Source organism: Octopus bimaculoides, chromosome 5 (genome assembly GCF_046866305.1).
Source record: "Octopus bimaculoides isolate indiv1 chromosome 5, ASM4686630v1, whole genome shotgun sequence".
NCBI lineage: Eukaryota > Metazoa > Mollusca > Cephalopoda > Octopoda > Octopodidae > Octopus > Octopus bimaculoides.
In genome coordinates, this window is record NC_142932.1 from 120,273,049 (window position 1) to 120,417,227 (window position 144,179).

General features: G+C 39.5%; 5 protein-coding genes across 7 annotated transcripts; 3 read left to right on the top strand and 2 right to left on the bottom strand.

Moving 5' to 3' along the window:
* The first annotated feature begins 44,594 nt into the window (after window positions 1-44,594).
* LOC106879054 (uncharacterized) lies at window positions 44,595-67,288 on the top strand. Its single transcript, XM_014928478.3, has 3 exons — window positions 44,595-45,583; window positions 54,502-54,601; window positions 64,804-67,288. Exons 1-3 carry the CDS (start codon window positions 45,445-45,447, stop codon window positions 66,677-66,679), a joined length of 2,115 nt encoding a protein of 704 aa, XP_014783964.1. The 5' UTR covers window positions 44,595-45,444; the 3' UTR covers window positions 66,680-67,288.
* Window positions 67,289-72,950: 5,662 nt separating this feature from the next.
* Window positions 72,951-80,831, bottom strand: LOC106879058 (exosome complex component RRP41). The gene is made up of 3 exons (XM_014928486.3): window positions 80,618-80,831; window positions 75,940-76,146; window positions 72,951-73,321 (listed from the first exon to the last, which is right to left on the bottom strand). The coding sequence occupies exons 1-3, from the start codon at window positions 80,786-80,788 to the stop codon at window positions 72,953-72,955; spliced, it is 747 nt and encodes a 248-aa protein (XP_014783972.1). The 5' UTR covers window positions 80,789-80,831; the 3' UTR covers window positions 72,951-72,952.
* A 5,225-nt stretch (window positions 80,832-86,056) lies between these two features.
* On the top strand, window positions 86,057-106,566 carry LOC106879053 (integrator complex subunit 15). The gene is made up of 7 exons (XM_014928477.3): window positions 86,057-86,134; window positions 94,497-94,687; window positions 96,014-96,223; window positions 97,851-98,019; window positions 98,591-99,163; window positions 104,906-104,945; window positions 105,724-106,566. The coding sequence occupies exons 2-7, from the start codon at window positions 94,505-94,507 to the stop codon at window positions 105,773-105,775; spliced, it is 1,227 nt and encodes a 408-aa protein (XP_014783963.1). The 5' UTR covers window positions 86,057-86,134; window positions 94,497-94,504; the 3' UTR covers window positions 105,776-106,566.
* Window positions 106,567-115,795: 9,229 nt separating this feature from the next.
* Window positions 115,796-130,417, bottom strand: LOC106879052 (histone acetyltransferase KAT5). Of its 3 annotated transcripts, XM_014928474.3 has the most exons (4): window positions 130,348-130,417; window positions 128,867-128,913; window positions 124,323-124,529; window positions 115,796-119,388 (listed from the first exon to the last, which is right to left on the bottom strand). In XM_014928474.3, the coding sequence occupies exon 4, from the start codon at window positions 119,165-119,167 to the stop codon at window positions 117,686-117,688; it is 1,482 nt and encodes a 493-aa protein (XP_014783960.1). In that variant the 5' UTR covers window positions 119,168-119,388; window positions 124,323-124,529; window positions 128,867-128,913; window positions 130,348-130,417; the 3' UTR covers window positions 115,796-117,685. The 3 variants fall into 3 exon arrangements, with proteins under 3 accessions (XP_014783960.1, XP_014783961.1, XP_014783962.1); XM_014928475.3 differs by lacking the exon at window positions 124,323-124,529; XM_014928476.3 differs by lacking the exons at window positions 124,323-124,529; window positions 128,867-128,913; window positions 130,348-130,417 and adding an exon at window positions 120,705-120,774.
* A 1,560-nt stretch (window positions 130,418-131,977) lies between these two features.
* Window positions 131,978-134,500, top strand: LOC106879051 (protein farnesyltransferase subunit beta). Its single transcript, XM_014928473.3, has one exon. The coding sequence runs from the start codon at window positions 131,990-131,992 to the stop codon at window positions 133,307-133,309; it is 1,320 nt and encodes a 439-aa protein (XP_014783959.1). The 5' UTR covers window positions 131,978-131,989; the 3' UTR covers window positions 133,310-134,500.
* Window positions 134,501-144,179: the final 9,679 nt, after the last annotated feature.

Consider the following 144,179-nt stretch of genomic DNA (forward strand, 5'->3'; position numbering starts at 1 on the left):
ACGCAAGACATTAAGCTATGGAGAAAACCATTGTTAAGAGCCATCTCCTATAAAATGCAAACAATCCACAGAATATATCAAAATCACTTTCAGCGATTTTAGTTACTCTTTTACTCTTTTACGTGTTTCCGTCATTTGACTGCGGCCAAGCTGGAGCACCGCCTTTAGTCGAGCAAATCGACCCCAGGACTTATTTTCTTTGGAAGCCTAGTACTTATTCTATCGGTCTCTTTTGCCGAACCGCTAAGTTACGGGGACGTAAACACACCAGCATCGGTTGTCAAGCGATGCTTGGGGGACAAACACAGACACACACACACACACACACACACACACACACACATATATATATATATATATATATATATATATATATATATATATATATATACGACGGGCTTCTTTCAGTTTCCGTCTACCAAATCCACTCACAAGGCTTTGGTCGGCCCGAGGCTATAGTAGAAGACACTTGCCCAAGGTGCCACGCTGTGGGGATGAACCCGGAACCATGTGGATGGTAAGCAAGCTACTTTCCACACAGCCACTCCTAAGAATTTCGAAAGTAGGCAGAGCGACAATTTTAGCAAAGTAGTGTAATGAAAAGACACATAGACATAGGCGAACTGCTGAATCAGCTTATATAAATGAGCGTTGAACATATAAATAACGGTAGGAATAGTGATACAGATTAGCAAAACAGGATGTAATTGATAAGAATGATTGATTGACTACAGATTTGATTAATAGAAAACGATATACAATGTCATATCAGGAAAACGAGTTCAAGATAACAGATTCTGTTAAATTCCGTACAAAACAAAACTGATAGTGGAGCTGATTAATAAAATTGCAGTACAACCAACTTATCGGCAAATAAAATGACGGCAACCAGAGATAACCATGCGGAAAAAAAAAAAAAAACAACATAAGAAACCATCCAACTTGAACGATAGCCATAGACAAAAGAATGAACCGATTTCAATGTACAAAGCGCATCCTGAGTACCAAAGAAAAACAGTTCTCGCCTGAAGATTACTGTGTCGTGAAACTTTAGACGCGATAAAAATAATTGTTTTCATAAACTACACATACACACGCATAGACATGCATACGCATGTGTATTGATGTGTGTGCGTGTATTTGCTGCGTACATGTTAGTGTGTGTGTGTGTGCGTGCGTGCGTGCGTGCGCGTGTGTGTGGGTGGGTTTGCTTGTGTGGGCGTGTTTTGTGTACGATATGCATTTGAATTATTTATGCTTTTTTCAATCACCAAAGAATTACATAATTATATTTTAGTTTCAGGTTAGTTTTGTTTTTTATTGGATCATGAATTGAAACGAGTTATCAATCTTTTTTTTTTTTTTTGAAAATGGGAAAATTAACAATTTACAATGAAGTCATTGCACGTTCTTTTTAAACATTCATGCGTAGTTTTAAAATGTCACTGAAAGAATGCATTATTGTTCTCAGGTGACGCATCAAACATAATAAATTAATTCAAAATTAAATAGTCCATTTAGAATTATAGCCAAATCATAATGTTTTGTTATGAACTGCATTAGCTACGAGTATCTGTAACAGTTTCTATGATAAACGGTGTTTATCGTGGATTAATACCATAACCAAGCGAAACAGAATATCAGGATGTTAATACAATTTCATCAGTAAAAAACAAAACAAAGGAGGAAGCCCGTCCTGGTTGAGATGTCGTTAGGCTTGCTACGTTTGCTCGGCTTGCTAGCCTCGCTTTGGTTCACCACACTGAGTGACACAACTGGTGGAAACTGTGGAGACTGGTGGAGACTGGTGGAGACTGGTGGAGACTGTGGAGACTGGTGGAGACTGGTGGAGACTGGTGGAGACTGTGGAGACTGGTGGAGACTGTGGAGACTGGTGGAGACTGTGGAGACTGGTGGAGACTGGTGGAGACTGGTGGAGACTGATGGAGACTGGTGGAGACTGGTGGAGACTGTGGAGACTGGTGGAGACTGTGGAGACTGGTGGAGACTGGTGGAGACTGGTGGAGACTGTGGAGACTGGTGGAGACAGTGGAGACTGGTGGAGACTGGTGGAGACTGGTGGAGACTGTGGAGACTGATGGAGACTGTGGAGACTGGTGGAGACTGTGGAGACTGGAGACTGGTGGAGACAGTGGATATAATACATGCCTCACAGCTTACTTCAGATTTCTGAAGCTTCGGCTTCTAATATGAGGGTGAGGTTGGAAAGTTCATAGGCTGACGCTGAAGGAGTGGTGCTAAAGCTGTGAAATCTTGCATGCATTAATTTCAACTCTTATTGATAATTGCGTTGTTTCTTTCCAGGTGAACTGACATCTGACTGTTCAAAAGAGACTTCAAAAGTAACTAGCAACGATTTCTCTTGAAAATGGACAGAATTTGGCGTCGTGGTGTTATCAAGTACATGCAGAAAAATGGTTTAGCCTCCAAGAACATACATGCAGACATGGTTGCTACATTCTAGAATGATGTTCGAGCTTTATCAAGAAGGCAAAAATTGGAAGTTGAATTTGAGAAGAGAAGGAAGAGTCTTGGAGACGACTCAAGGTCTGGACATCCTGCAACTGCCATCAGCGAGAAAAACATTGACCGTGTTCCCCAAATGATGATGGAAGGCAGACGACTGACTATAAATCAGACAGCCAATGCTATCAGTATATCCTGTGAGAGAGTTGAGAATATTCTGCACAATGAACTTGGCATGACGAAGATTTATGTTCGGTGGGTGCCATGTCTTCTGGCACCAGATCAAAATCGCACCAGGCTGATCACGTCACAGGAAAATCTGACTTTGAGACAGATCCAGCTGGTTTCCATGAACGCTTCCTCATCCAAGATGAGCGGTTGGTTCATCACTTTGAGCCAGAAACAAAAAGACAATCCATGCAGTGGAAACACCCCTTCCCCAACCCCGCTCCAAAGAAGGCCAAGGTCGTTCATCTGCAGGGAAGGTCTCAGTTTGTTGAGGACGCAAAAGCATTGTGTGTATTGTGTTTATCTTCAAAAGGGTCACACCATCTATGGAGAGTGCTATGCCCACTTGCTGAAACAATTACGAAAAGCTATCGAGACTAAACGCCCGGGAAAACTGACGAAAGGGGTCTTGTAGATATATATATATATATGTTGGTTTGTTTACTTCCCCTTAGCAGTTCAGCTAAGAGGCTGACAGAATAAGTACCAGGTTTTAAAAAGTAAGTAGCTGGGCCGAATCATCTGACCAAAAACCTTTCAAGGCGGTGCCCCAGAATGGCCGCAGTTCAATGAGTGAAACATGTAAAACCTAAAAAGGTAGCGTAGTGTAATCCAGTCTGCATTTCCCAGTTCTTCAAACATTAGAATAAATTATTTAAAGACTGGGGAAGTAAAGAAGTCTGACGTTTAGACCAATCCTTCGTAATTGTTAAGTGGTGTTGGAAGATGAATATCATGGGATCAGTGAGAGGCAGAGAGGAAGCGGAGGAGGAGGAGGAGGAGGAGGAGGAGGAGGAGGAGGAGGAGGAGGAGGAGGAGGAGGTGGAGGAGGAGGAGGAGGTGAAAGAAGAGTGATGGTGGTGGTGATAGCGGCGGCGATGGTGATGGCAGTGGTACAGAAACACAGACACATAAACGCGTACACACTCACAGTTATAAAAATATAGATAAATATGCGTGTACATCTGGACAGACAGACAGACAGACAGACAGATAGATAGATAGATAGATAGATAGATAGATAGATAGATAGATAGATAGATAGATAGACATGTACTAGGTTTTCCAGGATCCAGTATAAATACCAGCTTTGTGCATGGAGCTAATAAGGCCACCAGAAACTGCGCAATGTGAAAAAAGTTCAAAAGAGTAACCACACCGCGACGGGATCCCTTTTGAAAACTACATTGCAGTCTCCATCCAATGCCAGTACAATCTGTAATAAGCCTGTAGCTTGTTCTCAGAGATGTGGTGTGGAAGCACAAAGGAAGCACTCTCAGGACACTGAAGCGTTTCCAGGAGGAAACAAGCGTTAGTGATTGCAAACTGGAATGTTACAACCTTTACAGGTAAAAAGTAGGAAATAATGCAGGGGGTCAAATCCTACTATAGTCGATGTTTCCATGCCTCTTGTACCGTAGATTTTGATGGCAGATGGAAACTCCACTGTTCAGGTGTGGTACCAGCTATGTCTGCACAGACAGGAGCGGGGATACTCGTAAGGTCCCGACTGTCGGACTGTGTTATGCAGTGGATTCCACGAGGTAAGAGGGTTTACCTCCTGCAGTTTAAGCTGAAGGAAGGGCCGCTGTGACTGTTGCCAGTCTATGCACCAAGCAGCGAAGCCAAATACAAGTTCTTTCTTGACGAAGTCACTTCAATTTTTATGAGCCTGAATGATATGTGCAGCCGCTGTGGATGTGGTATCATAATTGGTGGGTGTAGGACCTGGTATTTGTAAGCAACAAAACGCAACTTGGTTCATCAGAAAGTGATATCCACCATGCAATGAATGGCTTCGCTGCCGATTGCTACAAGGCAAAGAGGAATTACTGTTGCGAAGATTGAGACATTGGTCCCATCAAGAACGTCTTCCCAGTGCATTCTGAATTTTTGTAGACCTTCATTGAAACAAGTAGAGAAGTTTAAGTACCTCGGAGCCATATTCACGAGTGATGGAAACCAGGAGACTGAATTGGATGCTAGAATTGCAAGTTCTTGCGCCAGCTCCGGCATTCGATCCTTAGATTGCTACCTTCACTTCAATTTTCGTGTCTATCCTCACCTACGGTCTTAAAATACGATCAAGGATATAAGCGGCCACAATGGGGTCCTTCCGAAAATTTTCTGGAATAAACTTACTCGACAAGGTTCAAAGCCCGGAGATCAGCGAGTCTCCCCAATTCGAAGCGCTACTTCTCGGCATTGAGAGATCACAGCTCTGGTACAACAGACATATGATTAGAATGCTCAAGAAATAATCGCAAGACGGATTCTTCAAGCCCAGTCAAGCGGAAAGAGACCAATGAGTAGACCAAGAACGAAATGGTTGAATAATACCCATTGTCTCAGTTAGTCACGTTTGAGAATCCAGTCAGAGAGTGTAATGATTGTCGCTTCTGATAGGACCCTACGGGTAAGATACCTGAGGACTCTACCCCTACCCGGGAATAGTGGGCGGCGAAGACGGATGGAGGGAGCGTTGGATGGATAGATGGAGGGAGGGAGGGAGGGAGGGAGAGATGTTGTCAAGAAAGTCCTATGCCGTTGTAAGATGGAAACGGAATAAATGCTTTTTTTGTCTTAATTGATATACTTCCCCTCATTATTGATCACCTGTATCTATCATGTTGTTGATCCCTCGGTCGTAAATTTATTTAGGTCTCCCAGACAAAGAAATACTCAATATAATCTTTAATCTCTCCATAATTAATAAACTGTTTTTTTTATTTCTCTAAATAATGTTCAACTGATCTGAAAAGATGATAATCAGATAGAGCCATAATCTTTTCCCTCAAAGTGACCATGTTTAAAATGCGAAGGAATTCTTTTCCAACCTAATATATATGTGCGTGTGTGAATGCATGTCATTATTCAGTTTATGTCAAGATTTCTTGCCAATAGAAAAAGAGCTGGTCTCTAACTAAGATCCAAGGCTCCTACACTGGAATTTCAACATCAACAACAGAATATGTATGTATGTATGTATGTATGTATGTATTCGTGTAGATTTGTATGTTTTGTTTTATGTATGTATTCTCATGCATATACTAGCATATCTAGACATGCTCGTATCTATTTAAATGATAGATAGTCTTTGAAATTGGTCATTACAAATACAGAGTTTATACACAGTGTTATTGAATCAAGGATTCTGTTTAAAGTGTATATACTCTTTTACTCTTTTACTTGTTTCAGTCTTTTGACTATGGCCATGCTGGAGCACCGCCTTTAGTCGAGCAAATCGACCCCAGGACTTATTCTTTGGAAGCCTAGTACTTATACTATCAGTCTCTTTTGCCGAACCGCTAAGTTACGGGGACATAAACACACCAGCATCGGTTGTCAAGCGATGTTGGGAGGACAAACACAGACATACAAACACATACATATATATATATATATATATATATATATATATACGACAGGCTTCTTTCAGTTTCCATCTACCAAATCCACTCACAAGGCTTTGGTCGGCCCGAGGCTATAGTAGAAGACACTTGCCCAAGATGCCACGCAATGGGACTGAACCCGGGACCATGTGGCTGGTAAGCAAGTTACTTACCACACAGCCACTCCATATATATATATGAGCAACTGTTTTCTCGAAGACACATCTTGTGGTATTTGCTCGAAATGTGGAGTAGATAAACAGTCGACAACTGATGAAGGGTCGTTCTTTATGTTACTTGTCTTGTTTTCCATTTCTTTCGTTATTCGCAAAAAGGTTATAATTCCATTTTTTTCGTATTTCGTGTTTCATGTTTAGTTTTTATCACGTCCTGTACACATATATGCACAAGTATATACATATATATGTAAGTATCTACATATATGTATGTATATAAGCATATATATATATATATTATTATTATTATCATTATTATTATTATTATTATTATTATTATTATTATTATTATATGATTGAACGCCACACATCCATTTCTAAGTAAGTTTATCATATATACAGGGAGATTCAAAAGTCGCTATACATAAGAACAATTTATTTTTGTATAAGAAACAGTTTTTTTTTATTTAACTGTTTCTTAAAAAATACATTTTTCCTATGTATGGTGACTTTTGAATCACCATGATAGATCGTTGACCAAACACCATTCAATTTTTTTTCTCCGTGTTTTTCTCCTTGTTTTCTCCGTATTCTTTCTGTTGAAGAGCGTAGCTCGAAACGTTAAAGACTTTCTGCATTCCCGAGCGTCAAACTAATACATCCTTTTGTTGTTTACACCACCTGTCCTCGTCTGTTGTTGCTTTTTTTCGTACATTCTCTTATATATATATATATATATATATACGCGCGCGCACAGACACACACATGTACATATACACAAATAGACAGGGAGACAGATATAGTTTGGGGGGGGGGTGTATGTGTGTTATGCTGTTGTTTCTCTATTGATGCGGTTGTTTGTTATTCGTTCAGACAGAAAAAATGTCAATTCTTATTTGATTCTGTATGAAACGAAATGACTTCTTACTATTTAACACGGTTATTAATTCATTCATCAGTGTTATAATCAACGAGAAAGAAAAAAAAAGCTAATTTGACTCTGGAAATATCCAACAATGAGATGGTACCGCAAGATTGCGTTTTAATTAGACAAAACAATTTAAATGATGAAAATGAAAAGATGATAACTGGTTTCAATTGAAAACAGACGACGTTTCAACAAATAATAATTATAATAACGATAATAATAATGATAATAATAATAATAGAAAGAAAACTAAAAATAGCAATAATAATAAGAACAACAACAGCATTATTATTTTTTTTTCTTTATTAGTCACAAGGGCTTGAAGACATATAAACTGAAACTTTCACTAAAAGTTGGAAAGAAATGGAAAGCGAAATGTGAAAGAAAAATTTACAAATACGAAAAGGAGATTGATTGATATTATACACTGTGACGCGGGTGGGGAAACCTCCGCGAACCCACTTTATTGCCCCCGCAGGCTGGTATATTCGTAAGTACAGAATATAGTAAATATTTCAATTATAAAATTTATGCAATATTCGTATGCCTATTTGCGACATGGGTCGCGTTTCCACTCTGGTTTAAAACAGTTAGACTCGAGCAGAAAATCGTCCGGTAATTCTTTTCTACTCAAGACACAAGGCCCGAAATTTTGAGGGAGGGGACCAGTCGATTAGATCGACCCGAGTATGCAATTGGTACTTAATTTATCGACCTCGAAAAGATGAAAGGCAAAGTCGACCTTGGCGGAATTTGAACTCAGAACGTAAAGACAGACGAAATACCTATTTCTTTACTGCCCACAAGGGGCTACACACAGAGGGGACAAACAAGGAGAGACAAACGGATTAAGTCGATTATATCGACCCCAGTGCGTAACTGGTACTTAATTTATCGACCCCGAAAGGATGAAAGGCAAAGTCGACCTAGGCGGAATTTGAACTCAGAACGCAGTGGCAGACGAAATACCGCTAAGCATTTCGCCCGGTGTGCTAACGATTCTGCCAGCTCACCGCCTTACTTTAAAAGACATATTGCTAGGTTTGTATCACCCCCTTGAGACCCAACTACACTTTAGAATTCCCCATAAATAATATAAACGTCCTAAATGAAAATATTACGTGTTAATCTGTGTTAAACTTATCATTATTAATGTAGATCGAATTTTACATAGATATATACAAGGTTTGTGGAGGCGCAATGGTCCAGTAGTTAGGGCAGCGGACTCGCCGTCGGAGGATCGCGGTTTCGATTCCCAGACCGGGCGTTGTGTGTGTTTATTTTGCGAAAACACCTGAAGCTCCACGAGGCTCCGGCAGGGGGTGGCGGCGACCCCTGTTGTACTCTTTCGCCCCAGCTTTCTCTCACATTTTCTTCCCGTTTCTTGAGTAAAGCTGCGATGGACTGGCGTTCCGTCCAGCTAGGGGGAACACATACGCCATAGAAACCGGACCCATGTGCCTGGCTAGGCTTGAAAAAGGGCGCATAAATATATATATATATATATATATATATATACAAGGTTTACACAGAGTTAGAACTTATGATCCGCTGGCGAACCTTTTTCTTTGGAAATTTTTACCCGCTACACTAAAAGGTTTTCCTACCCCTGCACTATGTTAATGGACATTTTAAGATTTTAAAAGTACATATAACTGAATAGAAATATATTTTTTTAAAAAGTTACGATGAAACACATAATTAAACAAAGATAAGATATAATTGAAAGGAAATAAAACATGAAAAGTTACTGCCTACGTCCATTAATGATTTTTCAAATTGCGTTCGAGTGCAGCGAAATGCACCGGTGCACATCCTTTGAGAATGTTGATGCTAAAAATAAACTCCATTTTCAGAGTATGCTCAATTATCCTTGTTGTAATGTCATAGTTTACTTTTAATAATAATCTATCTTTTGCATGTTGTTTATATTTTGAACCTAACTTCTTATATCATTCTCGATTTTTCATCAAGTCTGTGGCACCACTCAAGCGTAATTTTATCTATTAATTGTTTGATTTTCGAGGGAACAGTCGTGCAGAGTTACGCTGAAAAACCACATACATCTGCTTGGAGTCGATAAGAACGCTCTCAACGTGGTCAACCAAAATCCGAATTGCAGCTTCGTAGCAACATAGTGTCTCTTTCACTCGGGTTCATCAAACAGCTTTCATTCTCTCGTATCTTAGAGCCTTAACTCTGACAACACAACTTTCATGATTCGCTTTGAAGAATGAGACCGGGGCCAACTCGTTGCAAACACGTCGATGGTGATGCCTTTCTTAAGCACCTCTTCTAGATTGCTAATTAAGTCACACTCTAATCTAGTCTTTCATTATTGCCACTTACTTAAAACTTATCAATGCTTCTCTAATCGCTCTTTTCAAGTGAACTGTCATTTTTGAACTTGGCATACCAATCACGAGCGGTTCTTTCAGCTATGGCACCCTCTCCATACACAGCACAAATGTCGCGAGCAGCTTTTGCGGCCTTAGTACCTTGATTAAAAGCAAAAAGGAGGTGTCGAAAATGCTCGTTTTTCTTAACTTGACATTCCATGTATATAATCTGAAAATAAACAAAAATTAATTAAAATTAATTAGAAAAAAAGCAAAATAGATTCCAAAATGATTCAAAAATAGAATTATCGAAAAAAATAGATTCCAAAATTTAAAAAAACGGCAGGAACTTAGTTGCCAACCCAATATTTTCTTGTTTGGCTTAGTGCCAGCATTGTTTCTAACAACTAACCTGGACAGCTTATCGTATTAGAAAGAAAAAGATTGAGTTGGTGCACAATTATTGCGGCTTTTTTTTTTTCCACAAATTTTATTTAACAAAAACAATAACAATATTTAACAGAAACATCTTCGAATGACGGTATGACCGTCTGCCAAGCAATAATTGAAGTAGATGGTCAATATGCTCTGGAATAATCATTTAAAGATGTTTTTGTTACATGTTGTTATTGTTTTTGTTGAATAAAATTTGTTGAAAAAGAGCCGCAATAATTATGCACCAACCCAATTTTGAAGTTCCTCTCTGCCCAAAGTGAAGAAAGGGTCCTTAATCAAATTTGCAAAAGTAAAAACAATTGTTTTCAACAAAATCTAACAAACCTTCAGGAGACGACTGGTATTTTATTTTATCGGCCTCAAATGGATGAAAAGTAAAGTTGACCTCAGCGCGATTTGAACTCCGAATGCAGGATCCAGAAGAAATACTTTAAACCAATGGCTCTCGACTGGGGTCCATATGGCCTCCGAGAGTCCATATAAGATTTGGGGAGTGGGCCACGCAACTAAAGAGTAAATTGGTGATCCACAATAGTATTTTAAGGATCCTTGAAAAAAATAGTATGCGCAACCGAAACCCCTATGGGGGCGTCCTATGGGACGACCTAGATGAGATGAGATACTGCATATATATATATATATATATATATATATATATATATATATATATATATATATATATATATATATATATATATATATATATATATATATATATATATATATATATATATATATATATATATATATATATATATATATATATATATATATATATATACTTTATTTAAAAACAGCAGAAATATAACAAAAAGCTGTTACTCAGAGTTTCACATTCCCGTTCATCGGACAGTTTTTTTAGAAATGTAAATATAAAACCCACAGGTTGCTCTCTCGACCATGATTGAGACGCGACTCCCATTTCTAACAAAACTGTCCGACGAACGGGAACGTGAAACTCTGAGTAACAGCTTTTTGTTATATTTCTGCTGCTTTTCAATAAAGCATATTACTCTACCTCTGGTATTTGAGTACTCTTTTCTCCACCTTGTTTCACATTTGTGTGCTTACTCCGGTATATATATATATATGTCTATTATGTTGAATTAGTTAAAGGTTTATTATACATTTAGAATCGTGAGAAGCCTTTTCCATAATTAGTCCAATACTGTACAATATAACAGTGTTTATTGTGTTTGATAACAGCAATAATTCCAATAGAAAACTATTGATCTCATTCCATTATATGACCACACCACGTTAAATGAGACAGGCGAAGCAGATATAAGAACTTTTAATGCAAGGGAAATAACTCTTTTATAAAACCGAAGTTATTTTTCTTGGATTTCATGTCTCTTTTATAAAAGTTGTCAATTAAATTTACCAGCCGAAATACAGATATTTCGACTGGTTTGGTTTTATGTCAAGCATGATTGAACAAACCTAAATATCAAAAACATCATTAATAACCATTATGTAGATTTAACGAGTAATGTCATGCTATATTATTGAATGTGCCTTTACTTCGGACGGTGGGAGTGACCACGTAGAGGTGTCAATAGTGATACAAAATTGGTCCGTCGTCAGTTTCATTGAAGCTGACTGTTTAAAGACGGTAGGGAAAGATTGAAGCGAGAATTGGATGCTGTTCCGAGGAGGCCGAGCGACCACAGGACCAGTTGGTTCCTCCTTTACTTGTTTCACTCATTTGACTGTGGCCATGCTGGAGCACCGCCTTTTAGTCGAGCAAATCGACCCCAGGACTTATTCTTTGCAAGCCTAGTACTTATTCTATCGGTCTCTTTTGCCCAACCGTTGAGTGACGGAGATGTAAACACACCAACATCGGTTGTCAAGTGATGGTGGGGCGACAAACACACAAACACAAATACATGCATATATATATATTCGTTTATTTTTTTCTTTGTTTCAGTCATTTCACTGCGGTCATGCTGGAGCACCACCTTTAGTCGAGCAAATCGACCCCAGGACTTATTCTTTGTAAGCCTAGAACTTATTCTATCGGGCTCTTTTGCCGAGCCGTTAAGTGACGGGGATGTAAACACACCAACATCGGTTGTCAAGCGATGTTGGGGGACAAACACAGACACACAAACATATATATATATATACATATATACGACGTGCTTCTTTCAGTTTCCATTTACCAAATACACACACACACACACACACACACACACACACACACACACACACACACACACATATATATATATATATATATATATATATATATATATATATATATATATATATATATATATATACACGATGGGCTTCTTTCAGTTTCCGTCTACCAAATTCATTCACGAGGCTTTGGTCGGCCCGAGGCTATAGTAGAAGACACTTACCCAAGGTGCTGCGCAGTGGGACTGCACCCGGAACCCTGTGGTTGGGAAGCGAGGTACTTACCACACAGCCACTCCTGCGCCTGTTCACTTTTAGTTCATAATTTCGTAACTGTAATGATATTTAGAATTTTTTATCTTTTAACTGTTACCAGTTCAAATACGCTTAAAGCATATTCGGACCCGTGAGAAAACCGTTCAGAAGGGAAGAGAATGTTGTAATCTCGGTCACTTATGAGTCATGGGAAACTGGTAACCAGACCTCTGATTCCTAGGACTCAAGAAAGAAATAGCCAGAGATTTTTTTTTTTCTTACCGTCAATTTTCTGAGTTCAGATTCCCATCAAAGGCGATTTAACTTATCCTCATTCTCGGACTCAACGAAAATAATCACCAACCAAATGCTGGAGTTGAGTAGACCAAAAATCCTTCCCTAACCAGATGTGGAAATAAGAAATCAGTGCAATTTAATCCCTAGAATATTCTGGTATTTTAACGAATTCATGAGAAAAACTTCCACTGAGTCGAGTCTCAATCATGGTCGAGAGACCAGCCTGAGGGTTTTATATTTAATTTACATTCCTTATACATCGACAGAGTACGATCATGAATACAAACGGCCGAAATAGGGTTCCTCTGGAGGGTCTTGGAGTAACGTCGCTCGACAGGATGAGTAACTCGGAGATCGGAGGGTCCCTGCAGGTCGAGCAGCTACTTCTCCGCATTGAGACGTCACAGTTCCGGTGTTATGGACAGGTGATTAGAATGTCACAAGAAGAAATCGCAAGACAGATTCTTAAAGACGAGCCAACCGCCAGACCTTGCGGGGCTGACTAAGAACGAGATGGTTGGATAATAACCTTGGGAATCTAAACTGAAAATGTAATGACAGCTGCTTCTAAAAGGACCCTATGGAGTAGATACCTAAGAATTCTACCTACCTCCACCACCTACGACCCTGTCAATGGGTGGAGAAGATGGATGGATGGATGGATGGATGGATGGATGGATACACATGTAAGAAAGTATGAACTTTGCTTTCACATGATAATGCTCTCTCTTATCGTCTACCTCTTATATACATTCAAGGTAGAAAACATCTATAATTATTCATATAAACATAAAGATATTTTGAAAATTTTATAATAGTAGAGGGAAAATATTTCATTATGACGTCATATCAACTTAGATAACTTAGATTGGTTTCGGCCATTATCGGCCCAACTATGACTAACTCAATAGCACCACCTGGAAAAGTCTTTTAATTAATTATTTCGGGACACTATGGACCACTCAAGCAGAGAGTTGTTGTTGGTTGAGATGTATCCAGCAGTAGGTGGTTTATCCGGTATTTCCTGGAGGAATTTGTCCAGGTACCGTCTGAAAGTTGTGGGGTCTTTTTCTACTTTAATTTCTTTCGGGATAACATTGAAAAGTGCAGGATCATTTGCAGTGAAGAAACTGTGTCGCAATGATCTTATGTAAGGGACGCATTGCACGGGGGACCAGTCTTGGGTGAATTGTAAACATAATACTGATATCATTTGGATAATATTGGTGAAATATTTTCCATATTAAGCACATTTTTTTTAAATATTTATGTTAAATACAGCAAATATTTATTTGCTCCTTCAATCAATTAGCCGTTCGTCAATTTATTTTAAGAAATTTAAACTATAATAACTGTGAATATTTTTTTCCAGAATCTGGACTAATTATTTTAAAATATATTTACTATAAAGTTTATAATTCCCTAATAGACCTTTGCATGATCTGGATTCGTCCAGTTGTCAGAACTTTTACATAAAGGGAAAGAACTGCGAGTTTTTCTTTGTCGAAATGTTTCTATTATGACGTAACAATGTATATAGTTTCTTAAAAATCAAGCCTCATCCGCTTTTGTTTCCTATCTTCGACGGCAGAATAAGCAACAAGTCATAGAGAAACAGTCAATTGTTAGCAGCTGTTTGAGTACTAATATCAAAATCTGGTTTACAAACATACGCAGACTAAATCGAAAATGTCAGTCGTAAAGGTAACTTTACCATTCTGGATAATAGTATCGGTTCCAAATTTTGGTACAAGGCCAGCAATTTCGGTACAAGGCCAGCAATTTCGGGAGAGTGGGGAAATCGATTACATCGCCTCCACTGTTCAACTGGTACTTATTTTAACGACCGCGAAAGAATGAAAGGGAAAGTCGACCCCAGCAGGATTTGAACTCAGAACGTAGAAACGGACGAAACACCGCTAAGTATTTTGCCCGGCGTGCCAACGTTTCCACTGTTTTACGGGGACATAAACACACCAACACCGATTATCAAGAGGTGGTGTGGGACAAAGAGCCGGTATAAACACATGCACAGAGTGGCTGTGTGGTAAGAAGCTAGCTTCGCAACCGCATGGTTCCGGGTTCAGTCCCACTGCGCGGCACCTTGGGCAAGTGTCTTCTACTAGAGCCTCGGGACGACCAATGCCTTGTGGGTGGATTTGGTAGACGGAAACTGAAAGAAGCCTGTTGTATATGTGTGTGTGTGTGTGTTTATCCCCCCTGCCATCGCTTGACAACCGATGTTGGTGTGTTTACGTCGCCGAAACTTAACGGTTCGGCAAAAGCTACCGATAGAATAAGTGCTAGACTTACAAACAATAAGTCATTGGATCGATTTTTTTCGAGAAAAGGCGGTGCTCCAGCATGTCCGCAGTCAAATAACTGAAACAAAAAAAATAAAAGGATATATATATATATATATCGAGCTTCTTTCAGTTTCCGTCTTCCAAATCCACTCACAAGGCTTTAGTCGGCCCGAGGCTATAGGAGAAAACATTTGCCCAAGGTGCCACGCAGTGGGACTGAACTCGGAATCATGTCGTTGGGATGCAAGCTTCTTACAAAACAGCCACGTGATGTTCTTTCCTAAAGCTTCAGTCTTTATGTTCTGAGTTCAAATTCCGCCGAGGTCGACTTTGCTTTTCATCCTTTCGAAGTCGATAAATTAAGTACCAGTTGCGTACTGGAGTCGATGTAATCGACAAGTCCCCTTCCCCAAAATTTCAGGCCTTGTGCGTATAGAATAAAGGATTAAGTTTAAACGAGAAACGCAAGCAGAAATAACGGTAAATTAAATTAGAGGGTAATGAATCCAAGACATTTCGATTTTGCGAATCGGAAACAGAAGAAGGAAGGAAAATATAAAATAATGTAATAATCAAGGAAATAACTAAAGTACGGTGCTTATTAGCGTCATAACATTTCGTATTAAAATACTCTGGATGAAGAAATAAATTAATAGTAACGACAGTGATTAGGAAAACATATACAACAGGATATTATATTAGTAATCTCCTGTATAATGTAAAAATACAAATTATGTGTTTCTTAAGTTTTCAATTTATAATTCAATTACTTCGATATCAAGTCATAAATGAGAATATTTTTATCTACATATTATTAAATTAGTTCGAAGTTTATCATTGTATTTCGGCGAATTGGTGAGATTTAATTATATAAGGATAATCTCAAATTATATTTATATATTAAGAAAAGATTTCGTATATCTGGGCGAAGAGATTGGTTTTAGAGGGGAGGGTGTAAATATTGGAAAGACAGAGTTATCCTTTAATAGGGATCGTTTATAGAAGGTGTACAATAAGCTAAACATATTTTCAATTGCATAATTGTGTAGACATGTTTTGAAACTGTTAGTATAATAATAATATTAAGTTAAATTCAAATTACGACAAACGTAAATAAACAAACTAAGTTTGCTTTTAGAAGCGTTGAGATGTCTTTTAGAAAGTTAAAGATGTGATTTTAAATTCTCAATCGCAGAATAATGCTAATAATATAGCCTGAACAGGATAAACTATCACTATTTTGCAGAGAAAATTTTAGGTGGCTAGCTGTGGTCTACAGCTAGCCACCTACACTTTTCTCTGCAAAATAGGGATAGTTTATCCTGTTCAGGCTATATTATTAGCATTATTCTGCGATTGAGAATTTAAAATCACTTCTTTAACTTTCTAAAATAATATCAAGCTTAACTAGGGGGCCTAGCTGGCAGAATCGTTAGCACGCCGGACAAAATGCTTAGCGTTGTTTCGTCCGTCTTTACATCTTGAGCTCAGCCGTGTTTGACTTTGCCTTGCATCCTCTCAGGGTCGATAAAATAAGTACCAATTCTTTTCTGCTCTAGACACAAGGCCCGAAATTTTGTGGAGAAGGGACTAGTCGATTAGATCGACCCAAGTACGCAACTGGTACTTACTTTATAGACCCCCGAAAGGAAGAAAGGCAAAGTCGACCTCCACGGAATTTGAACTCAGAACGTAAAGACAGACGAAATACCAATTTCTTTATTGCCCACAGGGGGCTAAACATAGAATGGTACAAAACAACTGAGTGGGATCAGTAATGCGAATGGTTTACATAGAATATGACTTTAAAAATTATATAAAATATAAAAAATCGAATGATATTAACAGTACGTTAGACAACACAAATGAAGCGATGATCAGGCCACGCTCCGACCCCACAAGCCCCAATCTATCGCTGGCACCTTTTTTTTTTCCTTTTTTTTCCCCTGAATATTCACACGGTTCCTTGCACGCACAACACTCGTGCAACATGCTTCCATCTTTTTTGGAACGTACACTCCGACAGACATCTCCTCTCCAGCCACACTTTCCTTTTCAAATGAAAAGTAAAAAATGAACGTAAATTGTGGCCAGAGATAAAGTTGCCTGTCTTAATTCCTTTTATCCTCGTCTTCCATACTACCTCTTTCGCTATTGCTACAACCGTGAGAAAAGAATTCTTACCTTCGATTGTTAAAACACCCGGTGGGTCAATTTTTATAATTGACTCAGTCGACAGCTGTACTCTTCCTTCGCCGGACAACAGGTGTTCAGCATAAGCCCACATTTCAGATATCTCCGGACACTGAACAATAGCGTGAGGGACGGTTTCCCTGTCTCCCCCGCATCTTGGACAGGTCGGCGACTGACGCTTACCGTGTCTTGCAAGCTTATCCCAAACGGACAAGGCACCTCTGTAGCATTGCCAGGTTAAGGACTTTTGGAAGTTGTCCAACGTTCTCAACTCGAATGTACGGTGAAACAGGCTGTCCAGTTGAATAAACCCGAGACCTAGAGTCGCCCCAGGCCATCGTCGCATTCAGACTCTACCAATCCACTATATAAAATCCGTGTGGAACCCCCACCGCTGGCGTTGCCCGAGCGCCGGAAAAGCAAGAGGGCCTTACGACACTCTTTATGCCATTCACTCGACCTCGGTCTACGAGAACACCAGGCTTCCTGTTCGCAAAAACTTTTGAACTCGGGGAACATTTGTCTGGCCAGCGGAGACCACACCCGTTCACTATCCAGGAGAATCCAGAGGTGCCTCAATCTCAACGCATGCCTGCGCATCATTAACCAAGGTATCCCTAAACCTCCCTTTAAAGGCTTTTGACAGCAGACAGAGCGTTTCACAAGTGGCGACCTGCACTTCCACAAAAAGCGAAAGAGCTGTTTCTCCAACCTGAGCAACCACGAATCCGGACAAGGCACGACGATTAGGCGGTAGGTAATGACCGATGCGATAAACACATTGGCCACCTCCGCCCTCCCTTTCACGGATAGCCACCGCCAAGACCAGGTCTTGACTACTGCAGCCACCCTGCTCAATACCTCCGTCCAGTTCTTCTCTATCTGGAGGCCTGGTCCAAACCAAACTCCCAGCAACTTAACCGGTCCCTCCGTCCAGCGCCCAACAGTGCTGTCTGAAGGCATCGACTTGCCAACCCAGGTGCCGAGTTGTAAGCCGACCGACTTTTCCCGGTTAATCTTTGCTCTTGCCACCTCCTCGTAAGCCTCAATAGTCTTACCCACTTCACGTAGGCGTGCTACTGAGGTTACGCTGATAGTGATATCATCCGCGTAAGCCGTAACAAACTCCTCTAGACCTGGTTCTCTCGGAATGCCACTCAACCTCTGCAGTAGTGGCTCGAGAGCTACCACATACAAAAGCGGTGAGAGCGGACATCCTTGACGAACCGAGCGTCTGATACAGAACGGCTTCGAAAGGAAACCGTTCACCCGAACTATCGAGTCAATGTTGTGGTACAAAGCAATAAACCACCTGAGGAAGCCAAGGCCCAAGCCGAACCGCGCAAGCACAGTCGCCAGGTGTCGATGGTCAACCCTATCAAAAGCTTTAGACTGGTCCAAATGTACCAGTGCCCCACCTTTGCCAGATTTATTACCAACCCTCTCTATGGTATAGCGGATAAGATGGAGGGTATCCTGAATGGTTCTGCCTGGGATGGCACATGTCTGTGCCTCCCAGACTATACCATCCGCGACACGTGCCAACCTTTTCGCTAAGAATTTGGCCAAAATCTTCACTTCTGCGTTTAACAGAGTGATGGGCCTGAAATTCTCTATAACGTCCCCCTTGTCCGGGTCCTTTCTGACCAACGTCACTACTCCCCGGCGCACAGATCTGGGGATAAACCCATTCTGTTTCCAGTTCGCGTAAACATCAGCCAGTAGATGCCCGAACAAGTCTGGCATACATTTATACAGCTCATACGGAAGACCATCAAGTCCCGGCGACCTACCCTCTTTACAGTCGGCCAAAGCCTCCTTCACCTCCCCAGGTGTGATTGGCCCTTCGCAAGACCTCGCATCCGACCCCGAGAGACACGGCAGACCGGCAAGAAAGTCCTCGAGGGCTCTCCCACCATCAGGACCGCCGCCACCCCCGAACAGCTGGGCGAAGTACTTCCGAAAGGCCTCACACATTTTCTCGGGTTCGCTTATCAAGACGCCATTATGGTTCGTCAAAGACCGTATAGTGGAATTATTTCCTTGCCGAGCTTCCACCACTCGGGCCCATCCAGCGGCCTTGATTCCTTCACTTCCCATCGCACGTAACTTAGCTCTGGCAATACTTTCCATGTGTTGGGCTTCAAGATGCTGGTTTAACTCCAGTCTTTTCACCTTCACTTGGTCCGCATTGCCAGTCCTCCAGGCTTCTTCTAGTTCCTTAACTATACCATCTCCTATTCTACGTCCCTTCTTAGCTAAACTTATACTAAACCTAATAGACTCATATTTGATGGCTCTTTTTAGGGCGTACCACCATTTGTTATTAATGATGGTACCTGTCAATGCCCTCTGTATTAACATCTTGATCCGCTTTCTGTATTCCTCAATCGCCAAAAGGGACGTATTGAGTTTCCAGTAGCCAGATCCCTGACTATGTAACTTATTTATTGTCAGTTTACAGGTAACCATCTTGTGGTCACTGTAGCCGACTAGAAAAAACTGTGGACACTTAGCTATAGACTTATCTTGTTTCTCTAATTAAATTCCTATCTAGATATGTTCTGGAAGACCCGTCACTATTTGACCACGTCCACTGTGGGGTGTTCGGGTGTTCCAACCTATATGGGTCTGCTAGCTGAAAGTGACTTAGCAGATCCCGTGAGCCTGGGTTACATTTTCTGTTTGTGTTCGAGCCAACACAATCTGTGTGTGCCTCACATATTGTGTTAAAGTCTCCTAACAATACTAGCGAATGCGACGTGGCCAGGAACTTGCCCAGGTCACGAAAATATTCACTTTGCGGGCCCATAATATTGGGTGCATAAATAGCAACTAGCCTGATTATCTTGCCACAACTGAATGTCAGGTCAAGAACGACCAGCCTGCCTTCTGGATCAGAAAAAAACAACTTTTTCTCGGTTACCCGGTTTCTTTTTAGTAGGACCAACACCCCACCTCCTGCTCGACTCGGAGAAACGTATTTCTCGTAGCCGTTCAGGGGGGACAGATCTCTTGGCCCCTTTACTCGGGTGTCCGTTGCAACAATCACATCCAATTTTCTTGACCTGATGTCATTTAGGAAGCGTCCTTGCTTCCAGCTAGACAACAGGCCACGAACATTTAAACAACCAATGTGAACAGACATGTCCTACCTGTTAATCAGGGCTTGTCCGGTGGAGAGGGACTCTCCACCTTTTCTTGACATAGGGTCGGAGGTGGCAAGCCTTGAAAAATGGACTGGTTAAATTCCAGTCTCATTGCCGATACAGACGTATGTATTTAATAAAATCTTATGAGTCTTTGAATCCATTTCGTATAGTTCATAATTTTGAAATTTTTCGGACAGTTCTGCTATTCTGGTGGCTGATTTTTTTTGCTTTTATTTCTCTCATTAAATCAACATTTTTGCTGTGAAGTGCTCCAGCGGATATAGAATGTGGTGGACGGGTTTCCTTTAGTTTCCGTCAACCAAATCCACTCACAAGTCTTTGGTCGGCCCGGTGCTATGGTAGAAGACATTTGCCCGAGGAACCAGGCATAGAGGCTGAACCCGGAACCATGTGACTGGGAAAGAGATTTCTCGCAGTCACACCAGCGTCAATAAAAACACACTCGACCACGACGAGACTCGAACTCGTAATATTCTGATTCGAAGTCAGACGCCTTATTCTCTGGTGTGTGTGAGTGTGTGTAGCACTGATCGATATGTAGTTTTAGCAGAAGTCATTTGATCTTGGTGCCGTCGAACGGAACCGAACTCGAAGCGAAATGGTAGCGAAGCGTTATTGTTAACCCTGCAGCCATGTCTTCCATTTCTCTGTCGTCGCTTCTAAATCAAGGTCGACTGTGTCGTAAGCAACAGACAAAAGAATTCGAACACCAACATACCATCCACCACATTCTATATCCGCTACTGTGTATAATCTAGCGAGAAATTTAAATTCTATACAACTAAAATAGTTGTCTTCCTTAGATTCAGTCGTGTGTGTGAAAGGGAGCTGTTACCGAGAATAGCCACTGTAAGAGAAGCTCAAATATATGCAAATGTATACACTTATATTTCGGTGTAGTTATACAGGGTAAGTCTGTATGTGTATGTGTGTGCATGTCTGCATTTAAGTATACATGTATGTAAACATGTGCGTATATTATATGTACATATGGATGTCTAAATATATACGTGTACATATGTATATGTATATGTATATATATATATATATATATATATATATATATATATATATATATATATATATATATATATATATATATATATATATATGCGTGTATTTGTGTATGTATGTAGGTAGTTAGGTAGGTAGGTATCATGTCTAAATATGTGTGTATATATATATATAAACACATTTATGCATATATACATGTATATATGCATACATGTATGTATAGATATATATATACATACATATATATATACATATACATAAAGATATATATATATACATACATACCAATATATATATGCATATGTTTGTATATATATATATATATATATACATATACATATACATATATGCATATGTATATATACATACATATACATACATACATACATACATACATTCATATACATATATGCATATGTATATATATATATATATATATATATGCATATGTATATAATATATATCTATGTGTGTGTATATATTTATACACATATGCATGTTTATAAATACATATATATATATATATATATATATATATATATATATATATATATATATATATATATATATATATATATACATACATACATACATACATACATACATTCACAATACGCCGCGCATACAAGCAAACACATACACGCATAAAAACACCGATGTATTATCACACACGCTTGTATATATTTCCGCTTTTTCTGAATGTTACTATTCTCGGTAATGCGCGCGCGCATGTGTGTGTGTGTTTGTGTGTGTCTGTGTGTATATCTATGTGCGTGTGTAGATGGACGTTTTATTTTTGATTTTGTATTTTCTGTGTGAGTTTGCAATGCGCTATTATTTGTATTGTTTCATCCTTCGTCAAGAGATATCGGCTCAAATAAAATAAAGTAGATAAATAAATAGACGATTTAAGAAAGAAAGATGAAAAAAAACTACAAGCATTAAACCAGAAGACTTTGAGAATCGATAAACGAATATTTATTTTATTAAGAATCCAAGAAGAAAGCATTTCAATAAGAAAGTCGGCTAAGTTTGTTTCTGTCCGAAATATGGTCAGAATTTAGGTTAAAATTGCTGGAGGCTTCACCCTCTAACATACTTGTTAAACATGTCTGATTTAAAATGCCGACAAAGGCTGGGGATTTTCTTTTAAGCTGACTGGCATTTTTAAGTCCTCGGTCCAATATTAGATGTCGTTTCAGTTTGCCAATAAGGTGGAAGCCTTTACGAGGTCACACGACATGCTAGAAATAATTGTTGTATCTACGTATTATGTTCTTTTACTCTTTTACTTGTTTCAGTTATTTGACTGCGGCCATGCTGGAGCAACGCCTTTTGTCGAGCAAATCGACCCCAGGACTTATTCTTTGTAAGCCTAGTACTTATTCTATCGGTCCCTTTTGCCGAACCGCTAATTTACAGGGACGTAAACACACCAGCAACGGTTGTCAAGCGATGTTGGGGGGACAAACACAAGCATACACACACACACACACACACACACACATATATATATATATATATATATATATATATAAGGGCTTCTTTCAGCTTCCGTCTACCAAATCCACTCACAAGGCTTTGGTCGGCCCGAGGCTATAGTAGAAGACACTTGCCCAAGGTGCCACGCAGTGGGACTGAACCCGGAACCATGTGGTTGGTAAGCAAGCTACTTACCACACAGCCACTCATAGTCTAAAATTTTTTAATAAGACGATATGGACTATTTCAAATAAATAGACCTGGGATTATAAGAAATGGTTGTCGTGATTAGAATCCCCTTTCATAAATAAGTCTACCAGTCGGAGCTGATCTACGGATAAACAACTAACAACAACGATAGAAAAGCATATAAATATGGAAGCCTAGTGGAAACAATGTTTCGTCATTTTCTAATTCTGTTACCATATTTTCCGCTATATAGGTCGAAATTTTCAGATCAAATTTTACTGCCGATAAAGGTAGGTCGACTTATACACCAAGAAAATTTTGAAGACCAAAAATTCCATGTGATATACAGCAAAATACCGAATGAAAATGACGATATTTGAATGTTGATATTACACGCTTATTCTATATACTACGTCGACTTCTATGGCGGAAAATACCGTATTATCTTTTAAATAAGAAGAGAAGTGGACTGGCAATATCGTTAAAGGGCCCAACAACATGCCACAAGTCATTTGTTCCGACTTTAAGATCTGAGTTCAAATCGTACCAAGATCAAGTTTTTTTTTTCAGTTTTTTTGCGTCGATAAAATTAAGGTACGTTAATTGTTAAGGTCGATTTAATCAATTAACCCTTACATCAAAATTTATCGCTTTGTGTCTATGTTAGAAATAATTACCATTTAAATAACAATTTGTCAAATGCTGGGGTCTTCTATTAAATCGACTGTCTTCCTTTAACGTATGAAGCCCTATGGGTGGCGAACTAGCAGAATCGTTAGCACACCGGACAAAATGCTTAGGGACATTCCTTCCGGCTTTGTAAGCCGAGTTAAAATTCTGCCGAAATTGACTTCGCTTCTCATCTTGTTGAGGTCGGTAAAACAAGAAACCAATTGAGCACTGGAGTTAATATAATCGACTGACCTCCCCAAAGAAAATGTCAAGCTTTGTGTTTATAGTAGAAATATACGAGACCCTATGCCTATGTTAGGGAGCATCACCTAAGGGTCATCTGTCACTCACGGTTACCCATGTATCTTACAACTAGAAAGGTCTTCTCCAGGGCGCAATCTAAGACGACTTTTTCATTCCTGTTTTATATGAATTACCAATTGAAACCCAGGCAGGTATTGTGAAGGCGCATGGCTCAGTGGTTAGAGCGTCGAGCTCACGATCGTGAGGTTGTGAGTTCGAATCCCGGACCGGGCTGCGTGTTGTGTTCTTGAGAAAGACACTTTATTTCACGTTGCTCCAGTTCACTCAGCTGTAGAAATGAGTTGCGACGTCACAGGTTCCAAGCTGTATCGGCCTTTGCCTTTCCCTTGGCTAACACTGGTGGCGTGGAGAGGGAAGACCGGTATGCATGGGCAACTGCTGTCTTCCGTAAACAACCTTGCCCAGACTTGTGCCTCGGAGGGTAACTTTCTAGGTGTAAACCCATGGTCAGTCATGACCGAAAGGGGGTCTCAGCAACCCAGGCAGCATGTCATCGCTCTTCACTCTACCGATGTTGTCCACGAGAAAGGCAAAAGCTGATACAACATAACATCAGTGTTTTTGAAGGTGAACTCAAAATTGAGCGTAAGGAGCCAGAACAAATAGTTGATCTGATCAACGAAACAGCCTGCTCGTGAAATTAACGTGCAAGTGGCTGAGCACTCCACAGACACGTGTACCCTTAACGTAGTTTTCGGGGAGATTCAGCGTGATACAGAGTGTGACAAGGCTGGCCCTTTGAAATATAGGTACAACAGAAGCAGGAAGAAAGAGTCAGAAAAAGTTGTGGTGAAAGAGAACAGCAGGGTTCGCCATCACCCCCTACCGGGGCCTCGTGGAGATTTAGGTGTTTTCGCTCAATAAGCACTCACAACGCGCGGTAAGTCCGCTGCTCTAACTACTGGGCCATTGCGCCTCCACATAAATATATTACGTAAAAGTACTGAGGAGCACTCCGTCGGTTACGACGAGGAGGGCCCCAGCTGATACGATCAACGGAACAGCCTGCTCATGAAATTAACGTGAAAGTGACTGGGCAATCCACAGACACGCGTACCACCTAACGTAGTTCTCAGGGAGAATCAGCGTGACACATAGCGTGACAAGGTTGGCCTTTTGAAATACAGGTACAACTCATTTTTGCCAGCTGAGTGGACTGGAGCAACGTGAAATAAAGTGTCTTGCTCAAGGACACAACGCGTCACCGAGAATCGAACTCACGACCTTACGATTGTGAGCCGAATGCCCTAACCACTAAGCCACGCACTTTCACACGCAAAAGTATTAAGGTAACAGTGAGTACGACAAAACTAACTGCATGCAGAATTCCGTTTTTATCGATAGGTATATGAGACAGCTTCTTTGTATACAAACGCATACACACCAATAGCTACCATTTATAATAATAACTACCAGGATCCCATTAAGTTCTACGTGATATAAGTTTTCTTATTCCTATGTATAAATTCATAGCACTTTATAACATTAAAAATTTCGTCCCATAAAGACGTTTAAAGCATAACATACGATTTTGTTTCAATATGTTAAACATTGCAGATTGTTTTCCTTTTCGTTCCATAAATTTAGGTTGTTTAAAGTCTTACGCTCGACCATGTCTTTTTTTCTTTTGTGTGTGTGTTAAAAATTTCAGGCTTTATCTTCAACCTCATTCCCTAGTAAAGTCTGGTTAAATCGTAACAATATAATCTGTCGCATTACGTTCAAGATGTCAAGATTTCAACTTCGGAGCAACGACTTTGCTCCGTAGTTAATATTGTTCAAAGCATAGCTTTCGGATTTATTATGTTAAAGATATCAGTTTGTCTTAGATTGTTAGGTTGGTGTTACCACATTTGTGGCACATAGGCTTTCTCACTTCCACTGTCGCAAGCAGATGTTTGGCATCTAGTATAAGTCGGAGATGATTTTCGAGCTTTCCTTTATTGGTTTGAAGCAGAACATGCATAACTATCAATGACCAGTATTCCTGGTGGCTAATTTGTGCAACTTCAGTATTGTTTTATCCTTCTCGTCACCCTCTGTCATCAAATACGAGTTGCTTATTTCCGGTAGCATTTCTACTTTCCTCACTTTCGCTACTCTGAGTTGGATTAAATCGTGATGCTTGAATCTATGTCATTATGTTAAATATTTGAATAATTTCTTCGATTTCTCTCCATAGATACATTTGTTTAAAGGGTAACACTTGAAATTGTTTCATTACGTTAAAGATTTCGATTGTCTTTTATTAAAAGGTTAAGCAACACTTTGAAAGAAACTAAGTAAACGAATATCTAAAACAACAACAACAGCAGCAGCAGTAGTAGCAGCAGCAGTAGCAACAACAACAGCAAGAAGAACAACAACAACAACAGCAACGACGTCAACAACAACGAATTTCACTTCTTTGAGGTCTTGAGAAGGACAAACTGATTATCATTTTATTCAGAATAACTGGTGTTGAAGTATAAAATTCCTTTCGCTTCTTTCACTTCTATAAAGTGAGGTATGTTGTTGTTTAGTCCAGACCAGTCAATATTCAGCAAAACAATGCTCAAAGACGTTCTATCCGTCTTTTTTTAAGCCGTGGTATACATAATTATATTAACCCATGTATTGTAACGAATATGTTTATACCATAGCGTTTAACACTGAAAGGATGAAAAGCAACTTTGACCTCAAACGGGACTCGATCTTATAACGTAAACAAACGGATCAAACACCCAAGACATTTTGCCCGACACTGGAACATAACGGACAGGAAAATCTGTTTTTAATGAGGTCGGCTGCTTAGTCAGAAGTAACATTAGTTTCTCACATAATTAAAATTCATAACAATCACATACAAATTAAGGGTTTCAAATTTTGTCACAAGGCCAGCAAATGCGGAGAAGCAGTAAGTTGATTATATCGAGCCCAGTGCGTAACTGGTACTTAATTTATCGACCCCGAAAGGGATGAAAGGATGAAAGGCAAAGTCGACATCGGCGGAATTTGAACTCGGAACGTAAGGCAGACGAAACACCGCTAAGCATTTCGCCCGGTGTGCTAACGTTTCTGCCAGCTCGACGCCCTAGTTTACAGAAATATTAAATAGTACATTAGCATTTCTGCTTTTTAAATATGAAATACTAATGAAATTACAATTAATATCCGATCTAAACACACCCATCTTTCCTAACAATGTTTTATATCCGTCTATCGATCTGTAGATTGATCGATATATACATACGTACACACACACACAAACATTTGTGTGTGTGTGTGTGTGTGTGTGTGTGTGTGTGTGTATAGTCACATACATAATGTCTCTGTACGTGTATACGTATGTGATTGTGAGTGTAAGTATATACAGTGAACGTTACTTACGTGAAGCAAGTATCATTTCGTATATTCTTTTATTCTGATATCCTCTTAATTGTTTCAGTCATTTGATTGCGGCCATGCTGGAACACCGCTTCTAGTCGAGCAAATCGAACCCAGGACTTATTCTTTGTAAGCCTAGTACTTATTTTATCGGTCGCTTTTGCCGAACCGTTAACGCAAACACACCAACATCAGTTGTCAAGCGATAGTGGGGTGGGACAAACAGACACACAAATATGTATATATATATATATATATATATATATATATATATATATATATATATATATACCAGAGGCGACTCCAGGTCATCAGCGTCACTCAGGCTCATCCCAGACTTCGTCACTCGGGCTTATCACAGATTTTGCATAAGACACATGCCTGCTCGAAAAATTTCACGTTTTTCCGCAATATTTTTAACCCTTTTTTTTTATATCTAGCACTGTCCTTTTCCATTTATAAGTTAAGGGTTAAAATCAAACAACCCTGCAAAACACAGCTGACCTTTACACACAGACACGCAGAATAACAGTAATCAAATAACGACAGCAGAGTGCAGAAGAAACATCAGCGATCTGATTGTTGCTTGTACTCTTGACAAGAGATGCCAGTTAGTCTTTTACACCTACCAGGCTCGTTCGTATTAGCCCGAGTTGCTGGATAATTTTTCGTTTCTTTAATAATATTGTAGAACGGAACCGTGAATTACTTTTTAATTTTTAAGATATAGCTGGGGCACCGAACAATTCAACTCCAGAGCTTATTTTTATTTTAAACTTGATACTTCTACTATAGGCCTCTTTTTTCCAAACGGCTAAGTTACGGGGACGCAAACACACCGGTACCGGTTGTCAAGCGGTACAGGGAACAAACGTATATACAAAGACACACACACACACACACACACACACACACACACACACACACATACACACACACAGATAGATAGATAGACAGATAGATAGATGGACAGACAGACAGACATTACAAGGCCTGGCTGCGGTGAAGTAAAAACAATGTAAATACATTCTTCCTATACTTTTGATATAGGGAGAAACAATGCGAAAGTCTCTTGATGGACAGTTTCACAATTTGTTGGTCGCTCCTCAGAGAAGACATACCTGACTTCTTTCTCCAATCAATAATATAGTATCCTTGGCTTCTATACAAAGCAGCCATAAATTAGCTTAGCGCCTTAATGGATAGCCTAACTCCTATATTTATGCATTTACCGGCTTCTCATTTAATAAGCAATATATATTTTTATGTACAACAGAGTGTACATATTCACTAGAACTGAATAAATTTAAATATGAAGAAACCTATCTGCGTCTGAATTAAGACTAATGCAAACACGCCCCTTCGATAGTTTTGATGCGCGGGAAAATGAGAGTGGTGTCATGTGACGAGCGTTGATGGCGCGTTTGAAGACTTTGGTTATATGCTGGGAAAATGAGAGTGGTGTCATGTGACGAGCGTTTATGGCGTGTTTGAAGACTTTGGTTATATGCTGGGAAAATGAGAGTGGTGTCATGTGACGAGCGTTTATGGCGTGTTTGAAGACTTTGGTTATATGCTGGGAAAATGAGAGTGGTGTCATGTGACGAGCGTTTATGGCGCGTTTGAAGACTTTGGTTATATGCTGGGAAAATGAGAGTGGTGTCATGTGACGAGCGTTTATGGCGCATTTGAAGACTTTGGTTATATGCTGGGAAAATGAGAGTGGTGTCATGTGACGAGCGTTGATGGCGTGTTTGAAGACTTTGGTTATATGCTGGGAAAATGAGAGTGGTGTCATGTGACGAGCGTTGATGGCGTGTTTGAAGACTTTGGTTATATGCTGGGAAAATGAGAGTGGTGTCATGTGACGAGCGTTGATGGCGTGTTTGAAGACTTTGGTTATATGCTGGGAAAATGAGAGTGGTGTCATGTGACGAGCGTTGATGGCGTGTTTGAAGACTTTGGTTATATGCTGGGAAAATGAGAGTGGTGTCATGTGACGAGCGTTTATGGCGTGTTTGAAGACTTTGGTTATATGCTGGGAAAATGAGAGTGGTGTCATGTGACGAGCGTTTATGGCGTGTTTGAAGACTTTGGTTATATGCTGGGAAAATGAGAGTGGTGTCATGTGACGAGCGTTTATGGCGCGTTTGAAGACTTTGGTTATATGCTGGGAAAATGAGAGTGGTGTCATGTGACGAGCGTTTATGGCGCGTTTGAAGACTTTGGTTATATGCTGGGAAAATGAGAGTGGTGTCATGTGACGAGCGTTGATGGCGTGTTTGAAGACTTTGGTTATATGCTGGGAAAATGAGAGTGGTGTCATGTGACGAGCGTTTATGGCGCGTTTGAAGACTTTGGTTATATGCTGGGAAAATGAGAGTGGTGTCATGTGACGAGCGTTTATGGCGCGTTTGAAGACTTTGGTTATATGCTGGGAAAATGAGAGTGGTGTCATGTGACGAGCGTTTATGGCGTGTTTGAAGACTTTGGTTATATGCTGGGAAAATGAGAGTGGTGTCATGTGACGAGCGTTTATGGCGTGTTTGAAGACTTTGGTTATATGCTGGGAAAATGAGAGTGGTGTCATGTGACGAGCGTTTATGGCGCGTTTGAAGACTTTGGTTATATGCTGGGAAAATGAGAGTGGTGTCATGTGACGAGCGTTTATGGCGTGTTTGAAGACTTTGGTTATATGCTGGGAAAATGAGAGTGGTGTCATGTGACGAGCGTTTATGGCGTGTTTGAAGACTTTGGTTATATGCTGGGAAAATGAGAGTGGTGTCATGTGACGAGCGTTTATGGCGCGTTTGAAGACTTTGGTTATATGCTGGGAAAATGAGAGTGGTGTCATGTGACGAGCGTTTATGGCGTGTTTGAAGACTTTGGTTATATGCTGGGAAAATGAGAGTGGTGTCATGTGACGAGCGTTTATGGCGTGTTTGAAGACTTTGGTTATATGCTGGGAAAATGAGAGTGGTGTCATGTGACGAGCGTTTATGGCGCGTTTGAAGACTTTGGTTATATGCTGGGAAAATGAGAGTGGTGTCATGTGACGAGCGTTTATGGCGCGTTTGAAGACTTTGGTTATATGCTGGGAAAATGAGAGTGGTGTCATGTGACGAGCGTTTATGGCGCGTTTGAAGACTTTGGTTATATGCTGGGAAAATGAGAGTGGTGTCATGTGACGAGCGTTTATGGCGTGTTTGAAGACTTTGGTTATATGCTGGGAAAATGAGAGTGGTGTCATGTGACGAGCGTTTATGGCGTGTTTGAAGACTTTGGTTATATGCTGGGAAAATGAGAGTGGTGTCATGTGACGAGCGTTTATGGCGTGTTTGAAGACTTTGGTTAAATGCTGGGAAAATGAGAGTGGTGTCATGTGACGAGCGTTTATGGCGCGTTTGAAGACTTTGGTTATATGCTGGAAAAATGAGAGTGGTGTCATGTGACGAGCGTTTATGGCGCGTTTGAAGACTTTGGTTATATGCTGGGAAAATGAGAGTGGTGTCATGTGACGAGCGTTTATGGCGTGTTTGAAGACTTTGGTTATATGCTGGGAAAATGAGAGTGGTGTCATGTGACGAGCGTTGATGGCGCGTTTGAAGACTTTGGTTATATGCTGGGAAAATGAGAGTGGTGTCATGTGACGAGCGTTTATGGCGTGTTTGAAGACTTTGGTTATATGCTGGGAAAATGAGAGTGGTGTCATGTGACGAGCGTTGATGGCGTGTTTGAAGACTTTGGTTATATGCTGGGAAAATGAGAGTGGTGTCATGTGACGAGCGTTTATGGCGTGTTTGAAGACTTTGGTTATATGCTGGGAAAATGAGAGTGGTGTCATGTGACGAGCGTTTATGGCGCGTTTGAAGACTTTGGTTATATGCTGGGAAAATGAGAGTGGTGTCATGTGACGAGCGTTTATGGCGCGTTTGAAGACTTTGGTTATATGCTGGGAAAATGAGAGTGGTGTCATGTGACGAGCGTTTATGGCGCGTTTGAAGACTTTGGTTATATGCTGGGAAAATGAGAGTGGTGTCATGTGACGAGCGTTTATGGCGTGTTTGAAGACTTTGGTTATATGCTGGGAAAATGAGAGTGGTGTCATGTGACGAGCGTTGATGGCGCGTTTGAAGACTTTGGTTATATGCTGGGAAAATGAGAGTGGTGTCATGTGACGAGCGTTTATGGCGTGTTTGAAGACTTTGGTTATATGCTGGGAAAATGAGAGTGGTGTCATGTGACGAGCGTTTATGGCGCGTTTGAAGACTTTGGTTATATGCTGGGAAAATGAGAGTGGTGTCATGTGACGAGCGTTTATGGCGTGTTTGAAGACTTTGGTTATATGCTGGGAAAATGAGAGTGGTGTCATGTGACGAGCGTTTATGGCGTGTTTGAAGACTTTGGTTATATGCTGGGAAAATGAGAGTGGTGTCATGTGACGAGCGTTGATGGCGCGTTTGAAGACTTTGGTTATATGCTGGGAAAATGAGAGTGGTGTCATGTGACGAGCGTTTATGGCGTGTTTGAAGACTTTGGTTATATGCTGGGAAAATGAGAGTGGTGTCATGTGACGAGCGTTTATGGCGCGTTTGAAGACTTTGGTTATATGCTGGGAAAATGAGAGTGGTGTCATGTGACGAGCGTTTATGGCGCGTTTGAAGACTTTGGTTATATGCTGGGAAAATGAGAGTGGTGTCATGTGACGAGCGTTGATGGCGCGTTTGAAGACTTTGGTTATATGCTGGGAAAATGAGAGTGGTGTCATGTGACGAGCGTTGATGGCGTGTTTGAAGACTTTGGTTAAATGCTGGGAAAATGAGAGTGGTGTCATGTGACGAGCGTTTATGGCGCGTTTGAAGACTTTGGTTATATGCTGGAAAAATGAGAGTGGTGTCATGTGACGAGCGTTTATGGCGCGTTTGAAGACTTTGGTTATATGCTGGGAAAATGAGAGTGGTGTCATGTGACGAGCGTTTATGGCGTGTTTGAAGACTTTGGTTATATGCTGGGAAAATGAGAGTGGTGTCATGTGACGAGCGTTGATGGCGCGTTTGAAGACTTTGGTTATATGCTGGGAAAATGAGAGTGGTGTCATGTGACGAGCGTTTATGGCGTGTTTGAAGACTTTGGTTATATGCTGGGAAAATGAGAGTGGTGTCATGTGACGAGCGTTGATGGCGTGTTTGAAGACTTTGGTTATATGCTGGGAAAATGAGAGTGGTGTCATGTGACGAGCGTTTATGGCGTGTTTGAAGACTTTGGTTATATGCTGGGAAAATGAGAGTGGTGTCATGTGACGAGCGTTTATGGCGCGTTTGAAGACTTTGGTTATATGCTGGGAAAATGAGAGTGGTGTCATGTGACGAGCGTTTATGGCGCGTTTGAAGACTTTGGTTATATGCTGGGAAAATGAGAGTGGTGTCATGTGACGAGCGTTTATGGCGCGTTTGAAGACTTTGGTTATATGCTGGGAAAATGAGAGTGGTGTCATGTGACGAGCGTTTATGGCGTGTTTGAAGACTTTGGTTATATGCTGGGAAAATGAGAGTGGTGTCATGTGACGAGCGTTGATGGCGCGTTTGAAGACTTTGGTTATATGCTGGGAAAATGAGAGTGGTGTCATGTGACGAGCGTTTATGGCGTGTTTGAAGACTTTGGTTATATGCTGGGAAAATGAGAGTGGTGTCATGTGACGAGCGTTTATGGCGCGTTTGAAGACTTTGGTTATATGCTGGGAAAATGAGAGTGGTGTCATGTGACGAGCGTTTATGGCGCGTTTGAAGACTTTGGTTATATGCTGGGAAAATGAGAGTGGTGTCATGTGACGAGCGTTGATGGCGCGTTTGAAGACTTTGGTTATATGCTGGGAAAATGAGAGTGGTGTCATGTGACGAGCGTTGATGGCGTGTTTGAAGACTTTGGTTATATGCTGGGAAAATGAGAGTGGTGTCATGTGACGAGCGTTGATGGCGTGTTTGAAGACTTTGGTTATATGCTGGGAAAATGAGAGTGGTGTCATGTGACGAGCGTTGATGGCGTGTTTGAAGACTTTGGTTATATGCTGGGAAAATGAGAGTGGTGTCATGTGACGAGCGTTTATGGCGCGTTTGAAGACTTTGGTTATATGCTGGGAAAATGAGAGTGGTGTCATGTGACGAGCGTTTATGGCGCGTTTGAAGACTTTGGTTATATGCTGGGAAAATGAGAGTGGTGTCATGTGACGTGCGTTTATGGCGCGTTTGAAGACTTTGGTTATATGCTGGGAAAATGAGAGTGGTGTCATGTGACGAGCGTTTATGGCGTGTTTGAAGACTTTGGTTATATGCTGGGAAAATGAGAGTGGTGTCATGTGACGTGCGTTTATGGCGCGTTTGAAGACTTTGGTTATATGCTGGGAAAATGAGAGTGGTGTCATGTGACGAGCGTTTATGGCGTGTTTGAAGACTTTGGTTATATGCTGGGAAAATGAGAGTGGTGTCATGTGACGAGCGTTTATGGCGTGTTTGAAGACTTTGGTTATATGCTGGGAAAATGAGAGTGGTGTCATGTGACGAGTGTTTATGGCGTGTTTGAAGACTTTGGTTATATGCTGGGAAAATGAGAGTGGTGTCATGTGACGAGCGTTTATGGCGCGTTTGAAGACTTTGGTTATATGCTGGGAAAATGAGAGTGGTGTCATGTGACGAGCGTTTATGGCGCGTTTGAAGACTTTGGTTATATGCTGGGAAAATGAGAGTGGTGTCATGTGACGAGCGTTGATGGCGCGTTTGAAGACTTTGGTTATATGCTGGGAAAATGAGAGTGGTGTCATGTGACGAGCGTTTATGGCGTGTTTGAAGACTTTGGTTATATGCTGGGAAAATGAGAGTGGTGTCATGTGACGAGCGTTTATGGCGCGTTTGAAGACTTTGGTTATATGCTGGGAAAATGAGAGTGGTGTCATGTGACGAGCGTTTATGGCGCGTTTGAAGACTTTGGTTATATGCTGGGAAAATGAGAGTGGTGTCATGTGACGAGCGGTGATGGCGTGTTTGAAGACTTTGGTTATATGCTGGTCAGTTTTGAGAAACGTTGCTTCCTTCATAAGTGCAAACTGAGTGTGTTTTGGTTAATGTTGAAAGTAAGTAAGTTGTTATGTCCTTAGAGAAAGGAGCATTTGTATTATATAAGTATTTTGTGTGTGTGTGTGTGTGTGTGTGTGTGTGTGTGTGTACACTTATACACATATTTTTATGTGTATATATATATATATATGCATTTATACGTATGTATATATGTGTGTGTACATGTATGTATATATACATGTGTGTGTACATGTATGTATATATTCATGTGTGTGTACATGTATGTATATATACATATATGTGTGTAAATGTATGTATATATACATATATGTGTGTAAATGTATGTATATATTCATATGTGTGTGTACATGTATGTATATATGCATATATGTGTATATGTATATGTTTATATGTATATATATATATGCATATATATATATGCATTTGTATATATATATGCATATGTATATATATATGTGTATGTGTGTATGCATATATGTATATATACGTATATATGTGTATATGTACATATATGTATATATTATATACATGTAATAATTAAATTATTACGCTTTTTTTATTATTAATTGTTATTAAATTATTATTAAATTATTATGCACTCTGTTGTGTTTTGGTCTGCGCGTGGAGCAATAAAGTTTGGAGAATGCTGTTTCAGACCACCATCATCCTTGTAACTAATTGATATCTGACCAGGGGTGTCCGGGCTGCGAAATGTTTTTCCCACGAGAGTTCAAGACCCCACTAATGAACTCATTTGCATACAGCCAATCAGAGCTCACCTTGACCTTGTTGTCAAGTTAACAAAGGTTGGCATTTAAAATGGTGACCTCCGATTGCCATGCGAATCTAGTATTGTGCTCTCATTCAGAAGCCAATAGCATCGAAACTGATAAGGCGGCGAACTGGCAGAGGGGTTAGCACGCCGGGCGAAATGCTTAGCGGTATTTCGTCTGTCTTTACGTTCTGAGTTCAAATTCCGCCGAGGTCAACTTTGCCTTTCATCCTTTCGGGGTCGATAAATTAAGTACCAGTTCCGTACTGGAGTCGATCTAAACGACTGGCCTCCTCCCCACAAATTTCAGGCCTTGTGCCTAGAGTCGAAATGAATATCATCGACACAGAACACATACGCTGGTTAGCGGTAAGTCTGAATTACCGAAAATCTCTAGTCAGTATGAAAACAATTGGTGTGCAACCAACAGCATCCACGAGAAAGATGGTTAGTGGTGGCAGGAACCGCATTGGTGCTGACAGACCGTTGAAGGATTGTTTGAAAATTGTGAAAGCAAAGGTGCCGTTCTGCTCTCAGATTAGGCCTAAACGCAAAGCCCAACATAACATTCGTGAATGTTTTAAAAACAACCAATCTCTTGGTAAAACACACTCTACCAAGTAAACTCAAGACGAAGAACGGTGTTGTAAGTCGACCGATCGCCCAAGTTATGCCTGATTTTAGAAGGAGACAAGTAATTAGATAGATTTGTATCTATACCTATTATCGGATTATGTTAGGGCCCCATATGGTAAAGATGTGAATGGAAAAAATGTGGGTAGAGGGTGGTGTGCTAGCAACCCTCTCCCCTTGCTGTTTTACAAAGTAAACAACAACACAAATAACTACGCAGAGGCAGCCATGGTTGAAACAAGAACAAGAACAACAAGCATTATTAAGAGAAAAAAGCTTGGTCATTCCTTGCACTCAAGTGACCTTATCTTATCACCCATCACTTGTTATATGCTCATAAATTAGTTTGATAGTTGAGCTCTGATTGGCTGTATGCAAATGAAGTCATAACTGGGGTCCGGAACTCTCGTAGGAAAAAAATTCGCGTCTGGGCTGTTGTACACTTGTATACGAAAGGAATGGAAGAGTAATGTGGTATCACTTGTACCTCAGTGTGTTTGCGGTTAGAAAGAAACGCACAGTTGTTGACTCTGTCGTTTAACCCCAGGTCAACTTTGATCCAGCAATACTATGATCAAATATGATTGCAGATTTTCTTTCAGTTTCCCTGAAATATTATTATTATTATTATTATTAGTGTTCAGGTCACTGTTTGGAATCGAACTCTGGATCTTGGGGTTAGTAGCCCGCGCTCTTAACCAATAATAATAATAATAATAATAATAATAATAACATCGAAAAATACTTTAGGAATGAGAACCCAGGTTCGAAATTTCCCCAAGACACCTGAAGAAGGCTGAGGGTATATCAGCTGAAACGTTGAGCTAACAACAAACAAGATGAGGACAAATATCCGTCGATTGTAAATAATGTAAATAATTCCTCATCTCTTAAATATAGGACTAAGATTAGGTTTATCCGTGGAAAGAAAAGCCTACGGAAAAGACCACGGTAACCTCGGGCAGGGAGGGAATAAACACATGAGAGCAGAGTTCTCTCTCTCTTTCTCTTCGATTTACAGGATCATGCTCAAAGTGATTTCGTCACTCGCACGCACCATCTTTGCTACATTCACCCACCTTTTTTGAAACTTTCACGAGACAAAACTTGCCTCTCCGTTCTCACCTTCCTTTTTAAGTGGTACTTGAAAACGTTGATGAGCGATTGACCTGAGAGGTAAGTGTTTGTCTCTAAACCTTTCGCTCGAGTCTACCACACACATTCTTTCACCATGGCCACCAACCAGTACGATGAACACTGCCTTGCCTTCCCGGTTGAGGAACGGTGGTGGAGTAATTGTCACGATAGACTCGGCTGATAGGCGGACTCGTCCCACACGTGACAGCAGCCGTTCGGCATAAGACCACAGGTCCGAAATGGTTGGACACTGCACGAGTGCGTGCAGAACGGTTTCGTCGCTCTGACCGCATCTCGGACAAGTCGGTCTGGTGGGTCTCGAACCGTGCCTGTATAACTTATCCCGAACGGGTAATGCTTCTCGATAGCACTGCCAGGCCAGGGATGTTTGGTGATTTCCGTAGGTCCTGGCCCAAAAGTTGTCCTGAACAGGCGGGTCTGGTGTTCCTCGTCGACGCCCGAGGAACACGTGACCTGCCTGTTCAGGACAACTTTCGGGCCGGGACCTATGGACAATCACCAAAGATCCTAGGCCTGGCAGATAGATAGATAGATAGATAGATAGATATCAATTAGAGGTTATGTTGGCCTAACTACATTTCTAAATTGAAACAGCTGTAAGAGATAATGATCGATTTTTTGCTGGTAATAAACTCTTATTAAATTCAATATCTCCATTTTCTTATTTTTCACTTAGATAGATAGATAGATAGATAGATAGATTTCGCCACACAGAGTTTAACACACAGGATACAATACAATTTAAAATTTTTCTTTTTCGAAATCGATCAAAAGGGATCAGAAAAAAAGACATTTTGTGGGACGTGTACACAAATAGATAAGAAGGTGGCGATTTTTTTTAACAATTTGAATTCCCAAAAGCGGGAGAAAATAGAACACTAACTAGAGTTATCCGTGGAAAGAAAAACCTACAAAAACTAACTACGGTAATCTCGGCAAAATAAAAAAAGACAGACAGATAGATAGATAGACGACTATCTTCTTTCGGTTTCCATCTACCAAATCCAGTCACAAGTCCTTGGTCGCCCGCTACTATAATAGAATTTACGTGACTAAGGTGTCACGCAGTGGGACTCTACCCGGAAGCAAGTTTCTTACTATATAGCCACACACGCGCCAAATGATAATTTTTCCATATTTCTTTTTAATTCTTTTGGATCCTAAAATTCTAATTACCCTCAAATCTAATTAACATTATTAACCTGTTATTCATTGTATTTCTCCTGTTAAAACAACTAAGCAAATAAAATAACTGCCACCATTTACAAACGCATGTGTATGTTTTCTCTTTTTTTAAGTATTTAAATTCTTCTCCTGATAGGATGAAAGGCAAAAATCGACCTCAGCAGGATTTGAACTCAGAACATAAAGTAGGACGAAATACCGCTAAGCATTTCGCCCGACGTGCTGACGATTTTGCCAGCTCGCCGTCTTAATATTTGAAAATATAGTAAAAGCTAAAGAACTAACCAGAAGAAATGGATTCTTCTTTTCTACTCTAGGTACAAGGCCCGAAATTTGTAGGGAAGGGACCAGTCGATTAGATCAATTCCAGTACGCAACTGGTACTTAATTTATCAACTCCGAAAGGATGAAAGGCAAAGTCGACCTCGGCGGAATTTGAACTCAGAACATAAAGTAGGACGAAATACTGCTATGCATTTCGCCCAGCGTGCTAACGTTTCTTATTTCTTTATTGCCCACAAGGGGCTAAACATAGAGGGGACACACAAGGACAGACAAAAGGATTAATTCGATTACATCGACTCCTGTGCGCAACTGGTACTTTATTAATCGACCCCAAAAGGATGAAAGGCAAAGTCGACCTCGGCGGAATTTGAACTCAGAACGTAAAGACACACGAAATAGCGTTAAGCATTTCGCTCGGTGTGCTAACGTTTCTGCCAGCTCGACGCCTTTGCGATGAAGAGGATTGCGGATTTAAAGACAACGGCAAAAAAAAAAGAAAAAGAAAACTTTGGTTTTGTTATCTTTGTAATGATAAAAGAATTCAGTTTTGTCATGACAAAACACAGACATATCTAAACCATAAATAAATGTACTCCTTTCGTATACACACACACACACACACACACAAACACACATACACGTACTCGCATACCCGTCACAGTTTTTCTTTTTAATGGAAACAAACTGTCACAAGCGAATTGAAGGCAACACCTTTAAAAGATATTAATGGTTAATGAAAACAAATAGCGTTCTTGATTAGTTAATTAAGCAATCAAGATACTAATTGATCAGCTGAAAAGAGCTAAGTAAAATTTTCAACATCAATAACAGTATCTAGCCTGGTTTCTTACCGTATACGGATATAATATGAATTGAATTGAACCGCTTTCAGCTCAAGGACTGTGGCCATGCTGGGGCACCGCCATGTGATGTTGCTACATAACTTTTAATTCATTTTGGAACTTGACATTTGGTGCATAAGGGAGTTTGATGCCGCTACCCTCATTTGCACTTCCTGCTGTAAATTTGGTTCATCTGGGACACTTGACATTAAGGGGTCTAGTTTCGTTTTGAAGACACCTACATCCATCCCATGCAGGTCTCTCAGGTCCTTTGGGAGGATATTGAAGAACTGTGGTCCTCTAAAGCCCATGCTGTTGCAATATCTTGTCCTATATTTTGATAGCAAAGTTGGAATCTTTAGCACTATGCAGTGGCACCCCGTTCTAGCGTTAGTGTAACTCTCGATGCCAAAGTGTGGGACGAGTCACTCCAGAATCTTTCAGATGTATATTACGGCATATCTTTCCCGCCCACGCTCCAGGGAATAGAGTCTCGACCTCTTGAGTCTTTCCCAGTAGATTCCATGCTACATAGAGGCTATCTTCTTCGTGTAGCTTCGTTGGATTGCCTCAAGTTCTGCAATTATTTTTACACTGGTTGGTGACAATAGCTGGGAGCAATAGTCAAAGCGGCTTAGGACAAATATCCTCCAGAGGACCATCATGGTTTCCTGATCTCTCGATTTAAAAGTTCTAAGAATCAATCCGATCAGCCGTCTGCAATTCATTGCCAACTTAGCAACATGTACAAGGAAGGATGCATCATTACTCGTGGAAATGCCCAGGTCTCGCACTGACTCGCACTGTTTTCCACTGTTTGGGGTGAGTGAGTGACTGTGCGGAGATGGGGCTCGGTTTGGCTTGTTACCTACCGATGGCCTTTCGGAGTTCTCGACTGGAGATGCACCGTCCTACGGAAGGCCGGTGACAGCCGATGAAATACTGGAAGCGATAGCTGGTTGTATTGGGGGAAGTTGCCGAGATTAAATATCTTGCCGTACGAGTTTCATTTTCTTATGCCTGACTTGTTCGGAAGCCCTTTGTAAGACATCGACAGCAACTAGCAACAGAACAGGAAAATTCACAATTCTATGAAACGCAGTATAGTGGTATTGTTGAGAAAGGATCGGAATAAGAAGGGTGAATTTGAACAACTTTTCGTCTACTTAACGCAGAACTCAAGTTTTTGGTCAAGGTGTTTGCGATGAGGTTGGTACTTGTCTTCGATACTCTGATCATTTGGGTACAGACATGTACCATTCCAAACAAATCTATCCACGGCAGCCTCCACCTCATGCGATATAACAAGATAGGGTGACTAAGGAACTTGACTAAGGAACTTGACTAAGGAACTTGACGGGCATGAGACTCCGATCGATGCAAATCAATTGAAAATTTTCGATAAGGTTGTCAATATTTGGAGGTTGTCCTCACGGCGGCCAGTTTTGATCACGTGTTCAAAGGCTGGATCGCTGCAATTTACAGCGACATCTGCTCGATTATTAGAATAACTAACTTATCTATCGGAATCGTTCGGTATTATGTGTGTGATCCGTCAAGCCTGTCTTCTCTCGCCCCTTCTGTACATGCTAGTGCTAAAGCCACTTTTGTGAAGTTAAAGGTTTCGAGGGGTGCCGCGCATGAACTAAGGTGCAAAAAGAGCCGTATCAGTATATGCAGACGGCGTCACCGTAACAGTGTCGGACACTAAATACATCGAGGTGATTGACACTGCTCTAAGGGAGTACGAAGCGGTGACGGGATAAAAAAAATTAACCAAGAAGGGTGGATGGGTTTGATGCTCCGCACCTGGAGAAGCGGATCCATGCAACTTCACGGCGTCGTGGGACGGTGAACGAACGGACCGGTTAAAATATTCGGAGTTTGGTTTGGTTTGGTTTAGTTTGGTCCAGACTTCCAAGTAGACTAAAGCGAGGTGACAAATGTTTTATTGTCCGGCACGCAACTCGGAGAAACCCAGCTGGCGGTAATTCCGTGTCTTTCGAAAGGTGGCGAGCTGGCAGAAACGTTAGCACGCAGGGCGAAGTGCTTAGCGGTATTACGTCTGACTTTACGTTCTGAGTTCAAATTCCGCCGAGGTTTTCTTTGCCTTTCCTCCACTGGGGTCGATGTAATCGACTTAATCCCTTTGGCTGTCCTTGTCTGACCCCCCCCCCCCTATGTTTAGCCCCTTGCGAGCAGTAAAGAAATAAGAAACGTTAGCATGCCGGGGCGAAGTGCTTAGCGGTATTTCGTCTGTCTTTACGTTCTGAGTTCAAATTCCGCCGAGGTCAATTTTGCCTTTCATTCTTTCGGGGTCAATAAATTAAGTACCAGTTACGTACTGGAGTCGATCTAATCGACCGACCCTATCCCCCAAAATTTCGGGCCTTGTGCTTAGAGTAGAAAAGAATTCCGTGTCTTTCGAATTAATCTCGAGCCAGCTGTGCACGAAATTATTCGTGAGCTGAGTTCAAAATCTCTCCGGAACAGACCATCCAGTTGATTTTCATCAATGCCTTGAGTTTCTCCGAGGAAGTCATCGCTTTTACCTGCCACTAATTGTCTTCGAGGGCTGATACGGAACTTCCACTGTACCGCATTGCCGACTGATTAGAGTATTAGAGGAGTGTGAGTACTTGACGACTTAACAGATGCCAAACGCCCAGGTTTTGTCTTTGTTCAATAAACATTTATCTTTATTTGCTACAAGGGTCCATTCATTTATGCACCAAACGTGCTGCAAAGAGGGAGTTTCAGGACATGACCTACAAGATGTACTCACACTTACATAATCACCACCGCCACCACCACCCTCATCATCACCATCAGCGATGATGGTCATTGGTGGAATGAGGAAAGAAAGAGGTAGGTCATCCTCAGCTATCTCTCTCTCTCTCTCTCTCTCTCTCTCTCTCTTTCTCTTTCTCTCTCTCTCTCTCTCTCTCTCTCTCTCTTTCTCTTTCTCTCTCTCTCTCTCTCTCTCTCTCTCTCTCTCTCTCTCTCTCTCTCTCTCTCTCTTCGCACACGCGCACATGCATGGTGTGCATATTTGTACATGTACATACACCAATGCTTACACACGCACACAAATACATACATACAAACACAAACACACACACGTACACGCGCTTATCTATATATTACTTGCCACCTTAATAACAACAACAGTTGCACCTGTATTAATAGCCAGCGACAGTAACCTCGAGATCACTGGACCTGTAAGAAAAGGTAGCCTAATCTGCCTCAAATCAAATGCCACGGTTTTAGAGCATCCATAGGCAAACTGCTGCCCGCGGGACCTCCTGAATAGCAACGCCTAACATAAAATTACCTTGATTTTTTTTTCTTTCTTCTTTGTAGTCATCATCATCATCGTTTAACGTCCGCTTGCCATGCTAGCATGGGTTGGACGATTTGACTGAGGACTGGTGAAACCGGATGGCTGCGCCAGGCTCCAATCTGATCTGGCAGAGTTTCTACAGCTGGATGCCCTTCCTTACGCCAACCACTCCGAGAGTGTAGTGGGTGCTTTTACGTGCCACCGGCACGAGGGCCAGTCTGGCGGGTACTGGCAACGGCCGCGCTCAAAATGGTGTATTTTACGTGCCGTGGCCCGTTAAATGATAATCCGTTTCTTATGCGGTCCGCTTCTCGAAAAAAAGTCGCGCATACCAGGTAGAAAATGACGAATGTATCACGTGGCCCTGGGTTTTGTGCATATAAGATAAGACGGGATGGTCACGGCTGGAATATCTATCCTTAATCTGGTCAATCAGAGTTGTCATAGAAATAAACAGCAACCGAAGTAGCCACAACTGCAACAACTAAGAACTGGTACTTCGTCGGTTACGACGACGAGGGTTCCAATCGATCCAGTCGACAGGATAGCCAGTTCGTGAAATTAACGTGAAAGTGGCTGAGTATTCCACAGACACCCGTACCCTTAACGTAGCTCTCGGGGAGATTCAGCGCGACACAATGTAACAAGGCTGGCCCCCTTTTGGATTACAGGTACTGCTCATTTTTACCCGGTGAATGGAGCGGAGCAACGCGAAATAAAGTGTCTTGCTCAGGGACACAACGCACCGCCGGGAATCGAACTCACGACCTTACGAACGTGAGTCGAATGCCCTAACCACTAAGCCATTCAGCAAGAACAGCAACCACAATAACAACAACAACAACAACAACAGTCACAACGTCAGCATTAACTAAAAATGACCGTAGTTTATCTTCGTTGACAGAAGAGACATTTTGTGTCGTAAAAGCAAACCTCGACCGACCTGGTCTGACCGCACACACACACACACACACACACCGACGCTTATCTATTCACAAAGAGACTCTGTTTGTCTCTTAAGGTAAAAAAAAAAAAAGGCAAAAAATAAAAAAATTTTAGTTGATGTTTGCAAAAAATTTGACGAAAGGCTCGTCCGACACTTCGTTACTAATTGGTGTCCACACATCAACCAGGCTGCTGCTGTTGATGATGGTGATGATGATGATGGTGATGATCATCATCATCATCATCATCGTCGTCGCCATCGTCGTGAGTGGGGAAGTCGAAGATGGATGCCATTAGCAGACGTTAATGCTGTTTGTGGTTTTATACTTTACAGATGAGTTACTGTTATTGCGAAGAAGGATTTGTCAATATTTATCATCTTTACAGACAGACAGACAGAGGAGGAGAGAGAGGGGGGAGAGGGAGAAGGAGAGAGAGAGAAGGAGAGAGAGAAGGAGAGAGAGAAGGAGAGAGAGAAGGAGAGAGAGAAGGAGAGAGAGAAGGAGAGAGAGAAGGAGAGAGAGAAGGAGAGAGAGAAGGAGAGAGGAGAGAGAGAGGAGAGAGAGAGAGAAGGAGAGAAGGAGAGAGGAGAGAGAAGGAGAGAGAGAGAGAAGGAGAGAGGAGAGAGAGAAGGAGAGAGAGAGAGGAGAGAGAGAGAGAAGGAGAGAGAGAAGGAGAGAGAGAAGGAGAGAGAGAGAGGAGAGAGAGAGAAGGAGAGAGAGAGAAGGAGAGAGAGAGAAGGAGAGAGAGAGAAGGAGAGAGAGAGAAGGAGAGAGAGAAGGAGAGAGAGAGAAGGAGAGAGAGAGAAGGAGAGAGAGAGAAGGAGAGAGAGAGAAGGAGAGAGAGAGAAGGAGAGAGAGAGAAGGAGAGAGAGAGAAGGGGAGAGAGAGAGAAGGAGAGAGAGAAGGAGAGAGACAGACAGATAGATATATAGAGAGAGAAAGGTGGCGAGAGAAAAAGGTGAGAGAAAGAGAAAGGAGAGAGAGAGAGGAGAGAGAGCGAAAAGTGAGAGAAAGGGGCTGACAGACAGACAGAAAGACAAAAGCAGATAGATAGATAGATAGATAGATAGATAGATAGATAGATAGATAGATAGATAGATAGATAGATAGATAGATAGATAGATGGATGGATAAACAGTCAGGCAGGTAGTTAAACAAACGAAGCAGTCCCCTCCCTCCCTCCCTCCCTCCCTCTCTCTCTCTCTCTCTCTCTCTTTTTCTCTCTCTTTCTATTTCCCTCTTCCTCTCTATCTGGAATTTAAGCGGACAGACGATAAAAAAAAAACGATTCATTGAAATAGAGAGAGATAGAGAGGTAGGAGAGAAAGACTATATTTCTGACACATGAGGCATCACGGAAGATAGACAAGCTAAAGCAGTAGCTATCGTTTAAATGCTACAGACAAGACACCAACAATACAATATCGGAATGATTAAATAACAAAAAGCTAAAATAACTCCAACCAAACTTTTGTTCCGTTTCTGTTTTGGTATTCTCGTTTTCTACACCGTAAAATTGCTGAGAGAGATTTTTGGGGGGTTTTTGAGATTGAGCGAGATAACTTCCAACATACTTGGATGCACTCACACACCCACCCACCCACACACACACACACACACACACACACACACAGGTATTATATACTCATATGTACATGCATATATATATATATATGTATATATAACATAATACGCGTGTGTATACATGCATACATACATACATACTTCACATATATGCATGCATACACACCATATAAAAGCGCACAATGAATGTAGAAAGAGATCAAGTGAGGACAAATATACACCCTATGTATACTACGGAAAACATTTCGTTTCGGATACCAAATTCTTCCTGGAAGTTACACCGGTCACTTCATAACGGTTATCTTTACAAGGAGAAAAATCGTAAGTTACTCGTTTCTTAAATGGTTACTTTCACAAGTGATGTTACCATATCGATACACGCTGATGTTATAAAATATTTATATCGTACTCTACATTGTATCGTTATTAAACTCTGTGGCTTTTACCGTATTTGGATATGTTATAATATTATTTTCCTACTCAACCATGTCGCAATTTCATATTTTGCTATACCACATAATTCTCTCTTGTGTGCGATGTGCGATGTGTGACGTCCTGATATTGTATCTCGCGGTATTATAATGTTTAATCATGTGATATTAAATTATCATATCATGTGACATCACATTATCATATTTCTTGATTATTATATTACTATTCTATAGTATTATATCATCATATTCTATCGTAGTATATTGCATTCATATTTTGTCACAAGGCCAGCAGTTTTGGGGGGGCGTGGGCCAAGTTGATTTAATCGACCCCAATGTTCAACTGGTATTTATTTTATCGACCCCAATAGGATGCAAAGAAAAGTCAACCTCGGCGGAATTTGAACTCAGAACGTAGAGACAGACGAAATGCCGCTAAGCATATTGCTCGGCGTGCTAACGATTCTGCTGTCCTATTCTATCGTAGTATATTGCCGTATATGTCGGTGCATAAGACACGCTATTTTTATTCTTAAATGTAACAAAATATTGCCGTACGTCTAATACGACCGTATGACGGATGGAATACCAAGAATATGGATGTATAACGAAACATTAAATTTGTTTTTTTTCACAATCTTTTTTTTTTCTCCCCTACAAAAAAAAAAACTAAGAGTTTGTCTTATGCAAGACAAATACAATACAATCTTAACTTCTGTGAAATTATGTTCCTCTCCATGATACTGGTTTCAAATTTTGGCACAAGGATAGTAATTTCTGGTGAGAGTGCGGGTAGTCGATTACATCAACTGGTATTTATTTTATCGGTACCAAAAGGTTGAAAGGCAAAGTCTAGTTCGGTGGCATTTCAACTCAGAGTCAGAAGAAATAACACTAAGAATTTTGTCCAGCGCTGTAACTGTTCTACCAGCGCGCTGCCTTCATACCCCGTGATATTATATGTTATGATGTTACAGTATTAAGTCATATAGTGCTAAATATATTATCGAATGTTGTTACATTATTATATCTTACGAAGGCGGTGAGCTGGCAGGAACGTTAGCACGCCGGGCGAAATGCTCAGCAATATTTCGTCTGTCTTTTGCATTCTGAGTTCAAATTCCGCCAAGGTCGACTTTCCCTTTCATCCTTTCGGGGTCGATAAATTAAGTACCAGCTGCGTGCTGGAGTCAATCTAATTGACTGGCTCTCTCCTTAAAAATGTTGGGCCTTGTGCCTAGAGTAGAAAAGGTATTATATCATATGATATAATATCCTCTTTCGTGATGTTACTGTGTTATGTCTTGTAATCTTCATATCTTGTGATAATACGATATCATATCTTGTGGTGCGATAATACCATCCTCTATAATATTACAATATTTCGTGACGTCACGTCATGTTCTGTGATGATTTATCAGTTTTTTAGATATTACATTACGATTGATACTCTTTCAAGTTACAGTTTAATATCATGTAGTCTCACGTTATGATATATTATTTAATAATATATCATATATTTTATGATATATCATGCATTATGAAGGCGTGTGGCGTAGTGGTTAGGATGTTGCTCGCAAGATCGTAATTTCGATCCCCGTACTAGGACGTAGTATTCTTGAGCAAAAAACACCTCATTTCACGTTGATCCAGTCCGCTCAGCCGTAAATGGGTCATCCTAAAACGGACTGGTGTCCCGTTCGGGAAAAATATTGTGATCTCGGTTGCTTGTACCCCATGGGAACCGGGCAGCCCACGCTATGAGGACTCGACATAGTAATGTCCTTATTATGTCATATATTATATGATATGTCACTATTTGTTGTTACAAGTGTCACACTAGATGGTTCAAGTACTCTGTTGCCTATGATGCGACAGTATCATATTCATGATGCTTCTTCTTCATATTCTAAAGCAATTCGTTATCATCTCATAGACACAGTTACATTACAGGTATAAAGTTTTGACTACTTATTTTTTGTCATGCCATAAATTCATGCCAGTGATATTACAATGTCATGACTTGTGACATACGAAATTATAACGCAACAGGTATTTTGTTGTCAGGACGTTTTTTAACCTGATTTGAGTTTTGCCTTGTTTTTTTTTTTTTGTTTTCTTTTAAATGCTGAATCTAAAAATGGAATCTATTTTTTACTATTACGTCTAGATTTCGAGATGTTTTAAATCCGGGTTTTTGTCCCCGTTAATGGGGATAACCGGATCTACCTCAATGCCATAGCAACCGAGGTAGGCAGGTGCAGCCTACCTCAACCTTTGGGCTGGCTGGCTGGCTGGCTGGTGTCCATTTTCCTTTGTTATCATGAGGCTTTTTTGAAGCTGGATTTTCTACGGGGAGCATGCCCTTGCTTACCCCCAACCTCAGCTTTTAGACATGAGTGGTCCTGAGACCAAGGCCTCCACCACGATTTTTAAGAAATGTGGTGGAAAACTAACTCAGGAAGGCAGGGATGCTATTCCCTGAGACGCCTTTCGGAGCCTCCCTCCCTTTTTAATTAATAATAATGGTTTCTAATTAAGGCACAAGATCAACAACTTTGAAGGCAGAGATGTTGGTTGATTACATTGATACCAATGCTTAACTGTACATCATTTTATCGTGGACTTTAAGATGGTCGATTTTTTCCCAGGGGCAACAAAATGGAGAGACTAAATATCCGTGTATGTCGGACAGCAGAGCCAGGGGAAAACAATGGGTGGTCAAAGAATGGTTGCAGCGAATTAATTCCAGGATCTTTTAATGTAGTTAAAGAGATTTTAGTTCAAACGGCAAAAATTTAATTACCTCGACTCCATATCAAACTCGGCACTATGAAGCAGTTTCTTAAAACTCTGGATAAAGACGGACCTTGCTTTCAATATATCTGCAAAATTTTCCTGGCCTGAGCAGTGAAAAGATAAAAGCTGGAGTATTTGATAAGTCTCAAATCAGAAAATTGATGAAGGATGGAAAATTTGTAGATTCAATGGATTTCTTTGAAGAAGTAGCCTTGAATTCATTTGTAATAGTTGTAAATGACTTTCTGAGTAACAAGAAAGCAGCCAGTTATGCCGAAATAGTCGACAACATGCAGGAAAACTTTCAAAAGTTGGGTGCCTAAAGCTGCACAATCTCCACAGTTACCTTGATGAGTTCCCTAAAAATCTTGGTGGTACAAGTGATAAGGAGGGAGAACGTTTTCACCAGGACATAAAAATCAATAGAACAAAGATATCAAGACAGACTGGACTTGCATAAGATGGTGAACTTTTGCTGGATCTTGACTCGTGATCTGCTTGACGTTCAGCACTCAACAAAAGCATCTAAATGCAAATTCATGGGAAATTAGACATAAACAATGATAACATTTGCCTCAAGATTTTAAGATATTTTGCTAGTTTTTCAGCAGAATTTTGAAGGAAACGTTCTGGTTTTAAAGAAAAATCAACTTCTATGCATGTTTATACGTTATGCCTTGTTCCTCATAAGCTGTTTTACTAAAAAAAAGAAACAATGAAATTCTATGAATTCAGAATCTCAAAATCTTAACATGATGGTAATAAATGGATGTCATTTTCGGATTCTGTGTGTCAAGAAACCCCTAGTTCAGGTCCAAATTTTTTAACAACAGAATTGGGTGGGGGGCTTGTGTAATCTATGATGTCACAAAGCTATGACGCTATAAAGGATTTGTTGTAATGATAAAAATCTACGTTGTTACAATGTCATTACAAATATCATATTCTGTGAAAGATTAAGAATATTTGGTAGTTTATCATAAACATAAGACTCTTGTTGTTTACAGACAAACAGATACACATTTTTGCTTTTACTTATTAAATTAAGATTCAGACATCTCCATATTGGCCACAGGCACACCACTTCTCTCTCTCTCTCTCTCTCTCTCTCTCTCTCTCTCTCTATTTCTCTCTCTCTCTATTTCTCTCTCTCTCTCTCTTTCTCTCTCTCTCTCTTTCTCTCTCTCTTCTCTCTCTCTCTCTCTCTCTCTCTCTCTATCTCTCTCTCTCTCTCTCTCTCTCTCTCTCTCTCTCGAAAGTGCAGAGTAAGTTAACCATATTACAGATACAGTACTTTGGTAGAATCGTTAGGGCATCGGGAAAAATGTTTTGCAGCATTCGTCTCGGCTCTATATATTCTGAGTTCAAATCTCGCCGAAATCAACTACACCTTTCATTTCTCCAGAGGTCGATAAAATGATGCACAGTTAAACACTGGTATCGATGTACTCAACCAACATCTCTGCCTTAAAAGTTGCTGACCTTGTACCTTAATTATAAACCCTCATTATTAATTACAAAGGGGTCTCAGGGAGTAGTGTCCCTGCCTTCCTGGGCTAGTTTTCCACCACATTTCTTTAAAGATCGTAGTAGAGCCCCTGGTCTGAGGACCACTCATGTCTAGAAACTGAGGTTGGGGGTAAGCAAGGGCATGCTCCCCGTAGAAAATTCAGCTCCAAAAGAGCCTCATTATAGCAAAGGAGAATGGACACCAGCCAGCCCAAAGGTTGGGGTGGGCTGCACCTGCCTACCTCGGTTGCTATGGCATTGAGGTAGATCCGGCCACCCCCCGTGAACGGGGACAAAACCCGGATTTAAAACACTGGATGATGATGACAAAGATGATGGGTTGGCAGTAGCGTTAGACCATCAAACAAAATGCCTTGCGGTGTTTGTTCTGGCTCGCTGCATTCTGAGTTCAAATTCTGTCGCGGTCAGCTTTGCCTTTCGTCCCTCTGGGGACGATAAAACAGAGTCCTAATATTGTACTGGGGTCAGTAGGCGCAGGCATGACTGTGTAGTAAGAAACTTGATTCCCAACCACATGGTTCCATATTCAGTCCCGTTGCGTGGCACCTTGGGCAAGTGTCTTCCATTATAGCTTCGAGCCGACCAAAGCCTTGTGAGTGGATTTGGTAGACGGAAACTGAAAGAAACCCATCATACACGTGTCTGTATGTATGTGTGTGTGTGGTGAGAGTGTCTGATTTTCCCCCCACCACCGACTGACAACCGGTGTCGGTGTGTTTACGTCCACGTAACTTAGCGATTCGGCGAAAGTGACCGATAGAACAAGTACCAAGCTTTTTAAAAAAAAGGATAAGTACTGGGGTCGATTCATTCGACTAAAAATTCTTCGAGGCGGTGCCCCAGCATGGCCGCTGTCTAATGACTGAAACAAGTAAGAGATAAAAGAAAAATCATCGAATAATGCACTCCCCTCAAAATTGCTGGCCTTGTGTCTAAATAAAAAATTACTACTACTACTACTTCACAAATATTAAGAAAATTGAATCTAACAGTGTATTTGTGTGTTTAATAGTAGAATGGCTTTTTAAATCATGGGACAGCAAGGCAGCTGTAACATGGCCACTTGAGCTGCTGAAAATATAAGTCAAAACTCCCTCAAGTGACATCCTGCTCTCTTGAAAAATATGGAAGTGACACATTAGATAATATAATCCAAGATCAAACACGGGATAATCGTCGCTGGAATACCTTTACTCATCAGGATTGAAATGGGGTTAATCCAGACAGGTAAAAGGGGAGAATGAGTCAACGTGAAAGCCTCTACGTGGTAACCCATCCTGCTAGAAATCACCGTCAAATCATATCCTACTGTTTTAAGGAAAAAGGAAGGATACATTAGATAATGTCGCTTTAAGTTAGAGATTGTGGAGGTGCAATGGCCCAGTGGTTAGGGGCGGCGGACTCACGGTCTTAGGATCGCGGTTTCGCTTCCCAGACCGGCCGTTGTGAGTGTTTATTGAGCGAAAACACCTAAAGCTCCACGAGGCTCCGGCAGGGGATGGTGGCGAACCCTGCTGTACTCTTTCACCATAACTTTCTCTTACTCTTTCTTCCTGTACCTGTATTTCAAAAGGGCCGCAGTCAAAAGACTTGTCACACTCTGTGTCACGCTGAATCTCCCCGAGAACTACGTTAAGGGTAGAGTGCTCAGCCATTTGCACGTTAATTTCACGAGCAGGCTGTTTCGTTGATCTGATCAACTGGATCACTCGTCGTCGTAACCGACGGAATGCCAACAAGTTAGATATTAAAAAAATAGGTACGATGTTTACGGCTGCAATGACTGATCCGAGACTGCACATCAATAGATGTTAGATGACTCTAGTAAAACATTATACGTTTTTACTCTAGGCACAAGGCCCGACATTTTGGGGGAAGGGGCCAGTCGATTAGATCGATCCTAGGACGCAACTGGTACTTAATTTATTGACCTCGAAAGGATGAAAAGCAAAGTCGACCTCGGTGGAATTTGAACTCAGAACGTAAAGACAGACGAAATACAGCTAAGCATTTCGCCCGGCGTGCTAACGTTACTGCCAACTCGCTGCCTTTCTAGTAAAATAATATGACAGGAGTCAAGGCTATAGTATGCATTCGGACCAGAACCTCCAGACTAAGGTTACTTCTACCTTACCTTCCCCACCCCTACATCTCAGACGCCCTGAAAGAGGTCATGGTTGCAGACGTTCCTTTTATGACTAAGCTACAGTAAAAACCAAAGCAAAAAATAGACTCTAAAAAGCAAACTCAATGTGAAATAAGTCAATTTACAATGTCCCTAAGACCAACAAAAGACGGATTTATTTTAAAACGGGGGCCACATTTTTCATTAATGTTTTACGTAGTGTTTTGGGTACGGAAAGACTTTCAAACTTCGTATACTTATCTATTTTGTGTTATAGAACAGAAAAATATTTTTGTATTCGAATTTATTTCATGTAAAAAATTGTCTTATTTCGATAATTTCAACCAATCACTGACAAGTATTCAGTTGTTTACATTTACTCCTTTGGCTGATTAAGCGATGTAAAGCGTATTTAATCTCCATACCTTCGTTTTATTTGCTTTTTTCATTTTAAATTTGCTTTAACCCTAACCCTAACCCTAACCCTAGGGTTAGGGTTAGGGTTAGGGTTAATTGTTTCAGAATCGTTTGTTTATGTAGTCGGCACTTAATGTATATCGGCTGAATGGACGTCAGTGATTGGTTGAAATTACAGAAATACGACAACTTTAACATGGAATAACTTAGGGATTTCTTTTTTTTTAAGAAGACTAAGAGAAAAAGATGTTTTATATGACACATTCTACCAGTGTTCCAAGTTTCAAAGTGTTTCGTTAATGAAAAATGTGGCCCCCGTTTTAAAAAAGATCCCGCTGCCTTTCTAGTAAAATAATGACAGGAGTCAAGGCTAGAGTATGACATTCGGACCAGAACCTCCAGACTAAGGTTACTTCTGCCTTACCTTCCCCACCCCTACGTCTCAGACGCCCTGAAAGAGGTCATGGTTGCAGACGTTCCTTTTATGACTAAGCTACAGTAAAAACCAAAACAAAAAATAAACTCTAAAAAGCAAACTCAATGTGAAATAAGTCAATTTACAATGTCCCTAAGACCAACAAAAGACGAAGGGAAAGTATATAATATAACATTAGCATTGCGGTCTCTGATCATTCTCTTTCCCATTCTGTTACATAATTCTTTCTACCATAGGCATGGTGGAGGCACATGGCTTAGTGGTTAGATTGCTGGACTCATGATCGTAAGATTGTGGTTTCCATTCCTGGACTGGGCGATGCGTTATGTTCTTGAACAAAACTTATCTTTTCACGTTACTCCAGTCTACTCAGCTGGTAAAAAAAAAGAGTGGTCCTGGAACTGAGATCGTGGGTTCCATTCCCAGACCGGACGTTGCGTTGTGCTCTTGAGCAAAGCTCGTCATTTCACGTTGCTCTGCGATCTTTGCGTCATGTGACATGTGGCACCCAGTTGCACCTGTACAGGTAATGTCGATCTGATGGAGGGAGTGAGCTTCTGTCTACAGAGAAACATTTGATCTCTACAAATAAATCATTTGTGTGGTTGTTCGGTAAGAAATTGTCGAACCCTTATACGTCGTCTAACGACGAGAGAGTCCATCATCGTCATCAATCATATACATGTATGTATGTATGTATAATCGAAAACTAGCTACGCACTTGAAACTCAGAGTACCAAGGAGTCTGAATCAAACTGTTTTGATATATATATATATATATATATGTATACACTCTTTTACTTGTTTCAGTCATTTGACTGCGGCCATGCTGGAGCACCACCTTTAGTCGAGCAAATCGACCCCGTGACTTATTCTTTGTAAGCCTAGTACTTATTCTATCGGCTCCTTTTTGCCGAACCGCTAAGTGACGGGGATGTATTTCCGTCTACCAAATCCACTCATAACGCTTTGGTCGGCCCGAGGCTATAGCAGAAGACATTTGCCGAAGGTGTCACGCTTATGTTAGCCTCATGAAGGGATGGTTTCATCCAAGGAAATGCTGGTTCAATACCTAGAATTTGGGCGAAATGAATTTTCTTAAAATAATAAGTATACATAAAGCATATAGTTTATATCCATTTAAAAGAAGAATAGAAAATGGAGTTCAGAAAGAAAGAGTGAGAGAAAGTTGTGGTGAAAGAGTAATTTGCGTATTTTCACAGGTGATGAGCTGCTAGAATCGTTAACACAACGGACAAAATACTTAGCAACATTTCTTCAGGCTCTGTGCGCAATTCCACCAGGGTCGACATTGCCTTTCATCATTCCGGGGTTGATAAAATAAGTACCAGTTAAGCACTGGGGTAGATGTAATCGACTTAACTCCTTCCCTTAAAATTGCCGGCCTTGTGCCAAAATTAGAAATAATGATTTGTCTATTTCTTGTTCTGAGAATTAGAAAGAAATAAATGCCAATTGCTTTCTTTTCTATCACCATTAGGACCTCGGCCGATATGTCTACCGATACATCGACACGAACACCCGGTCAGGATACAACAAGTGGAGTTTGCCGAGGATTACGATATTAGTGACATTGAAAGGTAACGCATCGATACATACATATGCACTCATGTGTCCGCACTCGCACGCACTTATGCACACGTACACACCCACACACGCACTTAAGGCACATGTACACACCCACGCATAAATACACACCATTAATTTTCTCTCTCTCTCTCTCTCTCTCTCTCTCTCTCTCTCTCTCTCTCTCTAGATATGGTAGTCACATATTGTACGCATTAACTAATATATATGACACTATAGTATTCACAGGAACAGTGGAGGCGTTTTGGCCCAGTGGTTAGGACAGCGGATTCGCGGTTATAGATTCACGGTTGCGATTCCCAGGCCGGGCGTTGTGAGTGTTTATTGAACGAAAACACCTAAAGCTCCACGAGGCTCCGGCAGGGGATGGTGGCGAACCCTGCTGTACTCTTTCAACACAACTTTCTTCCTATTTCTGTTGTACCTGTATTTCAAAGGGCCAGCCTCATCACACTGAGTCACGCTGAATCTCCCCGAGAACTACGTTAAGGGTATACGTGTCTGTGGAGTGCTCAGCCACTTGCACGTTAGTTTCACGAGCAGGCTGTTCCGTTGATCGGAATCAACTGGAACCCTCGTCGTCGCAACCGACGGAGTGCCACGAATTCACAAGAACAGTCATACACACACATATATACATGTACTTATACAGTAATCCCTTGACTATTGCGGGTGTTACGTTCCAAAACCCCACGCGGTATGTGAAAATCCGCGAAGTAGGAACAGTACTGTACTGTATATATTTTTTATGACTTGTATATATTTCATGAACTTGTAATCTGGATACTGTAACTGCAAATTTCCCAATAGTTCAGCGTTGGTATTCTCTTTTTTGCAGTAGGTATATATGTATGTGTGTATATATGTATGTATGTACGTATGTATGTATGTGTGTATGTATGTATGTATGTATGTATAATGTATGTATATATGTATGTCGCTTCTATTTTTTAGTTATCATAAATCTTTCACGGAGGAGGGAGTTGGTTTCCAACACAGATACAAGGCTCCATCTTTGGGATGTAGTTAACACAGACAAATTCAGATTTGGAACTTGAGAAAAGTCTTGCATATTTGTAGTCCAAGCTACATCATGTCTCATCGGTGGATAATACCGTGATGACATTTTCAGACAACTGCTTATGATGTGGCTGATATCTTCAATGTGAACTCCACAAAGTCTGCATCGGTTGTCACATATTACGGCATTTCTATCCCTTTTGTGCATCAGGTACTTGGTTGATATTTCCTGTTCCTGGATTTCAAACGCATACCCTTCAAAGTGGGAGGTAGTAATCCGGTTTTTGGTCCATGATAAACTGCTTTGATGAGCAATGTTACTATCATCTCAGAGCTTTCTACTAATATATCCATTCATAGTCTTCTGCTCACATAGGCTCATCCTTTCATCCGATGGTACGTTGCGGTAGAGTCGTGCGACTTCTTTGGGCATGCATTCTAGGTTATCAAAGAGTATTGCTCAAGGAGCTGATGTACGTGTGTATGTACGTATTTGTGCATGTGTTGTATTTTACATGAGTAAACATAGAAATACACTCATGTATAACCGTTCCAACTCGGTTATATAGTGGAAAGCTTCATAACAACAAACGAGCTCCGTTGTACTACGTACAAGTGAAGAGTTTAATATACTCTCTTCTCACATTTCTACGCTCTCTTTAAATGTAATCATACGGTAACATAGACAGCATAGACACAGTGACTACCCTCTCTTTGCTTGTGCACTGCGTTTCAAATTAACGACGTAACATTTATTACCTCCGCCTTAGCGAAGGCGGAGGTATTGTTTCAGTCGTGTTTGTTTGTCCGTGGACAAGATATCTCAAGAACCGCAAGATGGATTCGGATGAAACTTTCAGGGATGTTTGGCCTCGTGACTGGCACGAATTGATTAGATTTTTGGATCGATCTGGTACCGGACAAGGATTCTGGATTATTTTTCCTGTTTTTATGCTTAATTTTTGAGAGCGGTCGGGTTCATTTTTAGTATTCACGTTCGTGAGAGCAGTCGAGTTAATTTCAGATATTCTTATTTTAAAAATCATCTCCGGCTAATCGTTGAGAGGACGTTGGTGTTGCCTTGGCAGAGGTTTGCGTTCTCAGAGGGCTCTTGTTTTTATTTTATTTAAAAACTATTGGTTGAAATTCAACGAAACTTTCACAGAATGATGACAACTGGTATGTGCGCATGGTGTGTAAAAAATGTGAGGTTCTGTAAAGCAACATAGAAACTACGGCCATTTACCAAATTTACGTAAAGTTCCACTGTTTCAAATTATTAGCGAGGTGTAATTAAAACTAATGTAAACAAGAAAATACCAATTTAATTGTTTTATGTACATACTGGAATGAACGCATACACTCCTAAACATGGCAGAAATAGAAATAAACAAATAAACAATATTCAAAAATGATGGTTAATAAGGGATATATGAGCCTTTGTTTGAAATAAATTAGAAAAGGCGCTGGATTTTCTCTGACCTTATATCTCGAGATACATCCAGTATGGCCTGCTACAATTCATCCTTGCTCCTAAATTGGTTTCCATTCATTTAAAATAGTCGCCTTAGAATACTCCACAAGTTTTCTATTGGGTTTAAGTCGGGGGAACAGGCAGGCCACTTCGTCTTCCGCGGTCCACAGAATTATGTTGCAGATATTCTGTAGTTTTCTTCGTTGAGTGCGAGGACGCATTGTCTTGCATGAATATTATGGTTGTCTTGAAGATGATCCTTCACTTTTTTAACCAAGGTTCGATGTGCTCTCTCAGAAAGGCTATGTAAGTATCCGCAGTCATTTTAATACCATCAGGCACTTTCCAAGGCCCAGCCATAGTACTTCCACTAATACCTGCAGTCATTTTAACACCACCAGGCACTTTCCAAGGACCAACCATAATACTTCCACTAACACCTGCCCACATCATGATGCCTCCTCCCCCTTGTTGGCATCTCAAGTGTTGATGACGATCTCTTTCATTTACAACCCATCCTTTACTCCAACCATCAGGTCCTTCATGAGTAACATGAATTTCGTCCGTTTACAAAACCTTTGGAAAGTCGCCCTTCATGTTATCTTCTACCCATTTCAGACGATTTTGTATTTTGTTTAAAGAAGGTCTTTTAACTGACGTCACTGGTTTATTGACCTTTTTCAGAAGACGACATCGGACAGTTCTGGGACGCAGTTCTTTTGCCAGTGTGCTTGAAATGTTCTCCTCTTGTAAGACCTTGGTTCTTTACAGCTTCACGCGTAAATCGTAACAGAGAACTTTGAGAAACACCCCTCGACTGACCCTCGTCTGATCTCTTGCATATGTTCGTAGAAACTGTAACAAATGTTTTCACAGTTTGGTGATATTTTCCAATGATTTTAAATATTTCTAAAGTTGATTTACCTTTTTGCAAGTCCAGAAATAATAACAGATTTCCCTGAAGCAGTTAAGTCACATTTGTGACCCATAATTACACCATTATCAGACTACTCGTTAATAATTTAGAACACGGAAAATTCGTGGAAATCATGCAAATGGGCGCGGTTTATTTACACTTGCGCCAAACTTCACGTTTTTTACACACAACACGCATGTAACTGTCGCCATCATTCTGTGGGAATCTCGTTGAATTCCAACGAGTAGTTTTTTAATAAAATAAAAAATGTTACGTCGTTAATAATTTGAAACGCAGTGTATGTATACTGACCTTTGCTGACCTTGTTGCGCCTTCTGTCTCTTGTTTCAATAAATTTTATATATCTTTTTTATACAACTATCCTTGCATTTGTGTGTATATGTACGTGTGTGCATGTGTGTGTATGTGTGCATGTGTGTGTGTGTGTGTGTGTGTGTGTGTGTGTGTGTGTGTGTGTGTGTGTGTGTGTGTGTGTGATACTTGTGTGCCTAGTGTGATCGTGTGTGAGTACTCTCCTATGTTAGCGAATGGAGAACAAATATTGACTTAAAGAAATAAAGTAAGAATTAACCAATGGACATATGTATACATACATGCATATATGTATGTATATACACACACACACATATATATATATATATATATACATATGTGTGTGTGTGTGTGTGCGTACACACCTTGCATATGTACATAGACAAATGTATGCATTCATGTATAAGCACCGTAATATATATATATATATATATATATATATATATATATATATATATATATATGCGGTGCGTATACACATAGAGAGCCCAAGTACAGCAGGGTTAGTTTAAGTTAAAGTCTCTTCAGTACGATCTGCCAACGACGAAAAAGGTCAACCACACACACACACACACATATATATGGAGAGAGAGAGGCAGACAGACAGACAGGCAGGCAGACGGACGGACGGACAGAGCCAGACAAACAGAGACAGACAGAGAGAGGTACACATACATACCTACGTATGACGAAATGAACCGGTGGTAGATTGTGAAAGTAGGCAGAGACTAACAGGGAACTCAGCAGTTTGTTAGGTTAAGAACGAACCAACAACGACTAATGCAACATTAGAAAGCAATATGAGAAGCCAAACACCCGGGGGTTCGCTCTGCATGAAAACTGAAGAGTAAGATCGAGTAATGAGGCAATAAAGTTCCTTATATTAAAATTACAACTTTACTGAAGAAGAAGACTCATTAAGATAATGATCAAGAAAATCATTACAAATAACTCTGAAAATATTAGTAATGAGAAATGGAATGCAAAGAACAAAAAGGGGAGTAACTCCGGGCATGTTTCGGTCATATTTGACCACATTAGTGAGGTATAATGTTTGCTTATACTACCACATATAGATAGCGTGAGGTGTATATAGGATGATCTGTATGAATAAATACCATGTGACATAACTTTTCTTGTGGTGTTTATCCGATCGCAATGTGTGTGTGTGTGTGTGTGTGTGTGTGTGTGCGCGCGTATACGCTTATGCACACATAAATGTACATATCTACATAGATAAATTAGATAAATACATTCACATACACACGTGTATATATGTGTATGTGTGTGTGTATGTATATATATATATATATATATATATATATATATATATACATATATATATATATAGTAGAAACAATGGATACAGAAGATAGAATATATCGAAAATTTTATTTACATTATTTACATTACTTACATTTGACGGATAGTTGGAAAGTTTTAGTTGGCGCTCAGTGAAAGTTTTAGTTGGAAAAATAGAAGTGACATTTCGAGTGTGATTCTTCGTCAGAAAAGGGGAAAAAGTCCAGAGAAGTGGAAAAGGAGGAAGGAGCAGATAGTCCGGAGAAAAGTACGTGTGTCGTTACAAATACATGTCTACATGTACACGCGCGCGCACACACACATATATATATACATCTATAAATGTATATATAGATACATACATACATACATACATCAACAAATATGTATTCATACATACATCTACACAAAACCACACACACACAGACATGAACACACACATACACACATACACACACACACGCACGCACACATATACACACATGCACACACGTACATATACACAAATGCAAGCATATATACATATATACATATATACACATTTATAAATGTATGTATACACACACACACATATATAGGCGCAGGAATGGCTGTATGGCAAGAAGCTGTTCCCCAACCACATGGTTCCAGGTTCAGTCCCACTGCGTGGCACCTTGGACAAGTGTCTTCTACTATAGCCTCGGGCTGCCCAAAGCCTTTTGGGTGGATTTGGTAGACGGAAACTGAAAGAAGCCCGTCGTATATATATATATATATATATATATATATATATATATATATATATATATATATACATGTATGTGTGTGTGTGTGTATTTGTGTGTCTGTTTGTCCCCTCACTATCGCTTGACAGCCGATATTGGTGTGTTTACGTTCCCTTAACCTAGCGGTTCGGCAAAAGTGACCGATAGAATAAGTACTAGGCTTACAAAGAATAAGTCCTGGAGACGATTTGTTTCGACGAAACGCGGTGCTCCAGCATGGCCGCAGTCAAATGACTGAAACAAATAAAAGAAAAAAAATTTAAGAATGTATATATATATATATATATATATATATATATATATATATACATAGACAATGGTAGGCTTCAAGTGTCAAACCAGTGCAATTCTGTTTTACGCCTTCAAACTACGAAGTTTAATCTGTAAGTCTTCAGAATACAGGAATTATATTTAATGGGAAACTGGCGGCTTATTGTGTGTGTTTATTATTTCTAGTTCGAAATATTTTCCCTTCGTGATGTTAGTTCTCGCCAAACGTGACGGCATCTTCGCCATTCATGCCGTTGGCGTAGCCCAATTCTTCTTCTTACTTTTATTGTAGTTTTAATAAGCTGAAGCGTGGGTCTAGTGTAAATAGTCAACAGCGTTGTTGACATTTAAAACCCCCAATGTCATCTCAGTTCTGTTGTTTGACTTGCTAAAACTGTTTTACATATTGTTGTTTCATGACTTACCGAGAAAACTTCGAGAGCTCTTCAAGAAATGTAAATACCAGGATATTCTACAGTTTCCAAAGCAGTCAAGTCAGCAAAACTCGTACAAGGCAACTAAAATGCTCTGTCAATTTTAGGCTCGTTTTCTTTGCGATCATCTTTCGATCCCATCCGAGGTCGATTTTTGCGCTTCGATAATTACCAGTAATTCACTGAGGGAGACTCAACCGGTGACAATTTCGCCACCCCTTCCCCCCGGAACTGGTCTACACACACACACACCTATGTATACATCTATAAATGTATTTATAGATACATACATAAATAAATATGTATTCATACATACATCTACGCAAAACCACACACACACACACATATATATATATATATATATACACACATATATACACATATATACACTTCTGTTTCATCAGAGGTTTTCAAGCCTTTTTTTTTACCTATGGACACCTTTGATATCCATTTTACCGGATGCACCGTCCAAGTCATTCAATGTTTAAAATGTCATATTATATTTTTATGATTAAATAGTACAGTTCTATATTTAAGAGATGAGGAATTATGTACATTATTTACATTATTTACATTTGACGGATATTTGTCCTTGTCTTGTTTGTTGTTAACGCAACGTTTCGGCTGGTATACCTTCCAGCTGGGCATATGGCGCAGTGGTTAAGAGCGCGGGCTACTAACCCCAAGATTTTGAGTTCGATTCCAGGCAGTGACCTGAATAATAATAATAATAATAATATCAAAAAATACCTTAGGAATGAGAACCCAGGTTCGAAATTTCCCCCAACACACCTGATGAAGGCTGGAGGGTATATCAGCCGAAACGTTGTGTTAACAACAAATAAGATGAGGACAAATATCCGTCAAATGTAAATAATGTCAGATTAAATAGTAGTTTCAAATTTTAGCACCAGGCCAGCAATTGTGGGGGCGGGTGTAAGTCGATTACATTGACCCCGTTGCTAAACTGGTACTTATTTTATCAACCCCGAAAGGACGAATGGTAAAGTCTGGCCCAGTGGTATTTGAATTCAGAACGTGAAGTCGGAAGAAATGTCTCTAAGCTTTCACCCGGTGCAGTAACGATTCTGCTGGATTGCTGCTTTATTTATGATTTAAAATTGTTAAAATGTTTTGTGTGTTGAAGAAGTATAACTAATTTATTGCACATATGGACCCCTAAGGGCCATGTAGACCCTGGCTGAAAACTACTGTATTAAATCGAAAATAAAATTCCCTAGGCGTAGTAGTGGCTGTGTGGTAAGAAACTGCGGAAAAAGAGTAATTAGAGCCTGGGTGCATGGACTACCCCCAAGTTACAAGGCCGAGTGGATCGCTGATACCATTCGGCAGGGCTTGGGGGACAGTGGACCCAGGCTCCTTAATGTGCACATGTCACCTGCAGTCAACTGGCAGGGCGCCAAGGCGACATTGACCTTGTGGTCCCCAGTGGCTGTAGGAGACATGTGCTTTCCAGATTTTTTAAAATTGGCTGGGGCAAAGTACCCCGTTAATATTGAGGGCCGGCAACCAAGGTGCCATGAGTGCTTGGAAGCTGGCCACATCAAGAAAAACTGCCCCCAGGGCCGTAATAAGGCCCTGGAGCAGGATAAAGTGCCCACTGCCCCCCCCCCCCATTGTAAGGGGAGACGGAGAAAGTCGTGGAGGCAGGTGCCTCCACGAAAAGAAAAAGAAAGGTGAGCAACAATGGTTGTTCACCAGTTGAAACAGAGGTAAAGATCTCTTCGGGTATGCCGAAGGAGGCCCCAACCCCCGAAACCTCTAAAAGGAAGAAGAAAAGAAAGAGAGGTGGGAAGCGGCCGGTGGACGTTTATGTGCCGCCGACCGAACCAGTCACCCCTCCGGAGGGAAATGTACCATCGGAGAGGGAGGTCCTGTCAGCGGGAGTTGTGCCGCTGGCGGGACAAGGTGAGATCCCTCCTCCTGTACCTCAGAGGTGGAGAGGTGCAAGAACGCTTAAAATTTGAATATATAGAGAGGTTCGTCTCGGCCTGCGAGAGCAGTTCGAGGTGGCCCCAGCAGGTGGCCGCAGCAGTGGTAACCAACAGCGTCCGTGCTAGGGTGGAGGCCGATTGTGGCGTCCGCTCATATGTGTGCATCAGCACGGAGGCTGAGATGAATATGGAGAGCTGCCTGCGTGCAGCGGAGGGGCCTACTTGAAAGGCATTGAGGATTATAAATATTGAGCTTGAACAATGTATTCGAGGGGTTATCGGTCGGTGGGCGCCGGTGCCACTCCCATTTTTCATTTTGTTATTTTTCACCTTTTTTGTTATCACCCTCATCTCATTAATGTCCGTGTCCAGCCCGCAGCTTCTTTACGTTTGTCTGTCCTTGTTTGTCCCCTCTTTGTAAGGCCTTAATGGCCAATTAAAATGAAATAAAGAAGCTTGATTACCAACCACATGGTTTCGGGTTCGGTCCCACTGCGTGACACCTTGGGCAAGTGTCTTCTAATATAGCCTCGGGCCAACTAAAGCCTTGTGAGTGGATTTGGTAGATGGAAACTGAAAGAAGCCCGTCATGTGTGTGTGTGTGTGTGTATATATGTGTGTGTGTGTGTGTGTGTGTGTGTGTGTGTGTGTGTGTGTGTGTGTGTGCGCGCGTGTGTGTGTGTGTCTTTGTGTCTGTGTTTGTCCGATCCTCCCACCATCACTTGACATCGATGTTGGTGTGTTTATGTCCCCGAAACTTAGCGGTTCGGCAAAACAGAACGATAGTATAAGTACTAGGCTTACAAAGAATAAGCCCTAGGGTCGATTTCTTCGACTAAATGCGGTGCTCCAGCATGGCCACAGTCAAATGACTGAAACAAGTAAAAGAGTAAAAGAGTAAAAGAGTAAAAGAGTAAAAGAGCAAAAGAGTAAAAAAAAGTAGTAACGTTAACTCGCAAAGAGCTAGAAAAGTTCAAACTGCAAATCATTTATTTCGATCCCTTTTATATAAGTTTGTGAGAAGTGGATGAATTGTGCCCTTTATTCTCGCAAGCCCTCATATGCAGGAAGGTGCAGGAGTGGCTGTGTGGTAAGTAGCTTGCTTACCAACCACATGGTTCCGGGTTCAGTCCCACTGCGTGACACCTTGGGCAAGTGTCTTCTACTATAGCCTCGGGCTGACCAAAGCATTGAGTAGATTTGGTAACCGAAAGAAGCCCGTCATATATATGTGTGTGTGTGTGTGTGTGTGTGTGTGTGTGTGTGTGTGTGTGTGTGTGTGTGTGTGTGTGTTCCCCCGACATCACTTGACAACCGATGGTGGTGTGTGTACGTCCCTGTAACTTAGAGGTTCGGCAAAAGAGACTGATAGAATGAGTACTAGGCTTACAAAGAATAAGTCCTAGGGTAAATTTGCTCGACTAAAGGCCACAGTCAAATGACTGAAACAAGTAAAAGAGTAAGTTTATAGCGGCTTGTTGGCAGAATCGTTAGCACACCGTCTAAACGCTTAGCGGCATTTCTTCCGCCTTTACATTCTAAGTTCAAATTCCGCCGAGGCCGATTTTGCCTTTCAGCTTTTCGAGATCGATAAAAATAAGTACCGATTGAGCAGTAGGGTCGAGATAATCGACTTAACCTTTCCCTCGAATTTGCTGGCCTCGTGCCAAAATTTGAAACCAATATTTTAATAATTCTAAATTTTTATTCCCTCTTTAATTCAACAGGCTGGATGATAGCAGTCCAATGCTCATTATTCAGAAATACAACGGTTTTCGACAAGGGACCCGAGATCGCCAAATCAACAGATGCAGTAGAAGTGATGAAAGAAACAGTAGCAAAGCGACGGAGACCACTTATAGATACTCCAGTACTGGCACGAGTACCGGCTACGCTTCTGATGTAGAAGATGAAATTAAGGAACCTTCGAATACGCTTAAGATATGCACTGAGAAAAACCATGTGAACTCGGCATGGTTCTGGAGTGAAATGCCTCACACTTGTCAGTGTCAAAGGTTAACGGGTCGTGTCAGTTTAAATTGGAAATGTCGTCGAGAGAAAAAGAAACGAAAGAAACAAAGCTGCATTTTGTCAATAGACAGCGGTGATAGAACAAGATATCCTAAAATAAATATTGAATCGGAAATTTGTTCACAAAGAGAGCTGCAGACGTCAGAACATTCCGATAAATCAGAATTTGCACTGTTACAAAACGGAAATGTAGATTTGTCGACTGAATGCAAAGCAAATAACATCAAATCCTTTTTTAACTGTCCGTCTAATAATGGAAACGTAGGTCGTCTGCCATGTAATCATTGTGACTCTGAAAACGTTAATCCTATTGGATTGGCTGCTGCTTATGGAAATAGAAATGATAAAAAAGTTAATCCCTTTAAATCAACGGAGAATAAATGTGGAAAGTCGTTCCGAAATGTCAGAGATGCGGACTCGGCAAAAACCGTCGGTAATTTCTATATGACTATTTTACCGTCGGAGTTAGATAATAATCAGATGATAACAAAAGTCAATCCTCTGATTTTTTATGAAGACAGTGGTAATGAAGACGACGATAGTCTAAGCAGCTCGAGTGACGAACAACGCAATAGTGGCGAAGAGAATGACGATGAGTTTATATATTCAATAGAAGAATTTCCTCACCCACCCGACCATTTTTTTGCTTCTGATACCGCATCCCTCACCTCCCTAACGATCATGCCACATATTAATAGCGAAGCTAACTCGGAAAACCTTCAGCTAAATGATTTCGATAATGCCGCCGAGAAATTCAGTCCTTTCTTTATACACAATAAACATTTCACTTTTCAGGTGGATCAGACGATAATGAGAAAACAAGAAAGTACCTCAAGTTCGAATGACGGCTTTTCAGATTTCCTTTGTCCGTGTACTCGCGAGGGTGAGTTAGTTTCGACCTCTGCCTCCGGTGATTCTTTGTTTAACCCATCTGGTTTCGTCACAGCCTCTGAATCGTTGTTTGACTTTCAGTCAGAGGAAAGCATCTCTGCAAAAGCTGCAAACACACAACAATGGATTATGAAATCTTTTAATTCTGTTGATAGGTCTGATTCAAGAATAGAGGAATCCAATTTATATGGTGATGACGTTAACAGCTGCATTTGTTCCATTCGAAATAAACTAATTTCTAACCCAGTTCCTCTCCAAAACAAAAGCAATGATGTCCAGACAGAGAATCATTCAAGAGAAATTAGTCAGAAATCTACAAACCTTGAAGAAATATCTAAACAGAATGCGCACAACGAAACGGTAGGTCCCTGTCAATTCAAGAATCAAAACACACGCACTCAGTTTCGAAATAAGTTCCAAGAAACTTCATCTCGATGTAGTGAGAGTTTACATATTACAGTATCCAAACGTAATCAATCTGTACAAAGTGAAAAGACGGACATTGATGACTCGGCTTCACATATTGACCATAGTGATTCTGGGAGTATACAATCAGAATGCATTGAAGAATGTATGTCTGAACTCCTAAATACTCGTTTAGCAGCTGTCAAAGACATGCTTCAAAGGGCGAGTACGTTGAGTAGTAATAAGGAGGGCGGATGTAAATGCCCGAGGAATTAATATACCAAAGAATAAAATAAACTACTTCGTTCATTGGCTACAGGCCATAGCGTGTATGAGAGAAATATCGACTGGCACTTATGGATATCTTCACATTTTAGAGAGCTACAAAACTAAGTCAACTCCGGCTGCCGACTATAAACTTAAAAGCTGGAGGAACTGAACAATATTTTAAGGCATTTGAAGACAGAAAGCTGGCAGAAACGTTAACACACTGAGTAAAATGCTTGGCAGCATTTCGTTCGTCTTTACGTACCGAGTTCAAATGCCGCCAAGGTCGACATTGCTTTTCATCGTTTCAGTTCAGTACTGGGGTCGATGTAATTGACTTAATCGTTCCCCACAAAATTGCTGGCCTTGTGCCAATTTTTTAAGCCAATATTTTAAGAGATTTAATCCGGTGATCTACAGCTGCTAACCACTTCGTTACCCTAAATAAATTAACATTTTGTTCTTAGACACGTTACACTCATTATTTTAAAACAAGGAATATGAAAAACAAAGTTAAACCCCGATGGACAAAACACCGAATGCATGCAACTGTGAAACAGATTCCTCGAGAAGAATCAAATGCGATGTGGCACTAATAAAATGGTTTCAAGAATTTAATTCTGTGAGCTTTTCTTTTGTTAATTTGGAATTTGTCTTTTATTGTTTCTTTTTCGTTTTTGTCTTTTTATTTGTTTCATTTTTTTCAGCGTACTTTAATGTAGAACTCATTACAATTTTCATACATACCCAGAAAAATTGTTGTTGTTGTTGTTGGCACTCCGTCGCTTACGACGTCGAGGGTTCCAGTTCATCCGATCGACGGAACAGCCTGCTCGTGAAATTAACGTGCAAGTGGCTGAGCACTCCACAGACACGTGTACCCTTAACGTAGTTCTCGGGGATATTCAGCGTGACACAGTGTGACAAGGCTGACTCATTGAATTACAGGCACAACAGAAACAGAAAGAAAGAGTGAGAGAAAGTTGTGGTGGAAGAGTACAGCAGGGCTCGTCACCATCCCCTGCCAGCGCCTCATGGAGTTTTAGGCGTTTTCGCTCAATAAACACTCACAACGCCCGGTCTGGGAATCAAAACCGCGATCCTATGACCGCGAGTCCACTGCCCTAACCACTGGGCCATTGCGCCTCCACTTTCATACATATCCATAAAAATATAAGAAGCTAAACATACCCACTCTTACATGCACACAAATACATAGAAGTCTACGGAAAACACACACACACTCGTACAACTTGATACTACAATAAAATAAAATAAAAATAGAACATTTCACCCAGGTCATACATGGACCCTTGAAAGGAAGAATACAAACCACAGAAGGAATAAGTCGCGTTCAAAGCCATGTATGGAACACCGACAAGATTATAACATCTTACTTTGAATGTTTTTCCAATGCAATCTATTATCGTCATTTTCTATGCTGGCACGGGTTGGACAGTTTGATAGCGTCCGGTAAGACCAGGGGTCGCACCGAGTGCCATAGCCTGTTTTGGCTTGGTTCTTACAGCTGAATTTCCTTCCAAACGCCAACGACTTTACAGAGTTGTAACAATGCGATTTTCAACATTTGGCTGTTTAGCCTTAAATAGTCCATTTTTGGTTCCAGCAAGGCTTTTTTTTCTTTTCTGCGTGTGGTCACATGACCATTCCTGTGCGTGCCGATTGGATGTTTTAATCTGTCAAAATTCATTGAGAAATATGTTAGAACGAATCGTACACGTTTCAGATTGTTGTGATGAGAGTTACGACGCCCCCTTGCGACAGACAGACTAGTCCGAGTAAAGTATAAAATAGTAACGATCTGAATGAGTTCAAGGTTCAGAGTCGAGTGAAGTCGGAAGTTGTCGGTTGGTTAATTCACAAAGAATATTGGTTGTTGGTTCGTAAAGAGGTTTGTTAGTTCGTTACATTGTTTTTTGCTGTCGTCTGGTTATCTTATTTATTGTACGTTACAAATTACGTTACAACACGTATACAAGAAATTAAGTCAGAGCTTTGCTATTTTGTAGTTTCTATTGTGACGTCATAATGGTTGTATTTTCTTAACAAAGTCCAAACGTTGCTTGTATTTCAAATGTTCAGGATTACTTCCCCCACATTGAAAGATTTCGACATAGCACCATTAACTTGAACACAAACATCTGGACGTTTGTATAGGGACTTCTCAGTAACCAGAAGTTACCCATTAACTCCAATCTCTTACAAAACCCTCAACAGCCTGTTCCGCGGCACACAGTCACATGTTTTTTTGAAGTCTACTAAGAAAGCGTACATCTCTTGGTAACATTCCCACGATTTCTCGAAGACTTGCCGTAGAGTGGGTAATCCTTTCTACTATAGGCACAAGGCCTGAAATTTTAAGGGAGGCCGGCTAGTCGATTACATCGACCCTAGTACTCAACTGGTACTTAATTTATCGACCCCGAAAGGATGAAAGGAAAAGTCGACCTCGGCGGAATTTGAACTCAGAACGTAGCGGCAGACGAAATACCGCTAAGCATTTCGCCCGGCGTGCTAACGATTCTGCCAGCTCACCGCCTTCGTAGAGTGGATATTGACCGAAAGAATACGATCGCGAATACAAGCGACCGATATGGGGTTCCTCTGAAGGGTTGGTCTTTGGAATAACGTTACTCGACAAGGGTGTATAGCTTGGAGATCGGGGAGCCTCTCTTTGTCAAGCCATTATTTCTCCGCCTTGAGATGTCGCAACTCCTATATTACGGACATGTGATTAGAAAGTCACAGGAAAGAATTGCAAGACGGGCTGCTCTTCAAGCCGAGCCAACCGACAGGAAACAGATGCAGGGGCAGATCAAGAAAACGAGATTGTTGGATAATAGTCTGAGCTGGTCACGCTTGGGAATCTGACCAGAAAGTGTAATGACGGTTGCTTCTGTCAAGTCCTTATGGAAGAGGAGCCTGAAGACTCTATCTCCATGACTCTCCTAGGAATAGTGGGTACAAAAGGTGGGTGAACGGATGGAGTCATACTTCAGTGGACACCAACATGGAATTCTATAGTGTCTTGTTTATTAAATTGAACACCAACAACGTTGGGATATTTTACCGACCATGTAGCAGATAAATCATTTGGTATTCTGGTAAGAGTGTTTTCTCCAAGCTTATACTTACATAAACGGAGGCGCAATGGCCCAGTGGTTAGGTCAGTGGACTCGCGGTTTCGATTCCCAGACCGGGCGTTGTGAGTGTTTATTGAGCGAAAATGCCTAAAGCTCCACGAGGCTCCGGCAGGGGATGGTGGCGAACCCTCCTGTACTCTTTCACCATAACTTTCTCTCACTCTTACTTCCTGTTTCTGTTGTGCCTGTAATTCAAAGGGTCAGCCTTGTCACACTGTGTCACGCTGCATATCCCCGAGAACTACGTTAAGAGTACACGTGTCTGTGGAGTGCTCAGCCACTTGCACGTTAATTTCCCGAGTAGGCTGTTCCGTTGATCGGATCAACTGGAACCCTCGACGTCGTAAGCGACGGAGTGCCAACAACAATACTTACATAATAGCACATACACATTTTTAAGAACACATACTTACGTGTATGTATATATGAACAAATAAAAACGTATTTTAACACGAAATAACTTTAAAAATAGAAACTTTTCTCAACAACACTAAGAGTAAAAGATGTTTTATATGACACATTCTACCAGTGTCCCAAGTTTGAAAGTGTTTCGTTAAGAAAACAAGTAGTGTCTGCCAAATCAGAAAGATCCTATATATCGGTTTGAGAAAGGACTCAAATTATGACGTCACAAGAAAATAGTTTCTTGCATGAAAAATAGTCTCAAGCGAAAACGTTAAAATGTCATAAAACAATTTTTTAAGGCCTCAGGTTCATAGGAAACTAGTTCAAACCCGTTGATACGCTGCCGGACAAAATCATGCCCGTACCTTCATAAGTTATGCAAATAATGCTTAGATTGACTTTTTTGGTGACAGCACTAACTCTATCTTACTATCTTTGACACACTTTTTCTCTCTCGATAACTTTTTCTCCTCCCCTTCTTCTAAAAATACATTGTGACGTATACCTTGATTCCTCCCCGTCATTCCCTCCCGTTTATTAATGTTGTTACGGACGGGTAGACACGGAGATTCGCTTGTCTTTTACTCTTCCAGATTGGGAGAAAGGATAAGTCAGGTAAAAACCAAGCAAAATTTTGTTGACGTCGCAAGAATTTATAAACGTTCAGGAGAACGTGAAATAATTCTTTTGAAATGGTGGATCTCCCTTCGACTTTTTTTTCTATCCAAAAGTATTATTCAAACCAATATTTATATGCTGTTGTTCATAGTTTTATGTGATTCGAAATCCACCGTTCCAAGAGTGAATTACTGAAGGTTATCTTGGGAATTAACAATATAAATGAAATAAAAGAGTTACAGGCAAGAGATCTAAAACATACTGGGAACTCGATTCGCCAATACCATTAGAATTGCGAAATATTGCAGATATGAAATTACTAGTATACCCGTGTAGTAAAAAAAAAAATGAGTTTTTATTAACGGTAGAAAACGGCGCATCAAAACAATGGGAGGAACTTGATAAATGTCAGCAATAGAGTAAATATATATACATACTCAGTATTGAAGTATATGAACAATCAGATACAGTTGTAACGTTTCTATTGAAAATATCATCCACGCCGTATATCTTCTGAGTATAGTTAGATGTACGACTTCTACTGTATGAGTTAGAGCTCCACATAGATTATCATTATCCAGTCAGTTTCCAGTATAGGGGTTAGTCTACCATTTGATGTAGATAGTCCAAATGCACAAGCTGTTGCAGCAAAACTGTCAATTATTTCTTGAATTTCCTAAAATGTATCAGCAAACAGGAAGTCTCGTAGAATCTCTTTGATTTTTTTTTATCCGAAACTTTGCCCTTTTAAGATTAGTAGAACTCCATCTGTGCAAAGCTGAAATTTTACACCTTCACTGTAATCCCTGAAAGCATGTTGGAGCACCATTGAAAATCATCATCATCATCGTCGTCGTCATCGTCGTTTAACGCCCGCTTTCCATGCTGGCATGGGTTGGATGGTTTGACTGAGGACTGGTGAGCCAGTGGCTGCACCAGGCTCCAATCTGATCTGGCAAAGTTATACAGCTGGATGCCCTTCCTAACGTCAACCACTCCAAGAGTGTAGTTGGTGCTTTTTACGTGCCACCGGCACAGGAGCCAGTCAGGCAGACCTGGCATCGATCACATTCAAATAGTGCTTTTTACGTACCACTGGCACAGGAGCCAGTCGGGGGCACTTGCATCGGCCATGTTTGAATGGTGTTTTTTACATGCCACCAGCATGGGAGCCAGTCAGGCGGCCCTAGTATCGATCACATTCAGATGGTGCTTTTTACATGCCACTGGCATGGGAGCCAGTCAGGTGGCCCTGGTATCGATCCATTTGGATAGTGCTTTTTACGTGCCACCAGCATGAAAAAACAAAAAATTCTTGGCAGGCAAAAAGACCCAAGAATTAGAACAGGTTGATAACCCTCACAACTTGAGAGAATTGTATCACAATCTGAAAGGTGTATTTGATCCAAAAAAGGGGAGTATGGAACCTATTCTTTTTAACAACAGATCAAAACTTTTCAGTAGCAAAAATGAAATTCTGAAAAGATGGGCTGAACACTTTAAATCCATATTAAATTAAGATTCCTCTACCGATCCTGAAATAATCCATGAAATCCTTCAGAGGTCTATAATTGAGGAACCTGTGGAAAATACTTCCTTGAATGACATAAGTACTGCTATTAAAATATTTTCTAATGGTAAAGCTCCTGGACAAGATGGTATTCCCATAGAATTGTATAAGCATGGTGACAGACAACAGCTGCACAGATTGATCTGTTTGATCTAGGGAATTGGATCTGTTCCCCAAATAAATAACATATACATACATATATACATACATACATATATTTAAAATAGAATGAAGATCAATGGAAAAATAAATGCAAAAAATAGAGAAGATAGTGAGAGAGAAGATAGCAAAAGCAGGAATTGTGAAAAGGGGTTTTTAAAGGAGGGAAAGGGGTAGCTGAAGTGAATTATGATGGTCAATATTTTAACACAATTCTTGAAGATGACACAAGGTTCCACAGGAATTGACAGGTAAGAGAATTGCACTGAAATCCAGGGTCTGCTTTGGCAGAGTTTCTATAGCTGGATGCCTTTCCTAAAGCCAATGTCTTTTTTTATAATCAAAAAAAAAAATAAACACAATAAATTAATCATTATTTATTCCAACAGAAAGAACAACATCTTGTAAGTGATGCCGTACAGCTTCGTTAAGGATTTGGTAAATGTCTTTACAACCTTTGGTAGCTTGGTTAAGAACTTTCTTCAAGTTGTCTTCATGTAGACGAGAGTTCATCTCTAGCAGTACCACCTCCTCCGATTGAGGTAGAATGGCTGTGATCAGTTCAGGAATGCCAGACGACTCCTCTAGATAGCTCATATCTACCAGTGGGGTCTCGTTAACAAAACCAGCTGAGCAGGCACATACATAGTCTTTGATGGGAATACCAGCGTCGATGATAGCTAGGGTAGCTGCGTTCACACATGCACAGTAATTACCACCATCTGATTGCAACACCTGAAGAAGAAGAAAAGCAAAAATAATAAATTGGAATAATAATTGCAACTTTCTTCAAGTTGTCTTCAGGCAGACGAGAGTTCATCTCTAGCAGTACCACCTCCTCTGATTGAGGTAGAATGGCTGTGATCAATTCAGGAATGCCAGACGACTCCTCTAGATAGCTCATATCTACCAGGGAAGGGGTCTCATTTTAACAAAACTAGCTGAGCAGGCACATACATAGTCTTTGATGCTTAGCGGTATTTGGGGAAGGGGGCAGTCTTTGATGGGAATACAAGCATTAGTGATAGCTAGATATCTCAAAATATAAACTAGCAAAGGTATACAGTAATACCTGAGTACTAATGAACACATTCTTTTCTACTCTAGGCACAAGGCCCAAAAGTTTGGGAGGAGTGGAGCGGGCCAGTCAATTGGATCAACCCCAGTATGCAACTGGTACTTAATTTATCGACTTGAAAGGATGAAAGGCAAAGTCAACCTCAACGGAATTTGAATTCGCCCGGCATGCTAACGTTTCTGCCAGCTCATCACCTTAGTTTACAAAAATATTCTTTTCTCCTCTAGGAACAAGGTTCGAAATTTTTTTGGCGGAGGGGATCAGTCGATTAGATTGATCCCAGTACTTAATTTATCGACCCCCCAAATGGATGAAAGGCAAAGTCAACCTTGGTGGAATTTGAACTCAGAACGTAACGACAGACGAAATACTGCTAAGCATTTCGCCCGGCGTGCTAACGATCCTGCCATGTCGCTCCAGTCCAAGTCAGCTGGTAACAATGAGCAGTGCCCGTATTTCAAAGGGCCAGGCTTGTCTTATTCTGTGTCACGCTGAATCTCTCTGAAAATTATGTTAATGATACGCGCATCTGTTGAGTGCTCAGTCACATGGCACAGTAATTACACAGGCAGGCTCCTCCATTGATCGGATCAACTGGAACACACATCATAACAGATGGAATGCCAGTAAAACTCAAAGTAACTTGCATATTAAACCATCTCAGTGTAATACTATCAGTAACTCTAAACAGACATCAACATAATTTCTTTAACCCATTTCACTAATTAACTAATAAACTCTTATAAACTAGAATAACTCAGGGAAAATCTTTTTAAGCAGTTATGTCAGTTGTCATAACTACCCCACATTCCTAGGATTCACCTAACTCATGTCAGTATAGAACACACACACACATGTGCATATACACGACAGGTTTCATTCAGTTTCCATCTACCAAATCCACTCACAAGGCTTTGGTCAGCCCAAGGCTATAGAGGAAGAAGATTGACCAAGGTGTCATGCAGTAAGACTGAACCTGGAACCATGTGGTTTGGAAGCAAATTCTTACCTCACAGCCACACCTGTGCCCATAAATATATATATATATATATACATATCAAATGGGCTTCTTTCAGTTTCCGTGTACCATGTCCACGCACAGGGCTTTAGTTGGTTGGGTGCTATAATAGAAGACACTTGCCCAAGGTGACATGCAGAAGGACTGAACCAAAGACCACTTCATTAAAAAGCAGATCATCATCATTATCATCATCTAACATCCGTTTTCCATGCCGGCATGGGTTGGATGGTTTGACAGGAGCAGGCAAGGACAGGGGCCATACCAAGCTTCATTGCCAGCTGGATGGCCTTCCTAATGCCATCCACTTTACAGAGTGTACAGGGTGCTTTTCACATGGCACCAGCACTGGCACTTTTTATGTGGTACTATCACCAAGTACCTTACAAGACAAAAGGGTCTCAGGATTCTGCTAATTCACAATCTTTAAAAATAATAATAGTAATAACAACAACAGCAATAAAAAAACACGAAAACAGGATTGTGTATACATAAGATGTGTATATAGGAAAAGAGGACCATGTATATATAAGGTGTATATATAGGAAAAGAGGACTGTGTATATATAAGATGTAAATATAGGAAAAGTGGACTGTGTATGTATAAAATGTATATACAGGAAAAGAGGACTGTGTATATATGAGATGTATATATATAGGAAACGAAGAATGCGTATATATAAGATGTGTATATAAGAAAAAGGACTGTGTATATATGAGATGTGTATATAGGAAAAGAGGACTGTCTATATATAAGATGTATATATAGGAAACGAAGAATGTGTCTATAAGAAAAAGGACTGTGTATATATTACTAAAATCGTGGTATTTATATTTTTCCTGAATTATCTCCCTTTGTATGCTAAATATTAGTTTTTCCTCCTTTAATATTTCACTAAAACGGTTACAGGAAATTTCACTGTGAACACTTTTGCAGTAAGAAAATTGGCCCTAAGAAATTTCGCTTTAAATGACCTCATCACGATTTTGTTTAATGTTAGACATTGAATAAAGACTTGTTTATTTAATGCTGTCACAAAACCTATCATTCTCTCTTTTTTTTATTTAAAAAATTGCTGGTACTATACGTTTTACTATTATCATCTACACAGTGAATTTTCCAGACAAGCACTGAAATATGCACCAGTAAAAGGTACAGCAGTCAATATAATCGACAGAAATCTATTTTAATGCAATGGCCCAACATAGAAGTCTCCCAGTTACTGAGAGCAATCACAGAGTAAGAGAAAATAAATACCTCAACATAGATGTCAATTTGTGACCGAGGATAAAATGAAGTCATAATGGCTGCATTGAACGTTTGCTGAAGGTAGAGGGTCATTTCTTGTGATTTGCGGTCACCACGAGGTCTTCGCTTCCTTTCTCCAGTGCTGAACGTTGCCATACTGTACTGACAATTCACAAGAACTTTGTCGTGTTGAGCTTTGCTTTTGCTTCCACGGATCTGAAATTTGGAATACCAATAATTACCAAAGACAAATACGGAAGATAAAAGAAAAGAGTCTTATGAATTTTTTTTTTTTACATAACCTTTTATGTGTGTGTGTGTGTGTGTGTGTGTGTGTGTGTGTGTATATATATATATATATATATATATATATATATATATATATATATATTCAATAATACAACGAATTCTTTTACAAGAATTTATCAAGTAGCTAGCGTGAAAAAACCTCATAAGGGAAAAAATCCATCATTTATTCCCGAAATATATATTTTTATTTATATAAGGGCATTACTATATAATAATGCCTCCACTTACATAGGGAAATAGCGATGAACAGTCGTCTATATGCTATACTGGATACATGGTGTTCGTTTGGTGTGTTGATTCACTGTTTATTGCTATTTTCCTTCACCATATTATACTGACGAGTAGAAGTTGTATAATACTACAATAACTACGAAATCATGATCTATAATTTAGTCCGTTTTTAAGGGGTTGGCTTTGAGAGTTGCATTTCCTCGCATTCGGTAAAAATGTGCTTTTTTAAAGTAGTCTGACCTTAGAGTCGCTCATGGCGTGAGGCGTTATTGTATAGTAATGCCCTTATATAAATATATATATATATATATAGTTGGAATTTACAAAAAAAAACAAAAGACGAAGACAAGTGTGTAAACAACAATCAGATGTATTAGTTTAACGCTCAGGAAATGAGAAAGTCTTTTATGTTTCGAGCCTATGCTCTTTAACAGAAAGGAACACAGAAATAAACAGGGAGAGAAAATAGAAAAAGATTTAGTGGTTAACGATCAATCATGGCGATCAGGAACCAGTTCCAGTGCCGCCGAAGTGGCTCCTGTGCAGGTGGCATGTAAAATACACCTTTTTGAGCATGGCCGTTGCCAGTACCGCCTGACTGGCCTTCGTGCCGGTGGCACGTAAAAGCACCCACTACACTCTCGGAGTGGTTGGCGTTAGGAAGGGCATCCAGCTGTAGAAACTCTGCCAAATCAGATTGGAGCCTGGTGCAGCCATCTGGTTCGCCAGTCCCCAGTCAAATCGTCCAACCCATGCTAGCATGGAAAGTGGACATTAAACGATGATGATGATGATGATATATATATATATATATATATATATATATATATATATATATATATATATATATATGTTCCAATGCCGGTGGCACATAAAAGCACTATCCAAACATGATCGATGCCAGACTCGCCTGACTGGCAGTGCTCCAGCATGGCCACAGTCAAATGACTGAAACAAGTAAAAGAGTAAAAGAGAGACAGACAGAGAGTGTGTGTGTGTGTGTGTGTGTCTCTCTCCTTGATATTGCAAATAGTAGCAAACAAGTATTACAAGCACTAAATATACACAGATAATAGGCTCCCTCAAAAGCTCAGGTGGATCATTAGAAGTAGTAGATAGCTTCTGTTACCTAGGAGACCGAGTTAGCATTGGTGGAGAGGGAGTTTTGAAAGTGTAGTTGCTAGGATAAGAATAGGCTGGGCGAAAATCAGAGAGCTTCTACCCCTGTTGGTAACTAAGGGCTTCTACTTCAAAATGAAAGGCAGACTGTATGATGCATGTGTGTACACAGCTATATTACCTGGCAGCGAAACATGAGCTTTGACCACAGAGGACTTGTGAAGGCTTGAAAGAAATGAAGCTGACATGCTCCACTGGATGGGTAATGTCTGTGTGCATGCAAGACAGAGCATATGTGATTTAAGAAGAAAGCTGTGTATAAGAGGCAAGAGATGTTGTGAGCAGAAGAGCGGAGACTGTGCTGGTTTGGTCTTGTGATATGTATGGATGAGGACAGCTGCATAAAGAAGTGCCGAGCTCTAATTATGGAGGGTACCTGTGGAAGGGGTGAACCCAGGAAGACATAGGACAAAGTGGTGAGAAAGGATTTTTGAATGCTGGGCCTCACTGAGAAAATGACAAGGGACCAGGAGATGTGGGGAGTTGCTTTACTCGAAAAGATGTGCCCAGCTCAGCAAAACCGCGCTGTCTTCCACACATACAGGTTTGTTCCTTCAGGTACCAGTGCTACTTAAAAAAGAAACGCCCATACCGCTGCTGTGTTTACGCACTGGTGTCAGTGATGCGTAAATGTACCCAGGCCGGCGGCACGTAAAAAGCACCTAGCACAATCTGTTAAGTGGTTGGCATTAGGAAAGGCCGTAGAAGCTGTAGAAACCATGCCGTAACAAACAGGTGAATTCTGGACAGCTCCCTGCTAGCCAGCTCCATGTCAAACCGTCCAACCCATGCCAGCATGGAAGGCAGGCATTAAATGGTGTCCTTCATTTCCTATCTTCCATGAAAATATGTCCAGCTCACACTGACCATTTTTGCACTCTCATACCTTCAAAAACCACATCCACTGTTTCTCTCCAGTTATTTTCCAGCCATATCATAGTGACACACATCCTTTTCACCTGACTCACTGCTCTCTCTTCCTTTACTTCCTCTCTTTTACTCTTTTACGTGTTTCAGTCATTTGACTGTGGCCATGCTGGAGCACCGCCTTTAGCCGAGCAAATCGACCCCAGGACTTATTCTTTGTAAGCCTAGTACTTATTCTATCGGTCTCATTTGCCGAACCGCTAAAATACAGGGACGTAAACACACCAGCATCGGTTGTCAAGCGATGTTGGGGGGGACAAACACAGACACACACATACACATATATATATATATATATACACACAACGGGCTTCTTTCAGTTTCCGTCTACCAAATCCACTCACAAGGCTTTGGTCAGCCCAAGGCTATAGTAGAAGACACTTGCCTAAGGTGCCATGCAGTGGGACTGAACCCAGAACTATGTGATTGGTTAGCAAGCTACTTACCACACAGCCACTCATCCAACAAAAGAACATACTCGAAACATCATTTCTACTCCTGTTTTACCATCTAAAATTTTGACTGAGAGTCAATGTAATATATTTACTGTGTATGTCCAGTTGACTTTTGCTGAGTTATCTTGTTTTTTGGTTCTTGGATTTGCTCATAGGGGAATATTACTTTCCTTGGAAAGAGCGTCTGGCCATAGAAAATCTATCTAAATGAATTATGTCTGACCCAAACAAGCACAGGAAAAAAATCAACTTTCAAACAATAGTGTGTGTATTCAGGTAAATTTTATAACACAGCTGCAATGACAGAGGAATGCAAGTTTATAAGTGCACAGACAAATAAGGGAAGCAATTTGAAAGTATTCAGTAATTGGAATATTTTAGATTAGACTAAACATAAACTGGGAAATTTCTTTATTTTGTCTTCCAATTTCAAGTTCATCATCATCATCATTTAAACGTCCGTTTACTATGCTGGCATGGGTTGGACGATTGTTTAAACGTCCGTTTATTATGCTGGCATGGGTTGGACGGTTTGATTGAGGTCTGAAGAGCCATCGGCTGCACCAGGCTCCAATCTGATCCGATGCCTGTACCCCGTGACTGGCTCCCGTGCTGGTGGCACGTAAAAAGTACTATCCGAACATGGACGATGACAGTACCGCCTGACTGGCTCCCATGCTGGTGGCACATAAAAGGCACTATCTGAACATGATTGATGCCTGACTAGCCCCATGCTGGTGGCATGTAAAAAAACACCCACTTCACTCTCGGAGTGGTCGGCGTTAGGAAGGGCATCCAGTTGTAGAAACGTTGCCAGATCAGAATGAGCTTGGCGCAGCCGCTGTCTTTCTGGACCTCGGTCAAACAGTCCAACCCGTGCCAGCATGGAAAGCAGGCGTTAAACGACGATGATATATGTAGTGTGTGTGTGTGTGTACATATATACGATGGGCTTTTTTGGTCAACCCGGGGCCATAGTAGAAGACACTTGCCCCAAGGGTCCAGATGGACTATATGTAATCTGAACCTTTCCCCCCTTGTTTTATTTTCTTTTTTTTACGGAATCCCACGTTTTAGGCTATGGAGATTCCGATTCTGAAAAAAAACTTTCAAAATTTCGATTTCCTCCCCCCCGGGTTTTTATATAGATCCACAGGGTAAAACCTAACCCTGACCCTGACCCTAACACTAGTTTTGTGAGATTTGGCTGTTATTTCTAGCATGTAAATAGCCTGCTTGGGGGGGGGTGAAATTTTTCAAAAATTTTTTTTTCAGAATCCGCATCTCCATAGCCTAAAACGTGGGATTCCGTAAAAAAATAATAAATAAGGGGGGGAAAGGTTCAGATTACATATAGTCCATCTCTACCCCAAAGTCTTATAATCCGCACGAATTTATATGAGTAAAACTACAAATCATATATGTTGCCAGATTAGTTTTACTGATACCATGCACAGTACAGAATTAATAAACTTGATACTAATGTACAGTTACATGTATTACATTTAATTATTGAAGTAAATTAAATATTTGTTTAATTTAAAGGATGTTAACACGTGAGTTTTGAAAAAAAGAGTCCGTCTTACCTCATGAGGTCCATAAACAGCAGCCAGGACTTTCGTGTTACCCATTTCCAAATAAGCTGAACCATCAGCCTGTCCGAACACGCCGAGGCGACACTGTATTTTCCGTAATTCATGAGGTCTTCGTCCATCAACACGAAATCCTTGATCCGACAATAATTCTAATCCCGCCATTGTTTTGTCGTTTCCGGTGTTATGTTATTTTTGTTCCTGATAACGAAAACATCCAAAGAATTTTTTTTTTTTTTTTCTCTATTTATCTATTGACAATGAGTTTGCGAAAATCACTTCTAAATCTTCATATAATCAAATATGATAAATACAGAAACAAAACATAAGAATTCATGCGTGTTGATTTTAGATCTTTATTATAAAATAAAACATTTAAAATCAGATAATCGTTTTTTCAGTTTACTACAAGATTTTCAAATAATTATGATATAAGCGAATAATTGAAGAGACTTCGATAAACATAAATATAAGAATATCAGTAAAATAATCTTGTAAAAACACTCTTAACAAATTAAGAGTTTTTAAACTGAAAAAGTAAAACTACAAATTATGTCCATTTAGATTGGTCAAGGGAGATAATGACTGATCTCAAACATACATACATAGTCGTCTAAGGATTTATATGCTAAGAAAAACATGCACAGTCATATATTTGTCAATCGAGAAGGTATATTAATCAAAATATCCGATATTATAGATCCATTAAAGACTATCTTTGTAATCGATTTTGCATTAAGTTCTAAAATCGTATGTTAGATAACAAGACGGTTTTTTCTGAAGAGCATGCCTTGTTACTTAACCATGCTGTTTTAGTATATAGGGCGAAACCGATTGGTAAATTCGGTTGTAATAGATCTATAAAACTGTACATTTTGATTAATGTGCAGAGTATCTCAACTGATCAACATGTAAACTCCGTAATGTCCTTTGCCCTGAAGATATTTCACTCAAGATCTTCAAAATGTAAACTTATATTATTATTATTATTATTATATGTTTTGTAATTTGTATCGGGTATGAATTGAAACAATTATAGGGAAATTATTGATTAATAAGTTAATTTATATCCATTAAATCTCTCCATTTTCTTACTTAATAATAATATTTGATATTTTTATAATATATTTGAAGAAATATCTCTTTAAAATATAATATATTAAACCAGTATAACTTGGATAAAACTATCCCTATAAGAGGTTCAAATATCGTCATAGTGACTAATTATACATAGATGTGTGTGTGTGTGTGTAACTGGGTATTAGTATTTTTTGGTCGATAACTGAAGGATTTGGAGGCTGGTGTCTGTCTTACGTGTACGTTTTGTAGAATTTAATGCATTTTTCATTAATGGAATAACTGAACGCCACGCATCCCAACTTTTGTTAACAATATATATATATATATATATATATATATATATATATATATATATTATCTATAAAAGGCAGATTTGTGTGTGTGTGTGTGTATCTGTGTGTGTATGTTTAAAATTCATACATTTACACAATTCTAAATTTCTTCGATGAAAGAATCGGAATTAATATTCTAAATACAATAAGTTAGGTCGCAGCGTCATTTTTTCAGTCAAAATAACTCCCAATTACGAATAAAATCCATAAAACTACATACAAAATCACTTTTACCCTCTAAAATAATCTACTTCACTATTCCTACTCCTCTTACAAATCGTTTCAATTGCTACTTTTTCTTATGAACGTTTACGAACGATCCAAGAAAAAACAGAAAGAAAGAGTGAGAGAAAGTTGTGGTGAACGAATACAGCAGGGTTCGCCACCACCCACTGATGGAGCCTTGTGGAGCTTTAGGTGTTTTCGCTCAATAAACACTCACAACGCCCGGCCTGGGAATCGAAATCGCGATCCTACGACCGCGAGTCCGCTGCTCTAACCACTGGGCCATTGCGCCTCCACACATAGAAATATATATGCGCGTTAATGCAAGAACCGAATGATTGCGTGAGAGGTCTGAAAAGGTTCAGAGAGGAAAATAAAAGGTTGGCGGGATGAATCCTCTAAAGGGTCAGGACCAGAGATGGTGTGGGGATAACCATGTAAGAAGTGTGTAGGTTAGCTCATGAGTTCAGGAAGGTATCAGGATAATGTGAGTTCTATAAACTGATTCTCTTCTCTGCTAAGCAGTGTTTGCATTACCTACTGCCAGTGAGATATGGCCGAGGTTTTTCCAGCATCCTCCAATTGATGTTACAATAACGTTGCTTTTTTTTCTTTAAATGCCATAGGCAACTGATCGTTATTTAGTAGGGGGCTTTTTTCTTTTCCAAATAATTACTATTTGCTACAGATATCAACTGCGGAAGTGATTGTTTCTAATTTTTCACAAACCAATATCTCTTCTAAATTCTTCCATCTAAAAAAAGAAAAAAAAAACTCACATATGCCAGTAACATATCTCCTACTCATAAGCTAGATTTATCTATCTCTATTGAAAATTTTAATTTTAGTTTCTCATATTGTTTTTTCACCTTCTAGACTTTTGCATCTATTCCACTGCTGATTATGCTGTAATTCAATGTCATTATTTAGACATCTTTTTCATACTTCTCCACAACTGTTTTGAGGAAAACAACTATTTGGTGTTTACTAAATTCTTTCCTAATTGTATAATTCATCCCAGATTTTACTAAGAACAGAAAAAATTTCATAGCTTGTTTTAGGACCATACTTTAAATAGTAAAGTAATTTTCCTGTATCTGTTTTCAAACGTATCTTTCAGTAATTAACATAGTTGGGATGTTCAATCCTTAAAACGAGATTTATTTAATAAGTAGAAAATGGATGTCCATCGTATACAGCAGCTATAAATCCAGTCTTTAAGAATTTCATTGAGTATTAACAACTTTTGTTTACCTGATCGGTTCATTTTAATTTAAAACTGGCGAAAAACGTGAGAAAACTTTGAAAAATTGAATCATGCTCACCGTCGTTCGTTTAGCATCTGTTTTCCATGCTTATATGTGTTATACAAGGTAGGGGCGGTATCTTAGGCAGAATTTCTCATTTCAGAGAAACTCGACTGCGCGAGATAGCGACATTTTGTTGACAAGAAATATCAACAAATGTCACCAATTGCCGTCTAGCTATAAAACAATGTCGTTTGTAACTGTAGCACCTGTCGAACTTGAGTATTGAACATGGCATATATATTAGCCGATACTCAAAAGGGTGAGTATCGTGGATTTTAGTAGTACTCAACGATCACTGGAGAGTTTGCCGAAAATCAGGGTTTTTATAACTACTCATACACGAATCATAGAACCCCGTGAAAGATTTCTTCAACGAAGTTCATAATTCGTATATGGGCAGTAATTTTTAACCAATGAGAAATCAATAATTTCTCATGTTCGGGCAAACGAACTTACGTTCTCTCTCCGCCTCTTATGAGTTTGCTACACACGACGAATATCATCAACTTTCCCACGCACGTATATTTAATCATCACCAATGATAATACAATTGCTTTTCTCAAAATTACATCAGTAAACAAATGCAAACTAGTTCAGATAAAATAACAAACGTATATAAAAATACTGGCAGCCGATTCACTATTTACGATTCCAGAAAAATGACGACCACAAATAATTTCACAAACAGCGTCTCTCTGTCTTTGTGTGTGTTCTCTACCGAGGTTGCAAGTTTTGGAAGTAATCCAAAGTGTTGTTAAAATAATTCAGGCCACATTATAAATCCAAAATCTGGCAAATTGTCAGAAAGCAACAAAATATCGTACGAAGTATGGCGCCAAAATTAAGATATATATTTTTTCATTTTTCAAACCAGTTTTTAAAGTATTTCAATATAAAATATTTTGCCCTTATTCTGAGGCCTCTTACCCCACCATAGTATTGCCACAGTGAGGCCATAAACCTTCCGAGAAATACTGTTCTGGTTAGCATCTTCTGTGTAGCTATCACATGTCGGTATCAAGCTGAAACGAAAATTTTTTTAAATGCTGAATTGTTTTGATGAAAAGAGAAATTTTCCAAACAGTTGCATATATTCTTTTGTCTGCATTTCTATACATCTTAAATTCGGGGAAATAGTTCATATCCAACTAATAAACATCTCTTCCATTCTGTATTTTACGCAGCCTATCTTTTAACTTCCATCTCTTTGGATATGCTCAGTTCGTATTGTAGTCGGCGGTGGGCTGCCTTTCAATGATTGCACGGCCTTCCTCGTTTTAAGTAATTTAGTAAAGATTATTCCATAATTCGGAGACAAATAGGAGAGCTCGTCTTTTGGCGTCAAACATGTGTCTTAAAACTAATTGAATAAAGACTAAAGTTCTTGTGACAGATCGGTTGCAAAAGCATCCAGACATTCGTCAATCTTGCACACACGAAGTTACAAAGACAAAAGCAATAGCCATTTTCGCTTCCAATGCAATATTTGGGCCAGTGTTGTATAGATAAGTGATTCGATGAGTGGAAGCAGAAAGTAAAGAGGAGAGAGGAATATGTAGCACAAACAGGACAGATTACTGGACGAAATATAAGAACAATGTTAAGATACGGCAAGGATATAGAAATAGAGAAGAGATTAGCAAAAATGAAAAATTTAATAAGAGTCAAACTGAATTATGAGATGTTCGAACCCGATGAAAGAGTGGTATTATTGGAAAGAGAGAAAGGAAAGGCTGATGGAATTATTTGGAACCAGAATCAGACCTACAGGGATATATATACAATAAGATAGTTTACCCAATGTGATGGAATTAGACAACCTCATGGAATACATAACAGACAAAAGAAACTATATATTTCTGCAGCAATCCTTGATGAGTGGGCCATTGTTCTTTAAATTACACTATTATTTTTCTCGAAGCCGACAAAACAGGAATAACAGCTAAATTGGCTTCTGATATGTTTGTCTAACATTTATTTACAATAGCAGTCTAGGACTCAAGAGTCTCTGCTGCTAGCTTTTTTTATTTTTATTTCAAATATGCGTCTTCTTGTGCAGGTGAAGCTTCATACGAATGGAAATATCTTACCACGTCTCCAGTTTTCGTAACTTTGCTTTACATCGATTTTTCTTCTCATGGCACCCAAAATTTAAATCCAGCTATTATTACTGCAAACTTATCTAGTCTTTTTTATTACTTTACATCAACGCAAATGGCTATTAATTGTAAACTCCAAGTTGTAGTTATTCTTTTAATTGATCTTTAACTTTCGTCTTTCTCGTTTTACATAAAAAAATAACTGGATTAGTTGAGTCACCTTTTATTAACTAATATGTAAAAATAAAAAAAAAACTGGGAAAAGGGAAGGCATTATATTTCAAATAAAACATTATTTCAACGTATTAAGAAAGGCGGGAAAAATAAGTAAACGGAATAATATTTAGAGAACACTGAATTTCGGCTCTGACCGTCATCCGTGACGTCACATCTCTAACCGGTGTTATTACATTCGTTGCTTCTTCCTTTTCTAAAGATCCTTTCACAACTTACAATGTAACAACGGTGAGACAAGTCACATTTAATTACATTTTATTCCATCCACGCTCCTTTGATCCTTATAATTTTACTGTGGATTTTAAAACTTGTTGAAAATATGTTGTCCTTTAAATAATTTCCTGTTTGTTAAATAAGTAATTCCTCTCTCACACACACACTTCTCTCTTTATGTGTGTGTATATATATATATATATATATATATATATATAGATATAGATATAGATATATATATATAAATATACATGTGGTGCGTGCGAGAGTGAGTACATGTGTTTATTGTTCCATCAATCGGAGTCGATCTATAATAATTTTCTCGAATGTAAACTGTTTTTATTTGCGTTGTGTGTTTATGAGTTTGGGGCAAACAATAGATATTCGGAAGACGATCAGGTGTTTTCTGTTGACTCTGTTGTCTTTCTCCAACTTTATGGTATCACTCCGATTGTTCCGTGCTCCTTTTAAGCCGAATCATTTAATCGCAGAGGCGAATTAGTTTTGAGGTTATCTTGTACTTCAGCTGTCAGAATTGAAGTATAATGTCAAACAAATGCACACACACCCATATATATACTAACATCCTTATCTAAACTTCATTTATACTATAATAGTCCGGTAGAGAAAATAAAAAGAGAATAAAGTAATAAAAAAAAAAATAAATAAAAAAAAACTTTGTTAATCAATAATAAATAAAACTAGATTAAGTTGCTTATTTCAGTCCCCGACTCCGATTTTCAATTATTACAGTTAAACACACGATAACCAGAGCATGGATGGCTGACAGGAAGAACTTGACAACTATTTTTTTCCTATCGTAGTTTCATTACATTTCACAGCATATCACTGTTCTCTAAACACTGAAATAAACTAACCCAGGAGCTTCTATCTAGTTGGTCGATCTGCTAAAACAGATAACCTAATCTCCCCTCAAATCTCATTCTGCAATCGAGCAGGAAATTGAAAGTCTTAATTACTATAACCTTTAATTAGTGGAGTTTTATAGAATCATTATCATTTCTGACCCGATCTTTAATTTTCGTAATTTTTTAGTATTTCTGTTACACACACACACACACACACATGGATAGCCAAATTGGTAGAATTGAATGCAGCATCTTGTACTTCCTTCTCTGTTCTGAGTTCAAATCCACCCAACTCGAATTTACGTTTTCTTCTGAGGTCGATAAAATTAGTATTGGAGTTGATTAAATTTACTAAAATCTCACGAGAAATCGGTAGTTTTTGTTGCTTAGCTCACAAGTCAACTCCGATCGAGGAGACCAATGTTTAATCAAAGCATTTCATTCATGACCACTCCATAATTTCCCTATGCGCAAGGACCACATTATCCAAAGTGTCCGTTTTAAAACAGGAGAATGAGATTAGAGGGAGATTTGACTGCTGTTTCTAGCAGCTCGCATAACTATGTAGAAGTTCCCCTGTTGGCTCACGCGAAGGTGGTGACCCAGCAGGGGTCGCAGTCCAATGACAAAAAAGACATTTTACTTATGGTTTTATTGGATTTGAGGTGATTTACCATCCATTTCTAGCAGGTCGAGCACCATGTAGAGCCCTCCCCGTTGGCTTGTTTTCTGTTGTTTTGAAACTGTTGAACTAAAATTAGTTTCCATGCAATCTCTTTATATATGTTTATCTTTTTCTATATGTTTATACACCTCGTTTCTCGAACTTGTTCTTCCTTTTCCTTTCTTCTTCTTTGGATCTCTTCGATTTTATTTATATATTTATCCCTTATTTTCTTTTGATCTGCCCATTTATTACATATCTATTTATTGATCTGCTTAATATTCATCCATTCGATCAGTGTTTTTCTCACTCTGTTCATTTTTTAAACTTTCTCTTTTAGTCTTGCTCTCTCTCTCTCTCTCTCTCTCTCTCTCTCTCTCTCTCTCCCTCTCTCTCTCTATCTCTCTCTCTCTCTCTCTTTCATCTCTATTTTTAATCGTCTTCTGTCATTCATACGTGTTCTTAGTTTTTCTCGTCTTTCTGGTTCTATATCCATTCTGTAATAAAATTAAAGGCAATCCTTCGGTATTGGTACACGCTGTCGTTCATCCATACAACCTTCCCTAAAGACAGATAAAGAGGCCAGGCTGAAAATAAAGTGAATGACATGTCTCCATATACCGACACTCTTTAGACCAATGCTGAGAGATCGACAAGTTAAATAAATAATGTTTTCTTAAAACAACCAGAAATGAGACTGATAAATGCTGTGTTGTTTTCTCTCGTGTAGTTTGAATAGTGACTGATAGAATGAGCTCTCACCGTCTTTCAAACAAGTACGTCACCAGTTATAACCAGGGGTTGGACCCAAGGAGAGGGTGCTGAGGGGCACGTACCCCCTCCTCCGGAAAAGAAGTGCGCCCTTTTAAATAATGTTATTTGGCCCTTTTCTCCTGTAAATGGATTCCATTCTGACCTTGTGCCTTCCCTTTGAAAAGGACTGCACCTGATAACTATCTCTCAACCATTGCAAGCACGTAAAACTATCTATGTATGAGAATATTGAAGACATTACGACTTCTTTAGTGTTGGTGTCATGAGAGGAGGTAGTTAGTGTATTCTGTGAAGTGGTTGGCAATATGAAGGGCATCCAGCTGTAGAAACCAGCCAAAAATGAAATGTATAAGAAATTGTGTGACCCTCAAACCAGTCAGTAAGTTTGAATAAGGATTGACTCGGGTAGTGATGACTTGTCAAACCTATGATAGCATGGGAAGCTGATATTAAATGATAATGGCATTGGTTATAACTTCATGTCTTGATCCAATAATTTGATATTTCTGTAATTCTATTTAAGGCTTCCCCTTGTAACAGCTAACCGTAATGCTGCTAAACCAGTCATTGGACATGGCACCTTCTTGTATAGCCTGAACGAATATACAGCTAAGTTGTATCCTCCTATGCCAGATATTTTAAGCATCTCAGTGGTAATTCCTGATGAACCAGGGGCTTTCCTTAACTTCATATCCTTAATTGCCTTATCTATCCTGCTGCTGTCAACTAGGTTAACTGGTCCCTCTGTTGGATTCACATTTGGAAGAGTCTTTTTCTCTTGTGCACTCTCCACATTTAATAACTTTACATAGTAGCACTTCATTGTCTCTTTCTTTTCAGAATCACTAAAATACAAGCATACCATTATCCATCCATACTTCTTTCGAAATCTCAGTTCTCTCTGAGACATTGTCTTGTAATCTAGAACACCTCAGTCCTCTTGTCCTCATGCTGTAAGACATTGGTAAACCTCTTCCTTTCTGCTTTTCCCCATGCTAAATAACCCTGTTACCTAGCTTCTCTCCTAACTACCTGACATAATTCATTGCTGACTCCATTTTCCCAGTCTTTTTAAGACTCTCTTTTTGTTTTTATGGTACTTTCTACTGCACTGTTCCACCACCATGTCATCCTGAATTGAGCTGAAACTTTGCTCCGGCCACAGATTTGGGCTTGTAGCCCTCGCAGGTTATCTCTTAAAAACTTCTAGTTGTCCTCTATGCTATTTGACATGACCTCCTTTTCCATCATCCAGTACTTCAACTTGTATTTCTCTGAATTTCTAACTGTTTAAGAGATCTTTAAGCCTTCATATCTTCCCTTTTGAAGCTGGTTGTGTCTGAGTCCTTAAGTCTGAAGTTACTAACTACTAACCAATGTTGAGTTGTACATTCTCAAGCACCTTCCTATTCTGTTTTCTGGTGAGAATGTAATCAATTTGGCTTGCGTGTCCACCAGATTTATTGCTGATTAATGAATGGGAGAAAGAGAGCCTGCCAAATGTTGACCCAACTGAGGGACCAGCTATTCAAATTGACAGTACCTTGGTAGATAAAGCAATTAAAGCTATGAAGACAGGGAAAAACCCCAGACCATCCGGAATCACCGCCGAGATGCTTAAAGTATCTGGTGGTGTAGGCTGTGGTATAGTTACCTGTATAATTAACCAGGTGATTCATGAAGGAGTCATATCCAATGACTTGTGTAGTTGCATTATAGTCAACTGCTACAAAGGTAAAGGTGACGCCTTAGATAGAAATAATTACAGAAGCATGAAGCAGTTGGATCAATTGTTGAAAGTCTTGGAGAGGGTCATAGCCCAGCTAATTAGGGAGAGAGTTAGTTTAGATGAGATGTAGTTTGGGATTGTGCCCGAGAGAAGCACCACTGATGTTATATTTCTGAAATAAATGTCACTGTTACATTATTTAAGACTAATCTTAGTTTAACAATCCTATCACATACTCCGACTCCTCTGATCATCTTATCAATCCATTTTCCTTCCAAAAGTATACCTCTACTGCCAACCCAGAAGAATTTATATCTATGTTCCTTGCTCAAGAGCAGTCTAGCTGAGGCTCTCCTCCCTTGTACCTCTCTTGCACATATCTACATCCCTTTGCTCTATAGCATTTCATCAATCTCACCAGACCTACCTTCCATTTTGCTACGGCACAGTCCAGCGGCACATGCATAGCTGTAATAAATTCCAATTTTTCCTTTCTGTCTTGGCAATTTCACATAGAAGAAAACTGTACCCCAAAGACTAGTTTTTACTTTCAAAGCCTATAAATACTTCAGCTCCTGGACGCCTGTTGTCTCTCTGGAAAGTTCACATGAGAACCACAACGGTGTCACTAATATTTCTACTCATCCAAACATTGTGATCAAAAAGAAAGACAAAAAAAAAAGAACTTGCTAATTAGCATGAAGTTTCTCATGAAGACTGTACTGTCTCCTCTCTTTTTTTTTTTCGTTACTATTATCACCACTACAGTGAAAGACTTGGGGATCACTATGTGCACTGATGCATCATTTCGTATGCACATTACCAAGATGGCAGCAAGATACAGAGAATTGGCAGGATGGGTATCAAGGTCCTTCAAAACGAGACCAAGAAACTATGTTGACCCTATGGAGAACCTTTATTCTCAGCTGCCTGGACTACTGCTCCCAGTTAGGGTCCCCACATAGTGCCAAACTAACTGCAGAGCTTGAAGCAGTCAGACGCCACTACACTAAAAAGATTGAAACAGTGCAGTGGATGAGCTACGGGGACAGGCTGTGAAAACTGTGACTTTACTCCTTGCAGTGAAGGTGCAACAGATATGTAATAATCTACATATGGAAAATTCTGGAAGGGCTTGTACCTAATTTTGGCATTGAGTGTTATACAAATGCCAGAACTGGATGGCATTGTATTGTACCAAAAGTACTATCCACTCCATCTAAATTCAGGACCAGGTACTGCAATAGTCTAGGGTTTAAAGGCCCACGGTTCTTCAATGCCCTGCCACAAAAATGAAGAAACCTGCATAAGGTAGAAGTAGATGTCTTCAAAAAGGAACTAGACATCTTCCTCTCCACAATACTAGATGAACCAAAGGCCTGACATGAGGTGCAGATGAGGGCAGCGGAATTAAACTCCCTTATAGACCAAATGGGCCAACAGCTGGGACAAAGGCACATACAGGAGAGGTGATGTGAAACACCCCAGACTGAGGAAAGACCATGGTAGTGCTCCAGCATGACCGCAGCCACATGGCTGAAATGAGGTGCAGCCTTTCAGCTTACCAGCCCCAGTCAAACCGTCCAACCCATGCTAGCTTGGACAACAGACATTAAATGATGTGTACAGGGACGCTGTCAGTAAGGTGAGGGTTGGCAATGAGTACAGTGAAGAATTCCGGATTGAGGTAGGGGTCCACCAAGGTTCAGTCCTCAGCCCCCTTCTATTTATCATAGTCCTCCAGACAATAACACAGGAATTCAAGACGGGATGTCCCTGAGAGCTCCTCTATGCTGGTGACCTTGCACTAATTGCTGAGTCACTATCAGAACTATAGAAGTTTCAGGTGTGGAAGCAAGGACTAGAATTGAACCAATGTCCTAATAATTGGGAAGGTAGACAAAACACAAACCCCTTCAGGTAGATGGCCCTGCTCAATCTGTAGAAACTCCATAAGATGTACCCAGTGTAAGCTATGAACACATAAGAGGTACAGCAATATCAAAGGAAGGCTAACTAACAAGATAGTTTTTGTATGTGGCAGATGCTCAGGAGCAATAAACACTGAAAATGTGCAGAAAACAACCTTTGCCACACTCCAGGGAGAAAAACTAGACGTAGTTGATAGCTTCCGCTACCTAGGTGACCAAGTTTGTAGCGGGGGAGGGTGCACTGAAAGTGTAGCTGCTAGAATAAGAATAGCCTGGGCAAAGTTCAGAGGGCTCTTACTTCTGCTGGCAACAAAGGGTCTCTCTCTCTCAGAGTAAAAGGCAGACTGTATGATGCATATGTATGAACCGCCATGCTACATGGGCCGTGACTGCTGATGACATGCGTAAGCTCGCAAGAAACGAAGCCAGTATGCTCCGATGGATGTGTAATGTCAGTGTGCATACTCAACAGAGTGTAAGTACCTTGAGAGAAAAGTTGGACCTAAGAAGCATCAGTTGTGGTGTGCAAGAGAGACGATTGTGCTGGTATGGACATGTGGCAAGAATGGATGAGGATAGCTGTGTGAAAAAGTGCCACACCCTAACGGTTGAGGGAACCTGTAGAAGAGGAAGACCTGGGAGGAGGTGCCTCCACAAAAAATTCCAAATTTTATTTAATTTGCTTTGTGGGAAAGACTGTTCCAACAAAGTCGCATATTGTCCTTGCCTTCAAAACGCGGAGTAGATGGAACAGGGACAACTGACGAAAGGTTATACTCTTTATGTTGCATGTCTCGTTTCTCTGTTTGTTTATTTCGTTCGAAAAATTTTGTTTTCTGTTTTCATTTCTCATTGTGTTTAACGTTTTTTTTTTTTGATGTCCTGTACCCATATATGCATGTATGTATACATATAGATGTAGGTATGTACATATATGTATGGATATATGCATATATATATATATATATATATATATATATATATATATATATATGTATATGCATATACATATATGCACACACATGTATGTCTATACATATATTATTGGTTGCACATTACTGGAGTTTCTTTTAATTTGTAATTTAGTTTACTTTCACATGTGGTACACTGTAGCACACCAGCAAATAGACATCACTCTATTTGCATGTAAGTCAGTGACCAGTTTCTAGGTTACCCGTGTACATGCTATTTATAAACCACAATAATGGTGAAATGTTGACCTCTGCCTTTCCTGGTCACTTCAGGGTGAGTTGTCTCACCAGGCCCAGGATATATTGTTTTCTTTAACCCTTCGTGTGATGTAGGGAGCTTTCCCCAGACACTGCCCCACGGTAAATGGACATTTAAACAAAGTGCTCTTACTATGCATGTGCTACTGATAATGGTTATGCCGGTGGCACATAAAAAGCACCATCCAAACATGGTCGATGCCAGGTCCGCCTCACTGGCTCCCATGCCGGTGGCACGTAACATGCACCAACAAATCGTGGCCGATGCCAGTACCCACTGACTGGCTCTTGTGCCAGTGGCACATAAAAAGCACTATCTGAATGTGATCCATACCAAACCTGCCTGACTGGCTCCTGTGCTGATGGCATGTAAAAAGCACCCCCTACACTCTGTGTGTCTGTGTTTGTCCCTCCACCATCACTTGACAACTGATGCTGGTGTGTTTTTGTTCCTGTAACTTAACTGTTCTGTGTCTGTTTTGGCATCGTTTTTATACTTGGATGCTCTTCCTAACACCAACCACTGTGCAGAATGTACTGGATGGTGTTTTACATGGCACCAGCTGAGATGAAATCAGTTTCGCATGGTTTTTACAGCTGGATGCCCTTCCAAATGCCAACCACTTCACAGTGTGGACTGGATGCTTTTTACATAGCCCCCAACTCTGGCAGGGTTTGCTAACGATTCTGCTGGCTCACTGCCTTAATGTCCACTTTTTCACAGCAAGGTTAATAATGTGTATTTATTAATACCTTACATCTGCATTTATACTAACACTAAAGTAGTACTCTTGTGCTAATTAAAAATGTTTTCATCTTTAAAGACGAGGTGAGTGCTGGTGGCACATGAAAAACAACATTCGAGTGTGGTCATTGCCAGAACCACCTGACTGGCCCTTGTGCCGGTGGCATATAAAAGCACCCACTACACTCTTGGAGTGGTTGGCGTTAGGAAAGGAATCCAGCTGTAGAAACTTTGCCAGATCAGATTGAGCCTGGTGCAGCCTCTTGCTCACCAGTCCTCAGTCAAACCGTCCAACCCATGCCAGCATGGAAAGCGGACGTTAAACGACGATGATGAAGATGATGTTCATCTCAGATATTTTTAGATGAAGAAATTGGTATTGGAATATGTAAGGAGAAAATAAAAATAATAATAACGTTCTTCTCGTTTCTTTCAGGAGTTAAAATGTCCAACATTCTCAAGCGACTCAGCTATCTCGACTTCCCTGAGTGTACAAGGGAGGCCCTTCACTACCTGAGCCGCTGCCTGAGGAAAGAAACTGGTGGAATTCCAGGATTAGGAGGAGGTGGAGAAGACTATACTGTGGAAGTTTCTAGAGATTTCATTCATTTTGCCTGCAATCCAAAGGTATGTCTGTCTTTCAGTTTGCTCCATCATTTTCATCATCATCATATTTTCATTACTTGTTTTGTTATTTTTATTTTTTTAACCACAGGTCTAGCCTTGTTGAGCAGACTTATGAGTTGTGACCATCCCATTTTGTTCTTTTGTTTAAATAGAAGAACTACATTAGCCAAAGTCATCATCATTGTTTAACGTCCACTTTCCATGCTGGCATGGGTTGGACGATTTGACTGAGGTCTGGCGAACAAGATGGCTGCACCAGGCTCCATCTAATCTGGCAGAGTTTCTACAGCTGGATGCCTTTCCTAACGCCAACCACTCCAAGAGTGGGTGCTTTTTACATGCTACCAGCACAGGAGTCAGTCAGGTTGGCCTGGTATCAGCCACGTTCAGTTGGTGCTTTTTACATGCCACTGGCACGAGAGCCAGTGAGGCAGACCTGGCATTGACCATGTTCAGATGGTGCTTTTTATATGCCACTGGCTTGGGAGCCAGTCTGGGGGTACTGGCATTGGCCATGTTTGGTTTGTGGCTTTTATGTGCCACCAGCACAGGAGCCAGTCAGGCGGACCTGGCATTGACTACATTTGGATGGTGCTTTTTACGTGCCACCAGCATGGGAGCCAGTCGGTGGGCACTAGCCCCAGCTATGATATTGGTTTTACTTTACTCAACAGGTCTTCTCAAGCATATCATATTGACCGACGCATCAAGGGTATTCTTAACAGGGCCAGACATGCGTGGCTGTGATCTCACTTTAGTTTCCAGGTCTTCTCAGCAAAAGAAATATCATCATCATCATCGTTTAACATCCGTTTTCCATGCTAGCATGGGTTGGAAAGTTCTACTGGAGTCTGGGAAGCCAGGAGGCTGCACCAGGCTCCAATCTGATCTGGCAGAGTTTCTACAGCTGGATGCCCTTCCTAACGCCAACCACTCCGAGAGTGTAGTGGGTGCTTTTTGTTATATGTTATATAAAATTTTAGTAACAATCTTATATGGACCCTGGGTGAAAATCATTGATGTAAAAGTTTCACTTATTATCTCCTTTTGTTTCTTCTTGTGTTGGATATAGAAATAATGATGATGATGATGATGGTCATAGCTGGAATCCTTTTAAACATACATCAGCCTGCCTGGTTAGGGCTGACCTGGAACTAAACAACACCAATAAAATGAAAAATATATTGGCCAATGTAGTCTTGGGTGTATCACACCTGGAAAAAAAACCCCAAAACATTGGATGATCTCTATCTGTCTCTGTCTGTCTGTCTGTGTCTGTCTGTTTGTCTGTCTCTCTCTCAGTTTTGTTCTTAATTACTCTTTCAGCGACTCACTGCCATCCAAGAACTGCAGCTACTCGAAATTCTCTGCTCATACATCACTGACCAGAAGGAAAATGAAAGAAACAGCATATTTGCCATCATGTTTGCCGGGGAAGCGGCCTTGTTGAAAGTCAATTTGCTGACCAAGCTTGTTTCCATGGCAATGTCAATAAAGTGTACGGCTGTTCTCGACTGTACTGCTCTATGGATGCAGGTATCTAAACACACTCCTTGTTTTCACACTTCTTTAAATTTTTTTACCTTTATTTTCCCACGAGGAACCAGCACCAGTACATTTTATGTGGCACCGTGGTTTTAGGATATCATTTCTGTTTAGGTGGACAAGTCTTCTTGAGTACAGCAGTGCACCACATTTTCTGATCCTTTGCCCTCTCCTTCCTAAGGGGTTGATAAAAATAAATTAGCTGTCAGTGTACTCGAGTAACCCCCTCCCAACAGTGATAAAGTACTTTCTCTTAGCATACTTGTCATCATGGACAAATGTGCTATATTCTTGTTGGATTCATCATTATATCTAGTTTTTTCAAAACTCATTAACCAATAGTGTGTTGACTATGTTTGGTTTTCCTGATAATGGTATATCTTGATGCCTGTAAGCTGGCTTCTTGCTCTTATATGTATGCACATCTTCCAATTCATATGTGTACATCGTCTCTCACATACACACTGTCATATTCTTACACAATCTTTCCCAAATTTATACACACTCTCTTTCAATTTCACATACACTCTCTCTGTTTCACTCACACACATGCAACGGGTGACCCATGATAAAAGCATATAAAATATCTGTTACAATTCATGATGGACCACTAAATCCACAAGTTTTTTTTATTCTTTCTCCTTTTATTCTCTTCCTTTTATATTCTCTCTGTTTATTTCTTCGTGTTCCTTTCTGTCGAAGAGCGTAGGCTCGAAATGTAAAAGACTTTCTCACCTTCCCGAGCATCAAAATAATACACCTGCTTGTTGTTTATACACCTGTCTTCATCTTTTGTAAATTTCAACGATATATATATATATATATATATATATATATATATATATATATATATATAAGAATTTAAGGAATGGAGAAAACGCATGTTATAATTGCATACTTTATTCCTACATATGTTTCAAAGGATTACAACCTGTGTGATCCATAGGGATCTTTGATATCAAAGATCCCTATGGATCACACAGGTTGTAATCCTTTGAAACATATGTAGGAATAAAGTATGCAATTATAACATGCGTTTTCTCCATTCCTTAAATTCTTAAATATACTCAAATACCCAAAATTTCAAGGAGTTCCTGCCTTAAAAACAGGAACTAAACCACAGTTATTTTGTGTTCTTTGCTACATTGGTTTCTATTAACCCATTTATTCTATCAGAAGAATTTTTATTCATTAAGATAGAAGAAATACACATAATTATATATATATATATATATATATATATATATATATATATATATATTTAGAGAGATTTAGAAATGATTACATTTATTTCTATTTACACACACACACACACACACACATATGAAATAATTAAGATTCAGTTGAATTAGGTCCTTAAGTTGAAGCACCATGTCAGTCTGGTATTATCCGCACAGCTGAAAGTAAGGTGAATAAAATCAAAAAAGTAGTAATATCATCCTGTGTAGGACTGCCACATTGTGTTGGCAAATACGTACACTCACACATATATGAACACACTGATATATACATTAATACATTCATATATGCATACAGGGATATATACCCATATATCAACACACATGCACGCTTATACAGTACATTAATACTTGTTATAACTTATATATTTGAAATGCAGGAGCGAGGCTGTGACAGTGAACCAGTGTGCTGCATGGCCAAATCCATGGTCAACGACTACTGCCAACTGTTTCCAGGTGTGATTCCAACATTTCAAGCACTGCCCAGTATCTCACCACTATTTGCCTGTAACTTCATTGCAGCGGTAACCGCTCTATTCCCATGTAACAGTAAGTTGAATGAGTTTTGTCTCTTTTGTTTTATATGAAGATTGAGGTCAGGAAAAGTATCTTTCTTAACTGTTTAACCCTTGGATCAATCTGTCAAATGTAATACTTATTTATTCACTTTGTTTTGAATTAATCATGTGTTATTACATAGCTGCAAGATTTTGATATCATCATCATCACTTAACGTTCATCTTCCATGCTGGCATGGTTTGGACAGTTTGACAGGAGCATGCAAGCCAGAGAGCTGTACCTGGCTCCAATTGTCCATTTTGGCATGGTTTCTACAGCTGATGTCCTTCCTAATGCCAACCACTTTACAGAGTATACTGGGTGCTTTTTATGCGACATCAGCACTGGTTAGGAAGGGCATCCAGCTGTAGAAACTCTGCCAGATCAGATTGGAGCCTGGTGTAACCATCTGGTTCGCCAGTCCCCAGTCAAATCGTCCAACCCATGCTAGCATGGAAAGCAGACGTTAAACGATGATGATGATGATGATGATTGATTCTAATTGATAATGACTTACCTGTTACGATGTTGTATAAAATGGTGGTTGTTTCATTTGTTACAGCTTTAGATGGTATGCCGCCAGAGAAACTTGTGGAACATGTCACCAACTGGATCTCCTCGGATAGCAGACTGTGTTCGGTGTCTATGCGTCCAGCATCCTCTGGCAGTAGCTATCGGATGTTCGCCTCGCACGGCTGCTCACCGTTTCCTGGACTCACCAACTGGTGCGTCAAGGGACCCGTGCTATGTCTCAAGGCCACTGACAACAACAAAAACTGCTGGGGGGACATCGGGGTGGCCAATACCTGCAACAATAACAATCGACTCCAGCAGCAGCAGCAGCTCTTCTCGCGGCTCCACTTGGGGGTCCTTCAAAGCCTGCTCGCCAACAACGCAGCAGCAGCGACCGGTACCGGCCGGACTGCGGTCAGTGGACTGCTTGGCCCCAACGTACCGAATGCCACTGGGCACCCTTTCACACCGGCTGACATCAAAAAGACATCTCAGGAACTTATGGACATTTGCAAACGTTACGGTTTATCACCAGAGGAAGAGACTTGCCTCTGCTCTGTTGAAAGACTCGGACAGATTATTCAAGTAGCTTTAGCCAGTGCGACTCTTCGAGTCAGACCAGGTATGTATGTGCTTTCTTGCAAATTTAATTAATGTCTTTTTTACATTTCTTCTTTGCTGTTTTATGTGTTTATATATTTATATTATAATGGAGAAAGCTGCTTATTAATTAGGTATGTAACAGTTACTAAAAGAAAGCAATTATTAAAGGCTTGACCGTCTGGAAATTTTTTTTATAAATTCAAGTTCAAAGAAATTTCTGACAGTTATTGAATATTTGAACTACAAGTTTTTCACAAATTTAAATATTCGTTGCATTCACTGCGGAGTAGATTTAATAACCAATATTAATTCGTTGCAGGTGAAATTTTCCGTTTTCATTTGCAACAGTCTCTCACTCTCTCTCGCCTCTATTTTCATTTCAATGTTTTCCTTTCAAGTTTTTAATTCACTATTTGCAAAACTCACAGTTTATTCTATATACGTAATGTAAAAAATTATTTATTGAATGAATGAATGCTATTAGACAAAATAGGTGTATAACTTTGAGGCTTATTTTTAATAAAATGAAACGTTTTTAATATATCGGTATAATTTTTTTTAAAAAAAGTGATTTTGTTGGTGCGGCTGTTTGGAACGCTATAAGCCTTACAATAATAACTATGTGATCGCTGCTATTTCTAGCACGTTAAATCTTGAAGTTTCTTTAAATTACAGATACATTACGACTATAATAAATTACTGAAAGAAAAATTTACTTTCTGAACTTGCTTTTATCAGTGAATATTTCAAGTTCACAAATTTAAATATAGATAGATCTGTCTGTCTGTTTGTGTGTGTGTGTGTATGATGCTTTGTAATTGAATTTGGTAGATGGAAGTTACTGCCATATGTGTGCATGTGTGTGTAAGTGCTTATGCCTCCTAACAGATCTGTGCTATAATGCAATAAATTTTTCTCCTGATGTGATTCAGTTAGGCAATTTCTCCTATATATGACCATTTGTCTGTTTGATCAGGGCTAACCTTGGTCTAAATACCATCATGAAATCTCTCTTTTTTTTTTATTGAGATATACTAGTTTTTCAGCTTTTGGGAAACGTAACAAAAACAAAAACAAAAAATGGAAAAATATTAGGAAAGAAATCAAGCAAAGAATCCAGTGTAAAAATGATGAAAAAACCCCCCCAAAAATCCTGTTAAATTTCTTTTGATGAAGCATTTGGCCACATGTTGCATGTAGCAGATTCCCAAGAGTAGATTAAAAGAAAGAACACTCATAAAATGAATTCCTTCAAGAGCTCAGAAGGCTTTCTAGAAGTAGTTGATAGACGACTTAATTTGTTGTGCTGGTGTCATGTAGAGGCACCTGTGCCAGTGTCATATAAAAGCACCTATGCTGGTGCCACATATAAACTACCTGTGTTGGTGCCATGCAACAGCACTGGTGCTGGGCCCGCATAAAAAAACATCTGGTATACTACATGAAGTGGTTGGCTTCAGGAAGGGCATCCAGCTGTAGAAACTATCCCAAAACAGACAATTGGAGCCTGGTGCAACTCTCTGGCTTGTCAGCTCCTGTCAAACTGTCCAACCCATGTCAGCATGCGAAACAGACGTTAAATGATGAGAGTGAAATAAAAACAGGATGGGAAAAGTTCAGATTACCATTATCTCTGCTGGCATTGAAGGGATTCTCTCTGTGAGTGAAGAGAGATTGTATGGTGCTTGTGTGTGAAGTGTAAAGCTGCATGGTAATGAAGCGTAGATGCTGGATGCTGAGGGAGGATGTGTGAAACCTGGAAAGAAATGAAGTGGGTATGATCTACTGGATGTTAGTGTGAATAAATGATGGAGCACAGATTGACTTGATGGAATTCATTGAGGTAGGATTTTCTGCATCCAGAGACCCTACCTGTTTCCAAGCAAAGTAATATTTCCCCTGTGACCAGACATGCTTTCATGGAAGGCAGAAATGATGGGACACACTTGTGTGAAGGTGATGCTCGTTTACAACTATCATACAATATGTCATGACAAAGAATCACACACACACATATGCACAAACATTTATAAATATCTACAAAGATGTAAGAATTGCAATTATCATCATCGTCATCATCGTTTAACGTCCGCTTTCCATGCTAGCATGGGTTGGACGATTTGACTGAGGACTGGCGAACCAGATGGCTGCACCAGGCTCCAATCCGATCTGGCAGAGTTTCTACAGCTGGATGCCCTTCCTAACGCCAACCACTCCGAGAGTGTAGTGGGTGCTTTTACGTGCCACCGGCACGAGGGCCAGTCACAAGGTATTGGCAACAGCCACGCTCAAAATGGTGTTTTTTACGTGCTGCCTACATAGGAGCCAGTTCAGCGGCACTGGCAACAACCTCGCTTGAATGCTTTCTAACATGCCACCGGTACAAGTGCCAGTAAGGCGACATTGGTAACAATCACGCTCAAATGGTGTTATTTACGTGCCACTAACACGGAAGCCAGACAGCTGCTCTGGCAATGATCACGCTCGGATGGTGCTGTTAGTGCTCCACTGGCACAGGTGCCAGTCATTGAACTTGGTTCAATTATGATTTCGATTTTTGCTTGCAAGCAGCACAACCACTTGGTAGTGAGTGCTATGTAATCTCAAATATAATGCAGGTCTCATGTTTTGCAGCTAAAAATCAATATATTTTACCCCCCTTTTTCAAATCTCAAGTATAATGCTATTCACCAATCTCAACTTTATGTTTAATAATAAATCTTGTATTATAACTGTGTAAAATTCAGTTACAGGTAGTGTCCCTGTGACTTGTGGAATTATAAAATGCATATAACATATAATGTGTTTTGTTTTCTCACTTGGCGTTAACTGCTATGTAAATATATTGTATTTATTGTAAATAGAAATATACCATATGTACTTGTGATTAGGTCATGCCCCTAGTTTAGAGTTAAATTTTGGTACAAAATTTTTTCTCTTCACATTAAAAACTGCCATGTCAGTTCCTATTTTTTTTCAGTTAAAATGTCGTTGTCGTTGTCGATTAACGTCCGTTTTCCATGCTGGCATGGGTCGGATGGTTTCCAACTCAGAATTTCTGGAATCACCATTGACACTGGCTGACACTTATTGTTTGATTCTCCATATACTGCATTAATATTCCTCGCACATTCTGTTGCGTTGCCTTTATTGAACTCATAAAGCAAATTATGCCGAATATGCTCCTTTGTCACTTCTATTATACCTTTGAAAAGATAAGTGTTAAAATCGAACTGCACTCTTCAAAACTTGCACTAAGAATAAGGACAAGCTAAAATTACTGCTTTTATAGCCAGTTGATGCAGGTAGTTTATCCCCCCCCCCTCAGACTTTCAGTTCATGCAATTGAAAAACCACATTATTTATTTATGGGATGACCCTATATGTATATATATATATATATATATATATATATATATATATATATAATTGAAGGCATAAGTAAAATCCAGGTCATCCTTTGGTAGCACTTCAAGCAGGATCCTAGCTTGTATAGTGTTTGTATATTAGTGTAAAGGTTAAATTCACCAAAATATGATTCGTTACACTTAGGTCAATTATTAAAGGAGTACTCCACCAATCCAAAGCAAGTATATCAAACAATATGTTATAATGCTCACAGAGTTAAGAATAATAATTTTAATTACAGAAAAGATAAGTCATATCAATGCTACATATGTTTCGGTGAATTAACGTAATTTATTTCCTATTGCATTGAAAGTTATGTAATTCATTAAGTAGATTCAGTATTCATTCACTTCTTCAGAAATCACTTATCAAATAAATGGCGTTCATTAACTGAAACGTACGTAACATTGATTTGATTTCTCTTTTCCACAGTTTAAATTATTGGTATATATAAAAGCATTTTACATCCACTTTTCCTGCTGGTATGGATTGGATGGGATATCATAGTGCTACTAAGGAGCTGCTACTCTCAAAATCAAAGTGTTCATTTTCTTATTTCTTTATTGCCCACAAGGGGCTAAACATAGAGGGGACAAACAAGGACAAGACAAAGAGATTAAGTCGATTACATTGACCCCAGTGCGTAACTGGTACTTAATTTATTGAACCCGAAAGGATGAAACGCAAAGTCGACCTCGGGGGAATTTGGACTCGGAACATAAAAACAGACGAAATACCACTAAGCATTTCGCCCAGCTTACTAACATTTCGTATTTCTTTATTGTCCACAAGGGGCTAAACATAGAGGGGACAAACAAGGACAGACAAAGGGATTAAGTCGATTCCATCGACGCCGGTGCATAACTGGTACTTAATTTATTGACCCTGAAAGGATGAAAGGCAAAGTCGACTTCGGCAGAATTTGAACTCAGAATGTAACGGCAGATGAAATGCCGCTAAGCATTTCGCCCTGTGTGCTGACATTTCTGCCAGCTCGCTGCCTTCATTTTCTGTTCGTTTTCTGACTAAATGCTCTTCCTAATGTCAACCACTTTATATTAGTGTGTACTGGGCACATTTTCTCATATCAATAATTCTTGGGAGGTTGAATAATCCTCAATGAGACAGAGTTACACACACCTCACAACATTGCAATTTCTCTGCTTGTACAGCAAACAGCTTTACATTCTAAACAGCAGAGGCAACAATGATGACAAAAAAGACCAGAAAAGGCATAGGAGTGGCTGTGTGGTAAGTAGCTTGCTTACCAACCACATGTTTCCGGGTTCAGTCCCACTGCGTGGCACCTTGGGCTGGTGTCTTCTATTTTAACCTCAGGCCGACCAAAGCCTTGTGAGTGAATTTGGTAGACGGAAACTGAAAGAAGCCCGTCGTATATATGTATATATATATGTGTGTGTGTATGTTTGTGTGTCTGTCTGTTCCCCCCAACATTGCTTGACAATGCTGGTGTGTTTAGGTCCCCGTAACTTGGCGGTTCGGCAAGAGACACCGATAGAATAAGTACTAGGCTTACAAAGAATAAGTCCTGGGGCCGATTTGCTTGACTAAAGGCAGTGCTCCAGCATGGCCACAGTCAAATGACTGAAACAAGTAAAAGAGTAAATGGGTATTTGAGAGAGAGAGAGAGAACAAAGGCATCAGAAGGTCCAGAATGGTTTCAGAGGTGGAAGAAACAAGGGTATGATGAAGGGAAAAGGCAGAGATATGTAGGGGTGGTGTCAGGACGAATGTGGGTAGCAATGGCAGATGGGTGACAAGATAAAGACGATAGGTTCCTGGGGAGGGCACTAGAGGCGTGTCTAGAAGTTTGCTCTGCAAGGACATGGTTCCAATTCAGTTTGACTCTGTGGTGTTTTGGGCAAGTGTCCTCTACTGTAGCCCCAGGCCAACCGAAGCCTTGTGTGGGGTTTTGGTAGATGGAAACAGAAAGAAGCTCATTTGTCTTGTGTACGTGTGTGTGTGTATATAAGTATATGTGCGCACATACATGTATGTGTGGGTGAGAGTCTTTGTGTCTCTTTGTCTTGACAATGTGTGGTAGTTGTAAATGATCACCACTGTCATACAAGCAGTGTCATATATTTACAATGTTCTGCATAACTATGCCTGGCCAAGGAAAGAAGAAATCTTACTTTCCTTGGAAACAGGCGAGGGTTGGTGACAGGAAAGGCATCTAACCATGGAAAACCTGCCTCAACGAACTTGATCTGATCCATGCAAGCATGGAAAAATGAACATTAAATTGATGATGTTGATGATGATGCTAATATATTTGTGTGTGTTTCAAATTGAGAAAATATGTATTCATAGATGTATATTTATTTTTCAGCACAACTTTGTGAAATCTTGCAACTTTTGCCAGCAAATAGGTAAGACCCTTCTTTATAACTTGCATAACTTTTGTTCAATGAAATTCCTCCTTGCATCAGTTTCATACATAAAAAGCATTCTCAGGTTTCTTTATGCGTAATTACATTATTATTATTATTATTATTTGCTAATAAGGTGCAGGAGTGGCTGTGTGGTAAGTAGCTTGCTTACCAGCCACATGGTTCCGGGTTCAGTCCCACTGCGTGGCACCTTGGGCAAGTGTCTTCTCCTATAGCCTCGGGCCGACCAAAGCCTTGTGAGTGGATTTGGTAGATGGAAACTGAAAGAAGCCCGTCGTATATATATATATATATGTGCGTGTGTGTCTGTATTTGTCCCCCCCCCCCCCAACATCACTTGACAACCGATGGTGGTGTTTACGTCCCTGTAACATAGCGGTTCGGCAAAAGAGACTGATAGAATAAGTACTAGGCGTAAAAAGCAACCACTACACTCTCTGAGTGGCTGGCGTTAGGAAGGGCATCCAGCTGTAGAAACTCTGCTAGATCAGATTGGAGCTTGGTGCAGCCATTCAGTTTGCCAGTCCTCAGTCAAATTGTCCAACCCATGCTAGCATGGAAAGCAGACGTTAAACGATGATGATGATGATAATGCATACAAAAAATATTTAATAATATATCCATCATATATATGACTCAGTTGCTAGTTTATTTAGATCTCTAATACTTGTGCAGTTATGATTAGGTTCAAGTATTTAATTACGTTTTTGGTTTTGTTTGATTCATGATTTAATGTTCCTTTCTTTTTCCTTTGTAGGTTACTCAGATTGATAAAAACACTCCACCAAGGAAATGGCTCTGCTGTATGAAGAAAACTTTCCTTCAGCTGCATTCATCAACAAAATATATACACCACAGGGCTGGGGAGAGGGGAATATTTGCTTCTTTCAAGCAACTGGGAGGGAGGAAAAAATCTTCAAATCCTCATAGGGTCATGTCCATAAGAGAGGTAACTCTGCCACTAACTTCTAACTCTTCAAATGGAGGTAAATAAATAAGTAGATTCAATGGAGAATTTACATTTTTTTTCTCTTCTGGATACTTTTATACAAATAATTCCTCTACAATTGCTCCATCTATTAGGGTTAGGTTATTCTAGTTCTTCTTACAATTAGATTCTTTTTAAAATAAATTAAGTTATTAGTATTTCTCCAATTTGATTTCAGAAATCATAAAATAAGTTTGTATATCACAAGGAAATACCATTTCTTATTGTATTAACTTTTATTTTGTTGTTGATGGAAATTAGCTCAAATTTCCTTAAATTCTCGTTTGTTTTTTTTTTTAATGTTTCATCTTTTAACTGGTTTTAGTTCAATTTAAAAAAAAAACACTTCTAGATATTAATGCAACAGAAATAGTAGTGAGTTAAAATATATATATTATATTGCTCTTTATGTAATTACTTTTCTAAATAACCTTTTAATGTGAACAAAAACAAAAAAAATGTGACGAGTTACCTCTCTTGTTATGCAAGCTCTTCACAACCTCCTGTTGGCAGCAAATGTCATCGGTGAATGAGAAACCCACACTGTTTGGCTCATACAAAATCTGTTTCCATCTGTTTATCATTGTACTATAAATTCATTCCATATCAAAACTGATTGGTTTTTTTTTTAATATTTGTTTGTTCTGTTTTGTCATCATTGGTTAATTACTTGCAATTCGTTTTAGCATTGCTTGAAGTGGTAGTGAATCTCTTCTTTCTTCTTGACTAAAATAGATTTATCTTTCATTCCGGTTACCCTTTATTGACATTTGAAATGGATAACTGAAAATTTCATATTCGCTTTGTAATGCTTTTATATTTAAAAAAAAAGGAGAAAATGCTGCAAAGACTTGCAAAAATATTTGTGAAGTTAATGGAGAATATGCTGTAAGTGAATCAACTGTTCGAAGGTGGTTTGCAAAATTTTAAGCTGGAGAGTTTAGTTTGGAAGTTGACAAGTCGCAGTGGAAGGTATTTGAAAATGGATGATATTCTGAAGGCAAAACTCAAAGAAATCTCAAATATCATGACTAGAGAACTTGCGGAGGAGTTGGAAGTTTCTAAAAGTACAGTTCATGAAATATATCCCTTTTTGCATCTTAAAAAACGCTCAGAACTTTCTGGACAACCTAATAGCTTTGAGATTTTGATGATGTAAATGTTATTTGTAGAATGACATTGAAGGGTAGGTGTGAGAGGTTGAAGATAAAACAAAGAAGAATATTTAGTGCCAAATATGGCTGGTTTGAATGCTAAAGGGTTGTTCTGCCATCATTGCTTTATGGAAGCGAGACATGGGTTATTTCTCGTAAACATTTGAAGCATTTAGAATGATTCCATCAATTCTTGGGATAAAATGGAAAATGGTGATCAGTGATGTAGAGGTACTTGAGAGAAGTTATAGACAAGCAAAAGATAAAAGCATGTATATTGTATTGAATTGATTCTAGTACAAACATGTTATGTGTATTTTATTGATTCCAAATGGATGACAGGAAAATCCATTTATCTAACATGTTAATCCAAGCTGAATTGATGAAACCATGGTTTCAAAATCAATTCCTAGACCCACTGTGAGTAGTTTTTATTCTTCACTTAACATTCTGTTGTAAAAGAAACACAAAGTCCTATTCTTTTTGCTAGAAACAATGCTTATACTCTGTCCTCTTGGAAAACATTAACAAGAGAACTCAACACCTGTTTCTTTATTTTAAGCACACAGGCTCATACAAAGAAAGGACAATACATGGACAGATAACACAATACAGTGAAGGTACATAAAACATATAACGAATGAAATTATGAAATATAATGATAAAATGGAAAGGAACTGTCTTACCTCCCCCCCCCACTCGCAGGCTGTGTCATTTAACTCTTTTACTTGTTTCAGTTATTTGACTGCGGCCATGCTGGAGCACCGCCTTTAGTCGAGAAAATCGACCCCAGGACTTATTCTTTGTAAGCCTAGTACCTATTCTATCGGTCTCTTTTTGCTGAACCGCTAAGTTACGGGGACGTAAACACACCAGCATCGGTTGTCAAGTGATGGTGGGGGGGGAGAGACACAAACACACATACATATATATATATACACATATATATGACGGGCTTATTTCAGTTTCCTTCTACCAAATCCACTCACATGGCTTTGGTCGGCCCGAGGCTATAGTAGAAGACACTTGCCCAAGGTGTCACGCAGTGGGACTAAACCCGGTACCATGTGGTTAGTAAGCAAGCCACTTACCACACAGCCACTCCTTATGTATAACATTTAATACACAGTTCATTATTCTTTTTGTATCTTTCTTTTAAAAGTCACTTTTTAAAATCTCTAGTTACTTTCATTTACACTGTATTAAATCCTCAAGTGGCAACTAGTCAAACCAAACCTGTATTGGCGATATTTCTATCCTCTCTCCAAACATTTCCTTCAATTTCTCTCCTCTCACTTTCTCAAGCAAAACTGCTTTGAAGCCTTCGTTGTACTCAATACCAATGTCCTCCTAATGATTAGTTGGAGATGATTTTTTTTAAATGAGAGTATCTGAAATAAGCTGGACTGCCTCACTAACGAGATTACTAAAAATGAACCCAACTGCTCTCAAATGCAAAAATAATCCAAATGTATATATATTGAGTGAGAGGTGAAGGGAGAGGAGATGAAATACTAATACAGTGAAGGAAAAGTAGTGAGAGTAATAGCCATGATTGAGAGAAAGTAATGACAATGAGAAAGATGAAACGAAGTGGCAAAGAGAGCGTTGTATGAATGAAAAAGGAAGGGGTGATAGATGAATAATGAAGGAAGGAGTGAAAAAGCCGATAAACGGTGTTTGAAATGTGAGTATATGTGTGTGTAAAAGAGGGGTATGTTTGCATGCGTGTGTGTGTACAACGGAAATGGGATGATAATGTTCAACGCTGAAAATGTGTGTGCGTGTACAAGAGAACTAAGTGAAACATCACATATACATGTGAAGTAAAAAGAATCATAAAAATAATCCAGAATCCTTGTCTGGTACTGGATCGATCCCAAAATCTAATCAGTTTGTGCCAGGCACGAGAATAAATATCCCTGAAAGTTTCATCCGAATCCATCAACCGGTTCTTGAGATATCTTGTGCATGGACAAACTAACAAACACAACTGAAAACAATACCTCTGCCATAGCGAAGGTGAAGGTAATAATAAGATAAAAACTCAATTTTGCTAACACCAATCAATTTTTTTTTTCTCTGAAAATATTTTATTCAATGTTTATTTTTCCTTTATTTTTTATTCAACCAGAAGACCAAATCTTCATTTATATTATTTAATAAACCCAAGATAGACTGAATTAAAACAGTGCTCAATACAATTTTACCTGAAAAAAAAAAAAAGGGGATAATCAATAGGGGAAAGTCAAAGCTGGAATGTCTTTGATTACAAAATATGGGCAATAACCCTGAGAATCCACTTCCCAACTCTTTATTGCATTTCTTTCAACAAACTGCTCTTGTGTAATATTTTGACATTTTCAGCCAATCGTTTAAAAGCATCTAATTTAACCCTTTCGCATTCAGTTTATTCTGTCAAACGTAACCCCTAATGTATGATTAAGTTAAAACATTGTTTTATCATACATTATTTTGTAGTTTTGAGATTTCAATGATGTGACTGCTAATTTTTTAAAATGATATTGTAGGGGAGGCATGAGAGGCCAGATATGGCCAGTTTAAATGCTAAAGGGTTACATAAAAGTTTTCATTTGTCAAAGAAGAATTTCTACAGTTTTTCCACTTTAGAAAAGTGTAAAAACAGAGAACTGAAGAGCTCTCTGTATTGATATGGTATTTATCTAACACACAGTAAACAAATCAAAATCGCTGGCGTGGCTGATGACAGTAGCCCCTGATTGGCACTCGTGCCAGTGGAACGTTAAAAGCACATTCGAGCATGATCGTTACCAGGGCCACAGATTGGCTTCCGTACCAGTAACACATGAAAAGCACCATTCGAGCGTGATCGTTGCCAGCGTCGCCTTACCGGAACATGTGTTGGTGGCACGTAAAAACATTCAAGCGTGGTCATTGCCAGTGCTGCCAGACTGGCTCCTGTGAAGGTAGCACGTAAAAAAACCTTTTGAGCGTGGTTGTTGCCAGAACCACCTGACTGGCCCTTGTGCCAGTGGCACGTAAAAGCATCCACTACACTCTCAGAGTGGTTGGCGTTAGGAAGGGCATCCAGCTGTAGAAACTTTGCCAGATCAGATTGGAGCCTGGTGCAGCCTGTGGCTCACTAGTCCTCAGTCAAACCGTCAAACCCATGCCACCATGGAAAGTGGACATTAAATGAGGATGATGATGACAGGAAAGGAAAAAAAAAAAATCAAATCCAGAATTAAAAATTTCTATTTTGTGAGAATTGGAGCTTAATGCTTTAGAGTCCATCTGGTTTCCTATTAATGGAAACCAACTCTAGTTTAGTTGGACACAAGGTTCCACTTTATCCCCAAACAAAAGAAACATTTGAGCAAGAAATGATCCAGTAAATATTAGCAATAAGCTGCATCAATTAATGTTTAATTAACAATGTTTATCTTTACTAAGCACAAGAATAGATGTAAATAATAAAAAAATGAAATTCAAGCCTTTCCTAAGGTATTAGAGTCATATTTAAAGTAAAACAAATACAACTAAAAATCAAAACCAGGTAACTTAATTTTCTCACCTGTATGGCATTCTGTAACATTATTCAACAAAGCATTTCCACAAATTGATAACTTCTCAAAGGAAAACTTCAGTTAACCGGCCCATATATTCTACCTGTTCTTATATCCAAACATGGCTTAGTGGTAAGGATATTGGACTCATGATTATAAGATTGTGGTTTCAATTCCTGGACTGGGTGACGTATTGTGTTCTTGAGCAAAACACTTTATTTCCTGTTTCTCCTGTCAGCTCAGCTAGCAAAAATGAATAATCCTGCGATGGGACTGGTGTCCTGTCCAGGGGGAAAATATATGGGCCACGGAATCTAGCCTGAAGTATCTATATGACTTAGGAAGGATCTATCTGTTCACACCTAATCTACAATGTCATTCTAAAAATAGGCAATCACATCACTGACATCTCAAAGCTACAAAGATAATTAATGCATGATTAATTCAAAACAATGTGCATTATAGTATTTATATTTGAGAGATATTTGTCCTCATCTGATTTGTAGTTAACACAACGTATGCTCACAGGCATATGGCATAGTGGTTAAGAGCATGTGTTACTAACCCCAAGATTCCAAGTTCGATTCCTGGCAGTGACATTAATAATAACAACAACATTGAAAAATACCTTAGGAATGAGAACCCAGGTTTTCAAAATTTCCCCAATTCACCTGATGAAGGCTGAAGGGTGTATCAGCCGAAACGTCGTGTTAACAACAAACAAGATGACAAATATCCGTCTAATGTAAATAATGTACATAATTCCTCATCTCTTAAATATAGAACTGAATGCGTATTACATTTGATAGAATAATCCAAATGTGGAAGGATTAAGCTATATACAGGGTGTCCACAAAGTCTGGGTACATGGAATAAATAAGAGCGTAACATAAACAATTAAATATAAGAAATAATAATTTCTTAAAGTATGTGTTAATCTCCATGTGGCTTCATGGAGTAAATAAAATCACAACATAAACAATTAAATATAAGGAATTACTATTTCTTAAAGCATGTGTTAATCCCTATGTACCCAGACTTTGTGGACAGCCTGAATATTGAGAGATAGGAAAAGAAAGCTTTCATAGAAGCCAGACTCATGCTGCCGGTTCAAATCCAGCCCAATCCCACTTGTCACTGAACAGCATAAATTAACTTTTCATACACCATTCTATTTCAATAACATATCCTGTATTATTTTCCTCTAAATTTGTAGACTAGTAAAAAGAGTGCTCTTTCAACCATTGCACTGTGGCTAAGCTGGAGCACTACCTACTAGGGGTATCTTTTATTTCAGTCATTGGACTGCAGCCATACTGGGATCAGCTTTCAAGGGTTGAGCAAATTGACTCAAGTGTTTCATTTTTTTAAAGCCCAGTACTTATTCTATCAGTTTCTTTTGCCAAACCGCTAGGTTATGGGATATAAACAAACCAATATTGGTTGTCAAGAAGTGGTGAGGGATAAAACACAAATATATATATGGAGTTTCTTCCAGTTTCCATCAACCAAATCCACTCACAAGGCTTTAGTTGACTTGGGGCTGTAAGTAAAAGACATTTGCCCAAGGTTCCACACAGCAGGACTGAACCCAGAATCATGTGGTTGGGAAGCAAACTTCTTACCACACAGCCACACCTGAACAAAGCAACTTATTTTATCAGTCTCTTTCGTCAAATTGCTAAGTTATGTCACCTTAAACAAAGCGAGAGATTGTCAGGTGGTGGGGGGACAAACACAGATATACACACATATATAGATATCCATATCTATCCATCTATCTATTTATCTCTCTCTCTCTAACAAATAGCAAGGGATTATCAATTGGGATAAAATACTTCATAAGTTCTCTGTTGGCACACCAGGCTAACAATATTATTCAGATTAGAGAAGAACTTCAGGTAATCTTGTAATCTTTTGGTAGAGTCCAATGTTTGGGTTCATCACAATTCTATATTGTAAATCCGTAGATGGGCTCCAGACAAACTGGTTTTTACCTGAGTGGTATATAAGAAACAAAGTTAAAAATAATGGCCATTACATAGTTTTCCTTTATTGGACCAAATTTGGCTTACAGCCGTTTCCAGTAACCATTACAGGTACATTACTGATAAGTTTACTCAATTGGTCTATTGATCAATTTAGGAAAATTGAACAACCTAAGAAAATTAATGCTACTTTCTTCAGAACCATTTCTGGTTATAACAAGCAGAGCATTGATGGCTGTCAACAGTTTGCCTTCCAAATTACTTATAAGGCAATGGTTGACCTGCAGCTATGGTAAAAGACACTTGTGCAAGGTGTAGCACAATGAGGCTGAACCTGTGACCATGTGGCTACTAAACAAACTTCTTAACCATACTGCCATGTCCATAATTAAGTTACCTGTGCATAATAAAGTTACCTGCAAAGATAACAAATTGTTCAAGATAAAAGTGTCACATAAAAAGCACCCAGTATACTCTGTAAAGTGGTTGGCATTAGGAAGGGCATCCAGCCATAGAAACCATGCCAAAAGATATGACTGGTGCCTGGCGCAGTTTCAGTCAAACTGTCCAACCATGCCAGCACGGAAAACGAATATTAATGATGATAACACTGGAAAGTATCTAATCCTCTCACCAATTCAATAAATATAATCAACTGTCCAATTTCTCTTAATATAGGTTATTCTTCAATGAAAGGTGGATATTTAGAAAAAAGGAGAAGGCTTTCAGAATTTGAGATATTCTTAAAGACTATGGTAGCGGGGACCCGACAGTAGCATCCCTGCCTTCCTGAGCTAGTTTTCCACCACGTTTCTTAAAAATCGTGGTAGAGGCCTTGGTCTCGGGACCACTCATGTCTAGAAACTGATGTTGGAGTTAAGCAAAGGCGTGCTCCTCATAGAAAATCTAGCTCCAAAAAAGCCTCATGATAGCAAAGGAGAATGGGCTCCAGCCAGCCCAAAGGTTGGGGGTGGGCTGCACCTGTCTACCTCAGTTACTATGGCTTTGAGGTAGATCCAGCCACCCCTGTTAACAGGGGCAAAACCCGGATTTAAAACACTGGATGATGATTTACTGTGCAAGTCAAGGGTAATTGTTTTAACCAAAATTTGAAACTGAACTGCTTTCAATTTACTGGAAGGTCAGCTCCTGGTCTATGGTACTTGTCAAAATCAGACCCAAAAGAAAAAAAATTAAAACAGACAAAAATGGATAGGACCAAAAATGGATGTTAAAGAATAAAAGCTATCTAAAAGAAACTAATTTTTACCTTAACCCTCTTAGATTTGGGTGCCCGTGTCAAACTTTATCCTCCACCTGGGCTCCCGACCATAAAAATTAGTTGCACACACAACTCAAGAGTAACAATTGCAAGCAAACTAATGGACAGAATAAAACAAAATTAATAACAACAATAGGCTTTTCTCTCAACTACCATATTTGCTGAATACAAACTAATGGACAGAATCCCTCTCTCTCACACACAATAAAAACCCCAGGAGAATAACAATAATAGGTTTATCTCTCAGCTACCATTGCCTGGGAGAGGGTAAACTCTTTGTCTGAAGAATAAATATCCTCAACTGTAAAGAGTCTAGGTTTTGCTTGTTTACAAGATGGAAGTGCTTGATTCATCACACACTTGTTTCATTGCAATTCTTTTGCTCAATAAAAAGCAAAATGTAAACAACAGCTCTGGGGGATGCCATTAACAAATTAACAATGAATCATCAACACACTCGACCACAAAGCTGCAATGTGATTGGTTGTCTATTTTTAGTATTTTGTCTTCTTTTCCTGTGTGCTTTTTATTACCGTTTCACCTGGAATCCAGAGAGATTTTGTTCACGCTTTTCCCAGTATGCCAAGAACATGGCCCGATACGGTTACGATGTAGCACTAACCATTCTAAGCACCAATTTGAGAGAAAACAGAAACAGGTTCACTGACAGGACCCTAATCACATATCTATCACTTGCTAGAAGACCAGCTTACCATTTACTCTAGAGCATGCCTTCGTATTCTTTGAAAGTGGAGGCGTAATGGCCCAGTGGTTAGGGCAGCAGACTCGTGGTTGTAGGATCGCGGTTTTGATTCCCAGACCGGGCGTTGTGAGTGTTTAGTGAACGAAAACACCTAAAGCTCCACAAGGCTCCGGCAGGGGATGGTGGCGAACCCTGCTGTACTCTTTCACCACAACTTTCTCCCTGTTTCTGTTGCACCTGTATTTGAAAGGGCCAGCCTTGTCACACTCTGTGTCACGCTGAATCTCCCCGAGAACTACGTTAAGGGTACACGTGTCTGTGGAGTGCTCAGCCACTTACATGTTAATTTCACGAGCAGGCTGTTCTGTTGATAAAATCAACTGGAACCCTCGTCGTGCCATGATTCCTTGAAAAAAGAAAAAATATCTTCTTCTTGTACTGACTGTACTATTTATCCCCACAAGATAATTTGGAAGCTGTTAAGTAATCAACAATTAATTTATTCCTTTACTTGTTTCAGTCATTTGACTGTGGCCATGCTGGAGCACCGCCTTTAGTCAAGCAAATCAACCCCAGGACTTATTCTTTGTAATCCTAGTACTTATTCTATAAGTCTCTTTTGCTGAACCACTAAGTTACGGGGGCATAAACACTACAGGACAAACACAGACACACAAACACACATATATATGATGGGCTTCCTTCAGTTTCTGTCTACCAAATTCACTCACAAGGCTTTGGTCGGCCCAAGGCTATAACAGAAGACACTTGCCCTAGGTGCCACGCAGTGGGACTGAACCTGGAACCATGTGGTTGGTAAGTAAGCTACTTACTACACAGCCACTCCAGCGCTTATATACAATTTTATTTCAAATTAAATTTTCAACTTTACCTCAGTTATCTAAACTTCAAAAATCCGAAATTATCACACAAAAACATTTTGGTAATTTAAAAAATATTACATGAAGAAAAATAACATAAAAAACTTAAAAAAGAACTGAAACAAATTTAGCAATGATAACCTAAATTTTCAGACAGAAGAGATGAACCTCCACCCAGCCTCAGGTAAGAGGATGCTAAAATTCAATCCTTAGGAAATGGTAAATAAAAATGATATATAACATGAAAAACTGGAATAATTTCACAAGAAAAATAAGACACACCAATATGATGTATATACTGAGAGGTATATTAACAAATTTATTTTTTCTAGATGAACAAAGTGATGGAATCTGGTGTCGTTTACCATAGTTTAGAATATGAACACATCCTACTTTTGTGATTGGAGGAGTTCTTAGAAAAAAAAAAAGAAACTGTCTGAAAATAAATGCACTGCTCTGTCGGACCATGTCTGATGAAAATTACCATTTGTTTGACATTGCTCATCTACAGTTGTACACATACACACACAGTGTGTATATGTGTATGTAAATGTATACAGGCACATACACACATAGATATATAATTTGAAGATGTAACGTTTTAGTAAAGAAACTCTGCTAATATTACAGCTCAGATGAAGTAGTTTCTGACGAGCTGCTAAATTAGCAAAAGCAGAGTTTTTTGCCAATAAAAGAAATCAATAAACTATAACTATTTGCTCTATAGTTATTTTTAACGCATACAGACTCCCCTTTGGATTTGGGGTCACTTTAGTCTTTGATTCTTAAATTTACACAGACAAACATATAGTCTTTTTCTTTCTTTTTTTCAATCATTTGACTGCAGCCATGCTGGAGCAGTGACTTGAATTATTTTTAAAGCCTGCTACTTATTCTATCAGTCTCTTTTACCAAACTGCTATGTCACAGGGACAAAATCACACCAAGACTAATTGTCAACCAATGGTGGGGAGCAAACACAGACATAATGACACACACACACACACATATATATGATGGGCTTCTTACAGTTTCCATCTACCGAATCCAGTCACAAGATTTTAGTCAGCCTGAGGCTATAGCAGAAGACACTTACTCAAAGTGCCACACAATGGGACTGAACCCAGAACCATGTAGTTAGAAAGCTAACTTACCACACAGCTACGGCTATGTCTATATGTATCATTAATTAAATATATTCTGTTAGAATATTATACACTGAATTCATAATGAGTGCGCTTTGTATAAAATGTCAAATATATTAATACTAAAAAATTATTTAGACATTAATACGAGCGATTATATATTCTGTATCTTGAAATAGAATGAAATTCAATACCAAAAATAATAGCATGAAATTCAGTATCGAAAAATTCTTCACGAAGATATATATGTCTAAAATAGTATTGTATTAAAAATATATGAAACATGATATTATAATGACAATACTTTTGTGAAAAGACTGTAAGATGCATTAATTAACAAATTCTTAAGTGGTCATGTTTCATATGTTTATATATGCTTTTAATACAATACTATTTTAGACATATATATCTTTGTGAAGAATTTTTTGATACTGAATTTCATGCTATTATTTCAAAATACAGTATATATGTCTATGTGTATGTATTACACTCATACACAAACATTTTTAATTCATGCATATATAAACATAATCTATGCATACACAAGTATTATATTCAAACATCAACAAGAAAAATTCTTCGCAGAGACTCACCAATCCACATACAAAAGAATGATTCAAATAAAACAATAAAAAAACTCATTATCAGTGTGTTTCTCTGCATATGTTTTCTACTTTTTATCATTTATACACAAATATAAACATCTATTAGGAACATACATACATACACGCATGCATGCAAGCATATAGGTATCAATAAGCAAATTCAACGTTTTTTTGTTTTAGTTAACACTTTGCACAAAAGTATACAAAGGCATTTTTCAGGTCAGACATAATAACAGCTAAATGTGGTTGAAGCAGGTAGCTATCTTTCTCACAGCCAGCTAATCACAAACTACCGACATCAGTTTCAAGATGTTGTAGATGCTATAGTGAATAGCTAAAAAGATTAAGAGCAGAAGAAAGAAAATGATGGGAGCAGTGAGCAATAGAAAGTTGGGGGTGGTGGAGGATCAGAAAGTGAAAATCAATTACCACTTCCCGCGTTTACTCCAGTCTTTTGGTTGCCAATGCAAACATTTTGAATCTATAAAGGTTTTCCTCTTCTCCATCGCACGGAAATGTGATTCCAGCTGTTCATGTGATAATGTAATGATATACTGTCCTTTGTAATAGTTTATAAGGTTAAGATGTTGTAGTGTTGAAATGACGTCTTCCTTTTTGATGCTCGTCATCTCAGAGATTTCATTGATGGTGATGCTGGGCGGTTCACCCGCTTCATTTGGTTTTAAGTTTATCAAAATATCGAGAATGGTCTGTGACCAGTAGCTGCGATACGAAAGTAAACCCAGATCCGAAAGCGGTTTTTCAGGAGAGCCTGTCTTGCCTTCAAATTTAGAAAGCTCATAACTGAACTCAATTAATAACTTGCCGTATCCCTTTCTTTGGTAAGGGGGAAGGGTAAGGATGCAAGCAACGTTGTAGTCTTCGCTAGATTCTTTCTCCTTTGAAAAATAACCAACTATATGGTAACCACGACAATCCAATTCACAGAGAACATAAAACAAAAATGGATCTGTGTCGTAATATAAAGTTTTGTGATCGAGGAACAGTTTAGCCAGCAGACAGAGATGCTGCGCATAAGTCTTGTTTTTACGACCATCAATTTCAAAGAAAGAAACATGGTTCTTGCGATAAATCTCATTGCCAGGTGGGTGTCGCAATAAGCACTTAGACAGATGTCGTTGGAGACATTTATTGCTTTTCACATATTTGAGACAATACTCACAGATATAGACAATGGGTAGCTGAGTGAGTTCCTGAGGGTAAGGTGAGAAGTACCAAGGTTCAATACGATACTTGCCGATTTCAATCATTTCAATGTTCTTCATGCGAGTGATAAAGTCATCGTGGTGGGCCACCATGCTGCCTGTTTGACGTGGTAACTTGGGCTGACCACTCTCAGAAGTGACTGGAAGTAATTCTGTTTGAGGGGTCAGAGGGGTGCAAGCTTCTTCTTCCAAAGTTGATTTCCGTTTCCTTCCTGGAGTAGACTTCTGTTTCTGTAGAGAGCCATTTGCTGGAACTTTCTGTCGAGCAAAGCCATTAGACATATTAATGTCTGTATCGGGAGAGCCTGCAGGAGTCTGCAACACTACAGGCGGTATAGGGCTTGCAACTGGTGGTAGACTTGCTAATTGAGCTGCAACCACAGGAAGTGCATCTCTCTCTGGAGTACTAGGGCGACTATTTTCTTCACCAGTTTTAGAATCTTTTTTGGCTGATTTGGAATCTTTTTTAGCCATCTCAACTTTAGTCAAGTCCATTCTTTCTTCTGGCACCCATTCATCAAGTCGTTTATTAAAATCGTCGAAATGCACATAGTAGAGCGGCTTACCACCGACTTCTTTTTTGCTAAGGATCTCCGCCGAATGCCAGCCTTCACCATTCTTTAGCAGTACGGGGAGGCGACACCCCTCAGTTAACTCTATTTGATCTTCCATGATCGTCATGGCTAGTGCAACATCAACAGTGCCGTGGTTGGCAACCAAGGGAGAGAATTACTGTATAGTGGAAGTATTATCTCCCTTGTTGTGCCTAACCACGTCTTTTATAACACAATGATTGAAAAAAAAGCTCTGTTGGGTTGATGGATCCTTTGTCTTTCTCGAAAAAGAGGAAGTTATAACTGGTGTTCTTGAAATGGTAACAGGTCTCACAAAAACATCTCAATCTGAAAGGAGAAATAAAAAGAAATATTTAAGAGAAACACAAGATATTCACAAGCATCGTTATAAAATTCAGTAGTCAGACACACACATACGTATGTTTGAGTGTATAAACAAATATATATATATTTATATTTACTCACACACACACAAAATACTGAATGTACAATTTTTGTTGGGCTGTGCATATTGCACAGACAAGAGGTGGACTTGTGCAGTTGGCAAGTGGTACTCATGAAATTGGAAAAAGCCACTCAGACCTTCACAATTGGAAGACAATTTAAACAATTTGGGCCAAAGTGTAAAAGAAGAGCACAATAAAAAAAAGAATTGGATGTGCATTGTGGCCCAGCAGTGTGTAAAAAGATCTGATAGTCTAATCGATACAGGGGAAATGTACATGGTCTGATCAATAAGTATCCGGATTGTTGCCATAGTAACAAAGTTAAAGCACGCAGACTGAAGCCACTCGGCACAGATTGCCCTTGAACTTTGCTGTTCATGTGCACTAAGTTTTAACATTCTAGCTCACTTCCGCTGTTTACAGCAGTGCTTGGAAGGAAGATGTGTAGCATGTGATTGTCACATTGACCACGACAGAGAAAGTTGAGCAGAGAATCTGCCTCAAATTTTGCCAAAAGCTTGGCGATACCTGTTCAGAGGCCTACACCAAGTTTTCAAAAATTTTTCATCATTCTCATCATAATCAAGATCTTGTGCAACTGAAACCTGAGTGTCTTTTTGTTCAGCTGAAAGCAGTTTTGGCACAAACTTGGCAGACACGCATCTCATACCAAAATCTTCAGTGATAATGGACTGAACTGAACCATAACTAATCTGCAATGTTTTTCTCAGTTCTGTTGATTGCGGGTCTCCCAGAACGTTCGTCAATATCGGCATTTTTTTGGTCATCTTGGAAAAGTCTGAACACTCCTCTCCATACACTTTCTGCAACTTTGCGCAGGACTCTGAGCACGTATCGCCATGACAACTTTCTCTGTTATGGTCAGTGCGACAATCGCATGCTACACACGTTCCTTCCAAGCACTGCTGTAAACAGTGGAAGTGAGCTAGAACGTTAAAACTTAATGCGCATGCACAGCAGAGTTCAAGCTCAATATTTGCCAAGTGGCTTCAGTCTGCATACTTTAGCTTTGTTACTATGGCAGCATTCCAGATACTTATTCATCAGACCCTGTATATGTACGTGGGGTCTATGTTTGTGTGTTTCCTTGTCTTGGCATTGGGTTAGTGCTCTAAATGAATATCAGTTATTTCCAATATTCTGTGAAAACATTTCTGGTCATGGGAAAAATATTACCTTGCTTAGTAACAGGTAAGGGTTGGTGACAGGAAGAGCATCCGCACACAGAAAACCTGCTTCACTAAACTCAACCTGAAAAGTGGACATCAAAACAATATTTACATATATGCATGTGTGTGTGTGTGTTTAGGTACATGGCTTAGTGGTTAAGGTGTTTTCTCATGATCATAAGGTCAGGAGTTTGGTTCCCAGCAGTGCACTGTGCCCATAGAGCAAGTTACTTCATTTCACGTTGCTCCAGTCCACTCAGCTAGTAAAAACGAATCGTACCTGTATTTCAAAGGGCCAGCCTTTTCCCATTCTGTATCACACTGAATCTCTCAGAGTACTACGTTAAGGCAATGTTTGTCTGCGGAGTACTCAACCACTTGCATGTTAATTTCATGAGTAAGCTGCTCTATTTATCACATCTACTGGAACCCTTGTCGTAAATGACGGTATCAGTGTGTGTCTGTTTTATATATATATATATATATATATATATATATATACACACACACACACACACATCTATCAGCATCATCATCACTATCGTTTAACGTCTGCTTTCCATGCTGGCATGGGTGGGACAGTTTGACAAGAGCCGACCAGGCAGAAGCCTCCACCAGACTTCTGTGACTGTTTTGGCAGGATTTTTACAGCTGGATGCCCTTCCAATCGCCAACCCTCAGCAGAGAGGATTAGGTGCTTCTTACACGGCACAAGCACAAGCGAGGTCAGTTTTGGCTAGGTTTTTACAGCTGGTTGACTTCGTTCCAAACGCCAACCACTTTACAGTGTGGACTGGGTGCTTTTAAGTGGCACCTGCACTGACAGGGTCATCAAGTACTTGCAAGAGGGGAAAAAAAATCTCTTTGAGAGGGGAGGGGGCATTGGAAGAGATGATCTTGTGTCGGATGATGAAAGGTTATAGTGAGACAGAAACAGGTGTCTTGCTGTAGAGGAGGTACAAGGTTACAGAGAGAGAGAGAGAGAGAGAGTGAGAGAGAGAAAGAGAGAGAGAGAGAGCGCTAGCCACACATATTATTTTAAAGAATTTATACCAGGCTCTGGAGACACAGATACATAAGTTAACCTGAGCACTATGTACCTGGAGAACTTTACTGTCTGGTCAAGTATATATATACAAACACTATTTGCCTGAAAGTACTTCAGGCTTCCAATGTATTTCAGACAATAAAATCTGAGTACTTTATATACTGACCATTGCTTTTGTATGTGTGTGTGTGTGTGTGTGTGTGTGTACCATACATAATATTCGTTCCCTCAACTTAGACAATGTCTTGCCACCATAACAATCAGAAAGCCAGTGAACCATTAAACTGGTCCCTTTACAGATCTGTCATCAATGACATCACTGTCTACAAGTTGCAATGAAGAAAATATTCATAATAAATATACAAATGTCATGATTCCTATTTTCTTTCTCTTCCATCATACAGAGTGTTGGCACTTTATCCATAAATGAAAGCAATGTAATTTGACCCTTTTCATATCAACCCTGGTTCTATGATATAAATTTCCTGTTTTAAAGATCTAAATAAAAATCTTCAATCAAAATTCCAGGTTGCAAAAACTAGTTTATAAATGGCAGTTAAGTTACTAGCATTGTGGCAATTAAGGTCCAAAGCCCTCACATAAACTACATTTTAGTTGGGTGCTTTAGTAGAAGACATTTGCCCTAAGGGGCCATGCAGTGGAACAGAAGTTGAGACCATGTGAACAGGAAGCAAACTTCTTATGCACAACCACACCTGTACCTATGTGTGCATGTCATCATCATCATCATCTAACGTCCATTGTCCATGCTGGCATGGGTTGGACGGTTTGACCGGGCTGGTAAGCTGCACCAGACTCAAATCTGATTTGCCATGGTTTTCTTTGGCTGGATGCCCTTCCTAAATGCTAACCACTCCAAGAGTGTAATGGGTGCTTTTACATGCCATTTGCATGACACCAGGGTGTTTTTATGTGCCACCGGCATGGGTGCCAATTTGCCCAACACTGGTATCTGAGACAACTGCGACTTTGCTTGGCTTGATGCATCTTCTTCTCAAGCATGACATAATGCCAAAGGTGTTGGTCACAAGTCATTGCTTCAATAAATATAAATATATATATTATATATATTCAATAAATATAAATATATATACATATATACCCAGAGATAGAGAGAGAAAGAGAGAGCAGGAGAGAAAGATAGAGAGGGAGAGAGAAAGAAAGAGAGGAGAGAGAGACCACTAGCTACAAATATTATTTTAAAGAATTTATACCAGGCTCTGGAGACACAGATACATAAGTTAACCTGAGCACTATGTACCTGGAGAACTTTACTGTCTAGTCAAGTATATATATACAAACACTATTTGCCTGAAAGTACTTCAGGCTTCCAATGTATTTCAGACAATAAAATCTGAGTACTTTATATACTGACCATTGCTTTTGTGTGTGGGTGTACGTACCATACATGATATTTGTTCCCTTAACTTAGACAATGTCTTGTCACCATAACAATCAGAAAGGCAGTGAACCATTAACTGGTCCTTTTAGAGAGGTGGTGCTGCCAAATTCCTGTTCGAAATATTTAGTTTTCGAAGTGACAACTAGTCACTGATCTATAAATTAGAAAATTACTATTTGTAAATCTCACAATGAGAGATATTCAGCAACAGTACTTTTGGAGTAAAGATTCTTTGCCAACATAACATGGCAGTCCTGGTTTAGGACGAATGTTGCTGTAATTTGAGCTGAGTGGGGGTGCTAGATTCCCTTGTTCAAAAATATAAGGACACAGATCATGTCGTACAGCCAGCTGGAGACGATGTCTCCTGGGGCTAAAATTACAGCAACATTTGTCCTAAACCAGGACTGCCATGTTATGTTGGCAAACAATCTTTACTCCAAAGTACTGTTGCTGAATATCTCAGGTTGTGAGATTTAGAAATAGTAATTTTCTAAATTATCTCTAATATAATGAAAGGTAAAAAGAATTTGTTTCAGGGTAAGGCTCTTTATTAAGGAAGAAACAAAATAGGAGTTCAGTTGTGGTAATATAATTTCAAATCTTGGCACAAAGGCAGCGGGGTTAGTTGATTACATGAACCCCAGTGGTGCTTGTTTTATTGACCCAAAAGGAATGAAAGGCAAAACTGGTGAAATTTGAACTCAGAACATAAAGCCAGGCAAAATGCCACAAAGCATTTTGCCTGGTCTGCTAACAATTCTGCCAGATTGCCACCAGTTGTGGTAATATTGGCGGATAGAAATAGTAGGCCACACCAACATCCCCCAGTTCACAATTTTACCTACTTCCTGAAAAAATATCAACTGCGCTAGCTGGTCCTTCACACTCTCTAACAAACCTACTACTCACTCTACAATATTTCATAATAGAGTTTCAATGTCTTTTTCTTTTCAAGAACACTACCAGTTCAGTGCACCAGCGCCATTTGCCTTCCCCACTGACAGTCTTATGTGTAAGTGTGTGTGTAAATGTGAAAGGTAGTTTTTAAAAGTTTATGACAGGCAAATGAAATGGGCCTGTGTACTACTTTAATATACAGGATTAGTACAATGTGCTGAATAAAGTAAACTTAGGACATAACTATTACTTACTTGCTGATGTTGAAGGGATGAAAAGCAAAGCTGTCTCTACTGGGATTTGAAACAAGGATGTAGAAGCAGGCATAGCTATTTCTAATTCATCTTCAAGCAAACGAGGGAGCATTTACATGGTTGTATGACCTGCTAGAAGCAGCAACCAAATCTCCCTCAAATCAGATTCTAATGTCTTTAAAAAGGAAAGACATCATGGACAATGTACTGCAAAAAAATACCAGAAAGGAAAAGATTACGGTTGATTACAGCGAACAAGAGACTAAACAACTGATCATCACTGGAACACAAAACATAAGATTCATTTCTCAGACTATCATAAAACCACAAATTAGTAATTAATGAGTTCAAATCAACTGGATCAACAAGCAATACATCGGTCACAACCATTTATTTTTGCTGACCCTGAAAATCATCTTGGTCAGATGATTCCGACTCAGTCAAGAGAGAGAGGAGGCTAAGGAATTGTTCAGCTTGTACTTAGGTCTCTAACTTACCCCCATTGTTCATAGTATTTAGAATGTTTGGATAAGGGTTCTCTTACCCACAAACAGAGGAGATTTTGAAAGGAACCATGTAGGACTATGAAGACATCACTACTGTCCTTTAATACCCATGTTCCATGAAAGCATGGCTGGCTGGTTGGTTCAAGAAGATCTGAGGAATCCAAGGGCTGCATCGTATTCCAATTGTTTCTATGGCTGGATGCCCTTCCTAATGCCATCCATTTACAGAGTGTACTCGATGCCTTTTATGTGGTGCCAGCATTTATTTACTTTTTCATAGGATTCATATTTATTCTTTGAGATCAATTTCTTTCTCTCTTTTGTTATGCTAGATGCTATTTTATACACACACACATATATATATATATATATTTATCAGTGTATTTACTGCGCTGATATTCTGTCCGGATCGCACAAAAGGCTGTTTAGGCGGGCTATTTAAGCTAGTCGTGTGCATACGTGCATATATATGTGTGTATACGTTCGTATATGTAAGTATACAGTTTATATACATGTATTTGTATTTATGTACTAGAGTATATTCCACTGATGAAGGCAGAACATTATTATTTATGCAAAGCCAGAAATCCAGGATTTGGAATTATCTTATTTTTACTGGTTCATTTGGTCTTCGTCTTCGCTAATCGTGCCATGCGGACATTTATTGTGGTTTTAGAGTCAGGATTTGACTGCTATTTTTTCAGCGTGGTGGTATCTCTTGATACCCTGTATTATAATTTATATATATATATATATATATATATGAAAAAAACATTCGAGTGAGATTGTTGCCAGTGCTGTATAACTCCCCCTACCTACAACACCATTCATCTCTAACCATCTGTCACTCTCCTCTTACACTGTTCCAAATTTACCTCCCCCCCATTCCAACTCAACCTGCAGTAATACCTCATCACTACCTTCATCAAACCTGTTACTCCCCCCCCCACCCTTATATAATGCAGAATAACCATGTACCTCCTCTACAGCAAGACACCTGCACCAGTTCCTCTATCATTCGTTAGCCTCTTAACACTTAGCAAAGCTGTCTCAAGCATAACCGGCCCATTTAAGAGTACCTTTCAACCAATGGGCAATAAACTGCACTTGCGAAGACCTGTTGAGGCAAGTCGTTGTCGTGGCCGACAACAATACTACCTGATTGGTACATGTGCCGGTGGCATGCAAAAAGCACCATTTGAGCGTGGTCGATGCCAGTGCCGCTTGACTGATCCCGTGCCAGTGGCAGATAAAAAGCACTATTCGAGCGTCGTCAATGCCACTGCAGGCTGGCTGGCTCCTGAGCCAGTGGCACATAAAAAGCACCATCCAAACATGGCCGAAGCTAGTACCACCAAACGGCTCCGGTGCCGGTGGCACATAAAAAGCACCTACTATACTCTCAGAGTGGTTGGCGTTAGGAAGGGCATCCATTTGTAGAAACATTGCCAGATCAAATTGGAGCCTGATGCAGCCACCTGGCTTGCCAGCCCCCAGTCAAACCGTCCAACCCATACCAGCATGGAAAGTGGACGTTGAACAATGATGAGCTTACTTCTGTAAAGTGATTAGTGTTAAGAAGAGCCTTCTGCAGTAGAGACTATATGGAAGCAGACACTGTAACTTGGGACAGTCAATTGTCTCAGGCCAACTAAAGCCTTCTGAGTGGATTTGGTAGACAAAAACTGAAAAAAAAGCCTGTCATATACATATATGTGTGTGTGTGTGTGTGTTTGTTCCGTCATATACATATATGTATGTATGTGTGTGTGTTTGGCAAGCCAAGTGCGACCATAACCTGTGGCTTAAGCCAGTGGTGTAACCAGCCCACTTATGCATACGTTTCTTTCATTGGACTCTAAACTCTGCTTGCGAAGACCTGTTGAGGCAACTGAAATCGAAATCAAATTCGATGACAGCACCGCATGACTGGCATCCATGCTAAGAGCACCATCCGAGCGTGATCATTACCAGGGCCGTTGACTGGCTCCTGTGCAGGTGGCACGTAAAAAACACCATTTGAGTGTGGTCAATACCAGTACAGCCAGACTGGTCCTCATGCCAGTAGCACATAAAAGCACCCACTACACTCTCGGAGTGGTTGGCGTTAGGAAGGGCATCCAGCTGTACAAACTCTGCCAGATCAGATTGGAGCCTGGTGCAGCCATCTGGTTCGCCAGTCCTCAGTCAAACCATCCAACCCATGCCAGCATGGGTTGGACGTTAAACGATGATGATGATGATTTGGCCTGGGGCTATAGTAGAAGACACTTGCCAAAAGGGCCACAGAGTGGGACTGAATCGAAAAGCCACATGGATGGGAAGCAAACTGAGTATGTGTGTGTGTGTGTGTGTGTGTGTGTGTGTGTGTGTGTGTGTATGTGCATGTACCCATGCGCTTGTTTACATTTACTCTATCCCCTGTCAACAAATCCTTTTCTACTCTAGGTATAAGACACGAAATTTTGGGGGATGGGGACCAGTCGATTAGATCGACCCTAGCACGCAACTGGTACTTAATTTATCGACCCCCGAAAGGATGAAAGGCAAAGTCGACCTCAGCGGAATTTGAACTCAGAACGTAAAGACAGACGAAATACCGCTAAGCATTTCACCCCGGCGTGCTAACGTTTCTGCCAGCTCACCGCCTTGTAAACAAATCGTGTGCTTGCTTTGTACCTCCGAACTTCCGAGACATGTGAGAGAAAAAAAAAGAAGCTTAACGAAGGGGCATCCGGCTGTAAAACGATACAACCGTGCTATGTGGTAAGTAGCTTGCTTACGAACCACATGGTTCCGGGTTCAGTCCCTCTGCGTAGCACCTTGGGCAAGTGTCTTCTACTATAGCCTCGGGCCGACAAAAGCCTTGTGAATGGATTTGGTAGACGGAAACTGAAAGAAGCCCGTCGTATATATGTATATGTATATATATGTGTTTGCGTGTCTTTGTCCCCCCAACATCGCTTGACAACCGATGCTGGTGTGTTTACGTCCCCGTAACTTAGTGGTTCGGCAAAAGAGACCGATAGAATAAGTACTAGGCTTACAAAGAATAAGTCCTGGGGTCGATTTTCTCGACTAAAGGCGGTGCTCCAGCATGGCCGCAGTCAAATGACTGAAACAAGTAAAAAAGTAAAAGAGTATAAACGACCAATATGGCACTTTTATACAACGTGGCTTTCATTGATTTACTTTCATTTTATAAGGGCTGAAACATCGAGACAGTCGCTTTTAGATTGGATACCTTTCAACCGCCTGCGTTAATAAAAGCAGTCTTAATTAAAAACAAAACCCAACCTGGTTTTCTTTAGATCGTATGCAAGTTATTTCAGAGATGCCTTAAAAACATTTACAGACAACTTCGATCCTTGGGAGATTGGGATAGGATTCCTTGCCATGGAGGAGATATATATTTTTAAGCACAGGTATGGCAGTGTGGTAAGAAGTTTGCTTCCTGATCACAAGATCCCAGGTTCAGTCCCCACTGCGAGGAACCTTGGACTAGAGTCTTTGGTACTGCTTAAATACAGTGGTCTTGAGTCTTCCGCTATACCTCCAAGTCAACCGAAGCCTTGTGAATGGATTTCGTGAACAGAAACTAAAAGAAGCCCATTGTGTGTGTGTGTGTGTGTGTGTGTGTGTGGTGATGGAGGGGGGGGGGGTAAGCGTGCGGGCGCACACTACCATCACTTGGAAACCGGTGTTGGTTTGCGTATGCCGCTCCTTCGTAACTTAGCGGTTTGGCAAAAAGATAACGATAGAATGAGTACTAGGTTTAAGAAAATAAAATAAGTACAAGGGGTTGGGTTGTTCGACTAAATCATTGGATGCGGTGCCCCAGCATGGCCGCAATCTAATGACTGAAACAAGTAAAAGATCATTCATTTTTTTCAAGAATCTCTAAGAAAAGAGCAACCCTGTTGAAATTCCGTTGGATTCTGTTTAGTCAAAATTGTTAACAAGGGAACGTGTTAAGAAACGAGCGCCTATAATGGTTATCTCTCACAAAAACAAGTATAATAAGTTGATTGAACTTACGTCGAACTTTCGAATATTGTACATAGAAAACGGTAAATCAAACTGCACTGAAAGTATAAAGAGAAACTGATAAATAATCGTTAATAATCGGAAAATTTATCAACAATCGATACGGTTGATTTATTATATTGTAATTAAATTAACAATAGAACGTTTACACTGCACAGATAGAAAAGAAAGTGTAATAAAATCAACTTTACGAACATTCTCATACATACACACACATAGTTCCATCTACAACACAGATACAGACACGATGGCAATTTGTGCTTTGCTTTCACTTTCAAGCGATGTGATTTTTTTTTTTTTTCACTTTGTTCACCGCATTATACGTACAAATTTCGAAAGATCGCCAAACGTATATATACCAACTCCAGACAGAATCTATTCCGATAATATTCCAACTGAATACTGAGCTAATTAGGTGTAAAGTATTTATTTATTTATCCCGGCTCTCCACTGCCTCCGCCGATCTGTACTCACTAAACAAAACATAATTGTTAGCAGTATAAAAAATATTAAAAAAAAAAAAAAAACCAGCTTTGTTTTATTAGTTTCTGAAAATAGAATCTAATAAAAGAAAGCAAGAAAACATCGGAAACACTTTTTCCTGGCGACAAAAACGATGTCTACAGTAACTTATAAATGATAAACTACAACCAAACAAATTTCAAATTTAAGATAAATACTGATCAATTAGAAAACAAACAAATCTTTAAGAGCGAATACTTTTCTCCTTTTAATTATTATTATTTTAATATTACTTCTATGTGGTAGACATAAATAATTCTGCAGCGCTAAAGAGGATCATATTGAATACTCGATTTCCTTTAACGGTCTTATTTCATATAGGCAACTGCCCTCCTCGAAAAAAAGCACCTTTCCTTTATAATTAAAAATATTATATAACTTAAGATCAATGTTTGTTATTAAATGTAACATAAGTTTAGACATCGGATTAACTTGAAAAGAAAAAAAAAACTATTCTTGGATTCAATATTTAAGAGATTATCTGATCTAAAGTTTACATGTAATCACAAAGGCAGTTTGCGGTTTTATTAAAATTATTATACAAATAGTCTACCATATGCATTTTAGGGGAAAACCATAATTTTCATTGTAATTTCAGGTATCAAACTAACATAGAAAAGTAACTTTATGTGTCTAAAAATATTGATTAATTAATTAATGTACATTTAAAATTTATAGATTAATAATAAAGGGACAAAAAGTAATTGAAATAATCGGAACATTTAATATAAATTCATCCGATGTAATGTACACATTTTTTAAAGGCCTCCATATGCAACTTGAGAAGAAACATACATACACACACACACACACACACATATATATATATATATATTTATATACATATATATAACAAATATAATTTAAAAATATAAGCTGCAATACATTAGAGGTAATTAATAAAGTAAACAGAGACATCAAAATATCTCACAGATTATTATTATTATTACCTAAAAGTAAATCCTTGAAGCACATAAGAGGTAGAAACACCAAAGACATTCAACTCAAACAATTCGTTTTATTACAGACCGTCAGATGGCGCAGTAGTCAACACATCTTAGCATTTAATGGGAACGTAGATTATCTCCCCTTACAGTTTTTGAATTATTTCTGGGAAGTAGAATGGCTTAAATAAGTTGAACAGATTTTCAAAGTATAAATGAAAGAAATGCTTGCGTATGTGTACATGCATAAAAATTATACGTTAGTGTCTTGTGTTTTTGTTAAGTAAAAATTTCATTTATTATCTAAATAGCTAGTGATATATTTTCCTTATATCCTCATGTCCTAGGAAATTTATTAGTTTAGTAACGAACTTGTCACATTTCATTTGGCTGGTATGTTGTGGGATAAATAGACAGGTTGGGGCGGGTGCATTCGGCTGAGGCAAAAGGAAATTGCTTTCTGGGTACTCCACTAAAACGTTAGAATTCCTGTCTTACGGTCATCATACAACTTTATTTATTATTTGCTAATTTTTGCTGACGCTTTATCAAGGCGGTGAGCTGGCAGAATCATTAGCGCTTCGGACAAAATGCTAAGCGGCATTTCCTCCGACTCATTACGTTCTGAGATCAATTCATTCCGCAGTCAACTTTGCCAATATCATCCTTTCGGAGTCGATTAAATAAAGTACCATTTAAGCACTGGGGTCAATGTATTTTGACTAATCTACTTCCCACAAAATATCAGGTTTTGTGCCTATATTACAATGGATGAATTAATTGCCAGTTTTATCAGCGAATGCTTAGTGACGCAGCAAGTTCTTAGTTTCATAATAGGGGATTTTCTAAATAGGGTGAGGAGGGGGAACATTCGCGAGCCTACATTTTATTGCACCCACAGGCTGGTATATTCGTATGTAATACACTAGCTGAAAAATACAGAATTACTCATAAGTAACATAAACGTCCTAAATTCAGTGGCGGCGTTAATCAAGATGTTACACGTTTATCTAATGTGTTATACTTATCATTGAGTGGAGGCGCAACGGCCCAGTGGTTAGGGCAGCGGATTCGCGGTCATAGGATCGCAGGTTTCGATTCCCAGACCGGGCGTTGAGTGTTTATTGAGCGAAAACACCTAAAGCTCCACGAGGCTCCGGCAGGGGATGGTGGCGAACCCTGCTGTACTCTTTCACCACAACTTTCTCTTACTCTTTCTTCCTGTTTCTGGTGTACCTGTATTTCAAAGGAGCCAGCCTTGTCACACTGAATATCCCCGAGAACTACGTTAAGGGTACACGTTTCTGTGGAGTGCTCAGCCACTTGCACGAGCAGGCTGTTCCGTTGATCGGATCAGCTGGAACCCTCGACGTCGTAACCGACGGAGTGCCAACAACAATATACTTATCTTTATTAACGTATATCGAATTATACAGATATATATATACAAGATTTACACAGAGTTAGAAGTTGTAATTCGCCCGCGAACCCTTTTCTTAGGAAATTTTTACCCTCCGCTCTAAAAAGCTTCCCTGCCTTTAGTCTACGGTGAAGTCTAATAAACGGGAGTTAATTCCTCTTGATGTTGGTCATTAATTTAATAAGTCCTGCCGCTAGATGTCGTTGATGGCAGCACGTGATAAACAGCATGGCGGCAGAAATTAAACATCTTGTTCCTCGCTATGCAGAAAATATTGAAGACGGTGTCCTTGCTGCGAGCCGCTTGATAAACGATGGAATACCTACCGATACTTCATACGAGCAGGGAAATGTCGAAAAAGAAATCGAAAAAATGTTCTTGGCTGCTCGAGCGAAATACTTCGGTGAAATGGAAAAAAGTAGCAAAGACGATTCTGGTTCGGAGGAAATCTTTATCGAAAGATCCAGCAACTTAGCTCCTCCGTCTTTAAAAAGAAAAAGGCACGTTGAATTCTTGACAGCAGGTCTTCGAGAGTTGGGAGTATCTTATCAATGTCTCGATGCCAGCCGAACTTGGATATGTTACTGGATTCTTCACAGTCTCGACCTCTTAGACGCCTTACCTCTTTCATCGGAATTAGAGACTCAGATTGCAAATTTCTTAAACCGCTGTCAACATCCAGATGGAGGTTTCGGCGGAGGACCGGGACAAGAACCTCATCTCGCTTCTACTTATGCTGCAGTTAACGCTTTATGTATCCTAGGCACTAAACACAGTTTTGATGTGATAGACAGACCGAAATTGTTGTCCTTCTTCTTTCGTATGAAACAACCTGATGGTTCTTTTACTCTCCATCAAAACGGTGAAACGGACGTCCGTGGAATCTACCTCGTTGCCAGTGCTGCTGTACTCAGCAATATTATTTCCAGTTGTTCAAAGTTGTTTTACCTATCACCAGAATGGGTGGCAAGTTGCCAGACATACGAAGGTGGCTTTGCCGGGCGTCCCGGTTTGGAGGCCCACGGCGGTTACACATTTTGCGGACTCGCTGCCTTGTGTCTTTTAGGCAAACTCCATTTGTGTGATACTAAATTGTTACTTCGTTGGATTGCAAACAGACAAATGAAGTTCGAAGGAGGTTTTCAAGGTCGCACTGAAAAACTGGTTGATGGTTGTTATTCGTTTTGGCAAGGTGGTGCCATCGCGCTTTTACAATCGGCTTTACAACAGCAAGGTGACCTGGGGTTTCCAGCTGACACCTGGCTCTTTCATTCTGGTGCTTTGCAAGAATATGTATTAACTTGTTGTCAACACATGCGTGGCGGTCTTCGTGACAAACCTAAGAAATCCCGGGACTTCTATCACACTTGTTATTGCCTGAGCGGATTGTCTATCGCTCAGCATAACGGCTCTAAACTCGCTTTACACATCCTTGGGGGAGATGACAACGAAGTGAGACCCACACATCCCACTTTTAATATTTGTGGAAATAGTGTTTACAGAGCTTTGCAATACTTTAAGTCTCTTTCCATTCCTGATGATCCTTAGCATTTATATTTATATTTAAGAAAATAAATGCGGAAGAGACCTATTGTAGTCGAATTTCGTGGTTACGTTCCTCCTTCCTATGCTCTGAATCAATGTAAGAGCAATAACTCAACACTGAAATAACATTTAAACTTGGTTCCGGTTTCATGTTTTCCTTTTAAACTCCTCTTCATTTAAAGAATGCTACTGAATTTATTTTCCAGTTATCTTATGACATTCTGTAATTTTTTTGCAGAGCGAAATTTGTGCTGTTATGTAAATTCTATTGGTGTTTTATTTATTTAATAATTATTCCTTCCGTCTTCCTCCATCTCAATAAGAGTTTTATATTTATCTAGCAACATGTGGACGGAATCAGGCTATATTCCCGCTTATGTTTTTATGAACTTTTCATTTTAATATATCTCATTGTTGAAAAATTGTTCATTAAAGTTAGTTAAGATATAGACAACAGAGGAAATATAGTTTGTCCATGTGTTTGGTAAATGAATTCAATTTAATTGACTTTTGGTAATCCTTCAGTATGAGGTGATTAAAAAAGTAAATACAAATTGGTTCTTATTTACTTACAGCGAAATATATTCTGTCATTCTTTACTTTCGAATCGATCGAAATGACACGAGGAATTCTATACCAAAGAAAAATACATTTGTTCACTTTTTGGTTGCGAGAACCAGGCAGAGGTAAATAATACGTACACCACTCGCTTTCGGCGTAACAAAACCTTAAACACCGGGTGTGCGTATTCTTTACTTTCGCCCAAATGGACAGTTCTCAACCGGAGTCCATATAAAAGTTCTTTGGGAGTCCACGCAAGCTAAATAGTAAATTGGGGACACACAGTAGTATATTAAGGGTCCGTGAAAAGTTTTTGCGGTTAATGTTTACCATTTTTGCTTTAGATGTTTCTTATTGCAAGAAACCACTTGGTTTCTTTAACTTTTTACAAACTTCAGCCTACGCAAGTGAATGTGTGACAAACAAATTACGTATTTTGAAAGAATTTTCTATAAAATTAATTTTTAAACATCGAATGGCTATGGGGTCCACCTGAGTAAAATATGGTTAAAAAATGATTGAAAACAACTGATCTAAATTGATGTAATTGAATGTATGTTAACATTGTCATATGTATCTTGTTAATTGAACCGTGTGATAAGCAATTATTCTAAAACAAGACGCTTATTTGAATTTTCTCTCTCTGTTTCTCTTTGTCTAAAACAGTGGTTCCCAAAGTGGGTGGTATTGCCCCCGCTGGGGGCAGTGGAAAGTTCCAAGAGGGCGTTGAAGTGGAGCGGCGATAATGTGGTAATGATTCATATAAAAACAACAGAACAATGGGTTCATTACGTTCTGTTTTGTTTGTGAAATGCAATTGCTTTGAATTTGCTTCAGAAAGAGGTCTATGCTTGGGTGTCAAGGAGGAGGCAGCCCGAAAAAGTTTGGGAACCACTGGTCTAAAACAGTACAAACGTTATTATTGAACATTATTTACATTTGACAAATACTTGTCCTCATCTTGTTTGTTGTTAGCACAACGTTTCAGCTGATATACCCTCCAGCCTTCATCAGGAGGTCTGGGGGAAATTTCAAACATGGGTTCTCATTCCTAAGGTATTTTTCGATATTATTATTATTATTATTCAGGTGACTGCCTGGAATCGAACTCGGAATCTTGGGGTTATAAGCGCGGGCTACTAATCCCAAGATTCCGAGTTCGATTATAGGCAGTGACTTGAATAATAAAAATAATAACATCGAAAAATACCTTAGGAATGAGAACCCAGGTTCGAAATTTCCCCCAAGACACCTGATGGAGGCTGGAGGGTATATCAGCTGAAACGTTGTGTTAACAACAAACAAGATGAGGACAAGTATCTGTCAAATGTAAATAATTCCTCATCTCTTAAATATAGAACTGTGTTATTGAAATTGAAGAAAGTCTACTCCTGATTTGTGATGAAGTTCATTGAGTGTTAAATCTTTCTGCATTTCTGACTGTTCCTTCTCGTTTCATATTCATATTGTTATCAGTAGTTTGTTTACGGAGTGCAACGCTATTGGATTTGGGTATTTAAAATCAAAAACAACAATGAATGCTCGTGCAAATATGACAAACCCGTTTTTGATGTAAATTGTTTAAAAGTGGATAAATTGTGTGTGAAAGAGAAGGAAACCCTTACGTTTTCGGTCAATATAAAACATCCTTACCCGGCAACAAAAAAAAAAAAAAGAAATTAACCAGCCTGGGGTGGGTAACAAGTGTGTGGAAAACGAATATGAAAAAAAAAAAAAATGCACGCTGACGACCCTGGCGGGGTGGGGAGGGGACTTTCGGAAAATTCACAAGATCCGATTTGTTTTCCTGAAAAAAGTATTTTTCAAAAATCGCATTTCCAAAATTTCAACCCCACCCCACCCACTCCCCCCTCCCTTCATTTTTCACTATTTCCGGGAGTATGTAGAAAAATGCAAAGATTACGATTCTGAAAAAAATTTGTTTGTAAAATTACAATTTTTCAACAAGAAAAAAAGAAATTAATATTTGCCCTCAGGCCTTCAAGCAGGCTATCCACATGCTAGAAATAACAGCCAAAATCTCACAAAACTGCGATAACATGATGAAATTTTGAAAATTTTTTTCAGAATCGGATCCTCCATAACCAAAAACGTGGGATTCCGTAAAAAAAAAAAAAAATCAATATATATCCATTTTCTCAAAAGTTATGATTGATAAAAAAATCGGATCTTGTGAATTTCCCAAAAGTCCCCTCCCTACCTCAGGGTCGTCAGCGCACATTTGTTTTTTCATATTCGTTTTCCACCCACTTATGAACACCCAAGTTTGCCCAAAGAGAAGGAATATGAATTTCCTTTTTGTTACTTCACTTCAGGTCAGCCTTGTCTAGCAGAACTTTGGTCAGTGGCAATCATCCTACTCTTCCTTTTTTTTCTTTTAATTTCACATCTTCATCCATTGTCTTTATTGAAGCTAATAGCAATAATTTTTCAACCTTTCCTGTCCTGGGCTATGCTCTCTACTTACTTTTTTTCATTCTTTTTTTTTTTTTTTTTTTCATCAATCAGAAGGTCTGTACTCCTTGGTCAACTTCTTCCATTGGGTATTCCGGGGCTAAAGCACTTTCGCACCACTCCTTGGAAAATGCAGTTTTTTTGAAAAAATATTTGTGGATTCCTACGTTTTAGATGTTGGTGATTACAAATATGCAAAAAAAAAAAAATTTTTAATTTATTTATTTATCTCTGTCCGTTTATTCATAAAATACATTTGTCAACTAAATGTGGCAGTCCTATAGAAGACAGTGTTACTGTTATTTTTAGCCATAGGAAGACATATCTATCTCTTTATACATATATCTATATATGCTTATTGAATTTAAAAGTTTCAAAACGTGGCTTCTTGCATATTTGGAATCTCCGTCATCTAAAACATAAGAGGAAAAAAATTTTGAAAAAGTTCAAATTTTTTTTTGTGTGGGGTTAAAAATTTTTTTTGCATATTCATAATCTCGTACATCTTAAACATAGGAATCCAAAAAAATGCATTTTTCAAGGAGAGGTGCAAAACTGCATTTGCCCGAGTATTCCATGTAAAGACTTCACTGGCATTGCTGGTTACTGGTGTTCATAGTGTGTCAGTTACCCCATGTTAATCTCATGTAGAGTCCTTAGAGATCAGTGTGGATGATTTTATATGACCAAAGAACTGAGCAAGATTCGTCTAGTCAGTGCCATTGGATTTTGCTTCCTAGTTTACCACTGTTTGAACATTTGATCCTTAGGGTTATGGTTAGAATTCTGGAGCATCAGATATTCTTCAATTAAGCTACAAAAAAGCTGGTCAGGCTTTGCCAATTCTTACCTCGTCTGCTGTGGTGCTATTTTATTTATTTATTTTTGGGTGTGTCAAATGATGCTGTGCAGGTATGTGAAAGCCCTCACTTCCTCCAGGTTTACTGGTTTAACACTAGTCCTGTTTATCAGGAGGATTTGTAGCCCAGCTTTCTTCAAAGTTGTTGACTGTTTCAGTTTCTTGTCCAGCATCTGGTGATGACTGCAAAACAGCAATGTTAAGTTATCAGTAAAATTCGGGTCCTCTAATTGTGTGAGGTGCCCATGTTTGTAAAATGGTAAGGCATAGAAATGGATTGTGTTTGGCTGGAAAACAGTCATACGCCTTATGTTCTTTCATTCTTTTACTTACTTCAGTCATTTGACTGCAGCCATGCTGGAGCACCTCTGGTTGAACAAATTGACCCCAGGACTTATTCTTTGTCAGCCTAGTACTTATTCTATCAGTCTCTTTTGCTGAACTGCTAAGTTACGGGGGTCGCAAACACACCGACATTGGTTGTCAGGCGATGGTGGGGTAGGGAAAAAACACATACACACACATATATGCACACGATGGGCTTCTTTCAGTTTCTGTCTACCAAATCCATTCACTAGGCTTTGGTTGGGCCCAAGGCTATAGGAGAAGACACTCAAGGTGCCACGCAGTGGGACTGAACCTGGAACCATGTGGTTAGGAAGCAAGCTTCTTACCACACAGTCACACCTGCGCCTGTGCTAATAAAATTTTAGGTTTTGGTTAATTAATTATTCTATTTACTCCTAACAATTGAAAAACTTCTTGTGCTTATTTATGCACCACGGAGCCTGGTGTAGCCATCTGGTGTCACCAGTCCTCAGTCAAATCGTCCAACCCATGCTAGCATGGAAAGCGGACGTTAAATGATGATGATGAAAATAACTACCGTAAATCCTCGAGTATAATCCACATTTTTTCCCCAAAATTTAAAGGTCAAAATCCCTAGTGTGTACTATATACGAGGTTAAAAATGAAAAATATTTTCTAAGCAATGTCCGAGTCTCTATTTGCTGTCTGACAATGTTTATTCAGACGCATTTTTGTGATGTCGGGCGCGAAAATACCTTAAGCAATATTTATTTTTCACTGACGTTATTACTGTTATTTCTTTACTTTCTGCAAACAAAGTGTACAAAAAGCTACACGTTTGCATTATGTTATATATACAATAATAATAAAGGACGTTACTATATATATGTTTACAAACCAAGGACGTTATACAGACCTCCTTGACTCTAGTTAGAGAAGGGGTGCGTATTATACACATGGTTTAGGTTTTTCCCCTGTGTATTATACTCAAGGATTTACGGTACTCAACATAAATTTCCAATAATTTACAGATATTGAATACTAATATTTCGTGTGCAAGATTCTTGATGTGGATACGTGTGTTGAAAGAAATACAATTAAACCTTGGGAGAGGCATTATGCCGGTAATAAACACACGCACTGGTTCAGTCCTTTATTAATTTATATAGTTTTTTGTTAAATTATTTCATTGCACTCTTGCAATCTCTTCAGTAACTTGTCTCTCCACTTCCATTTATTTTGAATATATGATCTGGCGTTGTTTTGGCACACATACGAGCTTGCACACACTCACATGCTCATACCAAACAGTTTTGAAACAACGCCAGATCATATATTCAAAATAAATGGAAGTGGAGAGACAAGTTACTGAAGAGATTGTTAGAGTGCAATGAAATAATTTAACAAAAAACTATATAAATTAATGAAGGACTGAACCAGTGCGTGTGTTTATTTCCGGCATAATGCCCCTCCCAAGGTTTAATTGAATACTAATATATTCTGTATTATACAGTTTATGGTGTTTCTGACTATGGTACAACCGACAGTGCATCACTTTCTTAATTAACCTGAAGTAATTTAAGAACAGAAACAAGATTTTCTTGATACTCTGGTGAGAATAGCAACCATATAGAACTTACCTGAGCAACGGACTGACTAAGTTCGTATTTTTGATGTAGTAATTAACAGAACAGTTACAAGTGGTTAGTCTTTGCTATTCTTGGCACAAGGCCCCAAAATTTTATGGATGGGGGCCAGTCGATTAGATTTACCCCAGTATGTAAATGGTACTTAATTTATCGACTTCGAAGGGGTGAAAGGCAAAATTGACCTTGGCAGAATATGAACTCTGAATGTAAAGTCTCACGAAATACCACTAAGCATTTCACCTGTCGTGGTTACATTTCTGCCGGCTTACTGCCCTATCCATGTTGACAATCTTTTCTACTCTAGGCACAAGGCCCGAAATATTGGTGGAGGGGGCCAGTTGATTACATTGACCCCAGTATGCAACTGGTGCTTAATTTATCAACCCCAAAAAGATAAAAGCAAAGTTGACCTTGGTAGAATTTGAACCCAGAACATAAAGTCTCACGAAATACCACTAAGCTTTTCACCCAGTATGCTAACGTTTCTGCCAGCTCGCCACCTTGAAGTTACAACTGGTTATTATCAAAGAATAACTCTTCTTGTAACTTTTTAACTAGATGGCCCTTGTAACACATGGATCAAAGAAAAATTTCTTTTTAGTGCATTGAGAATTGTGTTCATTACTGTTGTTTAATGGTAAATTAAGGAATGCTAGTGTTTATTTGTACACATGACAATCAAATATACTTCTCCTCTGAGCCAACGTGATGACCAGCCTAAAAATCAGATCTACTTCAAAATGTCACTTTTCCATTTTATATGTTACATAAACTTTTATTTAAGAATGAAACTTTGAAGAAAGGTTTCACAGATTATTTCAATTTTATCTGAAATAAAAAATAAATCTCAAATATCAGTTTGATATTGTATTTAAGTTATGGAATTGTAATTTAAAAGTATTTGAGCTTTCATTTTGCACACCATCCTGAGCATGACCGTTGCCAGTACCGCCTGACTGGCCTTGTAGGGTTTTCGAGCGAGATCGTTGCCAGTGCCCCTGGACTGGCTTGTGCGGGTGGCACATAAAAGACACCATTTCGAGCGTGGCCGTTTTCGTGCGGGTGACACGTAAAAGCACCCACTACACTCTCTGAGTGGTTGGCGTTAGGAAGGGCATCCAGCTGTAGAAACTCTGCCAAATTAGATTGGAGCCTGGTGTAGCCATCCGGTTGCACCAGTCCTCAGTCAAATCGTCCAACCCATGCTAGCATGGAAAGCGGACGTTAAGCGATGATGATGATGATGATGATACCTCTTATCTTTCACCTGTTTCAGTGACCAGACTGAGGCCATGTATATATATATACATGCATAAGTACCATGAATTCACATTCTACAAAGTGGCAGACAATTCCGTGAATACTTTACCAGGCAACTCTGGGTAGAAAGTCTAGTAAATACTATTATCAGTACACTTCAGCACCTTCACCAATAGAATTTAATTCCTTATTTGGTCACAATTTTCATTGGCAATGAATTATTTTCTGAAAATCCCTTAAAAGAAGTGGCTTTTTGTCTTGTTTTAACTTTAAAAAAAAAAAAAAAATTGCTCAATGGCATTAATGCCATACAATAAAGTGAGTACATCGTTGTGTCTAGGTACCAACTTTATATTACAGATTTAGTTAACAGAGAGTGGAGGCGCAATGGCCCAATGGTTAGGGCAGCAGACTCGCGGTTTCGATTCCCAGACCGGGCGTTATGAGTTTATTGAGCGAAAACACCTAAAGCTCCACGAGGCTCCTGCAGGGGATGGTGGCGAACCCTGCTGTACTCTTTCCACCACAACTTTCTCTCACTCTATCTTCCTGTTTCTGTTGTACCTGTAATTCAAAGGGTCAGCCATGTCACTCTGTGTCGCACTGAATATCCCCGAGAACTACGTTAAGGGTACACGTGTCTGTGGAGTGCTCAGCCACTTGCACGTTAATTTCACGAGCAGGCTGTTCCGTTGATTGGATCAACTGGAACCCTCGACGTTGTAAGCGACGGAGTGCCAACAGCAACAACAGTTAACAGAGAATTTGCATGGCTCTGCATATTAACCCTTTTGTTACCAACCTGGTTTTAGGACATAAACATCCTGTTTTAAAGTAATTGAAATTAAAAATAAATCTTCCATCAAAATTTTATGCTAATTTAAGTTCCAAGCACCATCTTAATGCTGACATAATTATTTGTCTAAATTCTTAATTATTTGACTAAATCCTTAATTATTTTCAGAATTAATTGAAACAAAGTATGTTTTGGTAGAAATATGGTAATGAAAGGGTTGTGTAAAACATGGTAAAAACTATATCCTGAAAGCTTTATTGAGAGTCACTGAAACAAACAATTTACGGACTCAAATTTGAGACAAGAAGAAAACTATCGAAGTTGCTTTTTTTTTTTAAAGTTCTCTGGTTTTAACCCTTTAGCATTTAAATGAATTTACCAAATATAATGCTTAATTATGTAGATTTTAAAAAATCAATGAAGTATCTCATAGCTTCGAAATTTTTATGATGTGCTGGTAGCATGTAAAAAGCACCATCCGAATGTGGCTGATGCCAGTGCCGCTTTGACTGGCTTCTGTGCCAGTGGCATGTAAAAAGCATCATCTGATCATGGTTGATGCCAGCTCCTCTGGCCCCTGTGCCGGTGGGACATAAATTGCACTGCCTACACTCTCAGAGTGATTGGCATTAGGAAGGGAATCCAGCTGTTGAAACACTGCCAGATCAGATTGGGGCATGGTGCAGCCTCCTGGCTTCCCAGACCCCAGTTAAACCATTCAACCCATGCCAGCATGGAAAGCAGACGTTAAACAATGATGATGATGATGATTGTTTATTTTTAGAATGATATTGTAGGGTAGGTGTGAAAGACTGGATCTGGTCAGTTTCAATACGTCTGGTTTAAATACTTGAGTATTTAAACCAGACATATTAGTTCAATCCTAATCAATTTGATCCGGTGTTTCGTTTGTTGTGGATTACATGATAAGGACTGGAACAAATGAAATTACTGATTATATTTCATCTTACAACAGAATCCATTCACTTTAGTGGTGCAAAAAAAACCCATTGTAGCTGTGGTTTTAGTCTATAAGTTTGCCCAAAGACAAGGAATATGAATTTCCTTTTTGTTACTTCACTTCAGGTCAGCCTTGTCTAGCAGACCTTTGGTCAGTGGCAATCATCCTACTCTCCCTTTTTTTTAATTTCACATCTTCCTCCATTGTCTTTATTGAAGCAAATGCCAACGATCCTTCAACCTTTCCTGTCCTGGGCTATGCTCTCTAGTTGATCTCTAGTGTATCTTGCTTTTTTTTTTTTTTTGCATCAATCAGAAGGCCTGTACTCCTTGGTCAACTTCTTCCCTTGGGTATTCCGGGGCTAATGCAGTTTCGCACCTCTCCTTCAAAAATGCAGTTTTTTGAAAAAAATTTTGCAGATTCCTACATTTTTAGATGTTGGAGATTATTCGAATAAGGCATATAAGACATTTTTAGGGCTCCTTTTTCACTATAAATGTATAGAATTTTATTTGTGCTTGAATGAACAAAGACCAGAGACAATAATATCAAAATTTGAATACCCTAACCCTAAGGCAGTGAGCTGGCAGAAACGTTAGCCCGCCGGGCGAAATGGTTAGCAGTATTTCATCTGCCATTATGTTCTGAGTTCAAACTCCGCCGAGGTCAACTTTGCTTTTCATCCTTTCTGGGTCGATTAAATAAGTACCAGTTAATCACTGGAGTCGATGTAATCAACTTAATCCCCTTGTCTGTCCCCTCTATGTTTAGCCCCCTGTGGGCAATAAAGAAATAAAATAATGAAATAATTAATTCTTTAACTGGTTGTTATGATTTCTTTAAAAGCAGCAAGTGGTTATTGAATTGATGGTTTTTAGAATCAAATAGTGTACTATCCATGTATATTTTATAAGGAAGGGCATCCGGCTATGAAACATCCCTTCAAAAAATGTCCTGTTGAGCCTGTGTCAACACAGAAAAGCATTAGGTATCCATACCTGGCAAGGCCCATTAGATATTACTTCATCATCATCATCATCATTTAACATTTGCTTTCCATGCTGGATGAGTTGGATGGTTTGACAGGAGCTGATAAGGTCAGGGCCTGCACCAGTCTCCATTTGTTTTGGCATGGTTTCTGCAGCTGGATGCCCTTCCTAATGCTGACCACTTTACAGAGTGTATTTGGTGCTTTTTACATGTTACTGTCACAAGTAGTTTTTAGGTGGCACTGGCACAAGTGTTTTTCATATGGCACCAGCACCTACCTGCAGGATTGCCAAGCAACTCTCAACTTGTTTGAGAGAAAAGGTTGAACTGAGTGAAGTGGATGTATGCCAGGTGTTTACGTCCCCGTAACTTAGCGGTTCGGCAAAAGAGACCGATAGAATAAGTACTAGGCTTACAAAGAATAAGTCCTGGGGTCGATTTGATTCAACTAAAGGCGGTGCTTCAGCATGGCCGCAGTCAAATGACTGAAACAAGTAAATGAAAAAGGTGAACAGTCAGCGTATGACAGAGGGACAAAGATAGTTGCCTTACAGTGGAGGGGATACTGGGTCACCCCAGGAGGAGATGGAAGGTGGGAGAAAGTTAGAGAAAGAGAGAGAGAGAAATAAATGGTGTTAGGGATGTATTGGGACCTACCTTGCTGTTTGTTAAAATTTGAGTATTATGCCTTGCTGGGTAGGGATATATTTCTCACATCCTTAATGCTGTCAACATCATTTTTGTGTTTGTCTTTCTGTGCTGGCAAGGGTTCGAGACATTTTGAGGCAGTGTTTTACAACTGGATGCCCATCCTTTGAGCAAATTCCTTATAATACACAGTGATACAGTATATTAGTCAACATCAACAACAGGGTATGTATGTATGAGTGGAGGCGCAATGGCCCAGTGGTTAGGGCAGCGGACTCACGGTCACAGGATCGCGGTTTTGATTCCCAGAGCAGGCGTTGTGAGTGTTTATTGAGCGAAAACACCTAAAGCTCCCCGAGACTCCG

What these genes read in the sequence shown, in the direction of transcription:
- LOC106879053 (XM_014928477.3), top strand. Translation starts at nt 94,505, where the DNA reads ATGTCCAACATTCTCAAGCGACTCAGCTATCTCGACTTCCCTGAGTGT. An exon ending in CGCTCTATTCCCATGTAACA is followed by an intron (nt 98,020 to 98,590) that starts GTAAGTTGAATG and finishes CATTTGTTACAG; the next exon opens with CTTTAGATGGTATGCCGCCA. An exon ending in CAACTTTTGCCAGCAAATAG is followed by an intron (nt 104,946 to 105,723) that starts GTAAGACCCTTC and finishes TTTCCTTTGTAG; the next exon opens with GTTACTCAGATTGATAAAAA.
- LOC106879051 (XM_014928473.3), top strand. Translation starts at nt 131,990, where the DNA reads ATGGCGGCAGAAATTAAACATCTTGTTCCTCGCTATGCAGAAAATATT.
- LOC106879054 (XM_014928478.3), top strand. Translation starts at nt 45,445, where the DNA reads ATGAATGTAGAAAGAGATCAAGTGAGGACAAATATACACCCTATGTAT. An exon ending in TCTTTACAAGGAGAAAAATC is followed by an intron (nt 45,584 to 54,501) that starts GTAAGTTACTCG and finishes TATCACCATTAG; the next exon opens with GACCTCGGCCGATATGTCTA. An exon ending in GATATTAGTGACATTGAAAG is followed by an intron (nt 54,602 to 64,803) that starts GTAACGCATCGA and finishes TTAATTCAACAG; the next exon opens with GCTGGATGATAGCAGTCCAA.
- LOC106879052 (XM_014928475.3), bottom strand. Translation starts at nt 119,167, where the DNA reads ATGACGATCATGGAAGATCAAATAGAGTTAACTGAGGGGTGTCGCCTC.
- LOC106879058 (XM_014928486.3), bottom strand. Translation starts at nt 80,788, where the DNA reads ATGGCGGGATTAGAATTATTGTCGGATCAAGGATTTCGTGTTGATGGA. An exon ending in CTGTTTATGGACCTCATGAG is followed by an intron (nt 76,147 to 80,617) that starts GTAAGACGGACT and finishes TCCAAATTTCAG; the next exon opens with ATCCGTGGAAGCAAAAGCAA. An exon ending in AAATTGACATCTATGTTGAG is followed by an intron (nt 73,322 to 75,939) that starts GTATTTATTTTC and finishes CTTCTTCTTCAG; the next exon opens with GTGTTGCAATCAGATGGTGG.